Raw genomic sequence first — 141,426 nt, 5'->3', positions numbered from 1 at the left:
ACTCCTGTGTTCTCCAGCAGAATGGACAAGGTTTCTCCAGACCTGTGCTCCCATTCTTACACAAGCAGAGATTTTGCTGGGTAATTGGTATTTTCATAAGCACTCAGCTCCTAATGAGGGCAGTTAATGAAGTTTGGCTGATGTTTCCAGAATTGCAAGGAAAGAAGAGCCATTTCCTTATAATTCATCACCTTAGGAATAAGGTTCACCTTGGATAAGCACTTGTCCTGCTGTGACTCTCTGGCTGCCACTCGTCCTCTGACTTACAGCTCCTGCTGACTTTGAGAAGAGTTGGCAAACAGCTCTAGAAAAAAAGCAGAAAACACTGGAAGGCAGATGTGTTTGTGGGGGAACTTGTCATCAGCAGGCCTTGTGGAGGGAAATGGGAGCAGTGCAGAGGAGCCAATAGCTTGGTGACCATCTGGAAGCAAAAGACAAAGGGAACGTGGCGAGGCACATGGCTGGATTTCCACCTCTGCAGACTAAGAGCTGAATAATAAATCATAAAGTGGCTCTCAGGCAAAATAGAGCAAAATCAGAGGTAGCTGAGCCATGACAGGGCATCAGTTTGGAATGCCAGGAGGGTTGGACATGAAAGATGGGAAAACAATTTATATGCTCATTAAATTTTTTGTAATTGTCATCCAAAAATTTGTATTATGGGCTGAAAACTTCTGTGCAGGGAGGGTGAGGACGGGACTGGGGACAGATGCCCGCTCTCTTTGGGTCACTAGATGGCAGAATTCTGGCACTTTTCTTCCTTGCTCAGAGGCATTTTACAGCAGGAACCCAGGAGCTACAGGGAGAAAATAGTTCTCGCGGCTGTAACGGAGGTTGGACAGAGTATTTCAGTCATTAATCACTTGCCCACAATATTTAACAGATGCAGAAGAGCAAACTGTGGGAGTCCAACCTCAGCTGAGAGAGAAAGCCTTGCATTCTTGGTGGAATTTTACTTTCCTCTCTTGGAAAGTTTATGAAATTACTCTAAGTAGATGTGTCTAAGGTAGGACAAAGTCTTCAGCTGCTGAAATGCATTGCTGCAGGTGTACACTGAGTTTTGCAGCTACCAGCAAAGGTCCAGGCAGCCTCCAGCATCACTCCCCCATGCCCAAGGGCTGGTCCTATTTGTGCTGCTGCCTTTTGTGTGTCCTTGCAGGACAGCGGTGATTCCCCTCACAGGAGTCAAAGCAGGTCACTCGGCAAAACACCTTCTGAACTGAAACCTGGCTGCGGGTCAGAGAGATGCAGCACTCAAAGACAATTGTGTGTTTTTATATCCCACTGATGTTACTGTGAAAGAAAAACAGTTCTGCACTGCTGCTCCTGTCTACTGGAAATCATTGTTCAGATCTACTGAATTCACACCAAAATGACACTGCAATGCCTGTGAAAAGGCAGGAGATTCGTGTCTTGGGAAACATTGATGCAGCTGCAGTAGGAGAGAGCCTAGTTCACAAGGTCACAGCAAGAGTGAGCACTAATTACAGCTGGAGATGTTAAAAGCCCTCATGAGCAAGGCTGATCGAGGCAGAGAGGATGAGATGCTGCAGGCAGAAAAGGACAGCCATTGCAGATGTAATTCTTTTATCTCCCTCACTTGCATGTATCAAAATGGGAAATCAATAGCTATCTGTAAAGCATGGAATCAACTTAGCAAAGATCTTACCTAAACACTTCATTGTTTTCCATAACCTGCATCCAGCAGATCCCTGGCAGAGTGCAGGGAGCTGTCAGGGAAGAGGACAGGGGGGAGCCCCAGTTCAAGGAAGCACCCTGGGGCAGGCACACAGGGAGGAAAGGTGCTGCTCCCAGCTCTCAGCTAAATCCCTGACTCTTCTATGTCCTGGGAAATGAAAACTGAGGCGACCAAACATAAAAGAATACTCCTTGTAAGCTAGGGAAAATATGGAGAAACCTAAAAACCTGTTGAACTGATGGATTAATGTTGGACCTCAGTTCAGCTGGAAATTACCATTGAGCAAAAAGCCCTGGTAAGCCACCAATGGCCATCGGGAGGGGAAAATCAGTCTATTGTCATTCCCAGTGAGCTGCTGCTGAATGGAATGCAGGTAGGTACTAAGGAAATACCTTAATAACTGAGCTCACCTGATACATCTTCAGCCTTTGGGGCTGGTTCAGATTTTTAAATAAAAAATAAGTCCTGTTTACTTTCTGGGAGGTTTCTCGTTAATGAATATACAATTAAACTAGAATAGACCTGCTAATGAGCTAATGAGGAGTGAATCCTGCAGTCATGAAACCAGTGTCAGTACTAAATCACACAGGATTAACAATTAAATATTAACAGCTGATCAAAATATCAGGTAGACTGTCAGCAGAATTTGAATAATGAAGCAATGCAGTATTGGACTGGTTACAAAACATTAACCTAGCAAAACTAAGAGTTGCTGTGACCTTTTCCTGGTCCTCTTGTGCAAGAGATAGATCTCAAAACCTACCAGAGAGTTTGTCTGGAACAAAGTATGACTAAGGAATTGACTCTTATTCTGTACAGATACTGAAGAAGAGAGGCTCACAAATGTTAGTATAATATTCTTCTTCATATGAAAAGAATATTTGTACATAAATTCTTTGAATCTGAAGTGTATTTGAGGAGGATGAGTTAAGGTAGTACTTGGAGTATGTGTGTGCTCTATTTGTGTACCCCAAGGAGAAACACAGGGCTGGAGGGACTAAAGAAACTAATCTCCAATATTCACCCCTGATCAGTGCAGAGCCATTCAGTGCCCACTGAGCCACTGCAGGGTGTGACCCACGTGTTGTAAGTCACAAAACAGCTCCCACCACCTTAAAACAAGCTGAAGACCATTAGGACGAAGGCCCAGAATTCTCCTCAAGTGCTGAACAGGGGAAATCAGTGGTGTGATATTTGTAATTACACCTTCATTTCTTCTCTGCTAAACAAGAAATAAATATTCATAGCAAGAAATAACCTTTGTGCTCAGAAAAAAAACTATAGAAAATATCAGGAAGAGGCTGGTGGGCATCTCTGGGTTTTTGAGGGGGCGGGGGGGGGGAAATCATGTACTGCATAGGCTGGGGAGTTTTTGATTCAGAGCTGATGATGTCTTTGCTGGGTACCTCCTCCCCAGGAGCATCTCTGAGCTGGGTGAGCCGGCCTGAGGCTGCCTGCAGCATCTCTCCTCCCTCGGGGAGGCTGAGGGAGCCTTTGCCTCTCTGGGCAGGAGCAGGGATGTGGGCAGTGGAGCAGTCACTGAACACAGCTCTGCCCCCGGGGTGTGTTCACCCTCCATCTCCTTCCCAGTGTGCTCTGAAGGAGCAGGGCAGCAGGGACACAGCCCAGGAAGCAGACCCAAAAAATGCTCCCAGAGTTTCCTTGCTCTGGCAGAGAGCATCAGCAGTGTCAGTTCTCCTGCCCCAAAGACCCATGGAAAACACATTTCTGATGTGGCTGTAAACAAGTTAAAAAAAAAAAAAAAGAAAAAAAAACCAAACCCCAACCATCAAGCTCTGAGTGCAGTTTCTTGCAATAACAGACAAAAATTCCTGTCACCTCCAGATCTCTTTGTGCATTCTTGGTGCAATCTGTGAATCCATCACATCACTCATAACTCTTGTACTCGTTGTCTCTCAGGACCTTGTAAAAAAGCCTTCATCACCTCTCCTACTGTGTTTACATCTGTTTGATACAGCTCATCTGTTGGCAGTAACCTGCTCTGGGGTTGGCTGACATCAGTGTCTGCCAGCTGAAGCAGCAGGAGCTCTGCAGGCACGAGCCTCCCTTGCCCGGGCAGCAGAGCTGCCACCAGGGCTCTTGCTGAGATGGTTGTGCTGTGCTCTGACCCTGTGGAGGTGCCTGGGTGTGCAGCAGAGCCATGTGGACCTGCTGCTGTCCTGTCTGTCCCATACCCTGGTGCTTCTTGACTTGGAGCCAGGTCAGGGCTGGGTTATGTTCTGGCCTTGCTGGTCAGTTCTGTGCTGCAGCACAAGGTGCTGCTTTCCAGGATAACCCATCAGAGCCCTTCATTTTCCACCACAGGAGTTATCAGAAGCGCTGCTTGGGATACAGCTCACTCCATCCTCAGCCAACTCATCTCCCTCTGGCCCACATAACAATAGGTTTTCCTTCTTACTCTCTGGGAGAAGGAAATCCAGCCTCACCATCAAGCAGTCTGTGAAAGAAGCCTACCTGTGGTAGTGCTTCAGCACCCACAGCTGTGCACACCCAGCTGAGACTCCATCTGTTTCTCCACTGCCCCTAAGCAGGTAAATCTCTGTGCTGGGAGACCTTTCTCAGCCCTCAGTGCCCATGATGTGGTGTGGTGCCCATGGCCAGAAAGGACAGTTCCCACCAACCCTAAGAATACTCTGTCTCAGCCTCTCTGTCTACTAAAGGCATGAAAGAATGTTCACATCCATCCTTAGGGAACATGTTAAGCCATACAGGGTTTGAGTCTCCCCCACCCTAGTGAAGACCTGGCTGATGCTCTAACCCCATCCAGACTATGGCAGCCTGGATTGCAGAAGGAGACAGCAGACCTGAACTAGGTTTAAATACCTTCTGATGGAAAGGGACAATAGATTTTAGTATAATTTATCCTAGTTTCTAGCTAATGTTGATATGCTATAATGCACAAGTTCAGATTTTGCATCTTCACTCACTTTGTCCAAGCAATGTTTTTATTAAGCAAAATGAAGCTGGCAATTTCCAGATTTCCATGAGTTTAGAGCATCTGTAGTGTACCTTTTAACACTGACTGAGAAGGACTGTATTTTTCAGGAAAGAGTGCACCTGCATTTACAATCTCTCCTCAGTACAGAGGTTCATGGACCAAAGAGAGGGTCAGACATTTAACACAGCTCTTATCTCCTGAAAATCTCCCCAGCTGCCTGTAGGAGGGGTAAACCCCCACGCCGAGTGCACAGGGTGCAGGTGTTGGTCAGACAGTCAGCCCCTCCTTTTGCCAGGATTTTCTCCTTGGTACACTCTGTTGACACACTGCCAGACGTGGAACAGATCCATCTTGCAGTTTGGGGATCTTCATGCAGAACACTGCAGTCTGATTCAGGAATGGCTGATTTATCTCACTTCTACCAGTAGTGTTGAGACACATGCTGAAAAGAGTTTATGTTGGTTATTTCAGTCCATGCTTATGCAAGTGGCCTCAGCACTCAAGACAAGAGGATTCCAGAAAGCAGGATCTTCTCAGAGTTTACCTTCTTGAAGGAAAGGTGTTTTGAAACAAATATTGTAGCATACAGTAGATCCTTGAAATTCAATTGCATCTGTATCACAACCACAAAAGCTTGAGTCTCTGTGCAATCCACTAGAAATAAAAGCAGAGCTCTTTCTGGAGCACTTACCTCCTCCTCACACCCTTGTGTCCACTGCATACATTTTGGAGGTGGCTGTTTGTGAGGGTGGCAAATGCACGTTTGTTACAACGGTCCCAGCTGAGGAATAGCCCTTCCTCAAGGAGTAGGCAGAATGGAATCTTCCAGAACTGGTCTCTGTGAGGCACAGGGAGAGAAATAGGAGCTGCTAATGAGTGATTGGTGACTTTCAGCTGCAAAGGTTCGTTATCCAGGGAAAGCAGCACTCCGAGATGTGACATAATAACAACACACTTTATGTCATCCTTACATCTCAGCTCCCACATGGAACACTTTGATGTGCTTTCAAGAGCTGCCTAAGATTATTCCCAATTTACAGCTGAAAATATCACCACGGGAGATGAACAATCATGCCAAAGGGCTTTCCCCACCCTGTGCCCCTGTAGCACTCCCTGAGCACTGGCTCTATCCCTGAGCTGTGCTTCCTCACCTCTGAAGAGATACATGCAGCAGGTCAGCAGGGACCCTGACAAGAAGCAGCCCAGTGACCCTGCCATGCCAAGCCAGCAGGACCACCCAAACTTGTACTGGATGCCCAGGAAGACGTTGTGGAAGAGCAGAGAGGAGCGCTCCACGTAGACATCCACAGCGTACCACACGGAGCCCGTGATGCCAGGGAGACCTGCACAGAGGGGCACACACAGACGTGAGGGACCCCATCTACAGCTACAGCTGCTGTCTGCTGGGTCACCCTTCAGGGTGGGAAGACCTTCCTGGGATGGCAGGTTTTGGCCCCTGTCCATGCTCAGCCTTTGGTGGATCCACCCTGGCTCCTGCTGATATCCCAGGCAGGGGCTGCACCTCATGGCTTGGCACTCACACACACCTCCAGCACACTGGCAGCACTCAGGTTTCTGCAGAAAAAGGCAGAAAACTCCTCTCCTCTCAGCTGCGTGTAAAGTTGTCTAATTTTCTGATCTGTTTTTATTTTCAGAACTTTGATGATGTTTTTCAGACAAACTTTGAGAAGTGAATGGATGATGTTTAAAAGAGCCTGTCAATGTGTTTTACATGTGCTCCCAGTGGCTTGGGTGAGTTATTAAATTTGCTTAGACTGAGGAAGAGGTAGCTGCTTGATATTGGCATAAAGTCAAATTATATTCTTGATACCTAGGTGGCTATTTATATTTGTATTTAAAATTCTCCCACTGACTGTAATAGCAAAGCACCTCAGCTAGTTGGATATTTATCACATATAAGGGACAGACATGTTATTATCCTTTTATTATTAGAGATCATCTGCGGAGATTTTAGGCTGACTTGCCCAAGGTCACACAATCTGTGGCAGAGTCAGGAACCAAACCAGGATGCCAGGACTTTCTAGTCCTTCAGCAATTGGTCTAGAGACCTACAGCAAAGTCTCCTTGCTGTATCAACAGCAAAGCATCGCTGCTCCACAGTGAAACAGCAATAAATGTCAGTCAACTCAAAGCCAAGTCACCTGGCCAAGACATGAACTGAAAGCAGATAAACTCAACTACAGGCTGTTTGAAGCAGGTGGTGAACAGAATAAACTGCATTACACAAATAAATCAAATATAGATTTACTCCTACAGATAATCACCAACCAAAATAAAAGAAGGCTTTTAATGGTTCCCCACTTTACTAAAAGGTGTCCTACAGAATGGGGACACAGTGGGGAAATACCTGCAAGGAGCAGCAGAACCCCAGACACCAGGCAGATGCGCAGCTTGATGAGCGGCTCACCGGGAAGGAACTTCACACAGTCCAGCCCCAGGACCAGGAAGAGAAACCCAAATCCTGACAGAATGTCTGCTGTTATCATCATGGCTCGTGTCAGCACCAGCTTCACTGCAGGACAAAAACAGATCATTCTCATGCACAAGGAATGGAAACGTGGGCAGGTAATGGGGTCAGATCCCATAGGAACATTTTTTTCTGGTGTTCAGCTTTTTTCAGCTTCCCCTGGGATTAATACCTGACTGAGAAAAGAAACATGCCTCTAATTATCTGTCACTGAATAGAACAGATACTCTTAGTCTACACTCAAATGTCCCCACCACTTGTAGAAACATCTCTGCCTCTTACATACCAGAATGCTCAGCGTAGATGGAGTCGTACTCATCACAAGTTTGGATCCCATCAAAAACGTTTGTGACACATTCCCACCACAGGCCACGGCATTTTGTACTCACCTGTGGATTAAGAAGACAAAAAAGAGCATAGGTTAAAATATCCACCTACACAGCAGGTGGTCATCTCAGCTTTCAACAGAAATCCTGGTCCAGTATCAATGATGGTAAACCAGAGTGTTTGGCTTGAAGAGAAAAAGCAGAAGGATGGAGGAAAAGGACAATGTTTTCTGTGTCCCTACTCATGTTTACACATTAGAGGAAAAAAAAATCTGACTAGACATTAGGAAAAAAACTTGCCTGCTGGTAAAGATAAAAATTTTGGAGGAAATTTCTGGGAGGGGCTTGGGGGGGTGGCTGACCAGAAATATCAAAGAGCAGGTTTGTTCACTCATTGCCAAACACTTGTCTAGGCTGAGCTGGGCAGGGCCATGGACCAGACAACCTGAGACTTTGCTGCCTGTGCTGCCCTTCCTTGCACCATCCTGCTGAGGGAGGAGCAGCAGCTCAGAGGGTGGGAGAGGAGTCTGGATGTGCGCCCCTCTGCAGACACCTGGGGAGCGCTGTCCCCGGGTGACTCAGCTGCAAACACGGCTGGAAAATGAGAGGCAGCCGCTGCTGGTCCTGGCCCTGGGGCTCCCTCCGTGCTGCCAGCCTGGGACCACGCGTGCCCAAGCCACAGTCATCACCGAGACATCCCGACGGGCAGAGGATGCACCGCACCGCGGTTAATCGCCTGCGCTGTCCTCAGCCCGAGATACCATTCCCAGCCCAGCCTGCCATAAATCACTTTACTATGGGAGGTGTTTTCATTACCAATGCAAATGTGGCAACAAGCACCTCTAAAGTATTCCTGGAATTGCTCATACAAGGAGCAGAGTTAATGTCGGTGCAGCTTTGGACTGCAGCCCGCCCACTGCTGCCAGCGACACCCGCTGCAGTAAATGGAGAGAGAAACTCTTCCAGCAAATGAGTTTCACACAGGGGAAGGGGACCAGGCTTGCTTGGGTGATGCAATAAATTCATTTTTCTTCCGCTGTGTAAATCACAAAGCAGATAATAACATATCTCAGACACGTAATAAAGTCTTATTCAGGATGTATTGAAGTCTGTAGCCAAGCCCAATATTTTCTCCACAACACAATGTCTGAGCCAAACTGTGCACCTCCTCTGTGATGCTGCTCTCTGGATCAAAGGTGAGGAAAAATGAATCACTGGCAGAAGAGATACTATTTATATTTGAACTAAAATAGTCTACATCTTTTGTTTCATGGAGATGAAACTGCTTAACATTTCTGAGAATTTCAGGGCATATTTAATAAAAAATATGATGGAAAATGAGAAGCAGCGGTGGAAAAAACTAATTTCATTGATTCTGTGCTTTTCAAGAGAAGGAAGTATTGTAAAACAATTTGCCATGTTTACATTCAATGTATTTTTACCATGGCCCTCTTAATGCAGTTGCAGGTCCTCTTCTGTCTTAACTCACCACTGGTCAAGCTGTGCTTGAAATTAGCATATTTTTATTAAATTACATTTTGTTCCACTTGTATTTATATAATTTCTCTTTCCTCCTAAACCACCATAGGGTTATTTATACTACTCTGCATTCATCTAATAATGTCACTTACTTCCTCACTTGCTGATATTATTACTGTTTTTTGAATCTTAAAAGCAGCATCTATATCTAAATTATTTATAGAGACTAATGGGATTCCAAGCTTTGTCACCCTCCAAGGAAAACAGGTCTTAAGCACAACAGTTATGGTCTAGCTTGTGAAATAACCCCCTTCCCAGACTAACAAAAACTTGACTGATGTTTTTAGTTTCTTGGAATGTTTCAGTTGTCACTACTCCTGTTAGAGCCAGCTTGGGCAAAGCAGGAGCCAGCCCCTCTCCACAGAGGGATAAATGTCCTATTGCCTGGTGCAGGGGGATAGGAGCAGGTGCCACTGTAGGGACCTGTGGCTGTCCTGAGCCACTGCTTAGCTATTCTGGTTTCTGCTGCCAAGGGCCAACACTTGCTCCCCCTGCTTTGTGCACTGTTGATCCTTCTGGTTGTTAATCTGCTCCCAGGCCACCCTTGGGCATCTTCCCTGGTGCTGACAGATCTTCAGGCACAGGGGAACCCACTGCTGTGAAAGGGACAGGGCATCATGTGGGGACATGGATTTCCCCATCCCATGGCTGCACCATGTTGGTAGCAGTAATTCCCCATCACTTCTCTCCCCCTGTAGCAAAACATCACAGCCATGCTCCTCATCCCCCATTCCGACTATGAAACACGTACCACGACTTGCTTTCCCTAACACAAGTGTGCATGTAAAACATGAACTGCATAATGACTGTAATACATATAATTATGTCCTATTCATAATGTATAATTAATATTACAATAATTCTCATACAGAAAGAAAAGAAAATGACAGAACAAGCACACACTTCTCCTTCTGGGGAAAGCGGGGAAGACAAACACGTAAGGGATGTTAGTCACAGTGTTTTACCGTGCTCTGTGCCAGCAGACAACGACTACAAGCCCAGCCTGAGAGTAAAACAGGCAGCGTTTAACAGTAGTGGTGGTATTTATAATCCACCTGCAACAGGGAGGAACTGTCTACACAATACAGCACTCGTTGAGAAGCAGATTATGGGCTTTTTCCACTACAAACTACTGCCAAAATTGACCCAGCCCTGTCTTGGTGCTTCACAGGGAGTCACCAGCTTTAAACAGCTTTCTGTATGGCTGCAGCCTGCTTTTCTGAAGGGAGGTGAGGGGCTGTGAAAGCTGAGCCTCTCTGGAGTTGCCTGCTCCTGGCACTCCCTGGCATATTCCTGGGATGCTCCTCTCCAGTGGGGCCACTGTAAGAGCTTCATCTCCCCAGCTGCTGGGGACCAGGGTCAAAGCCAAGCAAGCAGCCAAGAGCCAGCAGCTGCTGAAGGATGGAGTTGCCTTCTCCTGGAGTCTAAGTTGCCTAACTTAGCGTTTTTCCAGCTGAAAACAGGAGTCATTGCGGACTCCACGCCTTCCTGGCCGTGGACATTCCCCTGTTTAGAGAGGCAGTGAGTCATTAGGGTAATTAAGGAGATCAGTGGTCAGGTATTAAGGCTGGGGGCGTTTTACTCCATTATTTAGTATTCACACTCAGAGCCGGAATGTGAGAATAGTGATTGCTAATAACCAAACTGGGTGTTAATGGAGCACTTGGGACAGCCCATCGCAGGTGCCTTTGCCCAGGAAGACAAGGTTACACAGCCTCAGGGGAATGGCTCGTTACTGGACTCACTTTGCTCACCACCTGGGCCTCTCTCATCCGGTTTTCCACGCAATTGGATTCCTTTGGCTCTTCTGAGCATACTGATACCTTTATGTAAGTACTTCCTGAAAGGAACCTGAAATATCTCCGAAATGAAGAGTCATTTCCCATCCGGCATCACTGGGTGCACTCTATTTGCCCTGTAAAGAGGCTCACTGAGCAGACACACTGACCACCAGGAAGGAACTGCACTGCATTGGATCATCACCTCAGCACTTACATCCACCTGTCACGGTTTCTGACAGGCAGATTGTAAGGATTCTTGTGGCATAGAGGAAAAGGGAAAAAAAAAAAAAAAAGTTTTCTTGCAATTAGCTTTATCCTTCTTTTCTTGGATAATTCACCCCTTCATGTGCTGCAGCTAAGCACTGCATTGCAATCACTGATGCAGAGGAGCTCAGGGTTTCATATGCTGGATAGCAGATAGAAAGTTTCCTCCTGATACACTCAGCCAAACTTTCTGTCCGGGGAGGTGTTCCACCTTCACTGCCTAAACGATCCAATTTGCCAGGGAGCAGCTTCCTACACTGTGGACCTGCAGCTTAAATGTACAGAAATGAATGGCTGTGCTGGGAAGAAAATGACAAATCTGCAGTATTGAGTACTGAAGAAACATTGATGATTTGGGCCTGGAGTCTTTGAGGCACACCTTGCCTGTAAGCAGCAATCTTCTCCCTTGATTGCAATTAACTTTCAATATCTTTCTCTAGTATGAGAGTGCTACTGTACACATGATTTCCAGGAGATATTGAGTGCCCATGCCCCCCTTAAATTTCTGGTAGCCCTGTAGCTCAGTGGCTGTTCAGAGAAAGACTTGAAGAGAAGAGTTGTACATGCTGGATGTCTCCACCAAGTAGTCTGAACTACAGAACTAGAAACATTTCCAAAATATCCATGCAGGCTGGAGGTACAGGATAGCTCCTCTCAAGTTCATGCACGTTTAAAACTAGAGCCTGTAGATCTTTCCTGAACTTACTAAGTAAGAGCACAGTCTGGGTAAAAAAAGTCTGGCAAAGAAAATTACACAAAACACCACTTTTTTCCTGCTCTTGCCACAGTAATTATTTTCATTCTCATCCACTTTCACCCAGCACAACAAGGAGAAAGAACATGAGAGTGTAGTGGAGCAATGATACCAGGAGCAAACTCTCTCTAGGACACATTGCTTTTGGTGATCAAGCTCTCCTCACCCCAGTCTTACCTCCAGGGAGTCATCAGCATTCACCATCCAGCAGTCTGTCCAGGTGGATATTATCAAAAACCCAGCAGAGAAAAAAGCAAAAAAGCAGCCCACATACTGGAGGACAAACTTCATGCCAGCAGGTGCTCAGCACATCCAGGGGAGTGCGAACAGCAGTGCCCAGCCTTGTTCCTAAAGCTGGGCAGAGACAGGGTGCCAGTGTCCCAGATGACCAGCCCCTCTGGCAGTGAGCATGAAGAGCAGGAGCTCCTCACCTGTGCAGTCCATGTGGCAGTGATGGCTGTGCTCACGGGCAGGGGTCAGCAGAGGGTGGGATTGCCCGCGGAGCAGCTGAGCCAATCCGCCCTGCACCTGCAGCTCCTGCCACACCTGACTGGAGAGAAGGGGCTGTGCACAAGGGACACACACTAACTGCAGCCCTGCACTGCCAGCTGTATGCCAGCTTCTGCCAAAACAGCACTAGGAAAAAGACTCAGAACCTGCTCTCCAGGGCAGAAGTTTGAGCACTGCTGAGGGACACAGAGAGGAGCTCTTGTGCACACACACATTTATTCCTGTTCAATAGTTTATGCCTTAGAAGGGAGCAATTATAAAGTGTCTTGGTGTAGATTCCAGGCCCCTTGGCTCTTACCCTGTTGGTCTCTGGTGCAGTGATGATCTAGCTCAATACAGGAATGTCACTAGGGAGGGAAAGGAAAAAGTAGCACTCATGGGCCTTCAGAGGAAAAATCCACACCCATCCAAGATATGAAACTCTATATTCTGAATTTCAGTCAAACCACATCTCTCATGCGCTGGGCCTCAATTTGTTTATGGCATGAGTACAACTCTTATGTGGAAATCCTGAAGTTTTCAAGCCAATGCCATTCTCTGGAGCATTTCAGTTCTTTGGAATTTCCCTGCTTGCTTACTCTGCCTGCAAACTTCCTGTTTTCCCGCAGGTGAGCAGGGCTCACACAGGCTGCCAGGGGCAGCAGGCTGGGCCTCTGTAAGAGGCTTCTCAGTGTCTCCTCTGGTGTAATGCTGAGAAACCCATCAGGGCTCCAGAGCACCTTTCAGGAAAACCAAGGGGGAGTGGGACTAGAAATTCCTCCCACCCCAAAGGTAGAGTTGCACAGAAACCATCGCATCCTCAGCGATCATTATATTTGAATGCACAAAGAAGCAGTAACAGGGTGAAGACCACCCTGAATGGGCAGCTATTCAGCACAGAGGAGCAGACTCCTGCTCTGCACTCAGCCCTGCTCCAGCCCCTCGCTGTGTTTGCCATCTCAGCTGTCACCTCCAGATGGAGCCAAGCGGTGCCTTTACAGAGCAGCTCCGGGATTCCCCTGCAAATACCACAGCAGTGAGAATTTATTCTTACAATAGGTAACCCGTATGATTCCAACCATAACCTCATGAGGCGCTTTTGCTGACAGACATCACAATTTTTACGCTCACTCCACTCCTTGGAGGTCACTCTGTGCAATAGGTTCTCAGCACATGCTTTGGGAGACTGAAATAGAGAACAAAAGTCCCAGGTCATAAAGCCAGGAGGCTCTGCTGCTTCAGCTTTCTGTTTCCCAATTCCATTTGTAGAAGCTGACAAGTGAGGAACTTTTCTTCTTCCATCTTTCCCAGATGCAGGTCTTGATGTGGTTATGTGGATATGATGCTTTCTGTTGAGTTTCCTGGTATCCAAATGTCTGGATAAGCCAAACAAACATTCATGATTTTCACTTCATGGCTTTCTGCTACAAGGGTAGCTTTGTGTTTCAAACTTTTCTGACCCATGGGGACATGGCAGTGGCCATACAGGTCCCAAAAATGATTATGACTTTCATCAGCATATATATATATATATAGATTGCATTTGTGTGAGACACGTACTGAAAATACACATCATCTTTCTATACCTGTCTTGTACTGTGTTCATTAATCTCTGTCTGCAACATTTTTAAAAAGCGTCCTAGTCAGTTGTTATTAGTGGCAACTTAGAAAAAGTGGTGTGTTGAGCTGAAAATCTGAGACAACCTTCCCACAATCAGCATTAAGTCCTTAACAGTGTCAAGACCAGAATTTGACAGCAACAGAGCCTGGATTAACCAGGAAATGTATTATAGCCATATGAATGTCCTTGCCTTCTCCTTCTGTCCTGTACCCAAATGCAAGCTGCTTTCAGAGAGGATAAGCCCAGTGGAAAGAAAATGGACATTTTCTCTTCTTTGGTGCATGGTGAAAGTGTGGCAATACAAGACTGGCAGAGGTGGAAAGTGAAAATCTCCATGGTAATAGCCAGAGAGGTGTTTCTAAGCTTTTGTGCTGGGCATATTGTACTCTGTTTTCCAGCCCAGCCCATCAAATGTCAATGGGTATCAGACCAAGAGGCAAACCCCACTAAGGAGTTTGGGATGGAGAGATGGAGGCATTTAAGGGATGGAGGCAGCATGTGAGGCACCAGTGCTGCCTGTGCTTCACTCCATCTCTCCACAGCTGATATAGTAGTCCTACAATAACTTGTTTATTTTCCACATGCCAGCAATGTGTTGCTGTCCCAGCTCCTTCCACCTCCCTGTGCTCACCTTCCCTGCAGGGCAGGGCAGGTGAGTGACCCTTCCTAGAGCAGGATGCCAGTGCTTCCCTGGCCATGAGTCACTGGGGGCAGGAAGTGGCTCCAGCCATTTGCATCTAGCTTGGGGCTCTGGTGCATCCTGGCCTGGACAGCAGAGCAGGTCAGGATCCTCCAGTTTTCCCTGCTGTAAGGCTGCTCCACAGTGTGCAGCCCAATAAAGATGGTTTGTGGCTTTTCACCTGGTGGAGAGACCAATCAAATATCTGGTCCTTCTTTAGGTCTGTGTCTCCAAACAATCCCACAGAATCTGCTGTAGTTACTAGAAAGAAAACAATATTATTTATTTAGTAGCAAATGGCAAGATACATGTTTAATACTCTTTATTTAAAACAAGTCAGCATCTTCTTTAAGCAAAGTCTGTAGCAGTTTTTCATCGTGGTCTGCTTTCCTAACTTGCACGACAGATGTCCTCTGAGCTTCAGAAAACAGCTCTCCCAAAATAACCTCCCAAGATGTCTTTGCATAGCCTGAAACCCGGCTGACATGACTCAGAGTAGCTTTCCAGTGAATTTGTAGGCTGTACTACATATGCTAACTGTGCTTTGACATGAAAAAAAAAGCATTAGGGTATCCTAATATTTGGTTGTCAGAGCTTGGCCTTGTCAGGCTCTTACTCTGTGTGGTGCAGCAAAGCTTTGCTAATGTAAGAGTTTTATCACCCTGACTACACTCAGTCCCAGCTCAGGGACAAATGCACCATGGGTCGATTGCTTTTATTACTCATTAACACAAGGTGGTCTGTGCTCTCTGTTGAAGCTATTTATGTTAGAGAGAGAGAAACTACTGCCAGTTTTAGGAAATGATTGTCACCAGGCTCCTGACAAAACCATTTTTGCAGCAACACCCCACTGAGGTTGCAGTCCCATGAGCACAGAAGGGTGGTGTTCTGCCTTTACTTCCTCAGTGTCTAATGTATAGTGTAGCAGAGGGCCTGGAGCAAGAAGGAAGTGGTGATGCTGTGCATTCATGCATGGAATACAGACCTCTGCAAACAGGCAAGCTGCCATGAGCTGACTGTGTTCAGGGCCAGGGGCTGGTCAGCAGGAAGGGCTCAGGAGTCAGAGCTGATGGAGGGCTTTGGAGTAGGTTTCCCTAAGAGCTCTTCTGCTCCATGGGCTTGTCTGCCCAACCCTCCTTGTCATCCTCCCTTCACTTTCCTGCTTTGCACAACCATCCAGGGCCTCTAAGCATGTTCACCTCCAGAGCAGTGCTCCCTGGATGAGAGATGTGTACACAAATAAATTACAGAGCAATGTGTAATGTACCCCTTCAGCCATACGGTCTCAAAACCTTGGGATTTAGCTGGGCTTTAGCTCAGTAACCCCAAGGAAAATACTAAGACTTCTGAGCAGCCTATGATTTTCCAAGCAGGCAATACATAAGATTAAAGGAAAATAGAAAATCAAAGAGGTGTTCTAGTAGATGAGAACTTAAAGGATTGGTAAGTAAACACTGTGTTTGTATGTGTGTGTGTGTGTCTGTGTGTAATATACAGACAGGTATGATCCTTGCACACACTCTTTAAAACAGCTTTTTTAGTCACTCCAAAGCAATAAATGCTAAAACAAGCATTTCATTACAGTCTTTTCAGGTTCTCAAAGTACAACGCTCTCCTCAGTACAACAAATTTGGTTTTATAGCTGCCTATGAAATCCCACACCTGAGAAACACATAATCTCGATGATGTATTGCTAACCCCATTTTAGGAAAGGAGGGGGGAAAGAGGCCCTAAGTGCCTTTAGATGGAAAGCAGGAGTCCCTCTCCTCTTTAGTCCGGGGCAGGACTCTCTGCTGGGCGTGTAAGATTTTATCAGTGCAAACGTGGGTGACCACCCGGCTTTCCTGAGAGAGAATACGCGGTGCTCGTCACCGCATTCCAGCTGCACTCAGGGGCGTGCTGGCCGGGCCGGGTGCTGGATCAGACACACCTTTTCTCGGCATGTCACAGGTTCCAGCCCACGGCACCCCGCCGCTGCCCTGCCACGTCCCTGCGGCGTCATCCTCATCCGAGCGTGCCTTTTCCAGCAGGAGCCTGGACTTTCCCGGGCGCTGATACCAGGGCGATTGAATGCAAGGGAAGCACAAGCTAGCAGTGATGCGGAAAGGGAAGGGAGGGCAGCGAGAGAATTTAGCACTCTGGAGTACCGGAGAAAAGCACAGGAGGAAAGGTGGAAGTGTTTGTGCTGTGTCCGGGAAGTTGCTCCTCAGGACAAGTTAGTGCAGTGCGGGGCTGTAGGTGTGCGGGGCTCTCCTGGTCTGAACACAGCCCCTGTAGGTGTGCGGGGCTCTCCTGGTCTGAACACAGCCCCTGTAGGTGTGCGGGGCTCTCCTGGTCTGAACACAGCCCCTGTAGGTGTGCGGGGCTCTCCTGGTGTGAACACAGCCCCTGTAGGTGTGCGGGGCTCTCCTGGTGTGAACCCAGCCCCTGTGAGTGTGCGGGGCTCTCCTGGTGTGAACACAGCCCCTGTAGGTGTGCGGGGCTCTCCTGGTCTGAACCCAGCCCCTGTGAGTGTGCGGGGCTCTCCTGGTGTGAACCCAGCCCCTGTGAGTGTGCGGAGCTCTCCTGGTGTGAACCCAGCCCCCCGTGACTCACTGCACAAAAACATCCGCTTCATGCCTCTGTGCCTCTCACTGATACCAACCTGCCCATCAGCCTGACCAAAGACCCTCCAGGAGGCTCATCGAGAAACGGATGAAAGTAACGACGGGGTTAGAAATGCAGTGTGGTAACAGGATGTTTGGTCTCTATAAAAAGCCCAAGACGACAAGAGCTGAGGCTCGGAGAGAACAGTTGCTGCTGTGATTCACAGATCATCAACAAAGGAGAGTTTCGAGATCTGCTCAGATGAGTGGGGGCCAGGTTTGGGTACAGGATCTGCAAGGAGTTTCCCTGCAGAGCTCTGGGGTTGTGACTCTTAAAATCAGCGTCTGCCCACTTGCTTGGCATCTGTCCCTACCGCCACACTCACTGACCTGTCCCCTCCTCTCCTCCACACCGGAGTCTCTCTGTGCACTCAGAAAAGGAAGGACAGCATGTCCTTGCCCTTTTTCTTCTACCCTGCCCGTATTCTGCCCTGGTGGTCCCGGTTCATGCAGAGCCCAGTTTCTGTTCTTTATAAAGATGTGTAATTCCTCACCCACGCTCTCCCAAAGGAGAACATCCCTCCCCCCTTTTCATGCTTAAAGCTTCATTTGCACCTTCTTTGTCAACAGCACAGGGCGTGGGCTCACGGAGGCTCCCGAAACACCCGTCGGCAAATCCTCTGTGTACACCGGGCTTAAGGGAGAGTTTCACGAGCAGAGACACAGCTGTGAGAGAAACATCCCCTGCCTCTGACCTCCAGCCTGATAACTGGGGTTTAAACTCCCTCCAGGCATTGAAATGTGATCTTGGATTTCCAGTGCGCTCTCCCAGTCCTAGCGATAAAGGGTGTGTTGGAAAGTCCAGGGAAGAAACTCCTTCCCTCCTCCTCCTCTGCCAACGCACAGCTCTGCTTTCGGTGCAGATGGGTCTTGCACTTAGCCAAGGCTTTTCGAGAGTTTCATTTCCTTGCAGCCATTAGAGTAACTTGCCACATTCAAATACTCTTTAGGTGTTTAACCCTGCTCCCCACTGAAAAATCCAGCCACTGTGTCATGGCAGGGGCTACTGAGTGCTTTGGAGGTACCTGACTCTGACTTGGATGTCTTAAAGAGGACTGACCACACTGAATGTCAATATTTACAGATGCCATCCTTCTGCTTCTCTCAGTTTCCACAGACAGCTACTTGTTAGAAATGGGTCTACAGGGCCAATGTACCTCTGGGGATGCTGGGCAGTTGTTAACTCTTTCTGGCATGTCATGGGATTTCCTACAGCACAGTAGTCTTGACTTTTTCCAGTGTCCAAGGACAGCACAAATAGGTTTGATTTTATTGGTCCCCAGAGGAATTCCTAGCAACATGTGAAAGGCACTAAGTTCAACAACCTGAAAAATATGTAAAACTTCATCTCATAATCTTTGCATCGCCCCTGACAGTCTGATATAGAAATCTGGCAAGAATTTATTGTAGAGCCTTTCTAGGAAAGACACTGGATCACTTTATCTTCCTAGCACCAATTACCTGACATGTCATAATGGCTTGGGAAAAGGGCAGAGGTTGTGGTCCAGGCACAAAAAGGTAAGACATTGCCATACCCTGAGATGAGAATCTCTGAGTAATTTCTAAAGTGCTGAGTACAGCTTGGGCTTTTCCTTGGTGTGAAGGTTGCCCCCAAAACCAGACTCACAGGTACTTGACTTGATGGCTCACTTGGTCAGTGGTTGAGCAACGTAAATGGTGGCAATTCTGACTTCACAGAGGTAGCTCTGTCTTCAGGACTGTCTGGACAGCAGTGGAGGATCTCAGATGTTAGGCATCTTCTCTCCTCCCTATCTCTTTGTAATATCATTCCAATGCCCCCTTCATCTTTTCATCTGATTTCAGGAAGAACAACCTGAGGTTACTCCAAAGAGGAAAATTTTTCAATGGTGATTCTGAAGGTGATCAGATTATTTGCCAATCACAGGAAGTTCATTTCATAACTAGGGCATCAAGTTCATAAATAAGCATGGGCATCATCCATCACTGAGTTCCTGGTGGACACTTGGTGAGATTTGGGTAGAAAAGTGATTCTTGTTCTTGGAGGATCATGACCAAGACCTTGGAGGCATCAGGAGCATGATGAGAGGAAACAGGATGGGTAGATGGCAAGGACTACATTTTTACAGAGTCCATCTCCTGGAAATGCACTTTAAAAACTCTTCCCATGGATGGTACAGGGGAAGATTTTAATCTTGCCAGGACCTCGGTGCACATCTCTCATGGCTCATGCACTGAGAATCAGACACACACATGTGGATTTGCCTCCCTTGCAGTCCAGCCTGGGTCTCACTCATTCTCCTTGCTTCCCCTCTCCTGCCCTGGGACTGTGACAGCAGGAGCTGCTGTGCTCCACGTGTTCCTTGTGGCACATGGTGGGGAAAGTGGCCACACTTTGTGGCTGACCCTTCTGACAGGGCACACTTTCCATCTGCCACGTCACTGCTGAACCTCTTCCCCAGGTGCATCATCACACCTGTCCCATCATGACACCATGATTAGTTTCACACATTTTGAAAATTACATTTATTGTTGATACAATGTAAAGCTACTCACTACCTACATTTAACACCCTGCTTTTCCCACCATTACCTCTCTAGTACTATGAAACTTATTGTTTCCAGGAATTTGATTTTGTCTGACTTTTGTTTTCTATTTGGCTTCTGGTACAGAATGTCCAGTGGAAGAACAATACTAAAATAGAAAAATTGAAAACAAAATAAATCCTACCACACAGGTCAAATCTCTTGGCCTCTGAGGGTTGGGTTTCGTGCCATGGAATCTCTATCAAAGCTTCCAGTATTGCTTTGAAAAACAACACATGAGCAGCCAAGTGCAGGACCACCTTTATTCCTCAGCAGCTCACTGCCTTGCACAGGCAAGTCCTCAAGATCTGAGGGCTGTGGCTAATGACACACAAAGTACAATTTTACACATGCCAAAACCACTTACTTACAGACGAGAAGGATTCCAGTGTTTTTGGGGCATTCTGAGGCACAGTCTCGGGCCCTGTGGTCATTTGTTGGTTGCTGATTCAGAAGGGAAGAAAAAGCAAAGGTAACAGGTGAAAACTGAGAAGCTGGGGAGGAGACACAATTCCTTTCAGAGCCTTCACTGGAGGAGAAGTCAGGAGTTCAGCCAGCCTCACACAACTTCAGTGTGTTACACATAGGCACACTTTAGCTACAGCCAGATGAAATCCATCATGTGAAGAGTGGAACTCAGCTACTCCCAAAACTGTAACCTTATTACAACTGGTGGGAAAATATGAATGTTTGAATGACTGCAAGAAGTGGGTTGATTATTAGCTTGGTTTATCTCCAGCTGATTAGGAATTCCAGGTCATGTCTGCTCACCAAACATAGATAGGCTTATGCTGTTTCTGTCCCCAATATTTGAGAATGAATAATTACTACATCTGAGTTTAAATTGTATTTTCAGAATATATTCCCTGTGTGTAATCAGTATCAAATAAATCCCATCAGTCCCTCCAACAGATGCTGCCTTCATCAACCACAAATTTTAATACCTAAGAGGAAATCTGAGCTTTGCTCCTGGAAATCATTTTTCAATTCATCTGTGTAGGTAAAAAGTTCTGGTTTTGGTGCTGCTCATTGCCCTGTGGTTTATGGGCAATGGGAGTCATTTGAAAGAAGTCTTCTCCAACAATTTCCTTGTAAAACTTAGTACTGAATGGCAGCCCTGCAGGAGTGAGCAGCAGATGAAGGGTTAAGCCTTCCTTGTGCTGCTGCCCTCTCCAGCCCTGCAATCTGTGATCTTTGGCTGCTTCAGCTGCTGCCATGGTCAAACACAGTCTCCCCTCACTGCAGACCAGGCTGGACACCACCCTGACTAATCCCAGGGAAGATTTGCAGAGGTCTTGGATCCTCCTGACATCTGGGCAAAGACATCTGGGCGCTGCCTGCAAAACAGGGCTGGGAGCTAAGGTTCAGCAGGGCTGTTTCTCCTGGACAGATGGAGGAGTAAGTGGGAGAGACAGAAGAAAAAGCAGCCTGCAGATAAACAAAGAATTATTTTTAAGTTTTTTCTAGACAATGTAAAGCTGAGCTAAACACACGTGATCCTACCAGTCTGCCCTTTTCCTCCAGGACCCTGGGGATTTCAAATGAAACAGCAAGGCACAGCACTCAAAAGAAATAAGGTGTTGCACTTTCCTGTGAAGCACAGAGTAAATCTGCAAAACTTCTTCCTGAAGTATGCTGCAACTGCCAGAAGTAAAAAAAAAACAAAAAACCACCCCCCCCTCCAAAAAAAAACCAAAACCCAAACAGCTGAATTTATGGAGGGAAAATCGAGCTAACAAAATTAAAGATACTGACACTGGTTCAAGATATATTCAGACATGGATCAGGGTGGGCTGTAACACATTTTGGGGAAGGGTCAACGTTCTTGCATTATTTCCTGGCTCCACAACCAGCTGCCACCAGAAACAAGGGCTGGAGTGCTGCTGTCTGGCCATCCCCACTTTCTGATCCAGTTGGGGAGCTTGTGCCTCCACTCTGGAAACAGAACAATTCAGCTGTACCTGCTCTGAACACCTGCTGCTCTGTGCACCTGCCCGTACTTATAACAACTTATAATCAGATGTTCACCCCTATTACACGAGTTTTGGCTCAAGGATGAATTCAGGGGAGTCTGGGGGCAAGCTTTGGTGTGCACAAGGACAGAGAGCCACATGTGAGCCTGTGCTTCCCAAACACAGGCGTGCACAGTGAGACCTTCCCCGAGAAATGTCTGAGAGAAGAGGAAGCAAGGCTGCTCACCTGCAAGTCTTGGCAAGTGTTAAAGCTTGTTTTTGCCAGAAAAGGAAACAGGTATCGTTTACTAGGCAGAGAGCTGGGATCTCTGCTGAGTGCAGCGCTGAGGCTGCTCCGTGACTCACACCCCCCAAGGGAGAGACATGACCAAGGTGTGGAGCATTTGGCCAGGGCTGTGGCACAGGAGGGCAATCTCTCTGAACAATTACAGGAGTCTCTCTACCTGCAGACAGAAACAGCACAGTTTGATTTCAGGGACTGTCTGTACACACGCCTCTTCTCACTCTATCATGCTGCTGTAAAGGACAAAAAAATTCAACTTGCATGTTTACTACAGAACAAGCCAATCACTAAGGACTGTCACTACGGGAGCACCTTTAGCCTCAGGAATACACAGGCGATTGCAACACCTTGGATAAACCCAGGTCTTTCAGCTCAGATTAATGATCTGAAGGAATAGTATTTCCCAAAAGTCAGGTACAAAAACTAGGTGAAAACAGAGTGAAAACACTTTAGGACTTTCAACAGAAAAAAACCAAAAGAACCTCAGGCAGAGGAGAAAAGACAGTGATTATGGAGTAAAAAGATTTTATTTTGCCCATTCAAGCAAAGCAGAAAATCATCCAAGAAAAGAAATAAGATATTTCACATATCAAAGAAAGGAAGGAAGTTCAGAAGAGGAGACTAGGTGTTCTTAGGAACCCAGTAAAATCCACTGCAAATTCCAGAGCGCTGAGAACATTGATGAGTGATGAAGGGGAAAAGTGCAGTTTCAGTGTTTATCTTGCTGTGTAAATTCCTTGTGATGATTCCACAGAAATAGTTCCTGGGTTTTGAAATCTTTCAAGAAACATGAATAAAAAGTGCCAACCCCAGATTTTCCCCAGAAAACAAAATAGAAATTGAGTGTTCATGAGGCTGGCACTGTGCATGAGGGGTCTGTGTAGACTCTGTGTACAGATTGTCAGGGATGTTCAGTGGTCAGACAGACACTGGCAACTTGTGCTGCAGCCTGTAAGGACTGCAGGAGGTCTGACAGCATATGCAACTGTGTCCTTATCGCCTTTCATTGGTTTTGTTTGACCCAAGGCCACTCTGTCACCCAGTAGCACTTCCCAGTGCAGCACCATCAGGGACAGAGGAGCAATGGGATGGCTGCACAGTGCCCCGGGAGCACAGCATCCATCTCCAGGCAGGTGTAGGATACAGTCCCACAGTAACTCTCACAGAGTATTGCTGTACCCAGTCTAAGTTCTGTGTCCCCCTGGAAGGGGAAGAAACTGAGCACAAATGCTGTCCTACTGTATGAGCAAGCAGACTCACACTACAGACAATTTTGGCACAAACTGTCTCCAAAGCGCCATCAGGATAAATTCTAAGATAAATCCTAAGCCAAATTTCCCCAGGGACAGAGTGGCCATGAATTTCAGACCATCCAAGAGCTAGCAGCATGGTCAGGGTGCTACAACATGCATCACATGCATTTCCCCAAGATCACTCTGAATGTCCCTCCCAGTACCAGTGCAGTCGGATCATTGGTACCCAGGACTCCTCCCTGTACTTTCCTAGAAAGTTCAGTATAAAGTCCAAGACCTTCCCATACAGAATGGTTCTGTTCCCTCTTGTGGCTGCTCAGAGCCTGTAAACAAAGGATCTAAACCTGCTAAAAGTGTCTTGGTAACTTTTAACCTTGTCCTTGCACTGCAGGGGTCAGTGAGGAGCTACCCAGTCTGCCGGGGTGGGGGCTGGCAGGAGGGTCAGTCAGAGCTCTGAAGCACCAGGAACACAGCACATTCTTTTGCAGATGGACACTGTTGGACTGAAATGACTATGCAGGTGTCAGTGGTCAAATCCAGACATTTCTAACTCCCCAGGTTCACATGAGTTTCTGTCCTGCCTCTTTACCAGGCAAGGAATTGTTCCTCACAGGAATGAGCTCCAACAGCCAGCACCATGCTGGTTTCCCTGCTGCCTGTATCAGAGCTCTTAATGAATAATGAATGATAATAAATAATGATGATAAATGCATCGACTTTGTTATCTCTGCATTGCCAAAGAAAACTTTGCTTTTTCTTCTTCACTCCCAGAAGTATAAAACTGGTTCACAGAGACGTAGGAAAACACACATGCAGAATCACAGCTCCCTAATCCTCCAAAAGTGAAAAAACCCATAGCTGGAAAAGTTTGCTACCAGGCAGCTGGGGTGGATTTCATCACCAGCACTGCTGCCTGGACGCTGGAGACCTGCAGCCACAAGTGTTTTCAGAGCAAACCAGCCTTGCTTTGTCTCTGGCCAGTAGAGCAAGATTGCAGTGGCTTTTCTCCCCTTTGACCCCCTTGGCATTGCACGGGACAGGTCAGGTAATCACGAGTCTGTTTGTCTGTTTGCAAATCTCAGGAAGCAGCTCCAGCAAAATCTCCTAAGTCATCAGAATGCAGCAAAACACGGTGTCAAAACAATGCAACCTCATCCCTATCTCCAGCAGGACCTTTATCAGGAATTATCACCTATTTATCTCATAGTTTGGGATTACAGCAGGTCCAGGCTGAAGGACCCCTCCATCCAGCCTGTGGTGAGGGCAGGCAGCACCACCCAGCCCGTGCCGTGCTCTCTGAAGGAGACAGAGTTTCCTCACTTTGCCTGCTCCGAGTCCGGATGTGTCAATATTCAAATATTCGTGCAGGAGAAAGGGAAAATACAGTAACTGGACAAACACACTCCCAAGAGAGAGGACACTCCTTCCTGGTCTCTAATCCCCTGGTTCAATAAACCTTAGCAAGTCACTGAAGTGAAATTTCTCCCTGAAATGCAGAGGTGTACAGAACACTGTCTTTATTAAAAGGGTAGGTTCAAAAGTTTGGATTTGTACGTAGATGATGAGTGTTTGCACAGCTGCCTCTCTGAAAGCCCTTCAGCATCAGGGTACTCATAATTCCCATGACTGCTCTCTGTCTGTAGCTGGTTATCCCACGTGTACTGCATGTCCAGAGCCAGGCAGTGAATCTGCCAGGGGGAAATGTCCCCCTGCCTTGCCTGGCCGCACTGAGGTGCGCTGGGGAAGGGGTCACACACACAGCAGCTGGACAGGCAGAACTGGAACAGCCCCCACTGTGCTGGATCCGGGAGGGAGGCAGGCAGAGCCGGAGAGCCAAGTGTGCAGCTCCAGCCGGTGAGGCACAGCACAGACCCCCCAGTCCTGAGGAGTGCGAGTGGGCTTCACGTTCTCAGCACCCCCAGCTCGAGGAGGGCACAGACCCACGAGCACAATCAGGGCACCCTTCTGAGGTGCCAAAACATCGGGGTTTGGGGTGCCAACGCAGCCCCCCACGTGGGGGGCAGAAGGGATCATTGCACGAGGGCTTTCTCCAAAGGGAAAGGCCGTACTGGGCATTGATCCTGGTGGCAGTGGTCAGTGGGACGGAGCCCGGAGCTGGATCAGTCACTCCCGGCAGTGCAGTGCAGGGCTGGGCAGTGCAGTGCAGTGCTGGGCAGTGCTGGGCAGTGCAGTGCTGGGCAGTGCAGTACAGTGCAGTACAGCGCTGGGCAGTACAGTGCTGGGCAGTGCAGTACAGTGCTGGGCAGTGCTGGGCAGTGCAGTGCTGGGCAGTGCAGTACAGTGCTGGGCAGTGGTCCCGGTGGCAGTGGTCAGTGGGCGGAGCCCGCAGCAGGCTCGGTCAATCCTGGCAGTGCTGGGCAGTACAGTACAGTGCTGGGCAGTGCAGTACAGTGCTGGGCAGTGCTGGGCAGTGCTGGGCAGTGCAGTGCAGCACTGGGCAGTGGTCCCGGTGGCAGTGGTCAGTGGGCGGAGCCCGGAGCAGGCTCGGTCACTCCCGGCAGTGTCCGGGCAGTGCTGGGCAGTGCAGTACAGTGCTGGGCAGTGCTGGGCAGTGCTGGGCAGTGCAGTACAGTGCTGGGCAGTGCAGTACAGTGCAGTACAGTGCTGGGCAGTGCAGTACAGTGCTGGGCAGTGCTGGGCAGTGCTGGGCAGTGCAGTGCAGCGCTGGGCAGTGCTGGGCAGTGCTGGGCAGTGCAGTGCAGCGCTGGGCAGTGGTCCCGGTGGCAGTGGTCAGTGGGCGGAGCCCGCAGCAGGCTCGGTCACTCCGGCAGCGCGGGGCGGGGCGCGGCGGGGCGCGGCCGGCAGGGGGCGCGCCGGGCGCGGGTTGAAGAGGCGGCGGGGCGGTGCGCGGGCGGCAGAGCGGGACAGAGCGGAGCGGAGCGGGGCACAGCGGGACAGAGCGGAGCGGGGCACAGCGGGACAGAGCGGAGCGGGGCACAGCGGGACAGAGCGGAGCGCGCTCCCCACCCGGCCCGCAGACATGGCCAGCGGAGGGCTGCAGCTCCTGGGCTTCGTCATGGCCTTCCTCGGCTGGATCGGCATCATCATCAGCACCGCCATGCCCCAGTGGAAGATGGCATCCTACGCGGGGGACAACATCGTCACGGCCCAGGCGCTCTACGAGGGGCTGTGGATGTCGTGCGCCATGCAGAGCACGGGGCAGATCCAGTGCAAGGTGTACGACTCGCTGCTCAAGCTGGAGAGTAAGTTGGGGCTGGGATGTGGTGGGGATGTTGGGGTGTCCGTTCCGTCGGGGCGGAAAGTACCAGTCCTCCCGTCGGTGTCGGTCGCGTCGAAGTTCAGTCTGAACTATTTGGGCTGGGTTTGCCGCTCCGATTGCATGTCCAATGTCCTGTCGTCCATGTCCCCCCCACATCCCTCCCCGCCTCCGAGTCTATCGCGTTGGGGATGCTGCTGCTGTCGGGTCTCACGGTCTCTGTCCCGTTGGATTTACTCAGCCTGTCCCTTCAGGTTGAAGGTGCGGGACTCGAGGTCCCGCATCTCTTTCACGCCTCCTCATCCTGTCGGGGGTCGGACGCGTGTTTCTTGGGGTCCCCGCTGGTTCTCCCCGCCGGAACCGGGGGTCACTCCCCGGTGACTGTCCTTCGGGGCACCCTCGGCAGTGCCACCTCCCCGGGAGGGGACCGGGGGCACTCCAGTGGCAGTGCCTGGGCAGGAGCCGGAGCTGCCCCGCATCCCGCTGCCCGCTGCCCGTCACCCCCCAAAATCTCCCGGGGGGAGGAAGGGTCAGAGTCTCTACGTGCGTTACGGAAAGCGCCGTGTTTGCGAACAAGAGATTTTGGCTGGGGAGGTCCAGCCACGGACTGCGCTGCCCTCGCTGGACTCGGCTGAGCGAGAGCGGACTCAGCAGCGTGGCTGGAGTGGGCTTTTGAAGCACGGGTCCTGTTTGCCTTTGACTGTTTTGGTCTTTTGTTCTCTGGGAAAGTCGCTCCCGTGGGGCTTTTGAGCTGAGCGCTGGCAGGTGAGCTGGCCTGCTGCCCAGGTAGCACTGCCTGGAGTTTTTAGGCAGGCCAGTATGCCAAGATAATCTTTGGGTCTCTTATCTTGTCCTGCGACGGTGAAACCATGTCATGCAGGTAGAAGCAGCAGCCTGGCTGGCTGGGGTGGGACTGGGGTCTCAGCCTGGCTGGCTGGGTGTGATTCGGGTGCTCAAACCCAGAGAGGGCTGTTTCTAGAGTGCTGGGGCAGATAACTTTTTCTGACACACAAAGGGGTTTAAAAAAATGTACTACTTTCTCAATACCGCTCGTCTCATCTCGAGTCCTGGAACACCCGCATCCCTCCCTAATTAATAAAATAATAATTGCCACCTTGGTCACCTTCTCTTTCCCAAAGGAATGAGCAGGCAGTTTCGCCTAAACCGAGGTCCGCGGGGAGTGTCCCCGAGCCCGATTGCCACCAGCCCTTCCTGTGTGTCACCGGTGAAGCCGGACCCACCTTGGCGGCCAGCCCACGTCTGTCCCTGCTGTCCCTGCCCCCGAGCCCCGCGGGGCCCGCAGCAGGCGGAGGTGCGGGCTGCGCCCATCGGGGGCTTGGCACTCGCAGGGTGCGGGGCTGAGCGCCCTGCCCGCAGTGCTTGGGGTGTAATTACGTGTCAACTCAGCCCCAAGCCTCTTATCTCTCACTGGGGGTGGGGGGCGAAGATGCCAGCAGCGGCTGAGGAATCTCCATCCACCCCCTGGATGGCTTGCGAAAGGTAACCTTGCCTCGGGGGCTGTGCGCAGCCCATTGTGCTGTAAATGAGACCTGCCTGCGGAGCCGCCGTGAACAGGCTCCCCAAAAGCTGCCCAGGCTTTCCAGACCTGGCCCATTCATGGCTGAGCGCCGAAACCAGCTGCTGCCCCACCTTTGTCCAGCGAACAATACGGGCCCTTCCCTTCCAGGGCTGCAGGGGAGGGAGGTGACAGGGACCGAGGCTTGTGGTGGCCTTTTCTGTTCTCACCGAGCTCTGCAGGACAGTATGCCTGAGAATTCTTAAATAGCAGGGAGATCACAGGGTATGTTATCCTCACGGGGAAAATCAGTGAGGGCTGGTGAAAGGGCTCCTCGTTCCAGCTTGCTTAGGCTGTGCCTTTCCTGCTTTTAAGCAGATCATGCCTGGGAACATACACCTTATCTGTCGCTTTCCCTCCTGGTGTCCCTTCAAGGTTTTGCAGCCCCAAATGTCTGGGCAGGGACCAGCAGTGCTGGTTTGGGTGGAGGTAAAAAAAAAAAACCAAACCCCAAACAAAATCCCCAAACTATTTATACCCAGTTCAACCAGCCACAATCCAGGACAGGTGCAGTGGAGAGCTGCATTCATCTGTGTCCTGGTGAAGGCTGTGTGGGCAGAACTTCTGCCTGGCCACGCTTTCCTGCCAGGGCTTCATATGCCCCAGGTGCTCTGAGCCACATGTCAGAGCCTCATGCACCGATGGGAGAGGCTCAGATCTGTAATTACTCTGTCCCTGTAGAAAGGACTGAACCTTCTTGCACCTGCAGTAACTCGTGTTTGTGGGAATGCTGGAAGGCTTTGCCACCGAGTTTTGGAATATCTGGTAGCTGCTGCCATTCCTCTGGATGTGTCAGTGCTTGGCTGCGAGGCAGAGATGGGGTTGGCACAAGCTGATGAGCACCATTAGCCAAGCGAGGGGCTCCAGCTCCCCGTGTGGGCACACTGCTGGAGTGCACCCGTGCTGGCACTTCTCCCGCAGCTGTGTTCAGCTGAGGGCTTATGTCACTGCTCCTATTCAGGCAACAGAAAGGCTGCGTTTTGCTGGCTTACGTGAAAAGCAGTGCGTGGCCACACGCAGACATAGAGGCAACAAATGCCACCCTTGCAACAAGGCTTTGTTGCACAGCCTCAGCATTGTTCTTGTGGCCCTCCAGCATGGTCCATGGGGCTTAGCTCAGCTTTGGCTCCTCGGGGTCTCGGGGGATGGTCTTGGACAGGAGGGAGTAGGGCTCCTGGTACCTGTCTCTGAAAGTTTCCAGCCCCACCTAACCACATTCTCCTGTTCAGAGCAGATGTTGTTCTGGATCCTGTCTAGGCTGTTTTAGCTGAAGATATTCATCGACCAGTTTGGTTTTGCTGGGAGAGGTTCTGTGCTTGAGACAAGCTGAGACTCATCTATCACTTCATCACCAAACCTAGTACATCCACAATGAGCCTTTCTGCCCTAGCCCAGAAAATAAACAAGGGTTTGAATGCCCTCTGGGTCAAGCAACATGGCTGAAATGTGAAATCTTCCCTCCTACACCTTTGCCACCCTGGCTGAGCCTGGTCTAGGAGCTGGGGAAGAGAATAGGTGAGGGGAAGGAACAGTTCATGCTCAGGTTACTGCTGCCCACTTCTGGTGGTGGGGGAGTTGGGACAGTGGAGGGACAAAGCATGAGGGACATGTGTCCAACTCTCCACCTTCAGATCTTGATTAAGCAGGTAGAACCTGCTGGTATCTGTGCTTTCATGTGGGTTAAGGGTTAATTTGCTACCCTGTTTCTCAATCCCTGTTCCTTCCTGATGAAAAATCATGATGGAGTGATAAAACAGTCTCACTTGTGCTGGCTTTGAGAAGGTAGAGGGTTACTTGGAATGTCACCCAGGCTGTTCCTGTGCAGTGCTCTGGTGTGTCTGCAAGAGGGGATGGGAGTCTGTTGCAATACAGTGGCTTTATTGCTCTACAAGCAGCTTCTAAGCAGCTTTTAGGAGCTGGTGTTACTATGTGTTACTAAATCTCTTGGTAAGGGAATTTCCAGGCTTTGTGGGAAAACAGGCTGCCCAGGTCTTCTCTGAGCAGGAATCTGGAAATGGTGGTATCAAGCTCGTCTTACTACCAATCATTATTTGTCAGTGGGGGTAGGAGGGCTTTGAACCTTACTTCCTTTCAAATATGCAGAGCACAAGGCCACTGTTACCTACTGAACTTGCCTTGTTTGCACTGGACATGCAGTAGGGAGTTCCTATTTTGTAAAAAAACCAGGAACTAGAGTCCCTGTCCTGCTTCAAAACCTCGGTACAGTCTTTTAGACTTGTAGGGAGGTGCTTTGAAAGTGAACAGACTGGAATCTGATGCTGATGGGTTTGCAAGGTGGGCCTTGGCAGGGGCAGGTTAGTGGGTTGAAAGCCTCCAAGCCATTATCAGCTTTTGGGTGCAGTGAGAACAGCTGCAAAGTGTGAAAGGTGTTTGCTGGCCACCCCTGATCTTCAGTCCCCTGTCTACTGCACTGAAGTAACTTTCACATGCAGGCAGGGCAGACCAGCAGGATCTCAGATCTCCTCCTTGCAGGGAGTCCAGCTTTGATGAAACCCCGTGGGAAGGCTTTGAAGGCTGCTGGCTTCTCTCAGAGGTGGACAGTGGAACATGCTTCCTATACTGCAGGGGTGCTTGTAACTCCTGGGGAACTTCCCTCATAAGGATTGGAGGGAACTGCTCAGCATCTGTTTCACCAGTGTTCTGTCATCAGTTAGTTGGATGAAGGCCCATGGGAAGGGAAGGAAAAGTCCTTATTTTAAATTAAGGCAGTTGATGAGCATCCCTATCAGAGAATAATCTGCACACAAAGCCATTACAGCAATTTTGCCTTACAAGCAGGCATTACAAAAATCCCATGGCACTTTCCCAACAGCTTTTCTCTAATATGAATGACATAAACAGATTGAATAAGGAAACAGGATGATAGAGAACTTTCAAACATCTGCAGGTGAAGTACTGAAGTATTTTTTTAATATAACTGAGCAGTTACCAGCAATTACTTCTGTCTCAGTTAATGATAGTTGTGGGAAGGAAAACATATTACTTCAGCTTCAGATAAACTGAATAAGGTTGTCCGTGTCCAAAACCACTAACAAAAAAATCTAAATGGTTTTAGTTTTTTGGTTTTTTTTTTTAAACATGGGGTTTATTCTGTGAAACAGGTGTGAGCTGTAGCTGCATGTTTTTGGACTTTGGTGGTATTTTGTGCTTTGCAGAATGCACATTTGTTATTAATTGTCATCAGGCATTTCAAGCCTCTGTTCTTCAGTTCTTGCTGCTTTGTTGCTTTAGGGTTTTCAGGCTGTGTCTCTCATTGCTAACCAGCAATCAAAATGCTTGGCTTCAGAGTCAATAGTGGTTTGTATTGACAAAATACTGTTGCCATCTGACAGCTGTTTGGTGCCAGACCAGTTTGTCTCTTGTATAGGACTGTTTTTTCCCCAGGGGCTCCCAAGACTGCCTAGGCTTTCCTGTTCCTGTTGGCGAGACAGTTGCAGCAGCAAGGAGTGTGGTGGAAATCCTGTTTTCCCTCTAATATGGTAGAAATTGTAAAGTTAAATTGCTGTGGATTACTTCTACTTGCTGTCGGCAGCCTGTCCTGTTTGGCAGGTTGAGACAATATTGTACTTGTATAATTTTGGATTTTTAAAGCATCTGGAAAGGCCCGTGTGAACAACAGAACTATTATTAAAGTGGCTTTCCCAGCCCCTGGATGTGCAGCTTCTATTGACAGCGTGTCTGTTAATGTGTAGTTAATAACTGGTAGCTTGTATGATGATTAACTGTGGCCAGAGCACTGCACACATTGCAAAAGAGGTAGGAGGACAAAAGCACTGCCTCCCAGGCTGTGCTGGGAGCTCAGGGCGGGTGGAGGATGGTTGGCTAGCACAGTCATGTCACATTACAGCTTCTTGGGACAAAGGAACTGAATGTTCTGCAAAGGCTCCAACCTGTTCTGCTGTCCCAGTGCAAGTTCCCTACATGTTTCTGTCCCCTAGTGCCATGGAGCCATGCATGAGGAGGGGGTGAGGGCACCAGGAATTGTCCCACCCGTGTCTGCTGAGAGTGGGCAGCCCTGGGGAATGCTCACAATGCTGCATTTTGTTCAGCTGCTTCTGCAAAGCTGCCGTGGCATGCATCCATTTAGTACTTATATATTGAGATTTTGGTCTGTTTCATAGTTGGGTTTTTAGAGGTTATAGGAACTTTTCCCAGCATTTTCCTCTGTTTGTCCCTTGGCACTGTGCGTGAAGGTGAAATGTTTCTTCCAACCCTTATAACTGTTTTTCTAGTTTTTAGAGATAGCATTGCCTATTTTGAGTTTCATGAAAAAAGTCTTTCAAAACACTCTCCTATAAATTAATTTTTTATTCAGCAAGACTGAGCCAAATTTACTGTGGTCTTGATAAAACAAGTTTGGTACCTCTGCAGCCAGTGTGGTTTCCCATGCCTAGCACAAACTGATATCCAGCCATGGGCCTCTCTAGAGCTTCTGCTGTAAATGTGTGGCACCTGAATTGGTTGCCTGGGTCGAAACCTGTCAGCTGAAGTCTTTCTGAAAATTGGCATTGCTTTTGTAAGGTAGAAATTACTCTTGGAGTGTAATCTCTGACATCGGAGATAAATCAATTAAAATCGAGTCTGGATGCTGCAGTGGTGATTTATGCTAAAATGACAAATGTCTTTGTTAATGGGTTTCTGTAGCAGATGGGTTTTGATTAGCACATGGGTGGTGTGGAGGTGTGTCACCTTCCCCTTTGAAGGAAGTGAGAGATATTAGCCAAGATGATTGAGGAATTTTTTCCCAAGAAAGCCGACAGTCATCTTATCAAAGTGTGTTCCTTCCTGTTGCTCTGATTATTGTCTTCTTATTGTGTTGTTTATAACTGGTTTCATAATCTATTTACAGAACAATAAGGTTGTGTGTGAAGGGGCAGATCCAGATCTGTTTTAGAGTGGAATTAGAGCCTGATGCTGGTATGGGTCACAGGAATTTTCCTGCAAAAGCAGTTCTGTAGGACAAAGTGTAGTAAAGAAGCTGTAGAGGGTGGCTGTGTGGCTTTGCTCTCCTCTGGCCAGTGCCAGGTCTGAGCTCTGAGTTTCAGACTGGGCACAGAGCCCACTGTGGCAGGGACCCAGATGAGTTCACATGCCAGCCCTGAGTGTGCAGGTGCTCTGTTAGAGGCTTAAATCCTGCAGCTCAAGCCTGAAGTGCTTTGCAGAGCTCTACCAGGATGCAGTTAAGGTGTTTTGAGGGGTGAACTCCAGATCTGAAATTTTGTGTCAGGGGACACTTATGCCTTGGTTACAGCATGCTCCTTGGAGCTTATTCATTTTATTAACCAGCCCTGGTTGTTCTCAGGGCTTTACAGAGCTGTATATGAAAATTCATTCTGTTCAAACAAACCTGATTTGCCAGACAATAAAGCTTAGGCTCTTACTTCACTGCTAGTCAGGTGTTTTGTCACCTGAGGATTTTTTTTAGTAATTACTTAATTTGCATTACTACTTTTCTTTGGTACCAAGAAGATCTCAGTTCAGTAGCTCACATTCATAGGGTTAATGTGTCTTCATGCCTTCAGATGAGTCCATATAAAAACCAAATCCCAAGGTGCAGCAAGTCTGCATGCTGAGAATTCAGCCAAATTAAAGCTTGCCTATGGAAGCCATCACCCCATGCTCCAACTCTTCAAAAGCACAAGAGGCTCTTAAAGCATTTGAGTATTTATGAATCAATTAAGCTAAATATTTTAAGTAGAAAGGAAAACAAGGTATTTTTCAATTGGCTGGGAAAGTACTATTTCTTTTCCAATTATATTTTTGTACCCTCTGGGACTCAAACTGAGAACATACCACAAAAAAAAAAAAAAAAAAAAAAAAAATCAGCACTGAGTTATTTGTATAAAAGAGGTTTTGGAAGTGTTGAGCAGTAAATGGGCCTTGCTGTCTGCTGTGGTACTATTCATATGTATGTCACTATTCATATTAAAACATGTCCTTAAGTACTTTGTCGAGGTAGAGCCTAAATCTGAATACTTCTTTTGATAAACAGATATGTCCTTCCAATTGGGATTCAAATGATTGAGGAACAAAAGATGTCTGAGGGCAATTGCCAGGTCATTTCCTGCAAAAAGCCTCTGTGTGCCCTTGTTTGCCATGCATTTTAGAAGAGGCTGAGAGTCCTCTGATCCTGATGCATGACAGTCTTGAGACCAAAGCTGAGAAGGAATGTCTTGCTTGGATGTATCCTGTGTATCAGGGAGCAGGAATATTTAGATACAAGGTTGCTGAGCCCAGTAATTTGAATTTCGATTGGTATCTTGAGTTTACTGTGTGGGTAACTACAATCCTATTGTCTTGCAGGCAGTCTGCAGGCTACAAGGGCTTTGATGGTGGCTTCAATCCTCCTGGGGCTGGTTGGAGTGTTTGTTGCTGTGACAGGCATGAAATGCATGAAGTGCATGGAAGATGACCAGGTGAAGAAGATGAGGATGGCTGTCTTCGGTGGGGTGATCTTCATCATTTCAGGTTGGTAACATACAGATGTTAATTGTGCTGTTTCTAGGTGGTGTATATCCTGTGCAGGATGTGGGAGGGCTTGATGTGTTGAACATTTTGGTCTGGCAGCTCCTTAGAGGGCTTTGGCTCAGGCTACCTGAGGCACCTTGGCACTGGCATTACAATTTTCTATATGGGCTTCATGGTTTCCATGTCTGTTGGCAGAGCTGAGTTTGACCCTGCTTCAGTGAAAAGAGGCTGTCAGCAGAGCAGCCCTGCCTTTGCTGCAGTGTAACTGTGGGAAACCTCAAATCTGCTCTTCTCTCCCAAGCAGCACTAAATGGAACAGCTCAGAACTTCCAGGGTAGCAGCAGCTCAGCTGTACTCCAGATGCTGATTCTGCTGCTCCCTTATTTTTGCAGTGATTTTGCTGGTTGTTTTTCCTAAGCCATGACATTCTGTTCTCTTTATGTGCAGGTCTGGCAGCGCTGGTGGCCACGTCGTGGTATGGCAACAGAGTGGCTCGGGCCTTTTATGACCCTTTCACCCCTGTCAACACCAGGTACTGAGCCATTTGGTATTACACACTATGGTTTGGCATGACAAATACAGGGCTTAGTTTTGAGTAGCAGTCACTCAAACATTTTCTGAGCTAGCTGGGTTGGCTTCAGGCTGTGCAGAAAGAGCTGGGATCAGATCTCATTATCCATGTGGCTCTTAAGTTTGGGCTTTAAAGTGACATCACTGCCAGAGACCTCACTGGTGGGACTTGTTTGATTTTTACCCCACTACGTGCTAAAGGCCTGGTTTGCACAGAGCTTGGCCTGCAGCTGTTGGGGGTGACACAAAACACTGGAGAAAGCCAGCTCTGAGCTTTGAGGGTCTACAGAGCCTGACTGCTCCCAGCTGCTGCCTTGTAGAAAGCCACATCCATCCCAGGTTCTGCTTCCTTCTGCTTTGTGTGAATGTATTTCTACAAGTAACACCTCTGGATTAATGATTCTCACTTTCTCCCTTCTTTCTTCTCCAGATTTGAGTTTGGGTCGGCTCTCTTTATTGGCTGGGCAGCTTCATCTCTGGCCATACTGGGGGGATCCTTCCTCTGCTGTTCCTGTCCACAGAGAGAAACTTCATATCCACCCACCCGAGGCTACCCAAAAAATGCCTCATCTACAGGGAAGGATTATGTATAATGAAACAAAGAAGAGGAGCCACCAGCACTGGTAGTGAAAGCATTTTGGAGAGGACACTACAATGCCACTGTCCTGAGCAGAGTCCAGGCTCTAGGTTCTGCCTTCCTCTTCTCCCAAAAATGTGTATATTTTTGTAATCCTCTTTGCTACTGGACATAACTTCTCCTTTCTCTCCCAGCCCATGGAGGAAGGCTAGCCTAGGTTTATAGGTATTGCCACTGGAAAGATGCAACCTCCAAGCTTGGGTTAAGTTTAATATTTGGGAGTAAAAGGGAAAATGATACTGTTTTTATAGATGGATGTCGGTGCTTTTTTTAGTTGGTTGTTTTTATTTTTTTTAAATAGATGGTAACAATTCAGTCCCATATCCCATTAAGTTAGAGCCCAGTGTGGTGTGTAGAAAATAAAGGAACATATATACAAAATGATGAAACCAATAGCTTAAGGGGAAACATAATTTTGGGGGAAAAGCCTTTACCTGTAGGAATGTTTGAAGAGATGTAAAATGCTCTTCTACTGTCTTATTGGCATCATCTTCAGCACCCTCCTTTCCATGCAGACAAAGGGTCAGAAACAAATTGCTGTGACTTAAGTGGAATTCCACACTGTCTGTGCACATGCTGTTGGCTAATGGAAGATGCAGTGTAAGGTAGAGACCACAGAAGTTACCAGACTCCCAAAGCATCTGCAGGTTTCCCTGGTGCCAGGGAAGAGCTCAAGGGAAGAATTGCCTTCTGTTTTCACTGTGTGTCTCTGGTGAGCTGTTCCTCAGACACTGAGTGCTGGCAGTGATTGTTTCTCATGTTCCCACCCTGGCAGCTGAGCTTGAGGCTTTATCCTCCTGTGAGTGTTACAGGTCACCTTTTAACACTCTCCTCTTTCCTCGAGGCTTTCTCATTTGGGCTTAGTTTCCCAATCTCTGTTTGCCTGATGCAGCTAGCTGTGTTAAACCAAACTGAATGCACTGCCACTCCCTGATGTTTCCCCAAGGATACCTCACACGCTGCCATTCCATCCTGTCTGTTTCTTGTAAACACTTTCAGTGATGATATGAAGGCAAATTCCAAGAAAACTGACCCAAAGGTTATGGCATTTGCATGTAATCCAAGCTCACCAAAGAGGAAGAAACAAACATTTTAAAGATACAGCCATCCTTGCATATTGAGTCATATCTGAAAAAAACAATAATGCTGTTCATCAAAGGTTCCTACCCCTTCCCCTGAAACTCCCAGTCAGTCACTTGGTGTTGGATGACACTGGGGGTTAATTCTTGTAATTCCTAGAGGGATGGTGCCACTTTTCCAAAGCTCAACCTTTTTGTATAGAAGGAAACTGGTGCTTCTGACCAGGCTTTATAATTCTGTATATGTTCAGAGGCATCAGATCTCTTGATTTCCTTCTGTAGACAGGGAGAGCCTCTGGCTGAGCTATGTACCACGTTGGTGGTCTGTACAAGCCTTGTACCTCTGTTTTACCTGACTCCTGCAGCATAAAGTTACTAAAAGAAACCAAGCAGAGCATTTGCTTCAGGCTCGAGTTGATGTTGGCCTGTACTTATAGCTGGGCCACGTGGCTTCCCCTTCTCCATGGGGAATTGCCTGTGCACAGCAGCTGCCTCAGGAGACCTCTTGTCTTGGGAGGTGGCAGCTCAGGTCACATTAAAGAGCTGCTGAAGTCTGTGCTTTTGTATTTGCATTAACCCTGAGCCAGGGAGCAGATGCTTGTATTGGGAACTTGTACAAAGTGTTTAAACAATTTCAATAAATGGACTTTTTTAAGGAAAATCAGACTATTACTTCATTTCTTGTTGTTGAGCAGAACTTGGAACAGTGCACATGGAAGTGAAGAGTGGGACTTGTGCTTTTGGGAGCCTGCCTGCCAGGATGGAGCTTGTTTAGCTGTGTGTATCTACAGCAGACATAGGTGGGGACAGATCTTGTGCAGTGAGTCAGGCAGCTGTGGCCTCTGGCAGAAACTCACCCAGTAATTGCTCCAATTGCAGCCCAGGAACCAGAAGGGCTGCTCTGCTCCTCGGCAAGGCAGGCTGCACCCTGGGTGGAGCAGGAAGGGGCAGGGGGAGGCAGAGAGCTCCCTGGCAGGGGAGAGGGAGCTGCAGGAATGGGGAAGGGACGGGGCGTGGAGCCAGGGTGCTCCCAGGAGAGGAGCTCAGCCTTCAGAGCAGCCAGGTGCTGCTGGTCCATGTGTGACTCCTTCCAGCTCACCCTCAAGCCCTGTGCTTCTCCTGTTGTGACAGCAGGACCTTTCTTGCAGGCCAGATAGAGAATGGTTCCTGTTGGGCATACAGTCTCCTAACCTGCACTGATACCTCCCCAGGATAGCAAGGCTCTATCCCCCTTCTTCCTTCTGCTCTGGAAACCATTTTCTGTTCATCAGGCTTTTGAGTTCATCCTTTTCATATTTTTAAGTACTCGTGATGAGAGGTAAACTGTATTTAAAACATTTTCTTAAGCTCAGTCAAGGAGCTGCCTCCTCTAGTCCCTCACTCTCCAGGGGCTGTTTGCTTTTGTAATTACAAACAATAGGAACAAAGCTAATTAGGCCTTGTAAAGCTGGCAGAGCAAAACAGCCAGGCATGTGGCTGGCTGAGTGAGCTGGCAGTGCCTGGAGCAGGCTGGTTGCCTGGCATAGTTTGGGGTCTATGGTCATTCTTATTCCAACCTGTCAATTAGTCAAGGATTTCCATTGAGATTAATTTTTTCCCATGTTTTCATGCTCTCTCCCTCTCCAAGGACTCTTGCAACTTCTACTCTGAAGTTTCCTGGGCAGAAGAAAAGAGAAAAGCAATCCCACCTTTAAAATGATCAGTAAGACTGCTCAGCAGCTGGCAAAAATAGGCCACTGCAGGAGATTCAGATCTGTGAGACTGGCTCAGAGGCAGGAGCCAGAGGCTACCTTGTTTGTTTGCTTACTATACTTTTAACTGGACAAAATTCCAAGCCAAACTTTCATTTCCTCTCCCTTTCTGCAATGACCATGCAATTCTACTTGGCTATTTTTTCTCTAAAACCCTTTGGCCATTTCTGCTGTAAGTTGCATAGAAAAGGAGTTGCATGAGTTGAAAGTTGGGGGAGTTTCTCACTGGATTTCAGTCTTTGCACGTGACTGACATTCCTGCTGCTAAAGCCATCCTGAAATGAAATGATGGCATTTGTCTCTGCAGACAATAGGAACTTTGACTGCTACTTGGCATCTTCTTCCATATGATATTTATTATTCACATGGTGCCAGAGCTCTGTATACTATGCAGGGAACTTCACTGTCAGTGGGAATTACATGCTCATTTATATTGCTTAGATATTTTGAAGGAGTAAGAGACATCAAGATGTTTTTGGAATAGCATCAGCCCGTGGGATTTCTTGGCTTCTCCAACTCCATTTTAAGAAATCATCCATGCCCAATGCCTTTTTCAGATTTAGTTTCTGATTTGCATATGAGCTTCTTGTAATAAGTTTGGCTTTGTTTTCTGCATTGCTCTGAACACATAGCTGAAGAGTATTAAAGCACTGAAAACTGATAATTAAGATCACAGAAATAGCCAAAAGACTAGTGGCAGCTGTTGACAGCTGTTTGTGAAACACTTATACAAGCTCAGAATCTTTAATACAAGGCAGAAACAGAAATAATGGCATTACTGAGGGAAATAAGTTAATGAAGGACTTCTTTAAGAGTAAACCCCAGAAATGTCAGTAACGTGAAGTTGCTTAAAAGCAGCAGATTCACAAATCTAGATGAGTAACCAGACCAAAAGAGCTCAAGATTTTGTCCTGAGCTTGGAGGCATTTGGAGTAACTTTGGGGCAGCCAGTGAAGTGACAGTGATGTAAAACTGTCTTGATGTTTTCACAAAGGATAGCTAAAAGCTGTCAATGGTAGCAGCATCCTCCAGGGTCTTACACCTAAGTCTACCTGAAAAGTTATTTTGTGGTCAGCTCTTTGCACAGTGTCACTGCTGCAGTCAAATCACAGAACAGCCTGGGTTGGAAGAGACCCTTAAATGTCACCTTGTCCCTGCCCCTGCAGTGGGTGGGGAATCTTCATTAAATCTTGCAATGTCAGACCTCTCAAGTGGCCAAAGCCCTGGCAGCTAGTGTGTGTCACATCAGGATTACTCTCCCACAATGTTGTTTGCCCACCTCTTTAGCACCTACCAGGTGGTAGAGGAGATGGCTGGTGTCACACAGGGCAGAGGAGCCACAGGCTCAGGACAACCATGTGTTTCAGCCAGGGCTTTGCATCCAACTAATCTGAGCTTTCCAAACTGGCCTTTGGATTGCAGCACAAACAGTATTATAAGGGTGTCCCCCTGCACTAGGCTCTTAATTCCTCCACTCCCACTGGTTCTTCAATTTGCCTTGTTGCTGTTTCCCTGCTTCTAGAAGTGCAGCCTGTGACAAGGAGCTTGTTCTTCTATAGCATATTGCTTTTGACCCTTTCTGCAGCTCCTGAAGTCCTTTGCTTGGGCATCTGCATCACTGAGCAGAAAGGGAAAAACACTCCTTTGTTGTGCCTCATGTGCTTGGTTGGAAAGCATCCCAACTCCTACAGCTTTTCCAGAAAAGCCCTGCCTGGATTCCTAGCATACTGCATCAGGGACTTGGTGTTCCTAGGCTCTACATTTCCTACAGGGACCTGCTGTGGACACCAGGAGCCCCTGGAGCTATGGAGCCTGTGGGTGCTCCTGCTTTGCTGCCACAGGGGCCACAAGGAGCCTTCAGCAGGTGAGACCTGCCTGGCCTGGGGACCAAGCCCTGGGCAACCCACCTGGATAAAACATCTGTGTTGCCTCGAGGCACAGAAGGCACCCTCCACTCCTATCTGGTTCACCAGCCTACCCCAGGAGCAGGTTTCATGTCAGAAACATGAATTTTGATGTTCAGTTTCCCATGTTTTTGCCTTGCTATTTTAGAATGGCTCTGCTTCCATTGTGTCCTGATTCACTATAGTTGTACAGGTCTTCCTTCCTGCTAGAAGGACTATTTGGAAAAGTGTTTTCATCACCAGGCAGGTCCATCTGACCATACCAGGCTGTTGCTGGCTGGTACAGCCAGGCTGGGTGGCACATTTTGGGGAATTGCATAAGCCCACATTCTTACCATGGTGTTTTTGTACTTCACCTACCACATCACAGAATTCCATACCTGCAAAAGCTGCGTCACTGCCTCTTGTCCAGGAAGGTGAAGGATGTGACTGACATAAAAAAACTGCATTTCCACATCAGGGCAGAGGATCCCCAGGACTGAAGGGTACAAAGACAGCCTTTGCCAATGTTCTATAGCTTGCAGATGGGCTTTAATGGAAAAAAAAAAGAGAAAGTGAGGGAAGAACTCGCTCGTGCCAAGCTCCTAGAGAAGTCCCAGCTATGTGAAAGCTGCTCAGTGCTAGTACCAGTGTTTTCCCCTCCCACTGCAGCCAAGGGCTCTGACTCTGAGGCTGGGAACCACACAGCAAGGTTCAGCAGGTGGGAGGCATGGGATGCTGCTGTTCCCAGCCCGGCACTCCTGGCTGCCCTCACAGCCAGCAAGACAGCAGCCGGGGAGACTGAAAACAAGCTCAGCCAAGGGGAAAAAGCAAGAAATAGCATTCTTATTACAAGGTAAACAGCATTAAGGCCGTCTTGGGGGAGTAGAAGCATCGCGGCAGTGATCGGCTTTTCTGCCCACGAGCCGTGCAAGGGCGGTGGAACGCGCTCCACCCTCCCCTTGTGCAACACTCCCCGCAGCAGCTGTAAATAATCATTTACCTGCGCCTGCTCCTCTTTCCTGCCTTTTTAAACCAGCTGCTCCCGCAGGGGTGGCTGCCCGAGGTGAGCATGGCAAGCCCCAGCCCCGGGGCTGGCAGAGCTGGAGCCCCGGGCCACTCCTGCCAGCAAAGCTGCAGCTGCACCAAGGAGCATGGGACAGTGTGGGCTGCCTTTGTTGTTTTTCTAGGGAAAAGAGCTCCTTTTAATTGTTGTTTTCACAAACCCACAATAACATTTCTCCACACTGCATTCTCTAGAAAGGGTCTGGTAAAAACATATTGGCCAAAACATATTTGTCAGAGAGCTAGATCTGCTTGTTTACCTGATGGCAGGATTTCAACATCAGTGCTCTGAGATCTTCTCTGAACCTTTCCTGACTTCATGTCCTCAGAGACTGGGGAGATAAAGGGAAGCCAGTCCCTTCCTATGTGCTTTTTTTTTCCCCCAGTTAGTAAAAATGCTTCAGAACTGACCCAGACCTACAGGCAGTTGCTTTTGTTGAGATTTTACTGGTAACATGACAAAAGCATCCTTTGGGAAGTATGCGTGGGATGGATGCTCTAGGAGCATGGGCAGAAATGTGACCATGCCCAGGCAGCCCTGCACACAGAGCAGGGCAGATGAGGAGTAATGAAACCCTCAGCCCCTTCCTTCAGGGAGGGATGTGGCCTTGGCCCAGCAAGCAGAGGCTGCACAAGAGGGAGTCTAATTTACAGTGCCCTGTAATTTGCTGATGCTGTAACATGTTTAGCTTGGGGAGAAGGCTGTGTTGATGTTAACGTGTTCACTCACATTGGAGCTGTGGTGTGTTCCATCCACATGGAAAACAATGCCACACAGGGCTGGGGCCGGGCCATCCTCATGAGAATAACGGGGAGTAGCTCAGCTGGGGCTGAGCTCTTGGGGCTTTCACGGGTGGGAGCAGACCCCTGAACCCTCCAGACCCAGGTAGGATGTGACAGCCCAGCACCTGCTGCAGTGGCAGCTGCAGTGGCACTCACTCTTCATTAGGAACTATTGCTGAGGTTAACTAGACTTCAAGCGTCAGCACAGGACCAAGCAGGATTTCCCTAATGCTTTTGAACTGGCCCCAAATCACTGATTACAGTGTCAGAAAACATAGCTCTATCCCCCAGCTATGACTTTCCCTCCAGCTGGTGCTTTTTTGATTCCAGGCAATGAAGGTGAGAATATTGTTGTGAGTACCAACAATTATAGCAGAAATACCACAAATGATCTCAAGACACAGACTGGGGTGCCAGGGTGATACTAGACAGACAGCAAATAATTGCTGCTCTGTGATCAGGTCCTGCTTTGGGATACAGCACTGTGCTGGCTCAAACACCTCTCTGTGTGCCTGGTAGATTTGTTAGCAGTAATTGCTTACACCTGTGCAGCTCATGGCACTGCTCCAGGCTGCACCTTCCAGGGAAAGACTGCAGCACTAAGCCCTGCAGACACAGAAAATACTTGTTTGAAATTCAAGCTAACTCTAGAGCAAATATTTCTCTCCACAAGACTTTCCTGGCTCTTCACACCTAAATTCTTCATCATCCTCAGAGCAGCCAAGTGAGTTAGGACAGTGTGTCCACTCTGCTTATAGATGGGCAGCAGGCAAATTATAGTTCTGAACCTTAAATACCTGAAACCAAAAGTTCTCTGCTGGGTTTGCCAGAGGGTGGTCAGGCTAGCAGAAGGCAGGGAGCTGGGCTGAGACTATGCAGCTCAGAGAAAAGGGAGAAAAGCAGAGTGGTGGGGTAGGACCACACTTCTGGCACCAATGAAGTGGTGCAGGTCAGCAAGTGAAGGTGCTGCAGGCCACCAATAAAGCAAAGCAGGTCAGCAAAGTTCCCAGGCTTTCCACAGAATTCCTCAGAAAATGGAACATTAAGTAAGAGTCTGCCTGGAGTTCTGTGTTTCAGAGAAATGATGAAATTTTCCTTGCACACACCTAACTCTACTGAAGGCAAGAGTTAGTCCTGATGCAGGGCAGCTCTAATCACTGCAAGACAATGTTTGAATAGGAATTTCCTTACAATTTGTTCCCAGAGTCAGGCTCAGGCCAGCTTTGAAAGATGATGACATCAAAACCAAAGTTAGGAGTAGATAAAAACTGCTCTTACAGAATTGCACTTGGCATGAACCTTTTTCCAAAGAAGACAAATCAGGTGTTTTGAAATAAGTTAAAAACATTAATTACAGCCGTAGCAGTAGTTCAAAATGTGACAGGCCTTTTAGAACTTGTTGCCATAGATCACAATGTCAATATTGCAAAAGAGTGGTTTGTTTTCATCATAATCAAGTTGTCTAGCACTGAATAATGGACTACTGGAGGCTGCCTCTTTATCTTGGCATACACAGAGCTCAGCAGTGTGTGTCAACACCAAGAACACTTGAAGGATTGCATTGCTTTGTCTGCCTGGACCCAAAAATACAAGTGCTTTGGAGGGGATTCAAATTGTTTTGTAAGGTACCTACTCTAAGCCAGCTTACCCCCTTCCAATATGGGCAAACTTGCTTATCTCTGTCCTGGTGTTCAGAACTTAGCCCTCCCTTTCCTCCTATTATTCACCTGGATAATGAAATCTGTGCTGTGCAAAAGGGGCAGTGACACACAGAGCCCACAGACTTGCAGAGGTTTCCATTGGTGCACTTCTACCCAAATTATTTCAGTGTTATACAAATGGTGTCTGCCCTCAGCCCCTCTGAGCAGTGGCTTCAGCCAAGCTGTGCCAGGTGCTGTACAAACAGCTCAGAGCTTGGAAAAATACATAATATATTAAGGGTGGGACAGAACCAAATATATACACTTAAATCAACTTGTTCATGCATGACTGGAGTGCAGGAACAGCTCCAGTGAAGCAGCCAGTGTTGAGCTCAGTGTCCCTGAGCCTGCAGCACCTGGGCTCCCTTTTGAGGCATACTTGGCTGTTCCTACTAATTTTAAAGAAGGCATACCTATGGAAATGATGGGACAAATACAGCACAGAGGGTCCCAGAACTGACCATAGCCTTGTCCCTGTTCAGTTAATTCCAGCATTTTCTACAGAACAGCTGCACATGGCATATTAATGCAGGACAAGAGCTGCTCCCTTCCTGCTAGAGCAGAGATGTGCAAGTAAAGCAGTGGATCTGCTAATCTCTTCCATGATGAGATTTAGATAAGGGCTTGTTTGGGACTCCCCTGTGACATGGGTAATTTTGATTCACATCTCTTGGACAAATGGGAGCTAAAAGCAGTAATTACAACGTCCCTGACTTTCCACAGGAGATTCTTTCAGGACATTTGAGGTTTTACCTTTTTGCAGATTGAAAAGAAGATCAGAAACAAAATCTAATAAAACCTAACACAGCCTTCCTTCTTTCCATGGAATTCAACTGCAAAACAACTTACAATGTAGCTAATAAAAAATGGAAAGTTTCCTCTCAGTCATAGCCTTTCCTCTCAAGAGCAATTGAGGCGATTTCCTATGAAAGCCTGTTTCTGCCCAGTGCCAGTAGCAGTGTTTTTCTTCTCAGGATAGGTGGCTGCACATATTAGTGGAGGGCACCAGTGTGCTTGCTGCAGAATGTGCCATAACACCCAGCCTGGGATGGGAGGTGTCCCTCCCCACAAGCATGGCTTCTCCTAACACCAGCAACTCTTCATCCCCATGGTCACTGGGGCTCCTGTTGGCAGTGAAATCTCTTCCATGTCAGAGATTTATTTTTTCCTGCTGGATGTTTCTCATGTGGCTTTAATTCTGTTTGTGGAGGCAGCTGCATGCACAGATCAGAGGAACGGGCTGGGCGCAGAGTCAGCTTCCCACAACTTATCTCTGGTCGACTAGGGCAGGTGGGGAAGGGTGGATGTGGGCTCCATCCGTCCCAAAACCTGTGGGATGGCTCAGGATTGTTACTGTAGTGATGATATCTTCTTGCAGAGAAGACCAGAAAAATGTGGTGGGTGCAACCTGGGACACATTCCCACACCCGCCTCTGTATTTACTCATTCAGCTCCAACATCCCATTAGGCTTGATGGAAGCAATTAAAAAAAGCAGCAGTAGCTGTTCTTGCTCGTTAGTGAAAACCAGCTAGTGAGATTCTGTTACAGATGAGCAGTCAAATTTTAAACTGCCTGGTGAAGTTAGGCTCTCAGGGTAATTCTGCCTTTTGGAAATGCTGTGTGTGTGTGTCAGTGTAACATAACCCAGCCCAGCACAGGGAGCCTTCCAGCAGGGAGAAGTTTAACTGCTCAGTGGAGTGGAGAATGGGGATCTGCTCTGACTCGGATCAATAGGAGAAAAAGTGTATTTATGCAAATGTGCATGTCTCTGGGTGGCACACACATACACTGGACTGATTGCAAAGGCCAACAGCAGAACATTAGAGGTGATCCACCATCTGCTTGAAAAAGATTTCTAGCTATATCATGAGAGTAATGAAAGCTTGGAACTGTTGCCATTTGTGGGGCAATTTCTGTTATTTTTGTGTGAGAATCCTACTGGGAAAAAGGTTAAATCCATTTGTTTGTTGTTACAACACAGGAAGGGAAGAGGTTTTCCTTTTATCCTGCTGGAACAGCTACCTTTGGCATCATATCCCTTTTTCTCATCTGGTTGATATCCATATTCAAACCAACAGAGCTTGTCCATAGCTACCATTCAGTAAACAGCAACGAGCTACAGCCAGATTTTATCTAGATTGAATTAAGCAGGCAGCACATCGAAGATGTAACTTGTTCACCTTTCCTTTTGCTAGAGCAGGAAAGGATGGATTGGACCCCACCAGGAAAGGGCCTCCCTTGGTTCTGATCTCAGAAGCTGGTGACTGCAGCTGATCAAATAGGAAGCCCTTGAGTTACAATAAAATGTCCTAAATGTGGTTGACAAGCTTCTGACAAAAAACAGTGGTGAACCCTTCTTCAACTCGGTGCTCACATCAGTTCTAATCCAGAAACGATCACAATCTGTGCAGACTGGTAATATTTGAAAATACCATCAGATTTTCCGACCTGGAAGTGCCCTGAGGCAATCCTCGGCTATTGACTCTGGACTTTCATGTAGCCACCGAAACTTAAACTAAGTCCTTTCTCGTTTAGGATAAACAAACCACCCTTTGCCTCCCTGTTCCCATCCAACAGAACACTCACTCTTGTAAATGAAAGCAAGCTAATTCACTGATCTCAACTGCTCTTTTCACAACGTGATATTCAATGCTGTGAGTCACCAAAAAAGGCTCTCCCCTTTTCCACTGAGGTCAGCAGCAGCTTTAGCAGGGAGCAGGTGCCTGGTCATAGCTCCAGGCTGAGCTGGCAGCAGCAGCAGCGGTGTCCAGGTGGAGGAAGATTTTCTGCATCTGCCTCTGCCACAGATACAACTCCTTGGACCGTAATGTCAGAGGAGGTCAGATAAGCAAGATAAGTTGCATTGCCTGAACCTTCTTTTTTAACAACTCTTTTCGGATGCAAATAATTCAGTTTAATACAGGTAGGTGCTGCCCCAGGTCTAAACATAATTTGGGTGACAAATGAGGAATGGCTTAGGGGCAGGGAGCAGTCACCTAACTTTAGAAACAGTTTAATCTCTCTCTTAGAGCTGCAACAATGAGGACTTTTCTTTGTGTTTCTGTCCCCAAACAAACTTCCTTTGTTCTGGTGCAGTTTCTCCTCCCCTGGAATTTGCTGTCCCAACTGCTTCACTCGAGTCATGCTCAGGCTTGCTCCAATGCCAGCAGTGTCTCAGAAGTCTGGTGAAACCTGAACGATCCCTTCTCCCCCTGTGTGCCTGTGTCCAGCCAGGAGCCATTTCCTGCAGCAGTGTTGGCCCAACAGCAGTGCACGAGGAGCAGGAATGGAGGGATGGCACCTGCTGGAGCCCAGTTTTTGGGTACAGGTACTGAGTCACTCAGATGTCCAGAGCGGTGGTTGACTCACCAGGAGCATGTCAGGCTTGTCCTGAGTCCCTGATGACTCCAGGTGTGACCCAGAGTGGAGCACAGGAAGCCACCCAGAGAAGCCACCAGCTCAAGGTGAGGGCACTGCTTTGGGAGGACATTTGCAGCCTCCAAACTGACCAGAGCAGGAACAGGAATTGAATTTTCCCTCTTTCACATGGATGTCCCAAAAGTCAACACCAGCACAGGCTGCCTTTGTTCAAGATGACTCTGCTTTTGGCTTTGAGGATGGGGAAATGTGCATCAGCTCTTCAGGGGGTCCAGCCTGAGCTGCTCCGTTTAAAGCACTCGGCCCTTGGATACCCTGGCACAGCTTGGTGAAAGCCTGGGATCCTGATGGGTACAAGGACACTCTTGAGTGAGGAGTTATAGGCTAGGAGCCTGTCCCATTCCCACCAGCTGGGACCAGTGGATCAGCAATCTTGGTGGCTGACTCAGCCCAGCTCTGCCATTCAACCTCACTGAGGAGCAGCTTCTAAATCATGGTGTGACTTCAGAGTCAGGTGAATCAGACACTTGATCAAGAGTCACTCTAGGATTTACGGATTTGAGTGCAAGCTTAACTGTGGCCATAGGCTGAGGTCATTGTCTAAAGGGCAGCATCAAAATGCCATGTCAGTGAGATGCCTACTGCAATAATCTCCCTCCATTTCATAGCTGTGCAGCCACTTCTCCACGCAGAACCAGAGCAGTCTGAAATCTCCTGTGTCACACTTAACCCTTATCAGGCTCCTCTACACATAATTGCAACAGGTAGGATCAAGCCTAGAGTGAAAAAGCAGCCCTGTGTCCAGTGAGGGATTCCCACTGGTGGTGTCCAAGCCATGCTGCTCAAAGGGCCAGTGTGAAGCTGGGAGCTGGAAGCATTGGAGACAGCAAAGTTTCACCTGGAGAGGCTGTTTCCATCAGCACTGCCTGTGTGATACCCACTCTGAAGCTGTAAATGAGGGAGCAGGAAGGGACCCACTCTGCCCCTAATCGAGTCTGTATCTACACCCTCACCTTAGCTTCCTGCTGTATCCAGGTTTGCATTTTCTCCTGTGCCTTGTGGGAGCAAAACTCAGGTTTCAGGAAGCATCTCATTAAATGTTCCGTATTTTGAAATGGAGTGACTCACTCTCACCAAGCCAGCTGCTGTTTTGTCCTTGCTCTGTGCACTGTGACAAGCACAGGACCCACCCTTGCCCCACGACTGGCCCCAGAATTCTGGGGAATCGGGGGGTCCAGGCAGCAGCAAACACTCATCACCTTCCCCCTCAAAAAATGTCCCTCTGTGGCTTTTAGACACAAACATGAATGTACATGAAAGGCCAGTGGGTGGGGGCTTGTGCTGAATAATAAGCAGCAGCCAAACGAGTCGAGCAGGTCTGTGGAAGCAATTCAGGCCAAAAAGATCGGTAAGGTGAGATGTAATTATAATCCCTCTCAGCTGGGGCACTAGGAGGAGCCGAAGGACCCAGGACACAAACATCACCTGTGCTACACCAGGGGGAACTAGGCCTGGCTAATAACTTGTTTACAACCTCTCATTCGTCCTGGCTCAGCCAGCCCCACAATGATCAAACTCTGAGCACCCAATACCTTGGCCAGGCCAAAATTTTTTGGGGTGTAAGAGGAGATAGGGAAAAGGCACACAGGTACATAGGTCAAATTTTCTTTTTTTTTCCTTTCCTGTGTCCTACCCTAGAAATGTTTAACTGAAGAACAATTTATTCAGGATTTTCCCCCTGTTTTCCATTATGTGTCATGTGCTTTGCTGGTGTGTTGATGATGGAGGAACTGCAGAGCAATAGCTCACATCCAACAACAGTAAAATGGAAGTTCAGAACCCAAGAAAATGGTCTCCAAACCTCTACTACCCTGTTAGATAATAAAGAAGCTAACAGGTGCCTTGGCTATCACCAAAAATCAGCCTATGGGAACATCCTGCTCATTCAGCTATCCCTAACTCCTTTTCTTTCTTTAGCTGTATGAGGTTTCCAGTCTCAGTTGTCCAGTGGCAGAACATGAAAGGGTGAAAGGGTGGCCCTTGGGAGCCAAGTGCCCAACCAAAAGCTGAAAGAAACCAGTTATAAACAAAGACAAAGCTTAACCTAATGAGCATCATCAACAGAGAAAAAATATGAAAGCAGGAGAGATTCAAATTGTCCTGTCACTTCAGATAAGATCTGACTTTCTACACGTAAAAATGGAAGTAAAATTAAAGGGAGAGGGGAGAAGAAAGAAGCTGGGGAAGTGCTGAAAGCTTTCAGGCTTTGTTCTTTCATCACAAAAAAAGAAAAAAGAAAAGAGAGGCAAGTTTTCCCCTTTGTAAATTGTATTTAAGAGCTAGACCCTTCTTCATTTCGAGTCAAGGGAATTTTTGCTTTTGAGTTTGAAAAAAACAGAATCAGGGTCATGATTTTAAAAAAGCTTAAATCCCAGGCGTGTTTTAGAAACAGATTCAAAAGCACATGCTCACTGCAATTATCTACGCCTGCGGTGTTTTCAGACATGTGGACTTCAGGAAAACAATAGCCAGCCCTGTTATCAGCACAAAGGAGGATCAGTTTGGAATTACCGTACCTGTAACGTAGGCAGCCCTCAGCTCTGAGAGCTTTCAGTCCCACTGTTGTTCAGCTGTGATTTCACTTACAACATTCCTGAAAAAGAAAAGAAAGAAAAGAGAGAGAGAGAAAGAGAGAGAGAGAAAGAAAGAAAGAGAGAGAGAGAGAAAGAGAAAGAAAGAAAGAAAGAAAGAAAGAAAGAAAGAAAGAAAGAGAAAGAAAGAAAGAAAGAAAGAAAGAAAAAGAAAGAAAGAAAGAAAGAAAGAAAGAAAGAAAGAAAGAAAGAAAGAAAGAAAGAAAGAAAGAAAGAAAGAAGAAAGAAGAAAGAAAGAAAGAAAGAAGAAAGAAAAGAAAGAAAAGAAAGAAAGAAGAAAGAAAGAAAGAAAGAAAGAAAGAAAGAAGAAAGAAGAAAGAAGAAAGAAAGAAAGAAAGAGAAAGAAAGAAAGAAAGAAAGAAAGAAAGAAAGAAAGAAAGAAAGAAAAGCATTCCTGACTGAAGCGTGGAGGGATGAGAGCTGGCACCCTCCAAGCAGTAACTCTCAGGTCTTGCACAGGTCTTGCCTAAAATCAAAGGGATATTCTGCCACTGGAAAATGATTTTTTTTGAAGCAGGAAAATAAAACCAGGCAGAGAGGATGTCTGAACACAGAGCTCCAGCTCCAAGGCAGGCACTGCACAAGGATAAAGAGTGAATACTGGAATACTCTCCTGTACAGGAGCCTTGACTCTTTCCATCCATTTAAAACAAGGGGCCACAATGAACCATTGCAGCTCCAGAAAATGGTTCAATAGAAGGGTTTGGCACTGATGGCAAATATCCAGGTGCTACCCAATGTGATCACTCAGAGGCAACACCTTGGGTAGCCGGGCTGGGCTGGTGAAATACTGTCTCTTGGAAACCCTAGGCTTGTTATTTAGGTTAACTGCATGTGTCTCTTTCATGTATTTTTGTTTAAAACTCCCAGTCATAATATTGTTAAATCTCAGAAAACTGGGTGGGAATCAGAAAGGCATGTGTTGTCCAGCCTTAAGGACTCGAGCTGGGGAAAAAAAAGGTGATGGTGAGTTTTAGCAGGTCCTGGCTTCCCTGAGCAGCTCCAGGGGAAGTGGTCGCTCTGTGGTGTTTGCGTTGCAAACTATGCTGAGCAGGCAGTGACGTTGCATAGCCAAAGTACCAGAAATATCTTAAAAACATCTTAGAAATCCTGGGTCTCTGTGTCAGGGGCTACAAATCCTCGGTGGTCTGGGTCTCTGTGCAGCGAGGGACAGGGGGACAGGACTCACACCCGCTATCTGTAGCAGCCATCTCGGCTCCTTCCATAATCGATGGGGAGAAACTGGGAGGAAAGCGTGATTCATCCCACCTGCCCCGCGCTCCGCCCCGCCTGCCCGCGGGTCGCAGCCTCCTGCCTGGACAGCGCTGTGCCCCGCCTGTCACCTGTGACACCCCGCTGTCCCCTGCCGCTGGCCCGAGCCCCGGCAGAACGCTGCTGCCATCCCTGCTGGCAGATTGTGCTGGGACGGGGCAGAACCGCCATGCGGAGCAGCACCCCCAAACCTGCACCCCCACCTGCTCTTGGGATGCAGAGCAGCACCCCCAAACCTGCACCCCCACCTGCTCTTGGGATGCAGGGCAGCACCCCCAAACCTGCACCCCCTCCTGCTCTTGGGATGCAGGGCAGCACCCCCAAACCAGCATCCCCCTCCTGCTCTTGGGATGCAGGGCAGCACCCCCAAACCAGCATCCCCCTCCTGCTCTTGGGATGCAGGGCAGCACCCCCAAACCAGCACCCCCTCCTGCTCTTGGGATGCAGAGCAGCACCCCCAAACCTGCACCCCCTCCTGCTCTTGGGATGCAGGGCAGCACCCCCAAACCAGCACCCCCTCCTGCTCTTGGGATGCAGAGCAGCACCCCCAAACCTGCACCCCCTCCTGCTCTTGGGATGCAGGGCAGCACCCCCAAACCAGCATCCCCCTCCTGCTCTTGGGATGCAGGGCAGCACCCCCAAACCAGCATCCCCCTCCTGCTCTTGCCATATGGAGCAGCACCCCCAAACCAACATCCCCCCCTCCCCTGCACGGGCGATCCCTTGATGGCGCTTGGCAACAGGACGCGTTTGTGTCACCCTTATCTGCGTGATCTCAGCTCTGTGTGTGCCAGGGGAGAAGCTGAAACCTGCACCGGTGTGATTCATGTGCCATTGCCATGGGTATGCCCCGTGGTGGCGATTCGCAATCGCTTATATAAACTGGGTTTCCAGGGTACTGAGCACCTGTGAACTATGTTAAAGCGTAGGCAGAGTGCTCGGGAAGCTTCTGGACCTTTCTGGGCTTTGGCAGGGGCACCCATGGGCTCCCCCCTGCCCCAGGCTAGCCAAAATCGTGATGCTGCGTGGCTGGGAGCCAAGGCAACAGCCCTGCCAGAGGGCTTTCCCCGCATGGGATACCCAAACCTCCCCGGCAGGCTCATATGGAGGGAGAAAAAGGCAGCAAGAAAGAGGTTGGGGTGGGGAGGAGGTAGAGCGGGGTGATCCTGGAAGGATCTCCTGGTTTGGAGAGGGGGCAGTGCTCGGAGGCTTGGCTGGGAGGAGAGGATGGTGGAGGTGTGGGGTGAGAAGGTGACAGTGGAATGTGGGGACTCTGAGAGCAGCCTTGCTGGAATGATGGGATGGAGCTGGGAGAAAACCAGGGGAGGAAGGGCAATTAGGCAGATTGTTTTCCAGCTTTCTGTTGCAAATGAACAGAGGTGGGAGAGGCTCTGAGGGCAGATAGGGAGATTCGGCTAATCTCTACCAAATTAACCATTCTTTAAAGACTTGCTGAGCAGGCAGTCCATCCATGGGGGATGCTGGTGCCAGTCCTGATCCTTATCCTCCGGTGCCCATGGAAATGCACTGCTCACCACTAACACAGCAGTGCAGAGCCTGAGTGAGTCCTGGCTGATGGCTGGGGGTGCCCGTGCCACCCTCACACCCCCGGGTCTCTGCCACCCTGAGCCTTTGACGAGGCTGGATAAAGGGATCTGGCAGAACTGGTCCTGCAGGGAGCCCGGCAAAGCCCACCTGACAGCTTGTGCCCAGCTCTGCTATGCACTGGTTAAAGCCAGCTCCGCTCTCAGCCAGAAAACCCCTCTGATAAGCAGTAAGTCAGCCAGCTGTGTATTTACCTTCCAAGCCGGGCGGCACTGACCTGCTTTGCAGAGCTCCAGTGAGAGGGGGAGTGCCCGGGAATGCTGCGGCGCGGCGGTGGGAGGATTTACAGCTGTTTGCGATGGGGGTCGGGTGGGTCACCTGAGCCGAGGGGGCCTCCCAGGTCCTTCTCCCTTGCCAAGAAAGACTTTCCTTGTTCGGCCTCCCAGATAGTTGGATGGAGCAGCCCCTTCCCAGGGAGCAGGGTCACTCTGGAGCAGCTGAGCCTGGGAGATGAACCCATGGGTAGGGCTCCCATCTCGCTGGGAGCAGCACCCTGCTGTGGGGAAAAGGAGCTGGGCAGAGAAATGAATCAGGCTGCAGACATTGCTCTGCATTGTTGAGCATCTCTCTGTTGCCAGCTGACCATCTCTCTGTACACCCCCACACTTCCGGGCTGCCCTCACACCAAATAACAGCAAAAATTAGATATTTTCTGAGTACAATGGGGTCAACACCTGACCTAGGAGGGCTGCATAGGGATCGACTTTCTTTTCACAGTGCAATGGCTCAGAGACACTGCTTTACCAGCAAGAGCATTCTGCAGGGGCTGTAGCACCCCAGTGTTACCCCCACCATGGACTGACACAAACATAGCTCCAGCTGAACTCCTCCAGCTCTGCTTACTTGCTGGGTTGTTGGGTTTTTTCCCCTCTTTCACCAAGAATGCAGGAACCTGCTGCTGCTGGATGGCTCTGAGATGAGTTTCCACTTCCAGCACTCCCAGTTCCAGAGTGGAGCTGTGAGTGCAGCCAGGAGAGCTGCACCGTGCCAGGGGAGTGCTTGGCAGAGGCACTGACACCATGCAGTGCCAGAGCAGCTGGGAAGGGGCATTGGGCACCAAAGGGAGGGGTGCAGGGAGCCCTGTGTGCCCCCTGGGCACGACACAGTTGAGGGGAGCTGGGGCATTGTTCTGGGGGCTGCTCCAGGGGAGGCTGTGTGTGAGCAGGGCTCGTAGGAACAGCTTCCCACAAAACTGGAGTGTCACAGGGTGTTTGAGGGATAATAGGTGACATGTAGGCTTTTCCTCTGTGAGGAGTTCTTGCAGGAAAAGACAGAAATCCGAGTAAGGTCTAGCAGGATTTCCTATAGCCAGGCCCTGGGGACAGGGTCAGTCTTTCCAGGTCAGCGAAAATTGAATATTTATGCTAATTGAAAAGCCTGGCAAGGTGAAGGCTGGCTCTACAGGTTCATGGTATGGTAGTCCCACTCCCTTTCTTAAACTGTGCTGAACACCATTTTCAGCTTATTTTCCAGCAAATGCCCTGACAAGGCTTGGGTGCTTCTGCTGTTGGCAGGGCACTTTTGTCCAGTCACCATCTCTGAGATTTCTCCCACTTGTTAGGAAACCAGAGCACTACAGATTCCTCTAAACACAACTATTCCCCAGCCGGGTGAGGCTCCACATTTCTGAGACAAAGCCTGTGGCTGGGTGAGAGTCTGTGTCCCCTGCAGCCCTGCCTGGCCGCCTGCCTCACCCACCAGGCGCTGGGCTTTGCAGGCAGGGGATGCTGCTGCTGCTCGGGACCTGCTCCTGCAGCTCCATCTGCAGGTGCTCCCCCAGCCTGTGCCTGCACTCAGCCACTCCCCCGAGCGTGGATTTCCAACCAGACTGCATTGCTCATGCAGGGCTTGCACAGTCTGCTGCTGTCTGTCCCTTCCCATCGGGTTCCTGCCCTGGGTTTCGACACCGGGGTGCTGCTCCTCCTGGCTGCCCCACTGTCTGCCTCTCCACGTGGTGTGTTCTCATGCTTTGCCTCCAAACCCTTTGAACCAGTCTGTAAGATCCTTCTTATCCTCCTCCAGATCTTCCTCTGAGAGGATTTCTCTAGGACAACGATGAGAAATTCATTGTCTAGCTATGAGGAGAGGAAGGGTGTGGGGTGGAATCTTCATCTCCCATCCCTGGATGTTGGCTCCTGATGTGATGTGACCCATTTGCTGACACATTTTCCACCTGTCCAGCAGTTGTTCTGATCGCTGCTGGGTGAGAACAGGATCACAAAGCCATGGGCAGAAGGCCTGGGAAGATGGTCCAAGGAGTGTGCAAGGCTCCTGTACCCATCTGCCCATGTTACCCTGTGTCTCAAGCATCTGTCCCTGGATAAAGCAGGAAGGTTTATTTGGCCTCAGTGCAAAGTCCAGCAGCAGTTAAAGCAGAGCCTGTAACAACATATCATCATCCCAGTGTCCCTCTCCACTCAATGCTCCCCAGGGCACACAGGGGGCTGTGGCAGTCTGTCCCAGCTTCCTGCAGGGCTGTCCCAGTGCCTCCTGCTGCTCCTTTGGTGGCTGCAGCAGTTGTGATGGAGGCCCTTGCACACCTTTGAAACCACAGTCACGGGGTTTCTGCATTAATCTGGGTGGTGGACAGTCAGATTAGCATCTGCAAAGAGGATATGAGGGCTGAGAAGGGGTTAAACACAAAAAAACATCTCCAGATCAAACTGATACCTCAGGGGCAGTCATGACTGAGGAGGAGGTTTCTGATCTTACATTACCAATAGCATAAATCATACAAAACCTGGTGTGGGGTTTACACAGGCAATTCATGTCCTGTTGGCTGTGCTTTTTGAAAGACCTGCTCTGAGAAGTCTGTGGGCAGAGCTTGGCAAACTCTACACAAGTGGGAATGTTGAGATATTGAAGCAGACTCTGGATTTACTTTCCAGGAAGAAAAAGGATCCCCTGCCCAGGGCTGACTCACTGTCAAGTAGGATTTTAGGAGGCTGTTGTACAAGATTATAAAATAAACAGGAACATCGGCCTACAAGGCTTTTAACTTGACAATTTTCCTTGATACATGAAAACAAAATGAGCTGGAGATGGTCAGTCCATCAGATTTCCAGCTCTGTTTGAGGCAAAGTGTTCAGCCCGGGCTGCTCATGGGATGTTGTTCCTTTAACCTAAGAAATCATGAACACAGTCCCATCTGTCAGCCATGAGTACTTTGCACCCTGTCTCTTGTGCTACATGCACAGACCTTGTTCATCCTTCTGTCTGCAGAAGATGGCAGCAAGGGCAGCTGGATTGACCACTGGCCTAGTCTGGGAACTGCTGGCTCTGAATTTTAGACTTGGAGAAATTCTACTACTCGTGATGTATAAAACTGGGGGTAATGATGCCCCAGCAAAAGTTGCTTAGAGTGGTTATGGGGGTTAACTAGTTAACCCCTGCAAAATGCTGTAGGTATCTGAAGTGTCATGGTTATATTCCTGCCTTTCACACAGGCAAACAGTGTTCACTTCATCTGAGAACTCAAAGCAGACTGCTCTCATTAAGACTCCCAGAAGACTTTTTGCAACCTCTTGTGTATGTGACCTTGTCAGGACTGACATGAGCAGCCTGTGTGAAATAAGCTATTGAGATCCAATTCAATTTTCTAGCAGGCAAGCATGGTTCTTTGATCAGCTCATTTGTCTGGTGCAGAGACCAACACCTGGGATTTCAGCTCCCTGGACCAAGTCTGGTGTTGGACTGGCTTCACCTGCAGGTTTGTAACTCTCCATCCTGAGTAAGTTGGCAGGAAGCACATAAATAGCATCACTCCTCTTGCACGTTCCCACCTGGTAATTGCCTGGAGCAGAGCATGCCTCGAGCTCGGAGGGGGCAATGAGGAGGAGCTGTGCGATGGGAAAGCACTGCTGCCGCGGGCTGGGAAGGAGGCAGGGTGGAGAGGATGGCTGTTTTTGGGTGCAGAGGGATGGGAAGGTGGCAGGGTGGAGGGGATGGCTGTTTTTGGGTGCAGAGGGATGGGAAGGTGGCAGGGTGGAGGGGATGGCTGTTTTTGGGTGCAGAGGGATGGGAAGGTGGCAGGGTGGAGGGGATGGCTGTTTTTGGGTGCAGAGGGATGGGAAGGTGGCAGGGTGGAGGGGATGGCTGTTTTTGGGTGCTAGGGGCTGGGAAGGTGGCAGGGTGGAGGGGATGGCTGTTTTTGGGTGCAGAGGGATGGGAAGGTGGCAGGGTGGAGGGGATGGCTGTTGTTGGGTGCAGAGGGATGGGAAGGTGGCAGGGTGGAGGGGATGGCTGTTTTTGGGCGCTAGGGGCTGGGAAGGTGGCAGGGTGGAGGGGATGGCTGTTTTTGGGTGCAGAGGGCTGGGAAGGTGGCAGGGTGGAGGGGATGGCTGTTTTTGGGTGCAGAGGGATGGGAAGGTGGCAGGGTGGAGGGGATGGCTGTTTTTGGGTGCAGAGGGATGGGAAGGTGGCAGGGTGGAGGGGATGGCTGTTTTTGGGTGCAGAGGGATGGGAAGGTGGCAGGGTGGAGGGGATGGCTGTTTTTGGGTGCAGAGGGCTGGGAAGGTGGCAGGGTGGAGGGGATGGCTGTTTTTGGGTGCTGAGGACTGGGAAGGTGGCAGGGTGGATGGGATGGCTGGTTTTGGGTGCTGAGGACTGGGAAGGTGGCAGGGTGGATGGGATGGCTGTTTTTGGGTGCAGAGGGCTGAGAAGGTGGCAGGGTGGAGAGGATGGCTGTTTTTGGGTGCAGAGGGATGGGAAGGTGGCAGGGTGGAGGGGATGGCTGGTTTTGGGTGCCGGAGGATGGGAAGGTGGCAGGGTGGAGGGGATGGCTGTTTTTGGGCGCTAGGGGCTGGGAAGGTGGCAGGGTGGAGGGGATGGCTGGTTTTGGGTGCCGGAGGATGGGAAGGTGGCAGGGTGGAGAGGATGGCTGGTTTTGGGCGCTAGGGGCTGGGAAGGTGGCAGGGTGGAGGGGATGGCTGTTTTTGGGTGCAGAGGGATGGGAAGGTGGCAGGGTGGAGGGGATGGCTGTTTTTGGGTGCAGAGGGATGGGAAGGTGGCAGGGTGGAGGGGATGGCTGTTGTTGGGTGCAGAGGGATGGGAAGGTGGCAGGGTGGAGGGGATGGCTGTTTTTGGGTGCAGAGGGATGGGAAGGTGGCAGGGTGGAGGGGATGGCTGGGGTGGGTGCCGGAGGATGGGAAGGTGGCAGGGTGGAGGGGATGGCTGTTTTTGGGCGCTAGGGGCTGGGAAGGTGGCAGGGTGGAGGGGATGGCTGTTTTTGGTGCCGCGGAATGCGGGCCCAGCCCGGAGCTCCCGGCCCGTGGCGGTGCGGGCAGCGGCCGGCAGGGGGCGCTGCGCCCCCGGGCGCTGCGGGCGGAGCCGGTCCCGGGATCCCGGGATTCCGCCCCAAATCTGCCCCCAGGGCACCGAGAGCCCCGAAACTGCACCGCATCACACCCAGCCCCGTGCGCCGCTCATCTCTGCTGCTGGATACCGGCTTTTGTCACCCGAGTTCGGCCCAGGGACCGTGCGGAGGGAGGATGGAGGAGTTCGCCCAGGATGGATGCAGGAGTTTGCTCAGGATGGAGGTAGGAGTTGGCCCTGGATGGAGGAAGGAATTCTCCCAGGTGCTGCCTGGTTCTGACCTTCTTCCCATTGCCCCTTTTGCCCGCTGGAATGAAGGGGTGGCTGCTCGCCCCCCTCGCAGGGAATGGAGGGCCGAGGGGTGGATCAGAAGGAAGGCATTGTGCCCTGCTAATCCCCTCGAGCCCACACTTGTCACTAAAATGTGTGACTTTGTTCCCAAAGCGTGTTTTCTGCCTTTCCAGTAGAGCCAGGCGACTTTGTCCCTAAATTGCTGAGTGTCCCTTTCAAGAGGCTGCCAGCTATAACTTCAGACATCCAAACGGGGTGGCAGAACCACTCTGTGCCTCACCTGTGCTATTACTTCTCTTCTCTTTGCCTTGTGCATCTTTTAGCAAGAGCTATGTGAACTTAATCCTTACACTTCTGCCAAATTAAATTTCCTTTTAATCCTTCCTTATTAAAGGGAGATGCTTTTCATGTGGCAAGGACTCAGTCCTCCAAGAGGGGATGAATCGAGGGCTGAGGCACTGCTGTGGGAGTCCATGGGACACCAGAGAGCAGGGGGATGTAACGGGGAGCAGCACATCACCTGGACAGGTTATCAGCTCTCTGGAGGGGCAGGGCAGTGCGTGGGAAGGGATACAGGGACCTTCCACCACGGGCTGATATTTTATGATCTTATATTTTAGAGCATAGACTCTCCCAGGGTGAGAGCCTGGGCAAGTTTCCAGTGGTTCGTTCTCCACACATGCCCCCTACAATCTCACTGCATCTCACTGAATCCTGAATTTCTTCTGCAATACAGACCCCTTGCTTGCTTGCTGCCCTCCACCTCCCAAAATACAGCCCATACAGTCCTGTACTTTCTCTCTAACACTCCTGTACTCTTCTTCTTGCCCTGGCTTCCATTCCAAGGAGAGAAGGGAAGCCACTGTCACTGTTCCAGTTTACAGGGCATTGTATCCTCCTTTACCCCCCTTCCACCCATCCTGGACAAGCAGCTGAGAACAAGGGGCTGTAGACAAACATCCAGACTCCTGGGACAGCCACAGAAACCATAACACTGAATAATACCCTCCCATGAAGCCCAGGCCAAGGGCTGCTCCTTGCACATGCAGCATGCTGAGCTGGCCTTGATTTTCAGCACACTTGTGAGAACAAATCATGATTTATTCATGGCAGTTTTCCAATCAACTGCAGTAGATCAGGACTTAGAGTGAGACACACATTCTCACTAATGTTTTGTATAGCTGTACTTTTTCTTCCAACACGATGGTCTTGTTAGTAGCTGGAAGGCTTCAGAAATGTGCAGAACAGATGCAGGTAATCTGGGATTTCCAGTCTTGGGAATATTTTTTGCCCACTGAAGTCAGTGGGAAAGCTACCACCACTTTCAGTGGGTGCTGGAATGCCTCTGAGCTATTTGGCAGAATAAATCTGATTGCTTTAATGAGTAAAGGAGGGCTTAGTTTTTCCACAGGATAAAACAATCAGCAGCAGTGAGCTCTGGAAATGGCTGTGTTATCACTTAGGTCTCTCATAAAAACAGACCAAACGCAACGACAGCAACAAAGTCCTGAGTGAGCGAAAATGGAAACATATTTTTCTTAAAAGCTCTGGGCATTTGGAGCACTGGGAATCATCTCAGAGGAGTGATCAGTTTGAAGATGAGGGTGTTTCTTAACCCCAGTTTGTTCTGGGAATATGCAGCCTGGTATTTCTCTTCCGAGCAAAGATCTTATCTGGCAAATGAGCCAAATAACCCAAAAGGCCTGTATTTATCCTATTTCTATAACACAACAAGGTCCAAGTCCCACTCCATAGACTCACACAACTGTGTGTGCTGCAGAGCTCATTTGGGAGGACCTTTGAGATGTAGATTTCCAGGAGTGTCCATGGGCTGTTTTTTTCCCACATCATGGAAGTTACACGTACTCAGCTCACAAAGGTTGTGTCTCCTCATTCTCAATTACTCAGGGAAGGCTGCAAGGTTGGAGTCAAAGGCTGAGATTCAAACCTTTGCTGCACCTCCTCTGTTCTACTATGCCATGTTTTGCTTTCCTCCAGTAAGGAGGTTACTATTTTCTCTCTGAAAAGGGTGAGGCAAAAAGAGCTGTCTATGCAAGAGCCAAATCTCTTGCACGGTGTAATGACAATTCACAGCCTCCTGTTACACCAATAGGTAACAAGACTGTCACTTCTGTAGTGGGGAGAATATTCCCGGGAGAGCTGAGGAATTTTGGACTAGATACAGAAGTATCTCCCTATGGAAATTTTAAATCATGAGGCATGTTTAAAGAAATCATGAGAGCAACAGCCCTCTGAGCTTGTTACTCAGGGAACTGCACGTTTTCCTAATGTGGGAACAGGTGATGGAAAAGCCCCCTTCCATTATCAAGTGCTCATGACTCACCCCAGCCAGGAGACTGTTTTCCCTATGGTGTATTTCCCCTTCACATTGTGTAATTTCATCAGTTTAATATCCCCTGCTTGAATTTCTTCAGTTCACAGCTACAGAAAGTGGCTTCAGCTGTAGCTGTCCTGCAGCCAAAGTGATGTGCTGCACGTAGGAGGCATCACCCCGAGGTGACCTTGCAGTGACTTCACTCAGTGCCTCACAGTAACCTATAGACACTGGTGCTGTAAAAATGGTTTTGTGAGGGGTATAAATACAAACACTGTGAGATCACATATTCCGGGCTGTAACTGAATGCAGACTCTTGGAAGAAAAACAACTCAAAGCCCTCCTGGAAAAAGCTGTCAAGTACAAGCACACTTCATAAATTTTTCCACAACCCCAAATGTACCATGCAACAAACAGGCTTCTTGTAGAAAGTGGGGCTGTGAACCCTACAATGGCTTGGCATTACCTGTGTTATTTGTAATCTGCCCAGATGGGGAGGAGGAAGGGTTATATCAAGCCCTTGCTGTGTTGATGTTCTGTGGATCTCCATGGGAACCAAGACCATCAGGAATGAGTTGTGCTTGCTCTGCTGAGTGAGTGTGATGCCTTTGGTCTGGTGCCACACAGCAGCTCCCTGTGCTCAGGGAATTCCCAGCATGGCAGTTCCAGGCAGTCCCAGCACTAAAACAAACCTAGGAGATCAGCCCACCCAGCCCTGCAGTGACACTGGGCAAGGAGGACACAGACTGTGCAGGAAACTGCTTAACCTCTGTCTTGCTGGACTCAAGTGCCACCAAAGGACCTGACAGTCAAGCACAGACCTGCCCACTACTTTAATTTTTGCTGTCTTTTCTCTCTACTTCTAGGCAAGCCAGAGTGTCCCAGGTTACAATGTAAAGATGTGCCCAAAAGTCTGTATTCTGTCACCATCTGCTGAAACCAGGTGGGGCAGTGATTCTTATCTCTGTGGGAGATATCCTCTGCTAATGGGCCATCTGTTAAAACCAGGTGGGGTAGGGTTCTTTATCTTTCCCACAGCACATCCCTCCTCCAGGAGATATCTCCTGCTAATGGGCCATTGAGTCCCAATGCATGACTGATAAAATTACATCATCCCATTGGGCCTTTCCCTCCTAGATAAAAACTGAGATTTGGAGCACCAAAGCAGCTTTTACCCACTGATTTCCAGAGGATGAGAGCTGCCAGACTGGCCTACAGGATCACCACTTCAACAAGACCACTTCATCTGGACTGCTACCACCACCCTAACTAGTGGGGTGTCAGGTTGTATTCTGTCAGTGGTTTTTCTTTTGTACTATTGCATGCATTTTTATTTTCTCTTTTTTTTTCTTTTTTTTTTTTTTTTTTTTTTTTTTTTTATTAAATTGTATTTCTGACTTAGAGTCTCTTGTTGGTTCTGCTTTCAAACCATTACACAGAGCAAGGACAGTCCAAGCAGGATTCCTAACAGCTTGCTCTGGAGCCATCATCCTTCAGATTTCATTGGAGAAGGTTAACCATCCTGGCAGATGCAGCTCCTTGCAATAGAATAGCAAACATCTGCTGTGCAAGTGATTTAGTGACAGTTTACCTGGCTGTGAAAGGTGCCATAACAATGACAATTACAGTATGGCCATAGGGAGCTCAGAGCTCCCTGCATTCCATCTCACACTTGTCTGTTAGTGTCTGGTGATGTTGCACAAATGCCTAAAGCAGGCAATCCAAAAGAATTATGAACCTAATTAAAACCCACCATGACCATTTAACTAGGCATAATGAAGCTATCCAACCTGGAATTGGCCCAGCCCTCAAGCACTTGCTATTTCAAATGAGTGAGAGTGGCCAGAACAGTTTTACAGTTCAGGGGAAATGGCATGTCCAGTCCTACAGTCCCTCTGCACCCATGCCAAGGCCTCAGTGCAGCACAGTTGTTTGTGCATCTCCTATCGAGCACTGTCTGGGCACAGGGCCACCCTCACACAGCCCCTGCCAGGAGCTTGGCCCCAGCTCAGAGTGCTGCACACCACCTTCTGCTTCTCTGCATGCTTTTCCCCTCCTTCCAGCAGTTCCTCTAATTATTCACTGGAGCAGGGGCTGGATGCTGGGACAACAAAGCTTGTGACACAATCCTGCAGAGTCCCTCCCAGACCAGTAAATAGTTGTTGATGTTGAAAATAATCCATCTGTGCTTCTGTTCAGCCTCAGAGGAGGAGAAAGCAGGGGCTGCACACGACCTCCACTGCCATCTCCTACTCATGCTGCTTTTAATGAGGCTTAGCCATGCTCCTCAAGGCTCTGTCCCAGTCAGGGCCAGCAGCTCAGGGACATCTGGCTTGGGAGAGCTGCCAGAGCCTGGCCATGATGCAGGACCTGTCCATCAGCAGGGTCAGCCCTGGTGGCTGCTGCAGAGTGTCCCCATAGGCACTGAGCATGGGCTGGGGGCCCACCTGCACTGCTGGGCAGCACCTCCCAGACCTTCTTCTGTGACTCTCTTCAATACTCTGAGCTAAAGGTTTCCATGTGGTCTGTCCATCTCAGGCATTTCTGTGGTTTTGGGATGTTTCAGCTATAATTGTCCTATTCTCTGTGGCCAAGATTTTGGGCAGATATGTAGTTTTGTGCATTCTTGCCTCTGGTTGGTTGAGAAAACAAAGTGCTGCCCAAGCCTGGAGGTTTGGCAGGGAGTGCCCACTTTGAGTGGGAGCTTTTCTGCTTTGCCCAGACTGGACAAGTTACAGGTGTCTGAAAAATTTCTTGTAGCACTTCTCAGTGTGATGGAGCTTGTAGATGCTCACTGATATGGCTGATGTAAATATTAAATTGTGTTCTAGATAGAACAAATAGGCCGTACTCTAAAAAATGAGCACATTTAAACCCCAGTAGGCACCCCAAAAATTTGTTACTATATTTAATTTTCATTTTGTGTGAATCAATTTTACACATGGAACTAATAGAATTTATTTCTTGCACAAATAAATTAATGAATGTCACAGCAGCATTTAGAGACATTATAAAACAGTCAGAGAAAAGCTGAAAGTGAAGTTGTGCCCTCAGAGCAGCATTAAACACTTGCACTGAAGTTACAAGCTGAAGAGGAGAAAACAGAGGGTGAAATTGTTTCATATAACTTGAACATCGACTCTGTGGTGTGAGCAAACCACAATGCTGAGAGGGAAGGAAGAGTGAATAATGGACAATATGCCCTGGAGATCCCCTGTAGAGCACTCTGCTCACAGGAAGAGCAGCAAGCAAACTAAAGCACCCTCAGCTCTGATACTGTCTGATTTCAGAGGGTTCCACATTATCTTTTATTTTCTTTAGCCAGTTTAGGAACAGAGAACTTCCTTGCATGACCTGATAAAGCCATTTATTTATGGTTTGCCTTCAGTGTCCCTGGTTCTTCAACCTTGCCTGGGCTTGCATAATCCCGTGGAGCTCTGGGGGCCTATGCCTCTTTAAGAAACCTGGCCAGGCTCAGCATTGATGTCTTTTCATCTTCTTGGATTACTGGATGAGTGTCAAACCCACCTAACCCTGTAACTCACAGTGGGGGTTCACTTCTTCTCCCATCTGCAGGGTGCCAGGCTGGGACTGAGGGCAGGGAAGGCAGCAGAGCCTGGGACCCTTCCCCATGACTGGGGACTGGATGGGATGAGGGAAGGGGGAGCTTCCCTAGGTTTGTTTTTTGTCCTGAACTTAGGCATCATAAGTTTCCATTTTATTCATTTTTCTAAGTGTCTACCTGCTTTCTGTTTTTATATTGTGAGATCCTGAGAGAAGGGGACTGAGGTTGTTTTGTTTTCCTGGATTTTTGCAGCACTTTGCACAAACCCTGAGTGCTGTCGTAACAGATAAATATTGTAAAAATTCCTGTGTGTATAATAGGTTATGTTGTTTCCTGGTCTCATGATGAGATGCCCAATAAACCTTGCATCCAGTGCTTGGACCAGCTCCATGACTGGTGTAAACCAACACACTTGCCTGGTTCTTGCCCTGTGGTAGCAGAGTTTAACCTGACAGCCACTGAAATATTCCATGTGTGCAGAGACTTTTGTCTGATTTTCTCACATGCACATGTCACTGTGAGATATCATTTTGGTGCAGGGCAGTGTTAGTTATCTCAGCCCTTCAGAGGGAAGTGGTTGCCCCAGGGGGTTGATTTTGGCTCTGTGTTTTGCTGACCTCACAGTCTGTGCTGGAAATCAACAAAACCTTTTTGAAATAAATGGGTAGCACTGATATAGGACAAAAATACAGCTCAAAACATGCTTAAGGGAGGGATATCTTGGTCGTTTCTCTCCTAGTTGTTTGGATAAAGGAGAGATAATACAGCTAGGACAAAAATAAGACAACCAGGATGGTTGTAGGCCTGGGGGAGAAGAGGTTGGGCAGTATTTATGGTGCCTGTCTGGCACTTTCTCCCTGACATGCTGAGAGGCAGTTCACAAATACAAGAATTTATTGTCTGGGTGTCCCATTGCTGAATGTCACTGAAATGTCTCAGACTTCAGGTTTTCTGTGCTAGGTGCAGAAGAAATCTCCATGGCCAGAGTGCTGCAGAGATGAAGCTCTCCTGGCATCAGCTGGCAGCTGGTTTCTCTTTATTGGGGCAACTCTGCCCATTTCTGTGTTAACCCTGCTCATTGTTCAGGGCAGGAGAAACCCAGCCTTGACACAGCTTTTGGGCTGGATACACCAAAACCTCAAATATTGCTTTTTTGAGCACAGAAGCTCATTCTACTCGCACAGGAATGTTTGTGTGCTTGCAAAGCTGGGGTGCAGCATGGGAAAGAATGAGTTCCTGTGATGCTTTGTGATGAAAAAGTGGACACACAGTTGAAGGAAAAAAGGTCCCATTTTATCCCAGCCAAGTCTCATTGGGGAAACTCCAACAAAATCAGTGATGTTTGGCCCAGAGAGTGAGCATGTTGGCTTAAGCATAAAATGAAGCATCCAACTGGTCACAGATGATTTATGAGAATTCCTCATGCCTTTACTGCCATTTCCTCCAGCTGTCCGAGCTCCTTCCACACCATCCTCCCATCAGAGAGAAGGAATTAGTCTCCTTTTCCCTGAATGCTACACTTGTGGAAGACATCTGACTGACTCTCTGCAGATGGGGATGGCTTCAGATATTGAAAGGTTTCTTTACATAAACGTGCTAGCTCCAGCTCCTCTGGAAAACCAAACACCTCCCTTGGGCTCCTTTAGCAAGCATCATTTTCCCTCCTGGAAAGTCTGTGTGGAAGGGATACAGCATAAACTAGGCAAAATCCAGCAGCAGCTGATGGGCAGTTTGGTGTAAAAAGCTGTTTTACTTAGGGTTCTCTTGCTTGTTATTTCTTCCTGTCAAGTTTGTCCGAGAGCTTTTTTATGTGTCCTTTTCCAGGGCAGGATCCTCTGGGACCTCTGCAGAGCCACATTTATTGTCCTGCAGACACCTGCCATGGCAGCTGAGGGAGGAAGAAGGTCACAGAGTTTTGGTGTTCTGTCACCTGATCATCATGAGCTTGAAAAATCGCTGCAGCCTCTCACTCCCACTGGAGCACAGGCTCCTAATGGGTCTTGCTGATCCCTCCTGTCCAGGGAGCAATTCTCAGAGCTGGCTTCTCTGCTCCCAGGTGACCTCTGGCTGGAGAGGAGTCAAAGGGAATGGCAGTTCTAAAGCAGCTGGGGGTCCAGGGTGGGTCACCAAAACCACAGCCCTGGAGCTGCCCTTGGTTGCTGCTACCTGATGTCAATATTAACCCTCAGCACTGTCATCACAGCTGGATTTTGCTGCATTCTCTCCTCAGGTTCTGTCTCTGGCTGCTGTGTTGTCCATGAGCCATCCCCTGGCCTAGGGACTGTCCCTTGAATCACCACCAGGATGCTGCTCTTTGGGAGGGAGGAGTTGAAGGAAAAAGCTCTGGGCACAGCCACTCCAGGTGCCACTGATGGGCAGGACTCTGATTGCAAGCTGCTTTCATGAATTTGAGGAAAGTTCCCTGAAGCCCCACCAGGCAGGGAAGCTCTGGCCAGTGCAGTGTGAGCTATTCTGCTCAGATGTTAGTGCAGAGGGAGAAACGTTTCCCAGGGATGACTCACAAATTCCTGAATGTGCTGAATGTGCTGAGGTTTTTCTGAGATGAGGTCAGCTCTCACAGAAGCAGGACTGCTGCAGAAGGGGGTGAGCTGATGGCTTGATCTCCATCCTGTGTGTTTTCAGAGACACCACAACAGCCCTGGTGCAGAGTCCAGTACTGGAACACATCCCTCTCCAATGGCTGAGCACATACAAGGATCTCTGCCAGCCTCCTGTTCTGGTTTAGTTTAGATTTGTTAATTTTAATATATTTAAATTTAATATATTTTATTTTTATTAATATATTTTTATATTTTAATTTATATATTTTAACTTAATATATTGATATTTAATTTCATACAATTTAATTTAACCTTACCTCTTCACAAGCCAGAAGTAAAAAAACCCAACTTTTTACTTTTACCAATGTAATTAATAAAAACTTACATTAAAAGTTACACAAAGTAGCTTTTAAATTGGTTTCCCAAACTGTCAATTATTAAATCAGCTTTCCAATTGGTCCCAACAACTCACAGAAAATTCCCATAAAGAAAAAAACCCTATGTGAAAGTCTGTACCCTCCTTCTAAATAACTTCCATACAAAACTAACCCATCTCCCCTTTGCCACCTCTCCCTGCTGGATTGGTATCTGCACCTGGAAGCAGAGTATCAGCAATTCCTTGGGATTTAGTCAGTGCTTCTAACCAGCAGTGTAGCAGGCTTAGAGGCAGACACAGAAGCAGAAAGAAACACTGCAGGCAGTGCTAACATCAGACATGCTTTTATTTCAGCTTTCAGGGGGCTTTTCCAGATCTAATTGTGCTCAGTAGTTAAAAAGCGAATTAATTTCTTCGTTACCCTCAGCATATTGGAAGTCCCTGTTCTTATATTGTTTTGATTTCTAGGTATTTGAGGGTTTAATAAGGTTTTGTGTTTGTTTAAGGAATTATTGCCCACCCAATTGAAAGATAATGGGACGCTGTAGCCTTGCCAAGTGTTTTTATGCTTCAATAAAACAACAAGCAATTTACACAAGGCAATAAAACGGTACCCTGCCTCCTCAATGAAGAAACACAAAGCCATGTTTGAAACCATGTCTAGCTCAGAAAAGAAATCCACCCTTACTCAATGCACTCCATAAAATTAACTGGCTACAAAGTCCCCCATAAGCTCTCCTTTTCCCAGAAGTTTGGAAAAGTAGCACAAGATGTGCTTGAAAATCCCGTAATGTATTGGCAGAATTTGTCCCAAGATATGATGCTGTCTGTGAAACAACAGACTGATTGCTCATCAAGACTTCCAAAGGGGCAGAGGTTAGATCACATACCCCATCAATCCCTTATTTCTTTTCTCTTTGGGCTCTGTCACTCAATGTAAGGAATTTTCTCTTTACCCACTCTGCTGCAGGGCTCAGGCATTTCAGGGCATTTTCCACACTGGCATTCAGAAAATTTTGAAGGCTGTGCTGACCTTTTGCCCCCTGCACAGCTCTGGCATCTCTATTCAAGGGCTGAGAGCATCCTCAAGCCCTCAGGGTGGGCTCTTGTTGCCTTGCCTGCTTCTGTAGTAGCAAAGGAGAATTTCAGAGTCCTATGGAGATGATTGTGGCGGGGAAATAAGTGCTCTGGTCCCTCAGAGGTGTCTTGTCCTGTGTCTTATCTCTGAGTCCTGAGCCTCAAAAGCCTGCCTGGAGCTCCATCTGAAAGGCCTCCTGGGCACAGGGATGCTCTGTTCTCCCCCTGCAGGGACTGCCATAGATATGCCTAGAATATCCATGTGCTGGTTAAAAGCTTGGAGCAGCATCCAGCTGTGGCCAAGGACCTTCTGAGATGATTTTTAGGCCTGCATCTCCACCCAACTGACTGCTAATCCTCTGGAAGTGCACTGTGACCTCTGCTTTGGGGCCAGCCTCTTCAGCAGCTGCTGCTCCAAGTGACCTTCCTGGCTCACAACAATGGAGGCTGTTCAAACAAATAAATATACAATCTGGCCCATTGCAGAGCCAGGCTCACAGCAATCTTTCCTGACAAAATAAAGGTCAGAATCTCCTTAAATAGAAACACAACCTGGTACTAAGATTAAAACTTTCACATATCTCTTTTGCCATTAAAATCCCACTTCTCATGAGAAACATCTTTTCTCCTTCCATAAATGATCCAGCTCATTTGAGCCATCAGCTTGTTAAAGTATGATGGATTAATGCAGCAAAAGGTTGCTGAGGCTTTTAGCTATCTTCCTCTGGACATTTACTTCAAAAACCACCCTTGACCTGGCATACAGAGCAAATTTCACTCCTAGTCCTGAAGACTTGGCCAGGAGGATGCCTGTGAGACCAGATTACTGCTCTCTGCAGAAATGACAGGGGTCAGAGAAGTAACCACAGTCTAATTTCTAACAGCTGAAACCTTCGATGCAAGGAGCTGATACAAAAGCAGCTCTGTCTGTGTTTTACTTATTTTCCACTAAAAGCTGAAACAGAAACCAGAAAATTAAGGAAAACTGAGTCCTTGCTACTGTGTTTAGACATCATCTCCTCTTGGCTACCCTCCAGAATATTTTTTTGGACAAGTCCCAGAGGTAATGCAATGTAGGAGAGAGGGAGTTAATGCACACTGGGGTCTATTTTTAGTGATTACAGTAAGGCTGAAATCTGTTCCCTCCCTCCAGTCCATCCTCAGCCAAATAAAAAGGCCCCAGAGAAGCTGCTGAAGCTGTACTGAGCAGGCTGTGCCTCTCTCTGCTGGGGTGCTCAGGTGCTCACCTTCCCTGCCTGAGCCAGCACTGGGTGCCCCTGCAAGGACAGTCAGCAGAGCAGGTTCCTCTGTGCTGGGTGATTTCAGGCTGCTTGCTTCCCTGCCTGGGTGCACAGCACATGGTGTGCTGGGAATCTACTCCCTCCACAGCTTCTCCTGCTCCCCTCAGCCACTAATGACAGAAACATCATCTTTCACAGAGTGCCACACCACAGGGAGCACAGAGGCCATTTCTCTTCCCATTCTTCAGGAGTGTTTCTGTTCTGCAGTTTCTGTAACTATAGGGAGCACTTCAGTGAGACACAGGGTATTTGCTCCCCTACATTTCACCATCACCATCTGGATTTGCTGCTCTTGCCATGTGTCCCACTGATGTGACAGTCACCTCCCCTGCTGGGCTGTGCAGCTGGTGTCCCTGGAGCTTGGCATCCCTTGAAGGGGAGGAGAGGGTGGCACAGGGGAGCTTGAGGCAGGTACCAATCTCACAGTGCTGTTCTTGAGCAAACTGGAGTCACTCTGTATCCTTACACCACTGCTCCACCATATCCCATGGTTTCCATATCCAATCTTTCTGTAATTTACACCATTGTGAAACCAGAGTAAGTTTGCTGCTGCAGAGGAGTCTGTCCAGCTTTACTCCAGCTTTAATGAAGTCTAAACACTATCCATGGGGGAAGAGAGGGAAAGAGAGAGAGAGGGAACATGTCATTGCTTGGATTGGCAGAATCTTTTCCAAACTGAATGTTTTCCACTGGCCTACAGTAGTTCAACAAATAATGACATTAATCCATTCCTTCCAAGTCTCCTTCTTCCATTCACCCCTTCCAGGCCTTTCTCCAGCAGGAATGGCCCTGCAGAGTGTCTGTGCAGCATCCAGCTCTCCCCAGCCATTGACACAGGTACAAGGGATGGGATGAGAGGAGGAATGATGGTGCCATCACCTGCACACCTCAGCTGGCACAGAACCTCAGCTGCCTTATTCCTTTCAGCTGGAGCTGAGGGAGTGTCAGGAGGTTTCTCATGGGCTGGGGGGCAGGAGGTGCTCCTGCTGCTGTGTGTTCCCAAGCTGGTGCCAAGCATGGCAGTGTAGGTGTTATGGACCCACTGCCAGGGGAATCTGGGCATGGTCCATCACAGGCTCCCAGCACAACTCTGAAATCTTTGTGTTTGCTCTCATTTGCCACAGGGCCACACACTGACTCCAGTATTACATTTGTAAAGAGCGACCAAGACCCCCCAGAGGACTCTGTATTACACAAAATGTTAAGAATTCCAGTTCTGCTTCCTTTCCCAGGAGTAATTTCCCTTAAGACAGGATTTTGCTGAGATGTCCTGGGTTGGTTATTCCCTTCCCACATCTGGGTGGGAAGCAGTGTGCCAGCAATCTGTCTGCCTAACAGCTGTAGTGAAGTGAGTTTTATGTGTATAGCATTAGCAGAACATTTTAGGATTCTCTAGGATGAAAACTATTGCCGTATAAACCTAACACCTTGCAGTAAAAACGATTCAGCCAAATGTGCTCTGAAGTGCAGTTCTAATCACCTCTGGGCCCCTCTCTCTGCATGCAGTATCTGTGATCTTCCTCAGCAGCACCCTCATGAAGATTTGTGACTTTCCACCAGGGCAGGTCTTCAAGGAGATCAAAAGCTACTCAAATTTATACCTAAACGAACTTAATTTATTCTGTTTTTCTTGTGTAGATGTTACTTGCACCTCTTGGTTGGCTCAGTCAGAACTGCATTAATGTACAGGGAAGGTGGACTGTGAAAGGGAGCCACAGGGAACCCAGTGCTTGTGAAAGAATCAGCTTCATGTCTTTCATAGCCTGTCAGCCCCCCACTTTTCACTGACTCATGAAATTAAAATTGGGAAAGGCTGACAACACAGGGGTCCCCTCCACCCCTCTGCCATGCTGGTGAGAGTCTCTGGTATTTGCTGTGTCCTGGTGGGGGAGGGATCACAGTTATCACTGCTGGTGATACTCAGGGAGCTCCTCTCTGCTGTGTCCCACCATTGCCAGGCTGCTTTTTCATTTCCTCAGTGGACTTTGTATTTTGAGCTTCCACTGCTGCTTTCTCCACTCCTCTGGCTTCACAGGCAGGATGTTGGGTTTCCCCCTGTGACAACTGCCCATTCTCTCCTGCTGGGCTGCCCTCCTTGTGGGCCTCTTCCCCCTGCATGACATTTCCTTCTTTCTTCAATAAGTTGGGGTCTGGCTCATGTGGAGAGCTCTGTGGGGAAGACAAATATTTACTCTTGGAGTCACAGTCTCTCACTGCTGGGCCATGCAGGGAGAAAGGTCTGTGAATAAAACCTTGCTGTTTACAAATAATATTTTGGATGGGGTGCAGCATCTACCTGAGCTGGCTCAGCTGCACCATGGCTTATGCATGATCTTATTTTAAAATACCTTTTAAAGACCTGAATGATATTTTGAAAGCAGACAAGAGCTGATTAGAGGAATGACATAAAAAAGAGAGAAAAAAGAAAAGAAAAGCATCAAGGTTCTCAGATTGATTTAGTTATATTGATTTTAATGAGGGTTTATTTAACATTTCCACTCAAAGACATAGATTGCTTCAGATAGCTTTTGAGAGGCTTTCGAGTATTTTCCTGTTGTCCCACTTTGATGACCCCATCTCATTTCACAAACTCTGATTCTTCCATGTCACTCAACATCAGCTCAGTCCTTTTGGCACAAACAGCCCCATTGCAGACTGGGAAACCTGGGAATCAAATCCACCAGATGTTCACCCCCAAAGGTTTTAATGGGCAGGATTTTAATGGGAAGCTATCTCTGGAGAGGTGGTGAGTCTGCAAACATCCCCACCAGCTGCACAGGAGTCTGGGCCACTCCATCTCCATCCACCTCATTTTGGGCAGAAGGGGAGGTTTGCTGTGTGTGGCCTCCCTCTGCCATCCCACCTTTCTTCTCTCTTCACACAGAGGGCTGCAGTTTGTCACACCGAAGTGTCACCTGTGGCTCTGCCCCTCCCAGAAGAATTCTGTGTCCCTCAAACCCTGCTCAAAGAGGTCACCTTGGCAGCCTGTGCCTGACATCCACCCAACCATCCATCCATCCATCCATCATCCATCCATCATCCATCCATCCATCCATCCATCCATCCATCCATCCATCCATCCATCCATCCATCCATCCATCCATCCATCCATCCATCCATCCATCCATCCATCACCCATCCATCCATCCATCCATCCATCCATCCATCCATCCATCCATCATCCATCCATCCATCCATCCATCCATCCATCCATCCATCCATCCATCCATCCTTCCATCCATCCATCCATCCATCCATCCATCCATCCATCCATCCATCCATCCATCCATCCATCCCTGTGACCTCCTGGAGCTGCAGCCAGGCTCTGGCTGTGCGAGCACACGCTCTACACTTGACCCATCATTTTGGCAATGTCACCCTCTTCGGTCCAATTACAGCAGTCATGAATTGGACCCTGTTCATGCTCTGAAACTGCCACAGCTTACAGCTACAGCTCAGACAGTTACACAATGAAACCATTCACACGTCTCGTTAACTCCGGACTATGCATCCAAAATAACTGTCATATGAGTCTCTGATTAAATTTTCCCAGTTTATATCATTTATAGGTACCTTCCTGTTCATAACAGCAGCTCCAGTTATGTAAAACCTTTTGTCTGACAGTGGTATGTAGAGCACAATATAATAATTCTTTAGGGTTATTAATTGTTGTCTTCCCAAATAATATAGGCCATGGAAGTATTTTAAATCCAAGCTCAATGTGACAGGCATGGAGCCAACTCCTTCAAGACACCAGTGTGCCTTTCTGTATTTTATACTTCTTGAACTTTATTTTTATTATTTTTTAATTTACAACAGCAGTCAAGTCCAAGTTTCCAAGTAAGCAAAGTGTGAAGGCACTTGGAATTCAATAAGGTTTATACTGTTGTCTACACATGGGAAGACACAAGGATCTTCTGCTTATGTGATTTATAGGATTGTATTTCTCTGCTGAGTGCCAACAGCAAACCTTATGTTGCATTTGTGTGTGCTCTTGTATTAAGGCTTTTATAACAGATGCAGCACAGGGGTTTCTGTGTATCACAAAGCACTTGCAAACTAAAGCACATGTGCAAAGCTTCAGGAGGCACAATGGAGGGATGATTGCAGAGATGGCTTTGGGGAGTTAGTTTCGGTTTGTGCTGCAGTAGAGAAGCAAGGGCAAATTCTGGAACACAAAACCCTGTCCAAAACAGGCAGAGGTACAGTAAGTCCCATGAAATGAAGCAGAGAGGACAGACAATGACAAAAAAAAAAAAAAAAAAAAAAAAAAAAAAAAAAAAAAAAAAAGCTGTCAAGGCTGTTATTAATAATGGTGTGCAGCAGAAAGAGAAATGGACAAGGCTGTGCCAGGGCAACTTTGCTGGATGCTGCAGAGGAGGATATGAGATGACCTTGGCAGTCTGTGTGAGGATACAAGAGCAGGTCATGCACTTCGAGCAACCCTGCAAGCAAAGCTTTGCTGGCAATCCCTTTGTGCTTCTGCAGAGGCAATGTCAAGAGGAAATCATTGAGAAAAATGAGGCTGTCATCAGCAAGATATGAGATGGACAATCATTGGAGAAATGTCAGGATAGAGGGCTGCTAGGACAGAGGACATTCCAGCTCCTTGAGATTGTAATTCATGAAATAACAACAACAGCCAGCGTTTGATCACAGGTCAGATGTCTGGGAGAAAGTGATAGCTGCTCCCAGGTCCTGAGCCAACAGAAATATTGCTAGAAGGAAGTAAAAGTTAAAGTGCTCAGGAAGAAAAATTAAAGACCTGTTCACCTGTGCTGCCCCAAGTTGTCAGCAACTCATGCAGAGCAGTACAGCAGAGACAGGCCCAAACAGACAGTGGGACAGCTGTGGGAAGCAGATTTGTAAACCACCAGCAAAGAAACAGGTAAAAAAAACCTGGAGCAGATGCAGTGGCATCCCCAGCAGCCACCTTGTGTTCTCTCCATCCATATTCTACACTGTTGCAATGTGCTGCATCTTGCTAGACCAAGATTAATAATTCACAGAGAAAATTCCTCCTTGGTAACTCATCCTTTCTCTCTGCCCAAACTCAGACTAGTTTTATATAACACTGATGATGGATTTTTTCCTAGAAGGAGAGTCTCAAATATGGTGCAGAATTAATATTGCAGCACATCTTTTTGTTTGGTATTAATTTCCTGACATTTACTGACATTCCCAAACCACTCTCACACCTTCTTGAATAAAAAAAGGTGTTGGGTAGATGGAGGCATTCTATGGAATTCAGGTACAGATTTAGGTCTAAATCATGAAGTACTTAACTAATGAATGTGATATATTCAATTAACTTGTACTTTTGTACATGAGGCAAAACCCAAAGCCCTTTAATAAAGGTATGTAGTACTTTTCCATCTGATTCAAAGCTCTCTATCTCAATAAGGTACACAGCTGAAGGAGTCACCTGTGTTTGATTTGGAATTATAAAGTTTGTCCATGATTAAATATGAAAGCAAGTCTACAAATGAAACAGAGAGGGCTTGAAACCTAGGTCTGCTTGTAAAGTGCATGTTGGAAAGCCATTTTGGACAGCATTTTAAATTTTGCTCTTATCTTGTTGCCAAATCATCAGAGTTTTCAAGAGAAAAAAAAAGCTTCAGATGAACCTATTTACGTAGGAAAAGGTTTTTCAAAACAACTGCACAGGAGCCAGGATCAACATCTGAACACGGGCTGAGTTGTTATATTTTTAGAATTATTCCTTTCATTAAATGCATGAGGGATATCTCAGGCATCTTGGGGCCTGATTCAGAGTTGTAACATCCTAAACCAGTAATTGCAATGCTGGGTGAAAAATCCTCTTTTTATATATGCAAAGCTTCCAAACCCAGCTCCTTTCCAGCCCCGTGCAGGCAAGCCCACCTTGTGCACAGGCCTGATGGCTGTAGCAGCAGCACTGCTGGATGTTATGGTCCAAATCTTCTGCAGGAACAAGACTCACAACAAAGGGACCAGCAAACTTCTTTCCATCTGGTTGCTGCTCTGGCAATGAGCAGGCTTATAAAACTAAAAGAGGGTGTTTAAGCAACTGCACGGAATGCTGGAGAGATACACAGGATTAAGAGTCTTGTGTGTGCCAACTCTTTGAGCTCTTTGCTGCAATTACCTAAAACAGACTGTCAGGGTGAGGGAAAGCCAAATGTTTGTGAACAAAGAAAGTGTGGCTCCAGGCAGGGAGACAGTGGAGTGGTGGCAGTCTGGTCCTAAAGTGAGTGGGTGCCTACAGAGAAAACCCTGCAAGAAGGGCAGCAGAATGGGGCTGCAGGGTGTCAGAACAAAGAACTTTCTTCTCGCTGTTTTAAAAGTGATTTTTAATGGGGGAAAAAAAAAAATCTGGACCAGAACATGCAACAGTGTGAAATAAAACATTTTGTTTGACTTTCTTCTCTCTCCAGTCACTCATATACTTTCTGCATTCTTTCCTTTGCAGGGCCTCCATTACCACTGCAAGTGCAGGGATGTTGCTGACTTGCAAGCAATGTGGAATTAGGTACAGCACTTCTGCAAATGGATCATCTGAGATGCATTGTTCAGAAAATGCACCCAGGGAGCTGAGCATCTTATCCCTGTGATTTGGGGCAGAGGTGTCCCCAGCTCTAAACTTCTGCAGTTACCAGTGGCAGCTCTGGGACTGAGAGAGGTTGAGAAGGTTTAAGTAGCTCTCCAATAACATCACCACTGCTCCCAGAGGAGTGCTGATAAACTTTTCTTTGCAAAAGGCTTTATCTGGACCTGAGACCTTTGTTTTGCACAGGCAAATGGTTACAGCACATACCCTTCCCACTGCAGATATTCCTTCTGGGTGTTGGGTTCTCCTGTTGTGAATATCCTCCCCAGCATGCCAGCCTGGCAGGCAGAAGGCTGGAGGGACACCCAAACCTTTAAAACATTTTGTGCCAATTTGCAAGAAAGCAACAAAGACAATTGCTATGAAATCTTTGCCAGATGGGAAAGATCTTCACCAAGAAATCTAGTAATCTCTAGTCACATGGAAAAAAACCTCCTTTATGTGAAACTGTTGTAAACTGACTCCATAATCTGATCACTCGCCTGATGAGAGGCTGTTGAGCCGTTTCTGATCCTGGACACGGCAGTATAAACAAGGCATGATTTGATCAAAGTCACTGGAGCAGCAGAGGGGGATGCACAGCATGACCGTGAGGAACATCTGGCTTGAAGCAGTAACAGTATCTCTGGACCAAGTGGATTTCAAGCATCTCACATTTGCAGCTATTTTAGTCTATGAGAAGATAGGCAATGTCTCTGGAGATATTCTCGAAATGTCTGAAAGAAATAAAGCCACAATGCTTTGTGAGAGACCCTACTGAGAACTGTGCTGTACACACAGACTTTGGAGCAGCAGAGCCCAGAAAATCTCACAGTAAAGCACCTAGCCAAATCCAGGGCTTGGTCATTCCCCCTCACTCAGGAACAGCTGATTTCAGCCAAATTAATTGTGTTAATATGAAAAACTTCTTGGTGACAGGTGTTCAACACTGAGATCATTTAAAATGCCAACTAAGATATTTTTTTTCATGTGTCACCAATCTGCTTTGCCAAGTGTCTCGTCACAAGAAAGCAATAAAAATTCATGCAAGGAAAATGAGTAGCATTTTTGGCAGGGCAGGGCATTGAAGCATTGGAAGAGAGAAATCTTGGAGAAATCGAGACAAACACACAGCTGGGAGCTGAGAAAGCTTCGCCAGCCACTCACTGTGCCCATCCCAGGTTATTTATTCGCAGATTTCCCGGGGTAAGAAAGGCGAGGGGGGTGGAGAATCAGCAAAAATGAGCTCCAAGCAGCAGCCTCGCAGGGAGACAAAACCAAGCATCCTTTGAATAAGCGCGGGGATGCGGGGCAGCGGGAGGAGGTGCGGGGCGAAGCGGGAGGAAAGGCAGCGGCAGCAGCCTGCCACTGACATCACCGCGGGACGATTTACATTTCCCGACGTCACCGAGCAGCCCCGGCGGCCGCGGGCAGCGGGGATGCTCCGAGCAGCCCCGGCCGCTGTCGCGCCCCCTCCGCGCCCCCGGCTGGCTGCGGGGGGGCCGGGCCGGGCCGGGGCGCGGGCGGGGCGGCGGAGCGGGGCCCTTTAAGAGGTGCCGGCGGCGGGAGGCGGCACAGGCTAGGCGTGCATGGAGCCACAGCCCCGCCGCCACCGCAGCCGAGCCCCCCGAACCCGCGGCACCGAGCGCCGCTCCCACTGACGGATCCTTTCACACCGAGACCCATCGCACGGAGCGCCGCCATCCCGCCGCGCCGGGACCCGCTTGCACGGAGCGCACTCCAGCCGGACCGGAAGCGCGCCCGAACCGCGCTGCCCCCGGTGCGGTGCGGTGCGGCGCGGCGGGCATGGCACCGGGGAGCCGGCCCGGGGGGACGCTGCTGCTGCTGCTGCCGCTGCTGCTGGCGGTGCCGGCGGCGGGCGGCGGGTGCGCGGCGGAGGGCGGCCCGCTGGAGCCCTTCGATGCGCTGTACGCCAGCGGCGTGGAGGCGTTCCACGGCGGGGACTTCGCGGGCGCGGCGCGCTGCCTGGAGCGGGCGCTGCGCAGCCGGCGGGAGCTGCGGGCGGCGCGGCTGCGGTGCCGCCGGCGGTGCCGAGCGCAGGTGCGGCTGGCGGAGCCGGGCCCGGGGCCCGCCGGGGACCTGCGGTTCTTCGGCTCGGTGCTGCGGCGCGCAGACTGCGTGCGGCGCTGCGAGGAGCCGCGCCTGGGCGCCGTGTCCCGCCACCGCGCCGCCGAGGAGGTGCGCTCCGACTTCCAGCGCAGGGTGCCCTACAGCTACCTGCAGCGCGCATACATCCAGGTGAGCACCGCCCGCCCCGCCCGGCCCTCCTGTCCGCCCTCTCCAGAGGGGTACCCGCGCTTCCACACCCCCGAGCATCCCTGGCGTGCCCCCTCTGCCGTCTCTCCCAAGCTGTCCAGGTATGGTCCCCCTCAACCTTCTCACTGGTGTGTGCGGTCAGTGGTCACAGCCTTTTCCCGAAATACACAGTCCTGGATGGCAACGTAGATTCTCTCCAGCTTTGGCTCAGCTGGCTTTTCCTGTCTTGTTTTGGGTGTTTTGTCTATTTGCTTTGGGGAAATGATGTTTTTGGTTTAGTGTAACATAGTATAATTGTGAAAAGTGCCCGACTTCAGTTTGCAGAGAAAAACCCCCAGAAACCCCTCAGTAACCCCCCAACGCCCTCTGCCAGAGATGTTTCTCTTTCAGACAAGCTGAACTGATTCCATGTTTCAGGAGCTGGGACTGTACGTGAAGCTGGAAGATACATAACCTGTGTTCCAGGGACCTGATGCTCATTATCCTGATATGATGTGAAATACTTTGCAGCATTTCTGCAAACTAACAGTGTGCAGTCAATACTTAGCAGCCACTGACATCCTGAGTATCATCCTCTTATCCCAGTAACTTCTGCCTTATAACTGATGCCTTCCCTGACAAAAGTGGTGTTACTCTTTGAACTTCCTTGCCAAAAAGAAGAAAAATATCCCAGGAAGAAAAATCACACTACGACAGTTAATGGTATTTTTCTTATTCATTCAAGACTTGTGCTCTGTCAAGCTAGCTACCTGTAGTAAATCTTCCTGTTCATGACTACTAAGGACAGAAACTCTGGGAATTTCATTTAATGCCAAGCGGAATGTTTAAAGCATTTCTGGAACATCTCTCTGCCCTTATTTGAGCTCATTCATAACCTTTTAGTTGCTATAGGCAACTTCATAGGTGAAGACCTGCATAGTAGAGCACAGGGAGGGTGATTCTGCTGAAATCCATTTCCAGATGGAGATGCAAATATCTTTCCTAGGCAGTGCTGGTGCCTGTGGTGCAGTGCTTACACAGCAACACATTAAGGAGGAAAACCATCAGCACTCTGAAACCTTGTGAAAAATCATAGCTACATTGCTTTTTCCATGCTTGCTTTTTTTTTGTCATTGCCTTAATGTCAGTTTTACAAGTCAGGGACTAGAATTGCATTGGCTTAAACTCTAGTGGCCATGTGATGCATAGAGTTCCTGAAGGAAATGCTGGGGGTGAACTGGAATTTGGCTTGTGTGCAATGCCAGTGCAGCTGATGGTCCTTATTATAAAGGATATTCTATGTAGTGTCAGCATCTGTGGGAAGTGACACAAAATTCATCTTGCTAAAAAATTAAGTGATTTCTTAATCTGATTTCAAAGCCTTTTTTTAGACTTGCTGATGTCAAACTCACTGAAAAACTTTCCTCTAAATTAAGTAATAGGGTTTTTGTCTTCCACTTCAGTAAAATTGATATATAAAACCCCAGAAGATTTTGGGGTATGGACTGTTCTTGCACGTATGCTTCTACTGAGACTGAGGTTATTTTCCTCATTTAAAATGGCATTCTAAGCTTGTCAAAGCAGTGTGTTGCAAACAACCCTTTTAAAATTTATTTTATGTGTGACTCATCTTAATTTGTTTTTGCAACATCTGGGGATTTTATGTTTGTGATAGCACTGATCTCACTGCTCTCAGATGGTAGTGGATGTTCTTGTTATCTGCATGGGTGTCTGGGTATTGGGCATTGGAGCCAAGGGAAGATACTCTGACTAGACTTGTTCATGTTTTAATAGTTTTTCTTTAACCCTTTCTGATGCTCTTGGGTTTCATAAGCAGCACTCTGACCAGCCTCATCCCTCACAGCACCCTGCAGTGGTTTGTGCACATCCTCACCTGGTTGCTGCCTGTACCTGAGCTCTGCTCCCAGGATTGCCCTTCTGCTCTGGCTCAACAAGTCGTGCACAGGAGAAAATACCCACATGGGATTTGCCTGCACTTGCACCAAACACGAGGTCTAATGTCCGTACACTTGGATGTGAACCATCCCCTCATGCCAAGGCTAAGTGCCAAGGCTTGGCATGTTCCCTGAGGGTTGGGATGCATCAGCTCTGCGCCTTCTGTGTTGACTGTGGCTGCAGCATCTGCTCAGTGCTGTGCCTGCAAAGGGGAGCTGCAAAGCAGGACTTGTACAGACCCCTGCTTGCTGTGGGTGCACAGACAGGCTGCACAGCTCTGGGGGGGCCATTTCACCCTTGTGTTTTGCTTCTTGAAACCAAAGTGGAAATGGGATGAGGTTAAATGCCCTGCTGTGTATCCAGCTCCTCCCTGGGCTGCATGATGCAGCCAGGATGCTGGGCACTTGTACAGAGCATGGGAGGATGGCAGGGTTTGGTGCCATTGTGGTTTGAGAGAAATGAGCAGCCTGGAATGTGCTTCCCACCTCCCACTCTTGCTGACCTCGTGCTTGTTTGTTTCTCAGGAGGGGAGAAACACATCCCGTCAGGAGGGAGTGACAGGGCAAGGAACAGATGAAAAAAATCGAAGGGTTTGGCTCTTGTGCAGCGCTTTGAAAAACGGTGCTGAATATACATGAACTAATCCTTGCAACACTCCTGTGGGGTAGGAAAAGCAAAGGCTTTCAGTCCTGCTGGACAGATGCTCAGCCAAACGTTGGCCAGTGCTGTGTGTGCCTCTGCTGCTTTGGGAGCAGCAGAGCCACCTGGATGCCCTGGGAGCAGGCGGGGCTCCCCACTGCCCCTGTGCCCTGGGAACAGATTGGGCTCTCCCACTGGTGTCTCACTGCAAAGCAAGCACCAGCACAGACTGGCCCAGCTGTGATTATATGAATGACACTCTGCAGTGAATTGGTGGAAAACTGGAAGTTTTGGACTTTTTTGCTCTGTTTTTTTTGTGTATGACTTTTTAAGCTGGACAATAGCAACAGCTGCACTAGGCTGCGTTGCTCCTGCTTCTAAACAGATGCTCAAGATATTCTTGCATAGAGCACTGTAAAGGGGCAGGGAGGTGATCATGTGTATTGGTGAGACACCAGTGCTATCCCTCTATAAAAACATGTTCTATCAACCTCTGATGTGATTATCCCCATCATCCTATCAATTATTTCCTAATTTGTCTGCACTTTAATGAAACAGAAACAGTGGTCTTCTATTCTTAGTATTCTAAGACCACTTTTCTACTTCACAGATATGATCTGAATGTTTCTGGTGACTCTAGCATGATGTGAGGGGAGGCTGTGGTGCAGTGCAGGAATGGGACAGCTTGTGGATTCAGCTGAAGGTTTCTGTTGGCTTTGGGCTCGGATCAGGCTCCTGAGGTTGACTGCAGGCTCTACAGGCTGTAGACAGATTGCATTGAACAAGCAGCCCAAGTCTAAATGTTTTTGCAAGACTTCTTTGCAGCTTCTCAATATATATTTAAGTAAGAAGACTCCTCCTTTTCCTAGGATAGTTGGTGTTGTCAGGTAGTTTGGAAATACAGTGGATACATCTGGTTGAGGCAACAGTCGAGGTGTGGAAACAGAGGAGGAGGTGAAAACCTGCAATGCATGTAGTGGGCTCTCCAGCCCACAGTGAAAGGGTCTTCAATGAGTTTCTGCTGCCATGTCCCATGGACAGTTTACCAAATGCTGGTGAGTTTCAGCTCTGTGCTGGATGCTTGGTCTTTGTCAAAGAAATACCCTCCAGGCCTGGCAGGTGGGTGTGGTGGGATCTCTTTGCCCTCTTAAATATTTTATTAGTCATGTCCCCTTGCTTGCTGCTTTAGTCATCTTGTTTCTGAAAAACCTAGCCTGCAGGCCATGATGTTCCTAGCCCTGCTTTTTGGAGTTTTCCTAGCTCTTAGAGAGTGGAGGAGGAAGTGTACACGATGTACACTGTGCCAGCGTTTGCTGCTGCGAGCTGCTGACTCAGGGGCTGTGTTGGAGCTTGCCCTGGATGGTGTGCCATGAGCCCTGGGACAGAGCATTACTTCCAGTCCCCTGTCTAACTCCTGCAAGGCAGCTTGGTCCAAAAACAGCAAGCAACCTGGAAAAGTTGATCACTGTGTCAATTGCAGAACCAAACCTTGTTTCTCTTCTACCTTACTGACCCTCCCCTTGAGGTCCCTTTCCCTTGTCCCATCCTGTTCCCAGCCACAGCATTCCCTGGCCTGCTTGCTGGGCGGGTGGCTAAAGCCTGTTTTAATTTCCCCCAGATATTGGTGTGCTGTTGCTGGGCACTTCCTCCCAGTTTGTAAATACTGGTTTTGTCTCCCCACTTGCCTGAATGCCCTGCTGCACATCAGTGAAGCATGGCAGGAATCGTACGTATGTGGTCTGTAACCACCAGCCTTGGATCTAGATAAAAGAAGCCTTTTAGTCTGTGCTTGGGTTTAAAACAATAAATAAAACAAGTCTCCAGCATGTTGGACATTGCTTCTTTCTTAGTAATACCAGATTGTAGGTGGAGCAAAGGGAGCAAGAGTCAGGCTTATTCTGTCTATGGCTTGAGTTCCCCCTTGCCATGGATGAGATGTTCATTCTGTTACCATCATGACTTCATGTGTTGCAAGCATAAAACAATAATGTTTAGGTTTTCTGTGTTGTCGGAGAGGCTGTTTATTTGTTCTTTAAAGCCGTTTTTTTTTTAAAAAAAGTCTTGTCTGGGGAGAATTTCCTCTTTTATCTTCAGTGCTGGGTTTTCCACACTGCAGCAGATGGGGCAGTGCTGGAGGCACTGCTGGGAATGTGTCCTTGGGTCACACTGTGCTGTCCTTCCCACTCACACCAGCAAGATGTCTGAAATGCAACTAGCACAATAATCACTTGATAAAAGACCACAGGAGAGAAACAAAAGCGACAAGTGGGAGCCCAAACTTCAGAAGCACTTGTGATACAGATTATTGCTGACTCCAGTTCTGCCTTTGGAAACTCCCTATTTAGGGAATGCAGACCCAAGGGAGGAGAGTTGTTATGTAAACCTCGGCCTTTAACCTCTCCAGGGTGATTGTTCTGTCTTCTGCCAGTGCTTATGTGATCTCTCCACCAGCCACATTTGGGTGTCTGAGTGCCTCTACCAGCCCTCAGGATGGTTGTTGTGGCACCTCCACCAAATTCTTTCCACCTTGAATAACTCCTCACTGCTGCCCACCTCTGTGTGCTTCACAGGGCCAGAGACTTTTGTCTTTTGTGACAGAGACAAAATCATATGTGAATCCCATAGATAGAATCACCTGCCTAGGGATTGTGGAGTAAATTTGGATTCACACCCACATTGTTGCTTAGGGAATTTGCTTGTTTCACTCAAGGACTGTTTTTTTCCATGAACATTTAGTTCAGTTTTCTTTGTGCCACAATGCTGGATGGAGCTGAGCAGATAATGGGGTCCTGTCCTGGGCTGAGCCACAGCCTTTGGGGAAATGTGGCTTCACTTGCAGCATCTCATGAGCAGTGACACAGGATAATGTGTAAAATCTTGAACTTTGAAATCTCTGTGGGAGCAGCTGTTTCTCACCACAGGCACCACCTGTCCTACAAGGTCTGCCTGTGCAGTTGGTCTTGTTTTGGCAGGATTTATGTGACATCTCAGACAAAGACCTATAGTAAAACTGTCAGATAATCATTATTATTTGGGTTTTTACTATTAGTGGTGTTTATTTATCTTCAATCTTGAGAATGGTATTACTCAGATACAGGATAATAAACAGATCCCAGAATTAATCTCTTGAACATCTCTTTATTTAGATTTTCTGAGAAAGCATTCCTACTCCTCAGCAGAGGGTAATGTTAGTGCTCAGAAAGTTAAAATTATTTAGGACAAAAATAAACTCAGTTTTATAGGGAATGGAAAACTGTGTCTTGATTGTTGGGTCAGTGTCCTGGGTTTAGAGGAGGATATTTAGTCCTGCCCTAAGCCCAGGACACTGACCCAACTGCCCCTGCTCCTGTTCTTGCTGACCATTTCAGAAGAAATGCTTCTAAAATGTTAGAGTTGGAAGTATTGTCAGAGAGGGAAAGAGGTGACCCAATGGTTCAATTCTGCTGCCAGCAAATTTGGACTAGGTACATCTTTGTGGTGAAGGTGTCCCACTGTCTTCACAGGAGTCTCAGTCTTGACTTTTTGGACTTGGCCATGGGCTTGTGATGTACTAAAAATTAGACTAGGTGTAGTGATTTTCTGCTGCTTTTGAGTGTTTGGATTGGATTTTTTTTTTTTTTCTTTTAAGTAGAGCAAATCTAAAAGCAACACTAAGTTGTTTGCAGTTTGCAACATCATTCCAACTGGTAGTAAACTAGCACAGCACTGCCCAGCAATCAGGACCACAGCTGGTAACACATACTGGTCTTAGACCCACTAAGCTCATTTCATTCAGCCTAGTAATCATCCATTTGATGGCCAGGGCTGCTCTTTTTGTCTTGCCAAATTCCTCTTTCTCACTTCATGGCTGTGCAGTCATACCAGGGCTTCAAAATATACTTGCAGTGGGTCCCAGCCTGCTATATTTCTCAGTCTTTTGGAGCAAACAAGGTAAGCCTGAATTCCTCCTTACTTCTTGGCAGTCTTTGGTGATGTGGCTTGGATGATGGATGAGACAGGTGTGACTCACAGGGTTTGAGTGGATTTTTTGAGACCTTGATCTAAAGGTCTCCCTGTGCAGGATAATATTCCAAATGGAACAAAACTGGGCACCAATAGTGCAGGAGAGCTCAGACTCCTGCTGCTGGGATGGGACCCAGGAAGGAACCCTTGCTGTTTGTGCATCTGCTCAGATTTTTGTGGTTATTGCACCTTCCCCTGCTGGCTGCTCCTTGGCAGAGCCCTGCTGCTGAGCTGCCCTGTCCATGTGCCTTGGTGTGCTGGGATTTGTAAGTGCTTTTTGTGCTGCCTGTTAAATCTCATCCATACGTCCCAGAGCTCTGCTCTGGCTTCTGCAGAGCCCTTTTGTTGTCCTTGGCCCCAGGGATAACAAACAGCAGCTGATGAGGAGCTGCATGTGAATGAGCAGTGTGACTTAGCCCTGCTAAGCAGACTTTTGCCCAGTACTCCTCCAGTTGTGGCTGAGGTTTCAGCAAGGATTATTCTCATTTCCTTGTACAGCTGGTGACTTCATTGTGGATGGCACCAGCAGCCATCCTGTCAGTAGCTGACACGTTTACTGCCATCCTCCTGAGCACTGCTGGAGCCTTGCTAGCAGGGTTCTGGGCTCAAAGCACTGCTGGACGCCTGGAGCAAGGAAATGAGGGGTTATTATCTTAGTTTTTCCTTTGGAGGTAGTATGAATTAGTCATTGTGATTGGGTTTGTTCCCAAGGAGTGGGAACCCCTGTACTGTGCACAGGGCATATTTCCAGTGTGCATCTGGACTGAGGCAGGCTGAGTTTGGATAAATCGATGTGAACCCGGGGTGACCCAGCTCAGGGCCATGGAATTTCTCTGCCCCAGCACTGGGGAAACTGAGATCAGGACTTGCCAGTGCATTTCAGCAGTAATGGATGGCAGAAGGAGGGTGCAAACTTCCCTGGATGCTTTTGTTTCCAGCCAATGAATCTGCAGTAAGGCATTGACACTTTTATTTCTTGGCCATGAGCTGGTGATGACTAATGAAGGCAGGGGGTCTGCCTGTGGGTGGGTTCAGGCAGCAAAGAGCTGTTCCTCATCAGCCTGTACCTCCCAACCAGTCCTTCTCCTTTCCAGCACAAACTGGTCACATTCAACAGCCCCTCCAGGGCTGACGTCAAGGGTCAGGGATTTGGCCACCAAATAATTACAGCAACAAAAATAGCATCACTTCCCCACCCCTTCCTTCCCACATGATCCTGCTGAATCCCAACTCATAAATGTCCTTTTTTTTTCTTTCTTGGATGAGAAGCAAAGCCCACATGTATTAGCTGGAACATATGGCAGGGTTTGCTGCAGCCCATAAGTTGTGAAGGCCAAATACTCACTTATAGTTTCTTGTTCACTTAAAAAAAAAAAAAAAAGGAGGAAAAAAAACCTGAGAAAAGCATGTTCTTTCAGATTGGATGAAAGGCTGAGTCTGTGCTCGTGCTGGGGTTGGGAAGCAGATAGGTGTGGGACAGCACCCCAACTGTGCTTTTGTGACAGGGAACATGTCCTGTTGTGATGGGAACGTGTCCCCTCGCTGCATGGAGGTGCAGGCTGGCCATTGAGAGGTGGCCTGGTGGCATGGCCACTGTCCCCTGCTCCCTGCCCTGATGCTGTTTCTCATTCAGGCAGAGTTTGCAGACAGGTTGCTCAGGAGAATGTCACCAGCAGCAGGGCTGCAGAGCAGCCAGCAGGTTTTACATATGGGTTAGCCATGGGCAGGAGAAAGTTTTATTAAGGGTCATGGGAACATCTGTGACAAAGAAAATTTGTGATGTAGAGGAAAATGAAGTGACGTTGTCAGAAATGGACTGTCTGCAACACCAGAATTTGGTGCACCCAAATTAAAAAAAAAATCAGAAAAATAGCGAAAATGCTTTTAGACACCAACATGGTCCTTTTCACCATGGCTTTTCTAAAGTAGCTGCAGTGTGGCTTGATCTCACATCATATCCCTGCAGAAAGATGAGCCTGAGACTGTGCTGTGTCCTGTCAAAGTTAGAAGTGGGAGTACATAAATCCACAGAGCCTTCTGCCTGAAAAAAAAAAAAAAAACTTGGGCAAATCCTGCCTCAAGGTGTTGCAGGTAGGGCACTGCCTACACACACAGCTCTCTGAGGTCAGGGCTGGACTCCCTGGGTGCAGTGGGGAGATGTGCTGCAGTTCATTGCCCAGGGCTGTGGTACAACTTCCTTTGAAGCTGCAGCCAGCCATATTCCTTCCCAGGAAAGATCAGTGGGGTACAGAGAGAAAGAGCTTGGAAAATATCCTTCACAATATTTACCGAAGGTGTTGCTCTGACTGCCCAGGGACTGAAGCACAGTCTGTTGCTTCCCTTGCTTAGAAAGCTGCTTTTAAAGTGTTTTTTGCCAAGGTACTGCCTGTTCTAAGGTGTGTATTTATTCTGGGGCATCTGTGACCTGAATTACTCTGTGTCTTTGGAAGCAGATGAGAAACTGCAAAGTTTTGCTGAAATATTCTGAAAGGAAGAGCACTGACTTGTGGTACATTGCACTGTTCTGCTGCTAGGAAAACACTTGCCCATACAGGGCTGTCAGCTTCATCCAAAGGATCTGTGATGAAGCAAAATATTTTAGTGAAAGGGAGGAAAATGCTGTGTCTTATCTCCATTTTTCCTATTTATGGAGCTGCTGGTCTCTCTGTTGCAGGGGCTGAGAATGAACAGGAGTTTTCTTACCTGTGGGCAGCACTGATCCTGGGGATGTGTTTGCAGGCTGTTAACCAAGAGTTTGAGATGCACTGAGCTCCAGAGGTGGGTGAGGAAAGGCTGTCTTTGTAGAGGGAACTCGTGCTGCTTTGGGAGAGCTTTTACTGCTTGGGGATGCAGAGTCCTGATCTGTGCTGCTGGGAGCAGGGGCTGGGACAGGGTTTGCTGAGCCAGTGGTGCTGGTGCATGCTGTGATGTTAATTACCCTGGTGCATCCTGTGCTGTTAATTACCCTGGTGCATCCAGCACCAGAGTGTAGGCACTGCAGGGGGCTGCTCTGACTGCAGATCCCCCTGTGGGCTGCTGGGGAAGCTGGTCACCACTGCTCCCTTTGCTTTACATATTGGTGTCCTTTGGCAGATGGTGGTTCCTTGGTTGCAGCCCTGCTCCATTTTCTTTAACATGAGTGTTGCAACCCTGGTACCCAGGTGTACCTGATACCCAGGTGGCTCTGCTGCTTCTCTGGAGTTTCCTCAGCAGCTACTATGGTTCACTGGGGTGCTGCTCAGTAAAACTTGGTTTCAGCTTGGATCCTGTTGCAAGGCAGGCAAATAGCAAATAAACACCATGTGCCACTGCTTTGCACAGGACAAGGCTTGCAGCTCCCATGGCTGGGATCTGCAGGACAGTTTCAGTTTTGGCAGATGGACTCTTCTGTGTGATAGCTGAAGCTCTGGGAGTTCTGGACTAGGCTATGATTCTTTGGATGTTGCCAAACTAGATCTGAGCTTAACAAAAGACATTTTCCATCTTGAGAGACTCATTCCAACCTGATTACAGTTTGGGTTGTTCAGCAAAATGACTTTTGCACTGTATCACAAGGCTCCCCACAGAGGCGTTTTTAACTTCCAGATCACTGTTTCTTTAATCACTGTGCTTCTGTTTTCCAAATATATGTTTGGATCCTTGCTGTGAACCTGCTAGATGACAGACTCCTAAATAAACATATTTAGCTTCTAATCCTTTTGAATCAAACCAAACCAGGTAGAGAGGACCAATTATAACCATTCATCTGACTTTCTTTTTGAAATCACAGCACTTGAAGCTGTCAGTGAGTTGCCAGCATCAGTACACTCAGCTATCTTGAAAAGCACAGTATGGAAGCCACAGTGTCCTTCATGATGCTTTTTGAGAAGTACTAGATAGCAAAGGTTGTCATGTTTCAGGGTATTGTTTACATCCTGTCCCTTTGCTGCTGTTTTACGTGGTGGATGTTCAGCTCAGTTCCTGAGTGCTGAGCCCGGCTCAGAAAGGGTTCCAGTCCCTTTGGGATCTTCTGTGCTGCTCTTTGGGGTTGCTTTGATGTTGCAGCCAACCTGTGCTGAATAACAAAGTCCTGCTAAGTAGGATTGCCAGTTGAGCTCTTGCATGCTGTAGGTGTGTGTCACTGGCTCTTCTCATGGGCACCGATTGTGCTTGGAGCTGGGGAGATGAACAGGAAAACTCTCCTGGTGTTTGATGGGAGGGAGTGCTCAGGTATAAGAGCCAGCAGTGCTTAGCCCTGAGTGAGGCATTATTTCATTGGGTTTAAGAATGTACTCAAGCCAAGAAAAGGGTTGTGTTTGGGAAGTGATCAGGATTACTGTGCCAAATGAAACAGAATGCTCATGTTGCTATCAGTGCTTTTACGTGCCAGTTTGGTCATGGTACAGCTGGGTCAATAGTGCATTGCTGTGAACCACTTTACTGTCCATCTTTCTGAGGCCACTTAATGACAACTTTGGAAGTTATTCTCTGCTATTGAGGGAGGAGAGCTAAGCCCAGACAGCTGAGGTCCAACTGTATTTAATTTTGCTGTTTGCTCTTGAGTCCTAGGGTTGGAAAGTAAAGATTGTAAGAAGACAAGGAAGGGAAATCAGCTTTTCAATTATAATGTTTCCTTAGTGTCAGGAGTATCATAAGGTATTTTGGAGGTTATCCTTGTAGATTCCCCTGCAGCAAGACTGCAGTAGAATTTTGGCTGTGCTGTGTTCTCCCTTTTATGTGCCAGTAAGCTTGGCCCTCTGTTCTTATCTACACTTAGTGCTTTAGCAGTCCTGAGCACGGGAAACTAGATCTGCTTCTGCTTAGCATTATAAGCCAAAAAGCAACACTTGACTATCTCTTGTTTCAGAGCCAGGGTGCTGCTGAGTGCAACCAGAGACTTTGTCCAACCAGTGATGGCTGACAACAGAAGGATGTCAGTGCTAGGGAATTTCAGACAGAGATATGTACCAAAGGCTGCTGAAAATAGCAGGGTTTGAAGCCTTCTGAGCTGCACACTTTGATCTTGGTCCATGCTGAGGACAACTGCTCTGACTGATGGACTGCACTGTAAGTTGGTGATGGATTTAGCAGAGTCCTCACAGGTGTCTGGATTTTAGACCTGCTGGTGTTAGCAATAAAACTTTGTAAAATGTCCAATGGTATAGGTGTATCTGTCCTTTAATCTGAAAGCACTGAGATGGAGATTGTTAGGATAAATGAGAGTGTGATGCAGCTTATTCAGAAAGAAAAGGAGCTGAAGTGGTGCCTGTACTTACTAGGGACTTACATCTGTTCTAATGACTCAGGTTGATGCCTGATGATTTACTGAAGCACAGCTGCATTGTGGCACTGAGGCGTGTGGTTGAATCAGCCTGCTGGGTGTTCATTCTGCACAGTGCTCAGATGAGGTCTGGCAGACCTCAGGCTTAGCCAACTGCCTGATAGTCCCAACTGAGTTTTGTTTGGGAGTGTGTGACCCAGACACCAAGCACAGCCCGTGAGGCAGGACAGGAATGGCTGGGATTGCTACAGCCCAGCACTCCATGCCCTGGTTTGCCCATCTGTGGAATGAGTTTGATGTGCAGTCGTAATTGCACACCAGGCACTGTGAGACCACGACTGACATCACATATTTGGGGAGTGTCAGATGCGCTGCTGGTGTCCGTGCTCTGGGGGTGATTCCAGCAGGAGCAGCACACATAAACAGTAGCAGATTAATTAAAGATGTCCTTGTTCTGCTACAAGGCCAATATGGAGTGGTTTGCTCAGAGTCAGCATTGCTGCCTGGCTTATTAGCAGGGCATGAGCCCTCAGATGTCCCCTCAGAGAGAGCAGTCATACAGCTGTGACAATTCACTGTCACATCTGTCCTGCACGTGAAAGAGGAGACGTGGATGTCAGCCATGCAAGGCCCAGGGCACGACAGCTTCCAGCCCTTTGTTAAAGCTCCTTCACAGGCAGCAGAGCAGTGTCTGTTCCATGCAGCAGACATTTGCAGTCAGGTGTTCCTCACTACCTTTGCAGAGATCTCACTGACTTCAGTACCTTCAGTATGTTTACTCCTAGATGTTTCTCCTTGAAGCTGCTCCTGCTGTTGCTGTTTAAAGGGCCCTCAAAACCTGATAATGTTTCCTAGGATCTGGGGAAATGAGCATTTTAGATGAGTGGGAGTCCGAAATCATTGCCAGGCTGCAGAATAATGGTTCTCCTTGTTTTGGGCCTTCAGAGCCTGATAGGATCACTGTAAGAAATGTGACTCAAGGGTTTCTTTGGAGTGGTTCCTGAGTTACAAGCATTTTCTGGTTGGGACCTGGGACTGAATGTGAAAAGCCAGCTGCCTTGTCCAAGGGCAGCAGCTTTCAATCTCATAGGACACATCTGGCTGAGGACGAAGGATGAAGTGTCCTAAATGTCCTGATGTCCTAAAACTCAGTCCTAAACTGTCCCAATGGCAGAAATCCCATTCTACAGCTCACCATAAATTACCCTGTGAATCTTTTCTACTTACATGCCTACTTCTTTCTGGTGAACCTCACTAGCAAGATCTCTACAGTCAGCATGAGCTGCTGCAAGGAGAGTCAGACCCATCAGCCATGGGGCTGGGCAGGGCTGACAGCTCAGTCCTGTCTCAACTGCACTGCTTGAGGAGAAGTTGCTGAGGGGGATTCTCCCTTTCCAGCAAGACTTTATCTTTCTCATATTGCTTTACTTAAACAAACAAAAATCATTGCTGGCAAAATAATTATTTCAACATCCATCAAGATTTGTTTTGGAAGGCTGATACTCTGCTTGATTTCAAATTCATGAGGTGAACTGAAATTTCAGCTCTGGAGCAGATTTCAGTTTGTCTTCCACCCATGGGAGAATGGAAGAGAAGTGTAAGTGAGAAATGTGGGTCAGGGAAGAGAAGTGGCAAAGCGGATAGGGAAAGGAGTCACAGCATCAAATGGTGTTTGGCAGACTCCTGTGCCAGACTGGAGGAGGAGCTGTATTGAGAAGCACCTTGCCTGTACCAGGGTTTGAGGAGGATGAATAGTGATGGCTTTGGTTTGTTCTGAAAAGAGGAACTCGCCAATAGGTTGAGTTTGAACTTCTTCCTGCAGTAATAAGGAGCAAGAGTTCCTGGTTGGCTGCAGCAGCCAGGCAGGTTCACTGAGGCTGGGAAAGAGGGAGCTGATGGTAATAGCTCACAGTTACCATTACCAACCCTGCACAGAGCCAAACAGTGCTGTTTGTTGCCTCTCAGCTTGTCACTTGGGAAGGTTTTGAAGGCCATGTAGCTTTGCTTTCACCTCCCTAAAGCCTGTGTGCCAGGTGTGGGGAGGAGCAGGCACTGCCTCACAGGGGTTTGGTCCTTCCTAGGAGGGGCTCATCCTCAGTAGGCAGAGAGATTAACCAGGATTATTCTCAGGTAGTGTGCATTGCATTTTCACCTTACTGAAACATGTCCTAAATTTGTTTTTGCTTTTTTTCCTAGATCATAGTAGAAGATTTCTTATTTACAATAGAAAACTTATTTACCAATAGAAAATTGGTAAAATTGGTAACGCATTTCTTTCTGATCTACAGAGACATGGATTGCTGCAGAAGAAAATTCACAATGATTGGTGTTTTGATGGGTCCCAGGTTAGCAACTGGGAGTGTCTTAGCCTGTCCATAAACACCTTTTCTACTATAAATAAGACTTTCCAAGAGCTTTTGGCTTTTGCCTTAGCAAAAAGGATACACTTCCCTGGCATGGGATGCAGTGCTCCAAACCCAGCTTTATCCCCGATGTACATTTTTGTATCCAATTGCACAAGTGTTAGTGTGTTAAACTGCTGTGTGAAATCGTCCACAGAGCTGGGCAGGCAGGCTTGTAAATTTGGGAGATCTGGGAGCTTGCTTGTGCATACACACTGCTGTGCACTCATGCGTGCAGAGCTTTAGGGATGAGTGTAGCTGTTGTATTCCTTGAATCTTTTCTAGTTCCCCAACAGAAGAAAACTTGCCAAAAATATGGCACCCTGAATTTGTAGCTGTTTGCTTCTTTGTTCTCATTTGCTCATATCCCCAGAGGAATGAAGTCATTTATTTGATCTGCCCTGCTGGTTTATGAATGGCTGGGACAGGACTGGCAGTGTGAACAGCCTGGCTGCGTGTGGTTTGGAGAGATGTGTTCACTTGCACGTTGGTGTCCAAACAGAGTAGCTGGCTCTGAAATCCTATCAGTAAGGCTTTTGAGTAACTTAAAACCCTTCTTGTAGATGCTTTGAATTTCTTCCACTCTGACATTGTGTAAGGCCCTGTTGAAGTTTCATTACCTCAGTAACCACGGAAAGGCAGCCAACCTTCTCACTGCAACCTTCCCCACAAAGGTCTGGATTCATTCCTCACCCCCCTTTTTTCCTTGAATGCAGAGCACAGCTTATTGTAGTTTAAATAATAGGGGAGAAGGCCAAGACTGCATATGGAGCTGGGTGGCATCATGTTAAAAAATAAGAATGTGTCCTGTCCCCTGGCTATCTCTGTGCCGCTCTGTACTAAATATGGAAGGTGACCTGTATAATTTTCAACATAATTAGGATATTCAGTGCTTTCTTTAGAGTAGCTTATGACAGACCAGTCCCAAACAGCTGCTGTTTCATGGGCCATTCTTGGTATTTTCTGTGCTTTAAATAACTCCAGAGTTTCATGATGTGCTCTGGGGGGACTTTTCCCTACTTTCTCTCTAAAATTTGTTCCAGAGCTTTGTGTATTAAGTCACTGATTCCCCATTGGTTTAGCAGAGCATTGTGGTGTGAACAGTCAGAAGATTTCTCTATTGCTCCTTCTCTTAGGGGCAGTATTCCTGGCAGAGGAACTTCAGCCCTGCCCAGAATGGTACAAGATCTCCTCAGCACAAATATCTCCTTCCCACCAAGCCCCATCCACGTTGCTTCTAGCCTGACTTTTCCTGCTACTTTTAACATAGATCAGAAGAGTTTTATAAAAAAAATGTAATTTTTTACCAATTTTTCATCTCATCTGGTTTCACCCAAGGAGACAATAACAGTGTATACCACTGCTATGTAGAGAGGCTAAAATATCCTGTTAAAAAATTTAGGCAAACCTCTGCCAGCAGCCACTACATGGAGCTGCTAAGGAATTTTCTTTGCTGAGAAATATTGCTGGAATTTACAAAATATTTTAATTTTTGCCCCCCCCCCTTTTTTTTTTTTTTTTTTTTTTGAGTGGTCTGAGCCCAAACAAATGAAATTGATGGCAAACTGATCATCAAGCGAAAAAGGTTTTTATTTGAACCCCAAAAGTTACCAGTTTAAATAAAGTTCCACTTGCTTATACTTGTAGAGGGAAAGACCATTTTAGACACCAGGCAATGCATTACATGTGCCTCCCCAGACACTCTCATTTTCAGCCTTTTTTATATTCAGACACCTTTAAAATTAAGGGATTATTTTCTTTGGCACAAGATCATGTCTATTTCCAGAAGCACCCAGAGCTGCTCCAAATGCTGCAGTTACTGCTGCTGGGGGAATTGGTGCCAGGCAGCTGCTTCTCATTTCTAGGGAATTTAAGAAAAGTTCACAGTGCTTAGCTGATGTTCTGTGTTTAGTTCAGCCTTTGTTTTCTCCCTCAAAATTTCATTAATCACATCATTTTTTTGCTTAAGCAGCAAGGTAGCAATCAGGCAGAAATGATTGATGTTGCTTGCTCATATCCAATCCAAAGTTGTTGAAAGAAGAAGATGAGAAGATTTCTTGGTCCTGAGAAAGAAAGCTGTTAATTCTGGCTGTGCTATGGGAGGTCCAAGGCAAGAAGTTTACCTTAGCTGAATGAATAAGCACAAAAACTCCATCTAACAGCTTTCCTCTTTCGTGGTGGTTATGGCTTTTTTCCGCCCCTCTAACTAATGATTTTTTCATGTGTTAACTGCACAAAGCCCTTGTGTAATTCTTCTCTGTGTTAGAGGATGGGATGCTCAGAGCCAGTAACAGGTGTACAGATTTTGGAGTTGTTTCATCTCACAGAGCCTGCAGTGCTTGCACTGATGTGGTGAATAAATTACTGGGAGTGTACAAGTTCTGCAAGGTGAAAGCAGGAATGAGAGTTCCCTGCTCTTGACTTGTGCCTGTGGTCAGAATCTGCTGGGCATCAGGCACTCACCCCATGGTAAGATCAAAAGATACAAAGGCACTAGAAGTGTGATCATGAGCTTTGCCACAGGTCACACCATGTCTTGTTGGAATCAATCAGTTTAGAAGATTAAAAGAGCCCACTAAGTTTCCTTCCATAGAAAATGTTAAAAAAAGAAACCAAAAAAAGCAATGTATGCCAGAAGGGTGGCAGTGGGCAGTGGACCAACAGGGCTTCTCTGCCCTGCTTTGGAGAGCATGAGCTTCTCCAGTGATGTGAAATCCATCCCTTTCTTAATGTTTTAAATTAATTTGAGTGGTGTAGTCATTCAGACTCCTGTGCAGTGGGAGGGTTTGCTCTACACGTTTTCATTGCAGGTAACTGCAGAAGGAAAGAGGCTTCACCACACCATAAGGGGGGGCTGAGTTGTGTGTGCTGGCAGGAGGACAAGAATTATCTGTTCATTAGCAAGCTGTGAATGTTTGCTCTAAATGTGTTTCTGTGAATTGACACCTGCAATTCATGTCCTTCCCATGCCAGATGCTGTCAGGCTCATCAGTACAGCCACTCTTGGCCACCCTGTAATTCTGGTTAGACCTAACCAAACCCACAAGTGGGGTGTGAGGGGGAGCAGCTCTTGGTGCATACACACTTGTGAAGGGATGAGATTAGGAGACACACTCTTGGTCTTTTCTTAATCTTTCCAAGACAGAAGTTTTTGAGTGTATTTTGCCATGTCTTTGAGTGGAGGCTGGCATTGCCCCTGGATCCCTCTGGGTGATATGCAGGAAACCATTTTGCCATAAAAGCTGTGGTGCTAGAGCTGCCCTGAGACAGCTGACATTTTGAAAAAGCCTTGCTGTAATCAGCTAGATAAGGAAAGTATTTTTATTTCATCTCCAGATACATTGCTTGCTCAGAGTCTGGCTGTGCCACATCTGCACATTTTTGCAAGGAGAGGGGAGGCTCTTGGTCACCACAGATGCTGATTTTACCCCCTCACAGCTTGCTGAGTCACAGAGATGCAGCCCAGACATGATGTAGGCTGCATCTCAGAGTTCTCAGGTTTTTCCACCCTTGCAGACCTCCCAGTGGTTTCAGCTAAAAATAGAATTGAGGGACTTGATTCATCCTTCAGGGAAAGAGCAGAGGACTGACCTGGATTTTCTTGTCTTTTCCATGCATGAATTGAAGTTTCAAAGGCAAACATTGGTGTTGGCTTCTTGGGGAGATGTTTGGCTTCCTGCTTCATTCTTGGGGACTCAGGACACTTTCTGGCTGTCACATTTTGAGCTGTGTGCTCGCTCCTGTGGCACTTATTGATGGGAAACCTTGCTGGTTTGGGAGTTTGCTGTGGTGCTGATTCAGGGAGGCAGATGGGGAAGATGCTGGAAGATGCCTGTGTTGTGACATGTGACCAAAACTGTTTCTAGGAGGAGAGTTGCTGTACTTCTTTCACAACTTCACTTATAAGCAGCCAGCCTGGAGCAGAGCTTGGAAAATGTGGAGAGTCATGGGATTTTTCATTCTTGGTTGTGCACAGCTTCTTCATCTTGGCCCTTGAGGAAGAGCAGAGCTCTGGTTTATTATTTTCCAGCTCACAGCCAAGGCAGGATAGTCTCCTGGAAACTGGATCCATGCAGAAGGAAAGTTTAGAGGGTGTTGGTTTGTTTTCTTTGCCATTTATCTTGCTTGAGGCGATGAAGGACTGGGAATGAGACAGGTATATCACCATCTGAATAATGTGGATTGTCTAGTGTGTTTTGGGATTAATCCCAGTTTCCTTTGGCTATTTTTATCCTATAAGGTGTCAAGTGCTTATGTAGATTTCATCAGGTGATTTGTTGATGCCTCTCAAGCAATAGATCTTCAGTTGAAAGGCATGTTTCCCAGCATGAGGAAACAGTCAGAGGCTCAGAGTGCCCTGGTGGGAGCAGTAAATTTGGCAGAAGCTGGAGGTACCAGCTGAGGAGAAGGCTGATGGTGACAGTGGTGCACTGGTGGCTGCCTGTCTGCCCCTGACACACTGAGCTTGCTCTACAGGTCAGTTTTCTTCTTTGTTTTCAAAGATGTCCAGCAGCTCTTTTTCATCTCTTTTCCGTGTCTGTACCATTGGGTTCAGCACAAAATCAGAGCTGCCTGGCCAGCACAGGGCTCCTTCGACTTCTGGTCTCAGGAGGAGGCAGAGTTGGATGAGAAACAGTTTCCTACCTGGAATTTCCTGTTTGGGTGCTGGGAGGGTTGTTAGGGATTCCAACCTTAATTACGAATTTTTTGTTGCAATTAAGATCCCTCCCAGATAAGCTTGAGCCCAATACCAGATGTCTCATGAACTATTGCCTGCCATTCTGCTCCTCTGCAGCTCCTTGCAATAATGAACTGTGGACAGAATGAACTGCAGAAACTACATTTGGATTTTCTAATAAGACAACCTATTTGTCCCAGGCTTTTCGTTATTGTTGTTGTTACTCTTAGTAATGTTTGTGTGCACTGGAAAACACATGATTAATGGTATTGGGGGAGGAGGAAGTTTGCTTTCAGTTTTTGTTTTTATGCAACTGACACAGAGAGCAGCTGTATTCAGTTACAATAAAGGTCCCCAAGCGTGGCCAGCCCTGGGCCCTCAAGGAAGGACAGAAAAACATGTTCAGACCACAAACAGGATGCTTGTTTTCTATATAAAAGGCAGTTAGCAAATACAGTGGTTCATTAAGAACTGGGGCAAATGATCTGGCCTGGCAAATTTTGTGAATTAAAAGCGCTCAAGGTCTTTCAGAAATTGTAATTAATTCTCAAAGATCATAGATTGCTGTGAATGCTGCATTGAGAGATACTTTAAAAAAATATGTAGTCCAGCCATCTGCTTGAGATAGGTACATGACAGATTATTATATGCATTTTTAAAATCCTCCTGAGGAAAATCCTGAATTCCCAAAAGAAAATTACCTTGAAGTTGTATTCTTTTTCCTGATACCTAGATAAACATTTACAGAGTAATTTTCTCTTGCCTCCTGTGCCTGCCTCAAGTCTGCTGGACGTGTGTTTAACTTGGTTCCACTTTCCCCAAAGCACAGACCTGGCATTTCTTCTGCTGGTGCCCTGCAGTGGGAATGCCAGGTCTGATGTTGTTGTGAGAGGCTGTTTGCAAGAGCAGCCCACATTCTTCAAGTTATTCCAGCCCTGGCATTTCTGCAGCAGTGGGCTCATGGTGGGGCAGGTGTGATCTTTGTGTTGGGGTGCCAGGCTGAGCTGGCTCTGTGCAGGGAAGGAGCAGAGTGCTTGTGGAAGGGCTCTTCCTGCAGGGCAGGCTCTTCTCTGGCACAGGCTCAGCTGGGGGATGCTGCTACCCCCAGCACTGACAGCGTGTGCAGATGTTTTGGAGATGGTGGGATGGACAGAGGAGCATTTCCTGTCAGAGAAGGCTCATTTGCTGAGGAAGGTGCTTTCAGGGCCAAAAGAGCAAGAGCAGTCCCATGAGTGGTTCCTGTGGTGTTTTTCCAGAGGAGATGCTGATTTAATGCTTCCTGTTGTTCAGTGGGATTCTCCAGTTCCCAGGGCAGGAGGGTTGGTGGTGCTGAGCCCTTGTGAATGGTGTGCAGTGCAGTGGCCACACGTGCTGTCCACGGCAGCAGGAGTGGGAGATGCTGCTGGAAACCCGTGCCAGATTCATGGGGAGGGGTCTGGAGGGCAGGGGCAGAGCTGCAGGGTATGGCTCTGGCATTCAGGGAGCCTCCTGTCCTCGCAGGGAGCTGGTGAGCAGGAGAAGGTCATGGCAGGGGTCTGAGCCAGCTCCATGAAGCTCCTGCTGAAGACAATTGTTCCTTAGTGTTCTACTTATAAGCAAATTCCCCTGCACTGGATAATGAATTATCAGATCCAGACAGAGGAAGTCTCTCCTAATTCTCTCTCTCTGAGGTAACTCAGATTCTTTGTGAATTAACTTGTTGTACAAACTAGAAGCACAGGATACAAAAACAGTGGTTAAGAATCTCCTCCAAGTAGTACTCCTGTGGATGGAAAGTTAATATAGGTCAGACAGCTGTGCCAAATCCCAGCTATCCAAACTGGGCAGCAGACTTTCTGCTTTCCTGTATCCCTTCATATTCTGTATGATGTAAGCATCAATGAGCAGCTCAACACGTGTGTCTGTTGCAATCATGTCAATGGATAAAGCCACACAGAATGTGTGCTCCTTGGGATAAAATTGTCTTTGGAGAACTGGAGATGTGTTTTCCACCCTTTCCCCTCACTGTGTTATCTCCAAAAAGAGCTGATGACCTGTCTTCCCTTCCTCCTGACTTTTTTACTTGCCATAAACTGCTGATAGACAATAGCAGACCAGTCTGTGAGTGAGCTATCACTGGGCAGGGTTATCATCCCACACCCCTGCAAAAGTGATACCATTTGTTCTTTCCCTTTTCCTTTTTCCTTTTCCATTTTCCACCCTATAGTGAAGTTAAAGTTCATTTGTTTATGGCTGATCACATTTTGTCAGCCTTCCCAGCAGCAAGTAGTGCTTGGCAGAGTAATGCTGAGAGTGCATGGACCAAAAATTATAAATACTTTGAAATTTAGGTTGCATGCTCCAAATTTCAGGTTTTTTATAGGGAAAACAGTATTTCTTCATGTTACAGAAGGGAAGTGGAAGAAGTGGAAAAAATCAAATGCTTCAAGCAAGGTCTTGTCCAGGAATGGAATCCAAACAAATGCTGTCAGCTTGTGGCCTCTGCAGACAGAGGCAATTTGGGAGGGGGACGTGAGCTCAGCACTGTACTCCTGTGTCCAGGGACTTGGCTGGGAGCTGCTGGAGAATGGGGAAAAGGGCCAGTGAGAGCTCAAAGGTGCTGTTTCCAAAATGAGGAATTCTCAAAAGGAGGAGTTAGATAACAAGGGCCCTTCACACTGGTCAGGTGAAGGAGGAGATGGACAGGTATGGATGTCCCCCATAGTGACCTCTGTGAGTGGTCATAAGTGGTGGAAAGGAGGGTGTGTGCAGGGGATCCAACCTGCAAAGTGTTTTTCCTGTAAATTCTGGAGAGTGGTGAAACCTAGGTGGGAGGGGAGGTTTATCCTCAGAGTTTTGGGATGCTCCAAGGCTATTCTGGAGTGTTGACTACCTGGATTTATCGCTTCAGCCTAACCAACAAAGTTCTTACCAAGTGCATAGCTGTGAAATGAAGCTTGTAGCCATGGATATATTAATTATATTTGGAAATTTTCATCATACATGCATAATAGAAAAGGCCAGATACAAACCTACATAAAATTCTGGGTGAGAACTGCTAGAAAAAAAACCCAACACAGTAAATTTCTTTCAGGAGCTGGAAACCCATGTTTAAATACCCAGTTTGGTTTTGCCCTGTGGTGTGAGAGAGTAACCCCATTCAGCAGTATATTCTGATTAATGTGTCAGTTCCCTTCTCTGGAAAACAGAGATCAAAGGTTTTTAGAAAATTCTTCCTTCTCACACGGAGGGCTATTCCTAGTATTATTTTTGGAACTAGGGTTACCAGAAGTTTTCCAGGAAGAAAATTGCAAATCTCATTGCTCTGTGGGCCATCTGCTTAATTTAATTTTTTTTTTTTCTTATACATGAGACATTTTGGAGCCTGTATGTAACCAGACAGTCGTGTTGACTGATTCTGGCGTGTGGCAGAATGAACACCTTGTAGCCTGAACCAGATGTGGGGAGGCTAATGAGGTGTCTGTAACCTGAGTGTGAAAACCTGAAGCTGCAGCAAAAATTTGGAATTTGATACATCTTGAGGTAATGGAAATTAGTGCTTTAGGCAGAAGAGAAAGTGCAGATTTGGGGTGAAGTGTTGTTAAAGGCAATGAAGCAGTACATGAATTAGAAATGAACGATGTTACTTTGAAAGTTGAATGCTGGCTAGAAAGTGAGGTCCCTGGGAAAGCTTTCATGATACTTCTTTATATTTGGTTATTTTTAACTGCTGAGAAAACACAGCTTGCAAACATGGAGTTTAAATCCAAAGTCCACTGGGTGTTTTGCACCCAGGCATTGCATGTGCTACAGATATTTAGACAGATAGAAGTAACTACTTTAAGTCATCCTTCTTACTCAGGGCTTCTTGCTTTCCTTTGGGAGAGGGCTCTTCACTCATATTCCTTTGAGAAATGTTTGTTTTTGTCTTGTCTGGCATGTTGAAGCAAAATGATGTGATTGAACCTTTAGGGTTACAGATGAAGCCTGGCTTCCGATCCTTGTTAATTTAGGATAGCTGCAGGAAAATCTCAGAAGCACTGAGATAGATATTACAGATGAAAGCTGAACGGCTTGAAGACATTCAGCACTTCAGAAATTTGTAAATACTCAGCTGAGAGGAGTGGAGCATGTGTGTGATTTACTGGGTGTCCTTGGCAACCTTCGCCTGTTTATTGGAGCAGAGCAGGAGTAGCCTTAATAAAAATAAAACAAAAAACCCAAAAACAACAACAACAAAGAAAAAAACCCAGGAAATCTTTTTGTGCTTGAGGCTTCCCTGAACACATAGTTTAGGTGGCCTTGCTCTTATGTCTTAATGGAGGGAAAAGGCATGGAGAGGAGGCTCAGGGCAGGGCTGTGCTGGCACTGCTGTTCCATGTGGATCCGAGCTGGAGCCCTGACCCCATCCATGCTCCAAGCAAGCACTGCTCACTCTGCAGCTGCTCCACGCTGCCTGTGGGAGAGCTGCTCAGCATTTTTCTCAGGGATCTTGGAACGTGTTTGCAGCACCACGTGGATCTCATGAAGCCCCTGGTTCCTGCTGGAGCGAAGGGGAAAGCTTGGTCCAATTCCCTGTGCGTTGATGGAGAGCTGCCCATCCCTGTTATCTGCCAGGCCCCTCCCAAGGAGTTTTTTGAGAAGGGAGCAGCAATATCTGAATTCAGCTCCAAGGGGCTGTGTCAAACAGCCTCCCTCCCATGGCTCTGCTGTAATAAACATCAGCCCAGAGCCCATGGGATAGATGGATAAATCCTGCAGGATCGTGCAGAGAGGGCCCACTCCACATCACCATGGCTCCCTTAATACAACAGTGAATATTTCAGTGAGGTTGTTCCAGTTAAGTGTCCTGGGCTTTGGTTTAAGCACCAGACTAACCCCTGCTTCCTGCAGCATCCCTGTCTGCTCTCAGCCCCCAGAAGTCGAGGCTCTAATGGAGCGAAGCAATTCACTGGAAAGCATTGGGGTAATTACTGACAAGGCTGTTTACATATCAGGTTCCCTCGCTGTGATGCACTGATTGGACACTTTGTTCACAGCTGCTGGTTTAATGCTGAAGCCAGCCTTTCCCAAGCTCGCCTGTGAGAGAAACGCTTAAAAATGTGTTGCCTAATTGCTGTTGCTTAATTAACAGCAGGAGCATGCCAGCTCTGCATCTTTGCTGTGCCAGGGAAGGGAGACAAGCAAAGCTGGGAGGGGGAAGCTCAGAGGAAGCCTGGAGCTCAGTAGGTTTGTGCAGGTCTTAATGATCTGCCAAACACTGCTGAACTTTTTCACTGGGCTGCAAAAAACTGTTGTAGAGTTTTATTTCTCCTGTCCCTTCTTTCTCATAAGGAGCCACCTCTGAGACTCAGCAGCTTGGTATGGTATAGATTGGAAGGGAAGATGTTAAGCTTAACAAGTCAGAGAATCATAGAATATTCTGAGTTGGAAGGGGCCTACAAGGATCACTGAGTCCCACTCTTACATGAATGGCCTGTCCTGGAGGTTGGTTTCTGGTTATTCCCATGTTAGTTTTGAGTGTGTGGAGAGTGGGTGTCCTGTGGTAGCCAGCATCTGGGATAGCCAGATGGAGCAGTGCAGCACCAGCAGAGTTACCAGGAGGGGCTGGAAGCAGGCTGCTTGTACTGCTGCTGTTCACTCAGGTGTTTCTGCACCACGAGCCTGATGCTTTACATCTGACTCTTCAGCTCTAATGTCACATGATTTGTTTATTTATTTATTTATTGGTAGTTTTTACTACCTTGCACTACTGGACTTGGGCTTACAGAGGTAGGAAAGGCTTGTATAATCTCTTCCCCTTCACCAGCAGAGCAGGGCTCCTCTCGTGGGGGGCTGGAGGCTGAGCAGCACTGCTTTCACTGGTGCAAGTGCCAGCAGGAAGGTGTTGATGTTCAGACTCAGTCACCAGCTCCCAGCCAGCCTGGTTTTAGCATTAACTGTCTGCAGCAATGGAAAGGTTCAAGCAGAGTATCCCTCAGTGGGTGCTGGATGACAGTGCAGGGGTGAAGGTATGAATGAGTGGGTGTTCTTGTGCTGCCTGCAGCTGAGTATGTGCAGCTCCTGTCCTTGGAGCTCAGAGAGGGGTTTAGATCCATCTGCAGAAGTGCACTGAGCCTCTGCCGTGCTTAAATGGCTGCTCAGACTTGGAATGAAGGAATGGAATATAAGATCAAAGGTAGATGGCTGAGGCTGTGGGTCTCTGACATCTGCTAAGTCCATTGCAGCTGGCTGTGCTGCAACATGAAATTCCCAATGCCTCTTGCAGAGGAGAATTCCCATTGCCTGCATTACATGGCAGCCCAAATACAGCCTGTGCTGTGCTGCAATAGGGTTTAATTTTTTTTCCAGACCAGCTTTTAATCCACTTACTTTTCAATAGGCCTATTTGGACATAAATGAATGCAATTAAACGTGTGTTTCCCAGTTGGATGAAGGTAAGATAGAGGAAGGCAGATGGCCTGGAAAGGAACACAAAGACTTTGGAACAAGCTGCTGTGAGGTGCTCTTATGTGGTTTTTGGAGTTCATGAGCATCCAGTGAGGGAGATGCCAGGGAAAACGTGGCTTATACCCATGTGAATTGCCTTGATCAGGATCCTCCTGTTTGCTGCAGAAGTGTGTGGGACTCATCAGGGAAGTGGTGAGGAAATGGATGTCTTTGGGTCTCGGTTATTGCTCTGTGGGAGTGTGAACATGCTGTGCTGTTGCTGTAGATCTGTTGCAGCTGTGTCATCTGATGAGGTGCTGAGCAAAGGGCTCTTCAGGCCAAGTGGTGTTGGTGTCTTTCAGTGTTTCACAGGATTTGGTGCACCAGAGTAACTTCTGGGAGACCTCAGAGTGAGTGTATGTGAAAGGGAGCATCTGGGTGTGAACACAGGACAGATTTAATTCTCACACTATGAAGGCAATTATTTATTTCTTATTGAAGTGTGGAGTAGGTTGACCTGCACCAGTGGAAATTACCTCAAGTCCTTTAACTGGTGGGACAGCAGAGTTCATTGCCTGCCTGTGATCAGATAAAACCTGAAGCTTGCTACATGGACTGAGGCAAAGGAGTCCCAGTAATTTGTCCATAAGTTGGAGATGCTTAAAAGGACCTCCTGGAACTGAATCTTTGGTTTGTTTGCTCATTATTCTGGGAGGTGAAGTGGGATGTAAAGTGCCTGAATGCAGTACTTTCAGAACTAGACTGTGAAGATTTTTTGATGAAAATCCTCTGCAAGCTTTAAAGGGAAAAATCCACAGTTTACCATCAAATCTTCTCCCAGGACAAGGTTCCTCCCAGCAGAGCTCTCAGAATGCTCCCACTGATGCTGGCACCAGATCAGTCTGACAGTGGGGGAGGCTCAGGGTGCTGCTGGAGCAGATCAGTGGCCAGCCTGTGCCTGTTGAGGGTGCAGGATCAGTTGCTGGAAAGGAAGGTAGCCTGAAGGTTAAGGGACAGTGAAGCTGTTGATACCCTGGAGCTGTTGGCCACTGCTGGCTGGTGGAGGATGCTGTATGTGTCTGAAACTCTGGGTTTCTTTCTCTTTCCATGCAGCCAATGCTAAGACATGGATGCACACTGAGGACAGTGCAAAGATCATGCCTCAGTCTGCAGAGGACCAGTTTTGTTTCAGCTGCAAGGCCCTAAGGTGTGCAGCACATCCCATCAGTGGAGCTGGGTCAAGGGGCAGGAGCAATGTTTTGGAGGTTTTGGGGGTGTGGGGTGCAGCTGCCTGCTCCTTCCCTGCCCAGGGCAGCTCAGTGGGACAGGAGCTGCGCTCAAAGCAGTTTGGTGGCAGTGTGGGGATGGGGCACAGCTGCTTGGAGCAGGTGACAGAGCTCCTGCCATGGGCTCCTCAGGCATCTCAGCACAATCCAGAGCTGCTGCCTCAAAGCTGCAGTGGGGACAAGGCTGGGAGGGGGTGCAGGGCAGCCAGGGACCCAGAGTTGGGGCAGGGTGACCTCTGAGCTTTCCTGTTCCCTCAGTGAGGGCAGCAGGGCGGGGAGGGAGTCAGAGTTTCCAGTCTTGGCTTTTATGCTTTATTGCTGCTGCTTTCAGCAAACTGGTTTGGCCAGAGGAGCTGTGGGGGGTTGCAGACAATGGCTGCTCACATTTTCCAGCTGTCAGATATTTAATGACATTAACTCCCCAGCCTCCTGGATTTTTTTTAGTGATTTAATTTTTTTTTCTCTCTGTCACAGCCAGCTGAAGTGCTTCCAGCAGCTAGACAGACCCAAATCCTGGCCCCCATCAGTGCCCTTCCTTCAGGGACCCTGCTCTGCCAGGCTGCCCTCCAGCAGCAAAGGGTTTTGTAACTTATTGGGAGCAAAGTGCTGAAAGTCTGAGGTGCGATGGGGATCCCTGGTCCTTTCCCTCCCTTGGAGGAGCTGTAAATGTGCATTAACCTGATGGATGTGTGGGAGGGAAGTGTTTCCCTCTTGAGAGCAAGGAAATAATTCATTTTGTGTATGGAAAAGGCATCTGTTCTCTGCACAGACTACTGACAGCAGCAAAGGGTCTGAGCATCCCAGAGAAGGGGAGGGTGCAGAGGTTTTGGGTCGAAGGACAGCTGAGCTGTGCTAAGCCCTGCTGCAGCCCAGTTCCTTCAGTTATTTTTGTCAATTAAGGGACAATTTGCATTCAGCTCTTCCTGGGGGTAGGGCTGCTCAGGGAGAAGACACCCAGCACACAGAGAAAAAAAGGAAAAACACCTTTGAACTCTGTCCAGCTGCTTGAATTCTGGAGATGAGGTGCATCACACCACTTCTAAACTGATCCTTTCCACCTGGCTTTGACTGCAGGCATAGAGTTTGCCCTTGTGATAATATTTGCTTTATGTATAAGTGCATGCAGGTCTGCAGACAGTTGGCATGCTGTCACAGCGTGCTGCTGTGTGTGAGCATGCCTGTGTGTTTAGATGATAAAAGCTGTAATGCTTGAGGAGGCTTTGGCCTGGGAATATCCTCAAGATTTACAGTGCTTTTATGCCCCATTGTGGCATGTACCTGTTAGATGTGTGATCTCATATGCATTCTGCTTCCCTCCCATCATGTGCTCTGATTTTGCACAGGATCTGCATGAAAAATAAAAAAAAACCAACTCATTGGGTCATTTAGGAACACTCTAGAGAGTTTCAGTACGTTGTTTCAATTATTCTTTGGTATTCCTGCTTTTTATTTTCTTTCTTTTTTTTATAATGTTATAGCATTAGGTAGTCACAAAAAGTCAATGCTTTAGTTATTAATCAGTGTTCAGACATGTTAGCAAACCCTTCCTGCCCCAGAGAGCCCAGATCTGTGTGGGCTTGGGGTGGTGGAGTGTGAGGGACCCAGCACAGGTGAGCCATGGCACCAAAGTCTGGCAAGGTCTAAGCTGTCCTTCTGTGCAGCAGCAAGGAGATGTCCTCTGCAGGTTTTGATTTGAGAGCTGAGAGCCTGTGGGTCAGACTTGTGAACCAAAATTCATTACTGGAGTTAAATGCCAGTAAAAGCATCTTTGCTCCCCTTTGTGCTGGAGAAAGTGAACTTAAATTGTTCTCAGAGGTAGCAAGTGAGGATGTTCTTCCCCAGCCATCAGAGTGGGCAGTGGGACCATCTGGCTGTGTGTCCCAGGGGCTGGCTTTAGCCTGCAGGCACTTGCCAATTCAGCAGCAGTGCAAAGGCAGGAGTGTGGGAGGATTCCCATGGGCTGCTGAGTAGGAGTTGATAGCTTGTACCTCACAGACCCCCCGATGTGCAGAAGAAAAACTCAAGCACAAAGGGCACTTGAGGGCTGCTGTTCCTCCAGACCTGACATTATTCCAGTCCACTTCACCTGAGGCTTCTCCTTTTTGCACCATTTCATTTTCTGCTTCACTGCCAATGAAAGCAATATGCTATTTTGATATGATTAGTGGTAGAAAGCCTAATCAGCCCTTTTCTTTCCTTGACAATATCTGCCCTGCCTGCCTGAGAGCTGATCCACCCTGCCCGGCCAGTCACGCAGCAGGATTTCCCAAGGGCTGTGGCACAGCATCCTCCTCCCTTTCTTGATGTTTTTCCTATTTACCAGGCACAGAGGGCTGTGGGAAAGAGTCAGGCTGACTTTGTCATCCTCCTCCCTCTGAACTGACACATACTGAAGTCATTAACTTGGCTATCAAATCTCAGCCGTGGGCTGAAACTTGGCAAAGAAGGTTTTGGGGCAAAGTATGTGTGTGGGACAGGATATAATGGATTTTCCTGTAGGAAGCACCAGGGTCAGGGACATAAGCAAAAGGGGTCATCATCACCATGCCTTCAGATTTCTTCACAGCAATGTGATTTATGGGCAGGGCACTCATCCAGTGATATTGGTGGGATGTAGTTCATGCTGATCTGCTCTGCCTCTGACCCCCTCTTGCCAGCTAAACACATGGTTGACTCTTGTTAGGGTAAAAACTTCAAAAGTGCCCCTCTCACAGTCTGCATATTTGGTATTGCCATCCAAGAAACCTGTGAGTTAAGTCCTTAAGTAGCAGGCAAGCTTGGAGCATCTGTTTCTTGAGCCAGTTTACCTGGGGTTGTATATTGGACTCCCCATGGCATTAGGAGATTTGCCATTGGCTGTCATGGCTCTAAGTTTTTATGTTTTCCTGCACCTGTTTGTGAGCTCAGAATCACCCATCCTGATATACAATAACTGGGGAAATACTTGGGGAGTTTGTTACCTCTTCTGATGTTCTACAGCAGAGGGTGGGCAGGGAAACCCACCCAGCTGCAGTGTGGTTGGCAGCATCCTGTGTAGTATGGTGACTCACCCAGGCAGGGCATTGCCTGGCCTGCTGTGTGCCAAGCATGTGGACATGGCCATCACCCCACTAGAGCAGGTGTGAAGTGCTGGAAAGGGCGTTTCCCTCTGCTAGAAGAAGGGCCAGAGCCCATCTGTGTGTCAGTGCAGCACCACCATGCCCTGACACCTCTCATGCTTTGCACACCCTGTTTCCCTGCTGGATGCAAGCAAGGAGAACTGAGGAGGATTTTCTATTCATTTTGTTTCACCAGCTTTCTAATTTGAGTCTGCCTGTCACTTCCTTGCTCCAAAACTACTTATTTGGCAGGGCTGGGAGCGTGAGTCATGGCCGTGGCCCAGGATCCTGCCTCCTGCTTTGGCCAGCAGTGCTGCAGCTGGGGCAGAGCACATCTGCTGCTGCTGCTCCAGAGAGCCTGCTGCAGGGCATGGAGGCACCAACCTGGAGCAGGGCACAGGGCAAATTAATAGGTTAATGAATAAAAGCACTTACTCTGAAGTCTGAGCCCAGGCTGTTATCTAATGTGTTGCTTTCCAAGGAGAGGGTGTGTGCACTCACTTGGTAACTTCACCAAACTTCTCTCAAAGGCAGGATCACTCTCAAAAGAGTAAGTTGGTGGGAGCTGCATCTACACCCAGGCTGTCTCTAATATCATGGGCTGGGAAATGAAATTGGATTCCAAAAGGAGATATTCCTCAGAGATTGAATGGGCTTTGCAGAACTTAGCTGAATAGGGGCAGCCTTTCCATCACGAAACACGAGTAGGGAACATGAGTTTTGTTCTCTGTGCTGGTATCTGACTATGGACCCACTGCTGGAAGAAGAAACACAGTTCCAGTTGGCAGCACAATGAAATACAGGGTTTCCTGGAGATATCCCTCCTGCCTTCCATAATAGCAGAACTATGTGGGCCAGTCCTCAAGGATTCATCTCTTGCACCTCACTGCTAAAAAGAGCAGAGAAAGTGAATATGCAGACTCTTAGAAAAACTGCCTGGCAATTTTGTTGGTGCCTGCTTCTAATAAGAAAGATAGGGAAGGAGGGAGCAATGTTCTGGTGTATAATGTTAAAAGCAAACAAAAAGCCCTCTTAGGGATAAAGGAGACTCTCAGAGGTGCTGTAGCCTGCTTGAGACGTGCAGAGCTTTGTCCGCAACCTCAAGGGTTTCCAGGTCAGCTTCAAGTATAGTGTGTGTTGGCCAGGCAACAATGAATGCTTTGAGCACACTTTGGGTCAGGGTTCTGTTTCCTTGGAAGGGGAAAGGGAAGGGAGGCTGGTGCTTTGGTCCTGTATCAGCAGCTATCTGTGGTGAGCCACAGATGATTTCAGTGCATGGCAGGGCTGGCTGTGGCTTCCCTGTGCAGGGCTGGTTCCTGAGGTACTGCATCCACAGCAGCAGGCCTGCTGCAGAGCCATTGCTGTGCAAGACTCAAAGTGCCTCTGTCCCAGCTCTGTGGTTTCAAAAAGAGCTTTTAAACTAACGTGGGAGTCTGTGAAATTACCCTGCTGCGATGTGTCAGCTGTTGACACAGCAACATGACAGTATGTCATCACTTATTTCCTGCTTGAGGGATCATAAAGCCTTTTTGCAGGGTTTATTCCCATCTGTTTTCCAAAAGAGAAACTTTATTGTATCTCTCTTTATTGTATCTCTCTTGCCCTCATTGTCCTCCTCTTCCAGACTTGGCTCTGAACCTCTCTCATGAGCTCTCTGGGGTGAGGTGAGAGAAGGAGTTCCCCACCTTCTGGTACATGTTTGGGGCTGCACTGGCCCTGCTCTGAGCCATCTCTTTGGACTGCTGTCATCTGTGCAGTTAGTGGGTACCTAAGGCTGACCTCTTTGCCTGAACAGTCAGAAATGCCAGCAGGCCAGCTGACCTGTTAGGCGTGAGGCAAAAAAGTGTGATATGGTACTTGAAAACAGCAGCTGCCTTGCAGCCCTGGTTTGAGCATCCAGCATGGTGGGAAGCCCTCAGCCCACACCTGAAGGGGAGTTTCAATCTCTGGCTGCAGCGGGAAGCCCACCCAGTGCTGGGCAATCCAAGGGAGGCAGCTTCTGATGCTTTGGCTTTCCCTTGGAGCAGTTCTTTATTCCAGGAGTCAAAAGCTGCAACTATTGTTGGTCTGGAGTAAAATCCAGCCCAGAACTGATGTAAAGTTGGAGGTTGTTGTCTCTCCTGCCCCATCACAAGACAGATCTTTTGCTGCTGCTGCTGTCCTGTGAAGCAGAGCCTTTTCCCTCTGCCAGGCAGGGACAGGCTGTGCAGCTGGAGTCGGACGCACGGGCGGGCTCATGGTAAATCCTTTGGAGAGCTGCTGAAGGAGCTTGGCTCAGGTCGGTGTCAAGTAGGATGAGGGAGGGAAACGCCTCCAGCTTGTTTGTGGTCTGGCAGCCAGAGAACTTTCTGCTGCTATCACTGGAGCCCAGGGTTCTTTTTCACATTGACGTTATTCCTGGAATGTCTCTGCTGCAGTGCCTGTGCCACAGCCCGGCACCGTGAGCTCCAGAGGGGAGGGATGCTGCCGTCACAGAAAGCATCTGTAAATCATAACCCAGGGAGCTGAATGCAGCACTGCTGCTAACTGTGCAGGTCTGCCCGTGCCTCTGCTTGCCAAGTCACCATTTAGGTCATGCAGATTTTATTCTGTGCCCCAGATTTATTTTGGATGGAAAGCCACGTGTTTCCAGTGAAGTTGCATCTGCAGGTATTTATGTTTTGAATTAGCTTTGAAAAGAACAAAACACATTTGTAAGAAGTTCTTCATATTTGCACTTTTAAAAGTACAAATATTTCCTTTTTTTCTTTTCCTTTTTTCTTTTTTGGGTAGTGTTAGAAGGATGATCTGCTTTTTTAGCAGTAGTCTGATCTGGGAGCAGATGAATGTTTTTCCAACAGCTTCTTGAAATGAGCAGCTGTTGTTCACCAAGTCAAACAGAAGAGTTTTGTGGAAACTAAGTCCAAACTGATTCTCTTTAAAAACAAAACCAAAATTAGATGCGGTATTATGGTTAGGTGCACATGCCAGAGGCTGAGTAAATGTAACAACAGACTTGTGACTTAGTCTTCACCCTATTTAATCCATCAATAGTTGGCTGTAAATCTCTGTTTAGAGCAGAACTGTTGGGAAGTGCTGCAGCTCCTGCACTCTCCAGCCTGGGATGCTCAGAGCTGTTGTTAGAGGTGTGTGGTGGCAGTTCCTTCTCACTGGCTGTGATGGGATTTCTCAGGGCTTGTAGTTTCCACTCAGGTTTGGGATGAGTCCCACAGGATGTCATTACACCCTGCCTGCCTTGCTGCCCTCTGTGACTTTCTGTCTCTGCCTGTCTCAGTTGTCACACTGGATTGTGTTTAGCCAAATTAAATTATCTTTGTGAACCAGATGATGGCTAGCATCCTTATCAGAAGTTTTGTTAAAATACTTAGCTATATTTTCTTTTAAAAATCCCTGCACTGACATCTGTTTCTTTAAGCTTTCTCTTTTCTGCCAGGGAAAACCAGACTTGGTACCAGTGAGAGAGAGACCGGTTCAGTTCTGCTGCTCCAGGCCAGGAAAAGTTAATGGCATGAAGTCTGCTAGATAGCAGAGTTCCTCTGCCTTCATCCATGTCATGTGCTGCCACTGGAGCTGCTTGCAGGTTTTATTTTCTGAATAAATAATTTTTTAAGGGTGTCTGAGTTTGCTAATCAGGTTTTCAACAAAATGGAAACATTTGCAGAAAGCAAAAGGGTGAATCAACATCTGGCAGCTTCCTCAGCCACTGTATTTTTTGTTCTTTCTTGTGGACAAATGTAAAAAGGAATTTAAGTGAAGTCTTTGTGCACATAAAACCCTCACTGTCCAAGCATGATTGATTAGGGACGCTTGCTGGTTCCCTAATTCTCTTTCTTAATCTTGGCATCATCCGCTTTTTCCATCTCAGCTCTTTCCACTGGAGATGAAATGTTTCTCTGCGGAGGGGCAGGAGACACCCACCCACCCACCCACGTTGGAGCTCCTCAGACAAATGGGTCAGTGTTCCCTGCAGTCACAGGGGGAGCAGGAAGCCAGCCCCTGGCCACAGCTCAGGGCAGCAAAGCCATGGAGAGCCTGACCCTATTTGACTTCTCTTTTCTAGATCTCAGCTTCTATAAACAGCTTTTTATGGTATTTGCCTTTCAAAGAGGAACCAGGGTGTGGATGGGAACAGTGACAAAGAGCCACTTATAAGGACTGAGTGAGCTCTTACAGGAGTGCACTGCATAATTTTCAGATCAACAGAAAAATCTTGCAATGTCTTAAGCCCTCATATGCCATCTGAGGTATTTAAATGCTGTCATTCAGTCAGGGCCAAAAGGTTTGTGCTCCTGTTTAACAGGGAAACTGAGTCATGGGGGTGCTTAGAGCCTAGCAGAAGAATCATCAGCAAATCAGAACCAGAGCCAGCAATTGAGAGCAGAACCCCAGTGCTTGGAAAACACTGGCCTCTCACAGGAGGATGACTTCAGCTGTGCCCTCAGCAAAGGCAGACAGCTTCTCATTTTTTGCACAGCTCTGCCCCAGACAGCAGGTACTGTCTCTCAGGGTGGTGTCACTGCTGGGGCTGCAGCAGGGACACAGAGCCAGTGCTGTGAGTGATAACAGCCTGAGCTCAGGGGGTCCCACAGCACCTCTGTGGGGCACAGCACCCCCTGGGCATCCTGCTGCACTCCTGTCCAGCTCCCCACGGGCTGTGGATCATCCTGCAGCTGGCAGGGCTCTCTCTGCATAGGGCTGTCCTTCCCTGGAGCTGCTCCAAGCAGCTGCTTTCTCCATCCCAGGCAGGAAGAGCAACACAAGCAGTGATGGAATAAACACTTGTGTCATGCCTCAAGTGACACGTGCATCCTTCAGGATGTTTCTTCCTGGTGCTGGTTGAGAATTAAGAAACTGAGGAGCCAGTGCTTGGGTAGACCAGTGAAGGTCATCCATCATCATGCTTTCCAGCCCTTGATGTCAAGCAGGCTGTGGAGGAGTGTGTCTGAGGGTTTCCAGCAAGCAGGGCCACAGGGTTGTCAGAAGATGGAGCTTAACCCTGTCTGTGTTTAACCTCATCCAGGCTGTGGCTGGCATCCCTCCTGGCTCTGTCCACACCTGCTCCCAGTAAAGGAATGTGTGCAGACCAAGTGCCCAGTCCATGGGCTGCTCTTGCCCAGGGTAGTGGTCTGTGTCTCATTTCCAGCTTGTGGCTGTGAGGAAAGGGGTGAAGGTACACACCTGTAGGAGAGCACAGTCAGAAATGTGGGATGTGCCACTGATCAGCCCTTTGCAGAGGGCACACCTCTTGTCTCAAGGACTGACATGCACCCACTTCTCCTTGGGTCACTCACTCCTTTGGCCACATGTGAACTGGTCAAACTGGGAGCTGGCACATCCCACCCATGACATTCTGCTAATTCTTGTGAAGGGAAAACTGCACGACTAGGAGGACCCACTCTGCATTTCTGCAGGTTCTTTACTAAGCCAGGATAATAGGATTAATGAAAATGCCTGGAAGCATCAGTCAGTGGAAGCACAACTCCTTAGCTCAAGTCTCCTTGCCTTTGTTCTCCAAGCAGATTTGCCTTAGGTCTCTCCCGTTGGATGTGAGTGTTTGGCAGTCCTCCAGGATGGGCAGCAGCTCCTGGGCTGCTCACAGGGTAAAAGTGATTGATGCTGCTGTAGCAGATCTTGTGATTTGGTGCTAATGGCTCTATAACTCCATTACTGTCCATTTGTAGGGGTTTTTTTATACACTAATTAACCAACAGTTTGATTTGATTGTGATACTGGGCTCTATTACAAGTGGGCAATTGTGGCTGAACATCCCAGTGGGCCCCATGGCACAAAGGAGGGGTTTCAAACCCTGCTCTGTGAGCAGCACATTTGGCAAGGGCTCCTTCATCCCACCCCTGGATCGAATGTCCTGATAACGGGATGGAGCTGCAGGGCTTGTTTCACTCCTTCGAGGAAAGGCATTAGGAGCCAGCAGCCCCCAGGTCTGGTTCTGATTTGCTGTGAGACATCAGACTCCTTACCTGCAATTCAGGGAAAATGATCCCTCTTTGCAGGGGCCTCGCAGGGTTCAGCTAGGATGAATAAGGGAGGGAGGGGAGATGAAATATCTGTGGCATTTTGTTGTGACTATTAATGATGTAGAGTGAAGCCGGGCCATCTCTGTGAATGATCACTGCATTTGCCTCTTGAGATCTGGCTGTGTTTTTTCCCTCCTCTACTAATCAGAACAAAGTTAAACATTGTAGTAGAAGGGCTCAGAAAGCAGCATTTCTCAGTGTCTGCAGAAAAAGCAGCACGTTTCCTGGTGTAATTAGGTCCAGGCTCTCAGGAAATGAAGGCTGTCTAGCTGATAAGTGTTTAGTAATGATTACCAAGCCAAGGCTGGGGAAAGCAAGCAAAGTGTTTTCATTGCAGAAGCAGCAAATCCAGCTGAGGCTTGTGGTGTGTGTCACGTATGGAGGCAATTGTCCCCGTGGTATGTGGCCTTGCTCAGTGGAGCACGAGCCAGATCTGCCCTGGTGTGACTCCACAGGAGCCTCTGGAGCTGCACCAAGAGCCTGAGCAGAGCACACATCTCCACACAGTCCCCTGGGCTGCCAGAGGTGTCATTCTGGGGGCTGGAGTTACTCTGCTCTCAAAGCCAGCAATTCCTCTCTCAAATTAGTAACAGTGCTCATCAAAGCTGGGGGAGCTGGAGGAGGGTCAGAGGCACATTTGCAAGCGTAGAATTCCATCCTCTGCAAATGAAATGCACGTTTCTTCTGCTGTGAAGGCAGCACAGTCCATCCCATGCCAGCATACTCATCCTGTCATCAACCCTCGACACCTGATGTGCTCTCTGGATGAGAAGGTCTCTTGTGGACCCCTTCCCCTGCCCTGTTTCATGTCCCTTTATTTCAGAAGGTGTATTTTGGTGGGAAACCCTATCCCTGTTTTATTCAGATGGGTTTGGGTTTTAGGAGCATTGAGCATTGGAGGAACCTCAGGAGTTTTGCTGCTGCAATGCCTCTTGCCTTCCAATGAGTCAATGTGTGCTTTGCAGTTCCACGTTTCCTGAAAACTCCAGCATAGCCTAGTGGTAGGTCTTTCTCAACCACACATGTACTCTGGTGAAAATAATACACTGATGTCTTAAAACCTCCCAAATCCCTTATTTATTGCAGCCTGTATAAATGAGTTCCAGAAAGGATTACACAACTCCCAGGAGGACAGGGCCATCAGTGGCTTTTCAGCACAGTGGTCCAGAGGCAAATCCTGGTTCAGGAAGTCTGAAGCTGCTGGACATTGCTGACGATGCCCTGTCCACAAGTGTCCACCCCTGGCCACTGCTGGGGGAAGATTCCTGGGGTACTTGAATCTTTGCACTGAACTTGGCAGCCTGTACAGGTAGTGCTCCTGGCAAGACCTCTCCTTTGCTTTTCAGACCAACCAAGATTAAATTGCAGAACTATGGATATATTTCCACTGCTTGTACTCCCTCTCTTTCTCTGCAAACTTTGTTCCCAGTGCATTGCCTTCTTGCTGGCCCAGCAGGGGTGAATCAACACAGAAATTTCTCTTCAAATATGGCAGTTTTCTTCAAACCCACTTAAGGCATAAGCTGAGTTTTCTTCTCCTTGGTGTCAGTCAGTTCCCACTGTGGTGAGCAAAGCCTGCTCCCAGTCTGTAGATCTTCTACAGACTTTGCAAAATGCTTGAATTGAAATCTGATGGTTTATTTAATCAGATCTGCAGTGCCCTGGTGTTCATCACCATCATGATGGTTTCCATGGATTCAGCAGCTGTCAGTCATTATTTGCTTGTTTATGACTTGAGCCCTGGAAAAGGTATTCAAGAAATATTGTGTCTTAACAAAGTGTGAATGAAAACTATTTCCTTGAAGAGTGTCAAGGCTTTTGGGTGAGGGGATGATGCATAGATATTCTGCGAGTCTGTTGTTGAAATTTATGGTTTATTTGCTTCTCCCTTTGCTGCCCCATCACAGATCAGGGCAGGGAGAGATAACCTCTTCCTCAGATAGCACAGTCCTGTTTAGAGCCCACTCTCAGGGCTCTGCACTCTGCTGTTCAAACTAAAGCTGTGGTGCTAACACCATGCACTGACCATGGTCACTGAGTCACTTCAGGAGATCTTTCTATTGCTCAAGGAAAGGTAGGGAGGCAGTCCTCAGGCTGGCACAGGCCTTAAGCCTGTTACAAAATTCCATTTACAGCATAAAAGGGCTGCAAAAAGCAAGTGTCATTTATCACCAGGTTGCTGTGGCTTCCTGGCTCTGGGATGCTGGTGGAAAACCATGTGTCTTCTGAGAAGGGCGTGTTCTGGGGACACACGTAGCTGTTTGGATGTTGTTAAGTAGCAGCAGACAAGCATATGCATCTGCACAGGAAACTTTGGCTCCCAAAGGGCATTCAACAGCTCATCATGTCTGACTCTTCTGAGAGGTGCTGAGCCATTGCTAAACCCTAGAAAGGGAGGAAAGTTTCTGCTGTAAGAATTTTTTTGCTTGTCTCAGATTTTTCTGTTGTGTTTTTCTAAAGTGTTTTAGTAATTACTTCCATAGAGATACCAGTGTGGAGACAGCTGGGTTAGGAGTCTGACCCAGTTATCAGTCAGTGCAGCTTGGTTAGCTGCAATGTCCAGGGAGGCAAGATGCTGGAGAAAATTCACATCTAAACTGCAAAGCTGCTTTTAACAACCTGCCAAGTTTGTTTTGTTCTGGTTTTCCCCTAAAAGCATGAGACCCTCCTCCCTTGGTAACAAAGGCCTCCCTCACTGCTCGCCAGTGTGTTCAGTAGGATTCACCTTTCTTCTCCCAGGTGTTTCCATGACTCTGGGTCCAGCTGCCTCTCAGTGATCAGTCAGTATATCAGATGAAAGCTCATTGTTTGTCTAACAGGCAGTGGCCTACAGGAGTGTTGGTGATCTCTGGGGAGGGGATAGTCACATCAGGCTTGTTCCCAGCTGCTCCATTTCATTAGCTTAAAGCGCCTGGGTTCATTTTTGATGCTTCTCCAGGAGAGCAGCAGCTCAGGCTGCCACAGGGATGTTACAGCAACAGGAGGGAGAACATGCAAAAAAGTCTGCTGTGGAAAGCCTGGCTGATTTTACACTGTCCACCTTTTAGTATCAAACACTGCTTGTTGCCATTGGTGTGTGTGCATTGCTTCTCCCATGCTACTCATCTCCAAGAGCACTGGGTAATTATCTGGCCAAGGAAAACTCTGGGGTGTAGGAACTTCATGGGTAACAACCTGCTCAGATTCCTGAGGGCTGAATGCATCCCACCTTTTCCTCACTGAAAATACTGTTTCACACACAACTTAGCTGCTCTCAGAGTTTGTTAGGCAGAACAGAGTGTCTACACAGGACAAAATGTGGCTCAGAGTGTATTTCACAATGTCAGATTGAAGGTTCAGTAAACACAAACACATTTCCCACAGCTTGCTCTGTAAATGAATGCTGCAATGCTTCAGTGTGTGGGAGATTTATATGGGAAGGGTCCTTCCTGCTGGGAAGTGTTTTTGCTGTGAGTTAATGCCCTGCTCCTTGTGCAGGATTTGTTACACAAGTGTGTGCTGAAGCATATAATGCACAGCCAGAAACGTGTGGAAATCTTCATTCTTACATGCCTGAGAACAGTTCAAGAAGAGGATGTCAGAGAGGGAAGGAAGGGAGAATGTAAGGGTCAATCTAATTTGCTTTCTCAATGCCAAATGGCCCTTTCAGACAGGGTTATCCAGCCAGTCTGCTCAGCATGGACTCATGCACACATAAATAATGCCAGCATGGCTCAAGTGAGGGGTTCGTTAAGAAATATGATTTCCGTCTTCTTTAATTGAAAGATTTTTTTTCCATGAAGAGTATTAAAGTGGTGTGTTCAATTCTATTTTAGACTTCCAAGTATCTCCCACTTTCTGGAGGCTAATTCATTGTCTAGCCAGCTTGTTTTACTGTGTGCCTACCAATCCACATATGTTTGTGTCCTGAAAACTGCTTGTTGGAATACCAAAAAACCCCAAGCAATTTCTAAATTTCCTTTCTTGTGAGAGATTTTCCCTGTGCCAATTCTGCAGATTTGTTCTGTTTTGGATTTGGGTCTACCAGAGTACTTGGGGAGGTCTAATAGGAACTGTCCAAAGCAGGCTGGAGGTTGTCTTTGTTTTGAAAATGAAAAAAACCTCTGAAAAGACACATGTGGATCCTCCAGGAATGCACCATTACTGCCCCTCCTCACAGAAGCAACAGGGATAGGAGGCAACCCTGCTTATCTTGAGTTAGAAGATGAGAAACTGGTAAAGGGTTTGGAGAGCAGGGGATGGTGTGGTTCTGAACTTAGAGATGGCCTCACACCTTTGGCTCTTGTTACCTATTCCCTGTACTTGACTAAGGTCCTTTCATGCTGTGTGCTTGCCTTGCTCTCTGATTTTGGTGGTTCTGTGGGGACAGTTGGTGCCAAAGTTGGCTGCAAACAGCTGAAGCATTATTCTGCAAATGCATGACCCATCAGCAAAGGCAAATCTGCCTGATTAACTTCTCTGGAGAATTTCTTCCTTCTTGTTTGCAATAATAAAATAGTTGAGGCAAGGTCACATGCTATTTATAGCCGTCTCACAGCTCCTTGCTCTGCTTGCCTGGGCAGTAAGCTGTGCACAGACACAATGAGATTAATCCTTCATGACACTGAACCTTTTATTTCCCTTGTTGTGCTTGCAGGCTCCAGAGCCTCCTTCCTCTGCAGAGCCCAGTGCACTAAGCCTTCAATAGAACACAGCAGCACTGGAGCTGTGGAAAAATTTAGAAAAACATTAGAAAAACATTATCTGTTCAGCAAACCAGGGATTGTCTGCGAGGTTGGAGACTTTATTTTCTAGGTCAGCTGAATGGTTTGAAATTTTTCATCACAAGCTCCATGCCAAGATCATGCACTCTCCAATTAACTGAAGTTATGTGCAGGTGGGGTGCAGTCCTGGCACAGCAAGAAATACTGAGGGATCTGACATATTTTTCAGTGTACAAACCTTACTTCTGTTCCCCTCAAAAAAAAGGTTTAGATTGCAACTATATTTTATGTGATGAAGAAACTTTAATGTAGAAGCAGATTGGATTAGGACAGTCTGCCACAGAATGCTTGACAGCTGCCAATATCTGATATTATGTTCAATGCAGTGGGAACTCATTATGAAAAATAGTCTGAGGTTACATCATACCTGTGACCTCTTGTCTCAGGCAGTCAGAGTTGGTATTGCTTTGGCTACATTCACTCTAAAATCCTCTGACTTCCACACATCTTTATCCTTGTTTTTGCCCTGAAAGGCTCAGGGTGAGCTGGGAGCAGCTGAATACCTGCAGTTGCTGTGGCTGCAGCTGCTTCCCCCATAAGCTGCAGTGTGTCAGTGCTCAGCACAGGCAGAGGGGTGGTGGGAGGGCAGCCCTGGCTGCATGAACCACTCTAAAGCTGTGCAGTGCTTGTCTCACAGACCTCTTCCACTTCCTTATCCCCACTGCCAAGCTCCAGAGAGCAGACTTAAAGGACTGCAGGTTTTGGGTCCTGGTAGCTGGAGCCATGGTGCTGCTGTGGGGTTTTTCCCTAGGGAAGGAGCAGGAGTCTCTGCCAGCTTGCTGAGCATCTGCCACAAGAGGGGATTTGGTCAGAATTCCTTTGTCTGCAAGTAGTGAAGGCAGGTGTGAATTCAGAACATGGGGCTGAGGTGTTTGGGGCAGGTGTGAGTGATGAGGTGAATCCTTTGTGATTCTCTTTAGGGGACCCAGCAGCCAAAGTGGGGTAAAATCAAGCAGCAAGTTAGACATGTTTCAGTGAGACAGCTTGTTTCTTCAGCTCAGCAGGTTGGTGACTGTGGTACAAATCAGGCTGCTCAGCATGGAGTTTGCTGGCTTAAACATATCTTGAGAGGTACCAGAATGGCAGTGAATGGTGAGGGTCTGTTAGTGGTGTTATGTGTCACCATGCAGCCCCTAAAGCCCCCATAAAGGATTTTCTCAATGGTTATCAGTGAGAATTGGGTTCAGTTCTCTAGTGATGATCAAGGTGCTCACTCAAGTTCCTTTCTCCAGCCTGTGTTTGTTCCTGCACAATGCTCCAGTTGCAGCAGGCTGGCTAGTCCAAGCCACCTCTGCAGGCTGGAAGCCACAATCCCACTGTAGCCCAGGCCAGCACTCTCCCACATTTGCAGTTTGAGCATTTGCAGTTTGCTGAAATTCTTTTATCTGAGATTCTGCTGCTTAAAATAATTTTTTCCTATTTTTCTGTGAAATGAACCACTCCTAAATCACAATGAGGGAAATAAACATCTTCCAGCATCAGAACCCAGCAGTGCCTACATGTTGTGTTTTCCCCTTCTGGGCTCTAGAGGTTGGCATGTTAAGGTCAAAATGGACAGGGCAGGGTGTTCCCAGGGCTCTCTCAGTGCTGATGCTCTGATTTCTTGTGTCTTTTTTGGGTTTGGTGCAAAGCTGCAGCAGCAGTCCAGCGATCTCATTCCAGTGGGGTGAGCAAGCAGACCTTAGAGCACATACTGAGGTTGTGAGTCTATATTTGTCATTTTTTCCTTGCTGATTTTCATTTAGCAGTTGTTGTGCAAATATCAAAATCTTCTTGTGTTACGTGCTTGCACATGCTTACAGCCCCCAAGTTGCTTGCCATTCAAATAAACAAAATTACTACTCTGTGGGAGAAATGCTATTATTTTTATTGTTATTACTTAAAAACAATGGAAAATCAGTCACAAAGAAAGCAAAATTATTTTTTTCCAGTGACTGCACAGTGAGATTGTGACAGGGCCAGGAACTAAGTCCAGGTGTCCTGAGTCCCAGCCCAGACCTTTAAGCACCAAAATATCCTGCTTCTTGTGAATGCAGAGTGCTTTGGCAAAAGTTTCCCCAGTGTTTCATAACTAATGTCAGAGCTAGACTCTGAACGTGTCTTACCAGTTAGGAATTTTGCTTTTATATACACTCAGCCACTTAAAAACTCCCCCAAACTTAGCAGCTGTTGCCTCCTTTGTGTTTCTTGAACGTTTCTAAGGCAAAGATGGAACATGATAAATTGAAAAGCACTGAGTTGAAATGTTCTTCTTCGAGTCCACTTAGCAAACTCCAAAGGTCATGTCTGCTGTGTAGAGCCAGCAGGACTAGACACAGTGTGAGCCTTGTTTGAAAGGGATTTTCTCTTGTCTAGAAGTCAGACTCATCCTGTTTCACAGGAGTGGATATTATCCAGAAGAACTAAGCCCATCCTGGGATCTCAGACAGCTTCCTGAAAAGGATCTAGAGCTAAGGGGATAAAGAACATCCACAGCAGACTGTTGCAGGTTGTGTCTTGAGGGACCACTTCCCTTTCTGAGAGGTCTTTGGCCCCTTTTAAATCTGCACAGGCAGGGTGCTGTTTGTGAATAGAAATCTGTGATGTGGAAGAATTCTCCCAGGCGGCTCAAATAGTGACTTCTTACAGTGATCTGGATCAGGTCAGCAGCTCACATCTCCAACAAACCTTTTATTCCATCTTGACTCTCTCTAACCACCAGCTGCAGTGGCATTCCCACAGACACTCAGCAGGACCTGAAAATTCCCTTTGTGAGGTGCTCTGCTCAGTCCTTTCTCCCACATCTGATGGTGTCCAGCTGCAATGAACTTTTCCAGAGTGGGATTATGTTGAAATGGTCTATTTCAAAATGGAATGTATGTTTCTGAATAGGAATGTCTTTTTTTAAAAAAAAACAACCAAAACTTCAAAACTTTTACTCTGAAGGGGTTTTGGTTTTTTTATGTGCTGTTCCAGTTAAAAATTTCTTATAGTCATTTTTCATGCCTGTTGGAAAGCCAAGGGATTATTATGGAGAGTGGTGTCCTTTGGAAAACTCCAAATTAAAGACTGGAATAGATGTTGTTTTTGCAGTAAAACCTGGCTTCCCTGCACATGTTGTCAGTACAGAGATAATCCTTAAAAACTTCTGAAGTTTACACAAGGCAAATTTTTTGCATTTCTGTGGGCACTGCAGCACAGCTGTGCTCTGGTGTGCAGACCTGGGTAGTGGGCTGGGTGCTGTGGCTTTCACCTTCCTTTTGGGGATATTCCTGTGTGCTCCCTGGGCTGGCTCTGCCCTGGAGCCTGCCTGCCCTGCTGCAGGATGACAGGATGTGAAGCTCCTGCTGATGTATCCCAGGGGCCTGAGTGCAGCTTGCTGGTGCTCAGTGGTGTTGGCTTTCTTTCAGAAGCAAGTGTTTTAGTGACTTCTCTCTTGCTAGCTCATGCAGAGGTTTCACCTGAGCATCTGTTCTGCTCCTGATGCTCCCAGCAGCTGCCATGGGTGGCACTAACAGTTCTGTTTGTGTATGAGGCTTTCTCCAGGGTGAAACTGATGTCTGGTCTCAGTTCTAAATCTCTAAACCCACAATAACTTGGTATATCAAAATAAGCTTCTCTTTATACCTCTGCCACCATCAGCAGAGTCTGGCCTTTTGTAGCTATACACAGCTGAGCTTAATGAATGGTCCTCAGTCCCCATCTCCAAGCAGAAGGCTTCAGCCTGGACATAGCTCAGCCTCTAAGGTAGAGAGAGCAGTCTTTGCAGCTGCTTTTCCCTCCTCTCTACATTTCATGTTTCCTGAGAGCATCTTTACACCTGGGACTGTGCAGGAGGTTGGGATATCTGAGTTAAGAGGATGTGCTGCTGGCAAACAGGCTGGATCCCATCACCAACAGACCATGTTGCAGTGACCTGTCTGCCTCAGACTTACATGGGGCTTTCCTCTCAGTTCAGCTTTTTTCTTCAGCCTCTGCATTCAGGTTGTCCTTTATTATCCCATCATTGCCCAATCCAATGGTATCAAAAGGATGTCAGAGGATGCAGCATGAACTGCTATGTTCATCTTCCTACATCACCAGTCTCACTTGGTTTTTCTCACCTTGTTACAGCTGAACAAGCTGGAGGAAGCAGCAAATGCAGCCCACACCTTCTTCATGGCAAACCCTGAGCACATGGAGATACAGCAGGACCTGGAGAACTACAAGACCACATCAGGGAAGGTCAGCTTGGTTGACCAGGAGGCCAGGCAGCACATGGTGAGTCTGAGCTGAAGAGGTGCCCACCTTAAGTATCAGGAAGTTTGGAAAGGAGGAATTAGGAGGCCAAGAGAGATAAATCTATGAGTGGGAAAATTCTTACCAATGGAGCAAAACAAACTCTTCCTTTCAGCATTTTCACTTAAGGGAAGCCTGCTCCTGCCTTCTCTAGGCACTCTGCTCTTTGATTGCTACATCCCCAGCCTGGTCCCTCTATTCTGAGAGGTCATCCTTGGCTATGAACAAACACCAGCAGACAGCTTTGATGGCAGCCTCTGTGACAGATCTCAGCTCCTGTGTGTTGTCTCTGTGACAGATCTCAGCTCCTGTGTGTTTTTTCTGACCTGAATTCTCCCACCTGGGCAGGGTGCTTGCACGTGGGTGAGGGTGCAGAGTGGCAGGCAAGAGAGTGTCAGCTGTCTTCACCTCCCCAAAGCAAAAGCCCAAGGGCCACCCCCAGCTTCCCAATTTCACAAGACTCAAGGGAGCAGGAGTGGCTGCTGGATGTCATTAATGGAGGTGCTCATTAGGGGCCCTTATAAGAAAGATCATCCTAGGTCAGGTCTAATCTGTTCCCTTGACATTCAGTGTCGTCGTTTGGTGGGAAGGTAAAAACAAAACAAAACAAAAAAGATTTTAAAAAAAATATAGTGCATAATCTAGGAGTGGCACTGAGGATTCACTAACTATGGAGGAGTTCAGAAGAGTGTTTATGTAGGTTTATTAGGTTCTACTGGTCCAAAAGTCCATTGATGGCTTAAACATGATTTGGTGCAGGTAGTTGTACCTGATAGATATCTGGGAGGATTGTCCTGTCCCTGTCCCTTGTGCCTTCTTTTGAGAAGCATCTGCAGGTGGCAAGGGCAGGATGCTGTGCTCCAGGCAGTGCAGCCTGCTGATGGTCTGTGTTCTGCCTGCTCTGCAGGAGGACTACAGTGCAGGGGTGAGGCACTATGACAGGGAGGAGTACGAGCTGGCCATTGAGCTGCTGGAGCGTGCCCTGGGAGGATACTACTCTGAGGATGAGGATTGCCAGACCATGTGCGAGGGGCCGCAGAAATTTGAGGAGCACGAGTACCTGGATTACAAGGCTGGTCTCTACGAAGCTATTGCAGGTGAGATCTTTTTGCATTTTTAGAGTTCTCACCCTTGGCCCTGAAATGTTTTTAATTATTGAGTTTGGGCCTTTGGCTGGATTTGTTGAAGTGTCTTCCATCCCTGCTGCTGGTGAGTAATGCTGCAAGAGGCACCTGGAAGCCCAGAAAGTGCAAACTGACAGAGCAGTGAACTAGAACATCTCATTTGGGTCCTGAAGAGAAGCTGGGCTAGAAGAATTGCATTTCCAGATGTGTAGAGTATTTGCAGCTTTGCATTAGAGTTGGAAGTTCAGGTGCTTTATCATAAACTGCTTCCATTTCCCCTGCACAGTTCCACACACCTCCCTGGAATCTAGACATGGCTTTTGTTTATGTTTTTTGTTTCTGAGAGCATATGAAGAGAGCAGCAGAGTTCTCTTGGCCATGCTCCAAGTGGCCAGGAATGTTGCCAGAAAAGCTTGTAACATGGATTTTCTCCCCATCCAAAAGGATGGATTTGTCATTAGTGGAGGCCCACCTAATTATGATCTTGACTGAAGTCTCTGGAGAGAATTGAATGTTGCTGTGTAATCTTCAGATTTGCATGTGTGGCTCTGAGCCAGAGAGGATTAAAACTGTTAATTGTCAGTAGAAATGAGATTACATTTAATTAGTCGTAAGGGAAGGAAGAGCAATAAATTAAGGTTTGTTTGGTGACAGAAATCTTATTTATCTGCTTAGGGTCTTGGAGTTGCATCAAGCCCTGAAATCTTGCTGCTTGTATGGAAAATACTTCACTCAGATGCAGACTGCTCTTTGGGTTTGCATAATTCTGTTTGTGTCGAGACAGGAAATCTAATTGAAAGAACCACGAGGAGAAACCACCAGAATACTGGATGGGAAGCTGCCCTGGTGGGGTTTGTTTACCCATACAAAAAATAGAAGTGTTGGAAGGGCTGACTTGGTACCAGTGTGGCTATCAGCTGATCAGGCCTGCTATCAGAGCCTTGACCAGGACACCAGGGGCCACATCAAGAGAGCTTCAGTGGCAAAGCAAGCCCAGGTGTGCCTGGCCATAACATCCCCAAACCCCAGGAACATTCAGGCACCCCAGGAAACAGGAAGTTGAGGGAGGGAAATAAGATCTGTGATGCAACAGCTTTCCTGTTGGAAACTAGGGGATTCCTTCCAGGACAGCATAATCCAAAGTTCACCCCTGGTCCAAGGCATCAGATCCAGATGTTTCAGTAGGGAGTGGGAACACATAATATACCAAGAAAAGAGAGCTTAAATCTCTTAAAAACTCATTTCTGTTTTCAATCCCAAACTGATTTGCTGTGCTGCTGCTTGGGGTTGAAACACTCTCACCTTTTCCCCTCAGGGACAGATATATTTCAGTGAGCTGATTCCAGTCTATAAGGCCTATTTCCAGAGCACTTTTTTCACTACCAAGAATAAGCAGTGCTTCTCAGTGGTGGATTGATTATTTCAGATCTAGGATGCTTAAACAGGTTTAAATTACACAAATATGATTTATGTCCTTTCACTTCTTGCTTTTCTTAATGTAATAACCCTGGATGTGCAGGGTAAGTCAGATAACTGCTCAGACTACCTGTCAGGAGCACATAAGCACTGTTCTGAGTTTCCACTTGATTTCATCGCAAATTCCTGAGGTGGTTTTTATGGCAGCACTAAGAAATGCTTTGGTAGCTGAACACATGGTTATTTTCAAGCCTGTTTGTTTCCTAAGTTTTTTAATGGTGTGCAGAGACAGAGCAAGCAAAGTAGATTCATAAGTACATTGCAGCAAAGGCTCCAAAATGGAATCAGATGTCAGTGTTGGCTTTGAAATGGTACAGCTGGTACAACGCCCATAGTGTGGGCTCCCACCAATTAAGAGACTTTGTTAATGGCAAATGTTTACCATGTGCTTGTGACTCCCTGGGAGATACCTCATCTTTGAGAAGCAGCAAACATTTCTGCTGCCCAGATTTGCACCTCAGACATTTTGGACTGGCCTTGCTTGGCCGTGCTGGGAATCTGCACCAGCCCCTCTTAGCTAAACCTCCCTGTGCCCTCAGGAGCTTTCTTGCTGCAGGAAAGGAGAGGATTCCAGATGAGCTGAAGGAAGGGAGTCTGGAGCTGGATTTCATGTGGCTGCACATGTGGCCACCTTGTCCTCACCTCTCTGCTTGCCCTGTGGGTGTGTTTTTGGGGTTGAAGTGTCACCTGCCACCTGCAGTCCCTGCACGCCCCAGCCTCCCTGGGCAGAAGCAGCAGCTCCTGCCACTCAAAAGAGATGCTCAAGCTCCCTCTGCAGTTGACAGGAGGAGGAAGGTGTTTCTTAGTGGGGGTAAAACTGGAGCTGCAGCTCTGTCAGATTGGCTTTGGGGAGGAACCTGAGCTCTTTCCCTCGGTGCACATTCACCCACTAGGGCAAAGCAGTGTGAGTTGCACATCCCTCAGCTCAGGAGCTGACAGACAGACAGCTCTGTCTGTCCCAGTCTCAGCATCTGCATCAATGCAGGGGCACCAGATGTGGAGGGTTTTTGGACCTCTAGTGCTTTACAGGCACTAAACCTTGGAGCTTTTTAGGCTTTTACTTCGTCAGGCAATTTTTTAAATAAGCAAAGCAGCTAATAGTTAAAAAGTTTATTTATTACAAAGTACATTTTATTACAAAGCACATTAGTTTTAACAGCACACAGACAAGCAATGGCAAAAAGTAATGGCAAAGCAGCTGGCAATAAGCAAGTTCCTAAAAGCCACAATGGCTAAAAGGAACAACTTTTTTTAATACATAATTTTATATAGGATTTTTTTAACAAGCTAAGACACAAACTTGGACTATTACTTTTTAACTTATTAGAATTTTAGGGGTTTTAGCACACTAGGTTACATATAGAACTATGAGCACACTTTATTTTGTTTTATTTGAAAAATGTAAGCAATATTTTTACTATAGCTTTATTACGTTTAAGCACTGTTTACAACTGTGGGCTTGGAGCTTTTACTGAAGATATTAGTATGTTTTAACTTTTACTAGAACACTTACTGCTACTGTGGCACTTGAAACCTTTTACTTACTGAAAGCATTAGAATTCACTCTAAAATTACTGACTTACTTTTACTTTAATGTCTACTTTACATGTGAGTGGGTTAATATAATTTATTCAAAGGCTTTAATTCAATCTCTGCGCTCTGATTTCTCTCTGAATTCTTCAGAGAGACCCCTGACTCACGGGCTCCAGCACCAGCTCTGCAGTAAGCTGTAACTCCCTCCTAGCTATTTACTGTGGTAGTCTCTTAAGAAGGAGCTAGGCACTGCATAGGATAAACAAAGGTTCAAAGAAGGCTCCTTGCCTTTCTCAAAGTTTGTAGTTTATTTCATGGTGGTGCCAGGGCAAAAGAGCAGGAGGATCTCAGGTAACGGTGTTTTCTAGGAAAGGGTCAGGGAGGGGAATTTGGCTCTCTGCCAATAGGATAGGGACAGGTTAAAGCATTCCTTGTACCTCTGGTATTGGGTGACAGCAGAGCTGAGCCCCTTGTGTGTGTTTCCTGGCAGATCATTACCTGCAGGTGCTGGCCTGCAAACACGACTGTGTGCGGGAGCTGGCCACGCGCTCCGGCCGCATCTCGCCCATCGACAACTTCCTGCCCCTGCACTACGACTACCTGCAGTTCGCCTACTACCGAGGTACTGTGCTGCTCCCACTGCACCTCTGGGCACTTCCACCATCCAAACTGTCCCGTGGGGCACTAAGGCTGCTGCCCCCACTGTCCACGCCACACTGGTGCAGAGGCACGGTCTGAAAGAGAAGCAGAAACATTAGAAATTGTCTCTTCAAACATCAGGTTGGCTGAAATACAGTTAAATAGTTTCATGGAGGTGTTTTAGATCATCAGTCAGGTTTTAAAAGCCCAACCTGTAGCTTAAACATTGCTATTCTTTAAATAAATCATGCTTTTTAAGGGTCCTTTCATTTGTGTTTTGATATCCATACCATTTGCGATTTGGGATTTATATGTTTCACATTTTCTGAAATGAACTGATACATCTTCTAAATTAATATATAACAGATATATGAGTTAGCTAAAGCTTATCCCAAGATGCCGATTTTTGCCAATTGCCAAATATTTTAAGATTCACAGTAAAGTTGAAGGAGTTGGCAGCATGGCAAAATGTCAGGGGTTGACAGTGCTAAAAAATAATGCCAGCTGTGTGGTTCTGAACATATTTTATTATGTTCTGTTACATAAAAGAAAATGGAAATCTGCAGAAATCTGCTGTCTCAGGCTTCTGCTAATAACTCTTTACTGGAAAGGGCAGACTGTGGAAGGGTCAAAATTTCTATTCAAACATAAAGATTCTTCATTCATCCACACAATGAGAAGAAAGCAGGAGGCACCCGTTGATGTGTGGTTTACAGGTTTCTTTTTCCTCTGCCCAGTGAGAGGTTTGCTGTGGTGGGTAAAACCCCCTGGGCCCAGAGAGGTGCTGCACAGATGAGAAGCAGTTTGATGCTGGGCAGTACCCACATCCTGCCCATCCAGCTGGATCAGTCTGGATACCATCTGGTCTGTGCATGATGGCAGAAGAGACTTGTCTCTGTGCCTCAGTTTCCTTGCTGTGGAGTGGTTGAGACCAAGAGCATGAAAAGAGCCCTATGAAGTGCTGGGCTGCCACTTCAGCTGATGGGGAGCTCAGGCTGTGCTTCCCTCCCTGCAGAGTCCCCTCCTGGGCTCTGTGGAGCCCCCTGTGCCCCCCTGACCACTGTTGTGTTGCCCCCCAGTTGGTGACTATGCAAAAGCCCTGGAGTGTGCCAAGTCCTACCTGCTCTTCCACCCGGACGATGAGGATGTCCTGGAGAACGCCGGTTATTACGAGGGTCTCTTGGAAGGTACAGTGGATCCAGCCACCATCAAACCCAGAAAGGTGAGAGTGAGCCACACCTCAGAGCTCTTGCTGGGAGGCTTTAGCAAAAGAATCTGCTGGAAATGAAAGCAGCTTGGCAGTTTTCCTTCAGTGGGACTTTGAAAAGAGAAGCAGAAGTGCTGGGCTGACTGGTGATGCTGAGGTGGTGATTTTCAGGGTGCAAGGTCAGAGTCACTGGTGTGGGGGAGAAGGATCTGCTTTAAATGGGGGTTCAGCCTAGTAAAGCTTGATCAAGGGCAGGGAGGGCAGTACCAACAGTACCAACCACCTCCTCTTGCCCAGTGTTCCAGCCAACATGTGGATCAGCCAATGCAATGAAACACCAAGCAAAGGGCAGCATCTCTTCAGAGAGGGCTGAAAAATATTTTCCCGGGGGAGGTTGGGATCTCAGCATTAATGTCAAGTCTCTTAGCTTGGAGTTCAGGGCTCAGCCTGTTCTGCAGGGAGTAGCTCTGCTATCACAGGGTTAGGCTGGGGTCAAATAACCAAACAGTGTGTGTTCCATGACCCAGCAGGACAGGCTTCCTCTCCAGTCTGAGCAGCCTTTATCTGTGGCCTTGGGGCTGCCTTCCTCACCATAGAGAAGTTCCTCCCATGCCATCCCAGCCCTGCTCATTCCCCTTGTGAGAGTTGGCAGGAACTGGTGTTTCCATTCCTTTGGGAATTCCTTGACTTCCAGGCAAATCAAGGGGAATTTGGTAAAGTACTAAAGAATAAAAACAAAATGATAAAATGGAAAACAAGAAAAATTGTTTTTCCTCACAAAGTGAATCTGAGAAAAAATACTCCTGAAGTTGACAAAAACATTTAGTTATTTACAGTGTGTTGAAGTTTTCTGTAAAATATGAATTTACTTTTGCTTTGCATGATAGTTTTCTAGGAGAAATACCAGTGTTTTGTTTACCGATTTTTCATTCAAAATGAAGTCCTCTGATGGACAATTTCCAGCTGGCTGTGCTTTGTGGCCCCCATCCAAGCACTCTGAGTGCATCCCAGGGCCAGGCCATGGGCTCCATGCAGGGAACTGAGGCACAGCCCAGCCAGGGTCCCTGCCTCACCAGCCTGAACTTGGCCCCATTCTGCAGCTGGGATTTCTCTGGCCAGCCTTTTGCCCAGATATTTTGAGGCTCTCCAAGGTGCTCAGGAGTTTCTGCCAGCTGTGGACATGTGTTTTGGGGATTCAGGCTTCCTAAATGAGTTGCTGAACACTTTTTGTGATTGGCTCAGCCTTGTGCCTGGGGTTGCTCCAAGCATCCCTCACCCCACAGCAGCGTGCAGCATTGCATGAAAACCAGAGCCCTCCGAAGCAGAGTGCATTGCCACTGCCTTGCAGAAGCTGGCCACGTGCAGCTGCTGGTGTTTTCTTGTCTTTGCAGGAGGCCAGAATGCTGCTGCGGCGCCACAAGCTGGAGTCCCACCTGCTGCAGGCGGCTGCGGCCGGGCTGGGATACGCCTACACGGAGCCGGTAATGCCCCGTGGCTGCCCCCAGCCCCTCTGGGCTCGCAGCCCCAGGAGCAGCCCCTCCTGCCCCTCTCCTATGGACCCACTCCTCTCTGGGTGACTCACAGCTGGGTCTTGGCCTGGCTTGCTCCCTGTAGGAGAATAGTGATGGCAAGGCACAGAAGGTGTTCCTGGGGTGAAGGAGAGGCATGTACAGCCTCATCCAGCTCTCTTGCCATGGTGTGTGAGTCTCATTTACTGCCATGGTGGTGGGCTGAGACAGATGCCTGGGCAAGCTGGGCTTCCTAGGTACTCACACTGTGCCAGTTTGGGTTCTCATGTTCAATCTGATGACCTCAGGCCATTGCCCAGAGTTATGTGGGATGGAGGCAGGGAGGCTGGCTGATGTTCCTGGGAGTCAGGCAGAGCAGGGAATGCCCTGGCTTTGGCTGGAGAGTTAAATGAAGAAGTTTGTTTTCTGTTTTCCCTCAGAACTACTGGAACAGGTACGGCACCCGCCAGGACGAGCACAGGTGAGCCACAGTTGCCCCACCTCCAGCCTCACCATTCCCCACCATCCCTGGGATCCAGGAGATGTGCTCGTGCTGGGGACCAGCCTGCTACTCAGGGGTTCTGCCCACCCACCCACCACACCACCAAGGTTCAGTTTTTTGCCCCTTACCATTGCAAACATTCCCACAAGAACCTTATTTTACCTGGGTGCCTCAAAACCAGAAACGGTCCAGAGGAAACTTGATGGATGAGGCAAGTGGTGCTGGTCAGATTTATTGGTGTCTGTTCTTTGTTGGTGGAACCTGTTGCTCTCATTACCAGAAAAGCAATGTTTTCCACAGGGCAGGGTGAGGGCTTCATCTTGTATGGTTGTAGCATTTGCACAAAGTACTGATTTGCTTGGGATTTTGTGTAGTTTCCAAAGGGTGCAAAAGTGCAAGTCCAAGAACTCGTGGCCAAGGTCATGATGTTCCTGTTCTCTCTTGCTCCTCAGTGTCCCATCAAGTATCAGCAGTGAACCAGAGGATGGGCCCCGGCTGTCCCTGACCAAGAGACCCATGCCAAAGCCAGATCGAGAGCTGAAGGAGGGTAAGGCTGACAAAGATGGTTCAACAAAATCAGGAGATTCTTCTTCTTCCTATTGCTAGAGACTTCAGGCTGCAAAGGCTGGCCACTGAGTAATGAGGGCTACTCCTTTTTAGGGGAGTTCAAGTTTTGTTTAAGAGACAGAGAAGTTTTCAGTGCTGCCACAGCATTTCTGGTCTGTGGATCCCAGTGCACTGCTCTGCCCTTGGGCTTGTTTTTCCCACCTGCTGAGCTACTCAGTACAGAACTCTGAGATGTGGAGATGGGAGGCTGGGTCTTCCTCACCATGGGGAGAGTGACACCAGCAAACAGTAGTTTTTCCTGCAGGTGCTTTAAGATCAGTGTGTTCCCTGCTGTCCAGGCTGCAGAAGGATGGGTGCTGGAAGCAGCCTGTCCTGATGCTTTGCTAAATGTGCTGGGTCACACCATGCTAGCACCCACCTCTCTTTGCAGACTAAGCTTATGATTTCATGTCTTTGCTCACATGAAATCACTTGTTTATAAGCCTGTCAGCAGACATTTCAACTGATTTCAGCACATTTTCAGCAACCACAGAAAATACCATAACATCTACTAAAGACAGGATTTTTCCCCTTAACAATTTCGAAAAACAATATTTTAGCCAAGCACCAAAGCAGAGTCCTTTCTGCAAAACAACAGGGTCTCAAGCCAGGAGGTATCTTGTGTCTCCAGTGAGCCAGCTCCACAGCAGCAGGCAATTAAACCTCCCTGTAATGCAATGGGTGGTAGCACTTCTGGAGGAATTTCACAGCTTTCCCAAGCCCAAGTTGTGTCCAGCTGGTCAGTGTTGTGTTTAGAGTGTTGTTATCCCTTCTCTAGCTGTACATAAAATAGGCACATACCACAGGAAGATACCAAAGATCTTGCTTAACCCAAGAACTGGTTGAATTATATTTGTTGGCCTCTTTGCTGTTTATAACCAAGTAATTTCAGAGTCCTTCTTTCTGTTTTTATTCCTTTTTATGCTCTTATTCTGGTTTGCTTGCAGAATGTTTTTGTTTATGAAGAAAACTGAAACCATCAAAAAGAAAATGGGATTTTTGTCCATCCAGTTGCTGCCTTTCTCTGTTGTCGCTTTTTTCCTTTCTGTCTTCTTACTTAGAAAAAGAAAAGGCTGAAAGAGAAAAGTCTATTTTAATTTTGTACTCTTCTGTTCTTCTGCCCTTCCCCCCTTCCTCCTTTCTGCCAATTCTTTCACTCCCAAAAATCCAAAGAATTCCTCAGTTTCTTTGGGGTGTTTTTCACAGAGCACAGACACAGGAAACAGGTTTGTCTCTCTGTTGGTGCTTAGAGCAGGCAGAGGCAAGGAAAGCAGGTGGGAACCCACTGTCAGTGTGGGACAAGGGTTCAGTGTCCATGGCACAGAGTTCCATGGGAGGAACAAGAAGAAATATTGGAAGTCTTGAGTGTTGCCTTCCACGTTCACCCCTCATGTGCCTGTGGCTGGGGAAGAACAAATCTGAGCTGGAAAACTCAGCCCTGTGTTGGAGCCTGCCAGGAGTTTGGAGTTGAGAATTCTGATTCTGATCCAGCTGCATTTGCAATAAGTGTGGTTATCGAGCAACAAAATCTGCACACTGAACACCAAAAACATCCCATCTTTTCTGTTTCCAAGAAACCTAACTCTGCAGAAATGAAGCTGTGGGCTAATGACAGGGCTCTGTGGGGTTTATGTGTCTTCCATAGGCCAAGGAGACCTGCCAAGAACACAGTTTGGACTCAATAGACAGGAAAAGTAAAAAGTTAAAAAGCATTGTCACAGAGAAGTTTCCTTGTGCCACATGGTGAGAGGAACTCTGCAGCTCTGTTTCCTCTATTTCATTGCCTGTCTGTGACAACAAAGAGTTTTCTTCACAATTTAGATGTATTTCATCTTTCTCCTGGAGAAACATTTGGTTTAGGCTTTTATTGTTGCCATTTTTTCCTTTTTTTTTGTTCGAGGACACGCATGGAAGAAGCTTCCAAAGATGGTTTAGGGGGCCTTGCTCTAGTTTTTTGATCAGTCAGGTTTGTTGGGGATGTTTTGAAATCTCTCATAAAAGGATTGCAGACAGAGAGAGGCAGCTGGATGTGGGGATGGCAGGGACAGCCATGGCAGCTCCTGTGCCTCAGAGATTTATCCTCAGAGTCTTCTGGCTCACCCACTCCCTGCCCTCCTTCTTGCAGGAGAGCAATGCTTGCTGCAAGCTCAGCACCATGGGAGGTTTTCTCTGTGTATAGAACACAAAAAACACTGATGACAGCTGCAGAGAGTGGCTTTGCCTGCCAAGCCAGCAGCATCCACACAGCACAAATGCAATGGGAACCTACACTGGTGTTGACAGCTGGGCTGGAGAGCCCAGTTAGCCACTGTCCCTTTCTCTCCCTGTGTACCTCTGGGGTTTGGTGTTTCCAGGCTGGTCCCTGCATTTGCAAGGTAGCTGTTGAGAAGGTAGAAGATGCTGATGCTCCTGCAGCACATTGATTTCATCTCCTTGTGTTCCCATTGCTTCTGTTTCTTCTGTTACTGATGGCAGGCCAGACTCTGCTCTCTGCTGTGGAGCTCTTTGCCTGTCAGCACACCTGGGGGACTCCAGCTGGCCTCCAGCCACTGTACAAGACATCAACAAGGCCAGGGCATGTTCAGCAGGATGGTTTTGTGTCTCTCCTCAGGGGGCCCTCTTCTCTACAGCGATGTGAAGTTTGTCTACAACTCTCAGCAGCTGAATGGCACCCAGCGAGTGCTGCTGGACAACGTCATCTCGGAGGAGCAGTGCCGGGAGCTGCACAGGGTGGCCAGTGTGAGTGGGCAGTGGCCCTGGGCTGGTGTCACAGCTCAGTGTGTGATCAGCCTCTGGAGAGCTGCTGAGTGTTACAGCTGATGGCAGGGTGCCTGTGGAGAGCAGCTGGATGCCTGTCCCCAGTGCACACCCTTAACTGCAGCAGGGGACATAGCTGCTCCATCCTGGGCTGTCCTTATGAGCATGCTGCAGGACAGAGCCTGTGCAGAGAGAGATATTCTCTGTGTTATAACAACCCCAAAGTTTGCTCATCCATCTGAACATTCTCATCACCATTAACTGAGCTTGGGAAGGGACTGAAGGTGCCTGAACACCCTCAGTGAGGAGGTGGGTGGTTGATATCCAGCATCTGTTCACAGAGAGCTGCTGCACCTTTCCACCACAACTCACCTGGCCCAGTGAATGCAGCCCTGGGTGATCTGGTGAAGATGGTGCCATGTACTTGCACTGCAGATCCCTCTCTCCTGACAAACCAGTTCACTCCTCATCTGCACTCATGTCTTCCAGGGGATCATGTTGGCTGGAGATGGTTACAGGGGCAAAACCTCCCCCCACACTCCGAATGAGAGATTCGAAGGAGCCACGGTCCTCAAAGCCCTCAAGGTACAGCTGCCTCCTCCTCCTCGCCCTGTCCCGTGCCCTCCCTCCCAGTCTGCATCTGCACTGACCCCTCTTGTCCCTTCTCCTTGCCAGTATGGCTACGAGGGCCGTGTGCCCCTGCAGAGTGCCCGGCTGTTCTATGACATCAGTGAGAAGGCTCGCAGGATCGTCCAGTCCTACTTCCTGCTCAACTCCACGCTCTACTTCTCCTACACACACCTGGTGTGCCGCACAGCCCTGAGCGGTGAGCAGGGCTGCAGGGGCCAGCAGGCTGGGAGCCTTCAGCCCTCCATGGGGCGTATGAGGAGGGGGGTGTTCTAATGCTTAAAAGGTGGCCAAGGGCTGGGGAAAGTCAGCATTACACAGCAGCAAAAAGGGGGCACTGCTATCTCCAAACAAAAACAATTCTGGGATGACTCTTGGTTTTCATATCTCCAGCTCTTCCTATTTTCTCATCCCTTTTCTCTTGGCTCCTCTTGTCTGTCCATTCTCCTTTCCACCCCAGCCCCAGTTCTCCATCTCGCTTTCCTGCAGTCAGGAACAGGCAGAGCTGTGCAGGTCTGAGTCCTCAGATGTTGCCTTTTCTCCTCAGCCATTCCTTTCCCCCTCTCACCTGTGAACCACCACCACCTGGAGTGGGGTCAGGGTAGTCTCCACCCCATAATGAGACCCCACAGAGCATGGCATCTCCATTTCATCCATCCCTTCTCGTTCCCCCTTCCTCCACATGGTCCTGCCTAGGCCAGCAGGAGCGAAGGAATGATCTGAGCCATCCCATCCATGCTGACAACTGCCTCTTGGACCCTGAGGCCAACGAGTGCTGGAAGGAGCCTCCTGCCTACACCTTTAGGGATTACAGGTAGGGAGGAAGGAATCTCCCTGGGGGCTTCTCCCCCTCTGGCTGTCCCCACCCATGTGGGTGTTAGTGGAGCCATGTGGGATCTGTCCAGGAGGTGGGGGTCAGCCTTGAGACCTCCCCAGTGCTCCCCTAACTGGGGTTTCCCTCTTCCTTCCCCAGTGCCCTCCTGTACATGAATGCAGATTTTGAAGGTGGCGAGTTCATTTTCACTGAGATGGATGCCAAAACTGTGACAGTGAGTTGGTGCTGTGGGCCAGAAGCTGTTCCTCAGCAGTCCATGCTCAGGGCTCTGGGCTTCCCTGGGCAGCCTGGGGCTCCTACCTTGCAAACAACCTGCAGAGGTGCACAGACCATCTGCTCCCTCCCTAGAGACCGTGCCAAGCAGTAAAGCTGCTGATTAGGGGTTCATCCCACCCCAGTGCAGACAGAGGCATGGCTGGTAGCTATCCCTGCCTGGAGGACTGCTGAGCTGCCACCCCATCTCATAGTCAGACATGAGCTGGTGTCTCCATACAGATGCCTGATCCAGGTCTCTTGTTCCAGTGTGGGTCACAGTGGTGGACATCAGACCCTGAGAGGGACATGGCTCAGGCACGAGCCCTCACCTGTTTGGGGCCATTAAGGAAGCTGGGCAGCCACTCTGTGGTTGGACAGAGGTCTGGGCACCATGCTGGGGTCTCTGGAGAAGCTGGAGGGTAGATTGTGTCTGCTTTAGTGCTTGTGGGTTGATTTGGTTGGCACCTTTGCTCCTGAAGTCCTGCAGGACTCTTGTGGACTCTGCCAAGAGAAGAAAGGGGAGGGAGGGAGGGAGGTAGGGAAGGAAGGAAGTTAGGGAGGGAAGGAAGGGAGGAAGGGAGGAAGGGAGGAAGGGAGGAAGGGAGGAAGGGAGGAAGGGAGGAAGGGAGGAAGGAAGGAAGGAAGGAAGGAAGGAAGGAAGGAAGGAAGGAAGGAAGGAAGGAAGGAAGGAAGGAAGGAAGGAAGGAAGGAAGGAAGGAAGGAAGGAAGGAAGGAAGGAAGGAAGGAAGGAAGGAAGGAAGGAAGGAAGGAAGGGAGGAAGGAAGGAAGGAAGGAAGGCAGGAAGGAAGGCAGGAAGGAAGGCAGGAAGGAAGGCAGGAAGGAAGGAAGGAAGGCAGGAAGGAAGGCAGGAAGGAAGGAAGGAAGGAAGGAAGGGAGGGAGGGAGGGAGGGAGGGAGGGAGGGAGGGAGGGAGGGAGGGAGGGAGGGAGGGAGGGAGGGAGGGAGGGAGGGAGGGAGGGAGCTTTTCACAGCCATGCCAGGCTTACCCTGGACCTCCCTGGGGTTTTGCCATAGCTGCATTTTGCTCTAGGTGGTCACCTGTAGGCTTTGCAGAGAGTCCATGCCATTATGCTCTTTCTGCACAATGTCTACATAGCAGGAGCAAGCTGCACCCCCCCCCTCTTTCCCCCACACCTTCTGCCAGCCCTGCCCAGAGCTGTGCCTGTCCCCAGCGCAGCTCACCATGTCCTGGGGCGGTGCACAGGGATGCCCAGGGAGTTCCCAAGCCCTGGCCCACGGTGAGCCCAGGCAGGGGCAGTGTGTGCAGCCTGCCAGCCCACTGTGCTGTCTCCTGCAGGCCTCCATCAAGCCCAAGTGTGGCAGGATGATCAGCTTCTCGTCGGGCGGCGAGAACCCGCACGGGGTGAAGGCGGTGACCAAGGGCCAGCGCTGCGCCGTGGCGCTCTGGTTCACCTTGGACCCTCTCTACAGAGAGCTGGTGAGTCCAGCCTCGTGGGAGGGAGCTGGGGCAAACCCAGCATCCACAGGAACCAGGACCAGCTTGTTTTCCCCAGTCCCAGTACATCTGTATTCCTCCCATTACACCCCCAGCAGCACTCCCATGGTATGAGCTGGTGGCCCCAGGACAGGTTTTTCCTGCCAGTGCTGGTCCTGGGCACCCATGGGACTCTGTGCTGGGCTGGGGTGCTGAGTGGGATGTGGAAGGGCTCTGTGCAGGGCTGGGCTGGCCGTTTCTGACACCTAGTGGCAGCAGTCTGGTGGATGGGGAGCTCCTCCAGAGCCATGCAGCTCAGAGTGCTGTGCTGAGCCCTGCTGCTAAGACCTCTCAAAGGCGGTTCAGCAACCTGAACTCCATGGCTCTGAGCACCCAAGATGCCTTGGAAGAACTGGGCTGTGATGCCTTTCACCAGGCACCCTCCACATTCTGTTTTAAAAAGCTGCTGTACCATTCCCTGCCTCCCTTTGGTAGCAATTCTGGTCTGTAAAAATAAAAGATACCAGACCAAGCAAAATTAACTGAAGGGAGAATGCCAAACCCTCATTCCTTTGCCTTGTGATGGAGATGGGCTGCAAGGTTTGAGGAAAAGCTTATGTACTTCAATGTCTGTCAGTTTTTTTGCACTAGCAGAAATTCCTCCAGGCTTGGTGCCTGTATGGTAGGAGATGAGCCATGGGCTGGAAATCAACAGCAAGCAGAGGGGACAGGAGCAGAGTGTGCTATGGCTGCTAGTGGAGTGTTAAAAGGGAATTAGAGAACATCAGCTCTGCCCCAGCCACTGCAGCCCTGCAGGGGGGAGGGAGTCACGTATTGAGGTAGAAAGGGATTGGATTAATTTTGCCCAGAAATCCCCAGCTGGAGTCCCAGGCTCTTCCCCATCCTCTGACCTATGCTGCTGGGTCTGGGGTAAAATTCTTCCTCCCAGCAGCCTGAGGCTCACTGCATTAGCTGGAGCAGGCACTGGAGCTCTGCTGTCACCATTTCTTCCCTTCCCTTCTTGCAGGAGCGGATCCAGGCTGATGAAGTGATTGCAATGTTGGACCAGGAGCATCTAGGACCCAGTGAAATGAACATCAACCCAAAGGATGAGCTATGAACTAGGCCAAAGACTTTTTCTATTAAATATTTATTTAATATTGTTAATCTTATTAGAACCCTTCTATTTTTGTACAGAGATGCTGTATAAATTAACAGGTTAATATGATTGTGGAGTTTCAGGAATTTCTTTTCTGTGTTTAGCACGGCTTTTGCTGGAACCCTCATCCCTGTGCCAGCATCTCCTGGTGGGGCTGACTGCTTCCAGAATTCCCTGTTTTTCTCTAGCAGTTCTCAGGACTCATTCAGGCCCACTCTACCCCATTAGAAAACCTATTTTCTTTATTTCTCAATCAAAAATAGCTGCTTCTCTTTAGCATGTGCTGGAGAAAAGTCTCAGGTGTCCTAATGCACCAGTCTTCCTGGTCCTGCTTCCTGCCAGGGGAAACTGGAACACAAAAACTGGAGTTATACAGTCCCTCACCATTTGAAATATGCCTTTTAGGAGAAAAAAACCAAAGGAAAACCCAAGTCCTAGCAAAGTGGAGACATCTCTGCAGCCATGCAAAGATGGTGTTTGGGAATTAATTCTGACCAGAGCTTTTGGAAATCAGCTGCTGAGCAGGGGCACAAGCTGTGCACAGGCATGAAGGGATGTGATCTGCAGCTGACTCTGGTGAAATAGGGTCTGGCACTCTTGTTCAGTCCCTTTGCTTGCTGCTGGCCTGGGAAGATGAAGGATGCTGCTTCACTCTGCTTTCTTTGAGCTTCCAGCCCAGTCTGCTGCTAGAACCCAAAGTTTGTAATTTCTGGGTCCCTGTTGGAAAGCAGCTGAGGCAGTTTCAGTGCCATGGTGTTGGATGGTCATGGTGCAGCCCTGTTCTCTGGATGTCCTGGCTGCATCCTCCCCTCCTGGCAGTGCAGGAGCAGCAGATGTTCATGGTGTGACAGTATCTATTTGCTCAGAGTAGTTCTGATCCTGCCTCAGATGTTGCAGTGAAAGTAAGTAGTCAAGTAACTGCTGCTAAGCCAGCAAGTCATTCCTCCCCAAATTAAATTTTGTCCTGTGTGAGATCAGAGCAGCCCCTGTCTCAATCAGAACAGGCACAGAATTGCTGTCCCAGACATAAGGACAGCTTTTATTTTGACCCAACAGCTGCTTCTGCTGCTGGAACACAGTTCCTAAAAGGCAGGTTTTAGCAATCTTCACTGTTGAAATTCCTGCAAGGCTGCAGTCTATCCAGAAAACACTGCAGGGACCTTTGCTGGAGTTCACATCCTTCAGCTGCTTTGCTCAGCTCCCTGCTGCATTGGCTTTTTCATCAGTCCTTTTCTGCTCCCCTGTGCCAGTTTTGGCATTCCCAGGACTTAAAATCTGCAATAGAGAATTGTCTTTTCTCTTTGCTCCTGTAGCTTGTGCCTATCCCAGGCTCAGAAGCCCCCTCTTCCCATCCAGTCACTGTCTGCAAAGGCTGCAGACAAGGATTGTCCTGTAGAAACCTCAAAAGCTGGTCCTGGGGAAGATAAGGGAAACTCTGTGGAAAAAGAACTGTCAAGAGGGAACTATTAGCATCCAGAAAATGCTGGAAGAGTCATTTGCTGCACCTCCTCCAATGCTGCATCTGCAGAGGAAAAGGCTCTGAGCATTTTTAAGCCACCAGTATTGCTTATTCCTTTGTTGTTATCTGCGTTCCTCATAGATTGTTGAAAAGATTCATCAAGTTGGCTCCCCAAGGAGCTGCCCACAGGTCTCTGCCTTTGAAAAGCCTTCCCTGCTTAAGTGCCTCTTCTCTAACTACTTAACTCCATCTCCCTTTTCAAAGCCAGAGGAAAAGCTGGGGAGAAGAAGGGGAGGGCAGCTGCTCAGTTTGGAGAGCTGACCCCTGTTTCATTGTCCCTCCACGTGCACCTCTCTGCTGCCTGCAAGGCTGGACTCTGCATGCTGCACCTTCCACATGTGTGTGTCTGTGCTGCCATCCCCTACAGCCAGGTGCATCCTGCAGAGCTGCTCCTTGCTGCAGCCCCAGCCCTGCCAGGTCCCACCTGCTGCTTCCCCTCCAGGACCTGCAGGGGCTGGCACAGGCCATGGTGTTTTTGTTGCTGTGTCTAAATCCAGGGAAAATAAACTAAATACATCTGGGCCTGTCTTGGTCTTTCTTCAGTCTTGTTGTTGTCTCTCCTTCAAAAATTAGGAGAGACCAGGGAATTTGGGGTCTGCTTCATGATCGTACCTGTGCCTTGGGTGTTCCTGCCTTAGCCCTTAGAGCACAGCCCCCTGTCCATGCTGGAGGAGGGTGGGCTGTGTGTGTGTGATTGGGCTGTCTGTCCATCTGCCTCACTCTGTACCCAGCTGTGCAGAAACTCCCATACCATGGCCATGCTCCATGGTTTGGTGAGCAGGAGGGAGTCACAGCCCCTGGG

The 141,426-nt window shown here is 48.0% G+C and overlaps 3 protein-coding genes across 3 annotated transcripts; 2 read left to right on the top strand and 1 right to left on the bottom strand.

The window, feature by feature from the left end:
* Window positions 1-5,356: 5,356 nt before the first annotated feature.
* Window positions 5,357-12,104, bottom strand: CLDN16 (claudin 16; the record flags this gene model as incomplete). Its single annotated transcript, XM_079315561.1, has 5 exons — window positions 11,988-12,104; window positions 7,433-7,535; window positions 7,027-7,191; window positions 5,810-6,001; window positions 5,357-5,496 (listed from the first exon to the last, which is right to left on the bottom strand). The coding sequence occupies exons 1-5, from the start codon at window positions 12,099-12,101 to the stop codon at window positions 5,357-5,359; spliced, it is 714 nt and encodes a 237-aa protein (XP_079171687.1). The 5' UTR covers window positions 12,102-12,104.
* A 14,154-nt stretch (window positions 12,105-26,258) lies between these two features.
* Window positions 26,259-37,567, top strand: CLDN1 (claudin 1). The gene is made up of 4 exons (XM_079315061.1): window positions 26,259-26,541; window positions 34,456-34,620; window positions 35,068-35,152; window positions 35,621-37,567. The coding sequence occupies exons 1-4, from the start codon at window positions 26,319-26,321 to the stop codon at window positions 35,781-35,783; spliced, it is 636 nt and encodes a 211-aa protein (XP_079171187.1). The 5' UTR covers window positions 26,259-26,318; the 3' UTR covers window positions 35,784-37,567.
* Window positions 37,568-78,155: 40,588 nt separating this feature from the next.
* On the top strand, window positions 78,156-140,193 carry P3H2 (prolyl 3-hydroxylase 2). The gene is made up of 15 exons (XM_079315057.1): window positions 78,156-78,641; window positions 123,258-123,404; window positions 124,330-124,519; window positions 128,046-128,177; window positions 129,274-129,416; window positions 130,793-130,882; window positions 131,350-131,390; window positions 131,864-131,958; window positions 134,629-134,756; window positions 135,264-135,359; window positions 135,450-135,600; window positions 136,098-136,215; window positions 136,375-136,450; window positions 137,809-137,949; window positions 138,974-140,193. Exons 1-15 carry the CDS (start codon window positions 78,189-78,191, stop codon window positions 139,064-139,066), a joined length of 2,094 nt encoding a protein of 697 aa, XP_079171183.1. The 5' UTR covers window positions 78,156-78,188; the 3' UTR covers window positions 139,067-140,193.
* Window positions 140,194-141,426: the final 1,233 nt, after the last annotated feature.

Source organism: Erithacus rubecula (genome assembly GCF_903797595.1).
Source record: "Erithacus rubecula genome assembly, chromosome: 11".
In the NCBI taxonomy this organism is placed as follows: Eukaryota; Metazoa; Chordata; class Aves; order Passeriformes; family Muscicapidae; genus Erithacus; species Erithacus rubecula.
The sequence above is the reverse complement of the archived record's forward strand: the minus strand, read 5'-3'. Positions and strand labels throughout refer to the sequence as shown.

Bases quoted from the DNA above. Each gene is read 5' to 3' on its own strand.
- CLDN1 (XM_079315061.1), top strand. From the start codon at position 26,319: ATGGCCAGCGGAGGGCTGCAGCTCCTGGGCTTCGTCATGGCCTTCCTC. The intron at 26,542-34,455 runs GTAAGTTGGGGC...ATTGTCTTGCAG, and splicing joins CTCGCTGCTCAAGCTGGAGA to GCAGTCTGCAGGCTACAAGG. The intron at 34,621-35,067 runs GTTGGTAACATA...CTTTATGTGCAG, and splicing joins GGTGATCTTCATCATTTCAG to GTCTGGCAGCGCTGGTGGCC.
- P3H2 (XM_079315057.1), top strand. From the start codon at position 78,189: ATGGCACCGGGGAGCCGGCCCGGGGGGACGCTGCTGCTGCTGCTGCCG. The intron at 78,642-123,257 runs GTGAGCACCGCC...ACCTTGTTACAG, and splicing joins TGCAGCGCGCATACATCCAG to CTGAACAAGCTGGAGGAAGC. The intron at 131,959-134,628 runs GTAAGGCTGACA...GTCTCTCCTCAG, and splicing joins AGATCGAGAGCTGAAGGAGG to GGGGCCCTCTTCTCTACAGC.